This window comes from Durio zibethinus, chromosome 2 (genome assembly GCF_047325235.1).
Source record: "Durio zibethinus cultivar Kanyao isolate XHJ-2024 chromosome 2, ASM4732523v1, whole genome shotgun sequence".
Taxonomy (NCBI): Eukaryota; Viridiplantae; Streptophyta; class Magnoliopsida; order Malvales; family Malvaceae; genus Durio; species Durio zibethinus.
Window position 1 is genome coordinate 8,051,194 of NC_143163.1, and position 144,179 is coordinate 8,195,372.

At 30.7% G+C, this 144,179-nt stretch overlaps 3 protein-coding genes, 1 long non-coding RNA gene and 1 pseudogene across 14 annotated transcripts; 2 read left to right on the top strand and 3 right to left on the bottom strand.

Annotated features, from left to right (window-relative positions):
• Nucleotides 1–2,875: 2,875 nt before the first annotated feature.
• Nucleotides 2,876–19,682, bottom strand: LOC111309203 (myosin-1-like). 2 transcript variants are annotated; one of them, XM_089749369.1, is made up of 23 exons: nucleotides 19,364–19,682; nucleotides 18,303–18,615; nucleotides 18,078–18,179; nucleotides 17,851–17,994; nucleotides 17,608–17,758; nucleotides 17,466–17,493; nucleotides 16,451–16,616; nucleotides 16,255–16,318; nucleotides 15,940–16,044; nucleotides 15,441–15,544; nucleotides 15,192–15,330; nucleotides 14,377–14,495; nucleotides 13,451–13,603; nucleotides 13,260–13,349; nucleotides 12,640–12,717; nucleotides 11,864–12,022; nucleotides 11,472–11,678; nucleotides 9,897–10,102; nucleotides 9,568–9,703; nucleotides 5,215–5,344; nucleotides 4,977–5,123; nucleotides 4,456–4,523; nucleotides 2,876–3,840 (listed from the first exon to the last, which is right to left on the bottom strand). In XM_089749369.1, exons 2-23 carry the CDS (start codon nucleotides 18,609–18,611, stop codon nucleotides 3,181–3,183), a joined length of 3,465 nt encoding a protein of 1,154 aa, XP_089605495.1. In that variant the 5' UTR covers nucleotides 18,612–18,615; nucleotides 19,364–19,682; the 3' UTR covers nucleotides 2,876–3,180. The 2 variants fall into 2 exon arrangements, with proteins under 2 accessions (XP_089605495.1, XP_089605491.1); XM_089749365.1 differs by lacking the exon at nucleotides 19,364–19,682 and having other exon boundaries at nucleotides 18,303–18,714.
• A 4,031-nt stretch (nucleotides 19,683–23,713) lies between these two features.
• Nucleotides 23,714–56,891, top strand: LOC111308093 (peroxidase 50-like; annotated as a pseudogene).
• Nucleotides 56,892–60,314: 3,423 nt separating this feature from the next.
• LOC111308390 (protein-S-isoprenylcysteine O-methyltransferase B-like) lies at nucleotides 60,315–62,862 on the bottom strand. 2 transcript variants are annotated; one of them, XM_022906711.2, is made up of 3 exons: nucleotides 62,475–62,862; nucleotides 61,577–61,669; nucleotides 60,315–61,446 (listed from the first exon to the last, which is right to left on the bottom strand). In XM_022906711.2, exons 2-3 carry the CDS (start codon nucleotides 61,659–61,661, stop codon nucleotides 60,860–60,862), a joined length of 672 nt encoding a protein of 223 aa, XP_022762446.2. In that variant the 5' UTR covers nucleotides 61,662–61,669; nucleotides 62,475–62,862; the 3' UTR covers nucleotides 60,315–60,859. The 2 variants fall into 2 exon arrangements, with proteins under 2 accessions (XP_022762446.2, XP_022762445.2); XM_022906710.2 differs by having other exon boundaries at nucleotides 61,577–61,666; nucleotides 62,475–62,861.
• A 3,529-nt stretch (nucleotides 62,863–66,391) lies between these two features.
• On the bottom strand, nucleotides 66,392–69,531 carry LOC111308391 (uncharacterized). Of its 2 annotated transcripts, XR_016327011.1 has the most exons (5): nucleotides 69,397–69,531; nucleotides 68,702–68,892; nucleotides 67,427–67,493; nucleotides 67,186–67,344; nucleotides 66,392–67,105 (listed from the first exon to the last, which is right to left on the bottom strand). It is a non-coding gene; the product is annotated as an uncharacterized LOC111308391 (long non-coding RNA). The 2 variants fall into 2 exon arrangements; XR_016327010.1 differs by having other exon boundaries at nucleotides 66,392–67,344.
• Nucleotides 69,532–70,555: 1,024 nt separating this feature from the next.
• Nucleotides 70,556–77,416, top strand: LOC111309207 (dihydroorotate dehydrogenase (quinone), mitochondrial-like). Of its 8 annotated transcripts, none has more exons than XR_016330716.1 (12): nucleotides 70,556–71,015; nucleotides 71,490–71,572; nucleotides 72,189–72,512; nucleotides 72,682–72,934; nucleotides 73,283–73,363; nucleotides 73,459–73,566; nucleotides 73,645–73,674; nucleotides 74,148–74,285; nucleotides 75,156–75,193; nucleotides 75,644–75,832; nucleotides 76,548–76,647; nucleotides 77,037–77,054. XR_016330716.1 is itself a non-coding variant. In XM_089749393.1 (12 exons), the coding sequence occupies exons 2-12, from the start codon at nucleotides 71,219–71,221 to the stop codon at nucleotides 77,109–77,111; spliced, it is 1,266 nt and encodes a 421-aa protein (XP_089605519.1). In that variant the 5' UTR covers nucleotides 70,571–71,015; nucleotides 71,137–71,218; the 3' UTR covers nucleotides 77,112–77,416. The 8 variants fall into 8 exon arrangements, 4 of the variants coding, with proteins under 4 accessions (XP_022763907.1, XP_089605519.1, XP_022763903.1 ...); XR_016330717.1 differs by having other exon boundaries at nucleotides 70,559–71,015; nucleotides 75,644–75,722; nucleotides 77,037–77,085; XM_089749393.1 differs by lacking the exon at nucleotides 75,644–75,832 and adding an exon at nucleotides 71,137–71,254 and having other exon boundaries at nucleotides 70,571–71,015; nucleotides 77,037–77,416.
• The last annotated feature ends 66,763 nt before the right edge of the window (nucleotides 77,417–144,179 follow it).

A 144,179-nucleotide genomic window follows, 5' to 3' on the forward strand; every position in this document is an offset into this window, starting at 1 on the left:
TAGATTAAAAACATAAATTTATAAGTGATATTTTATTCAATTTTTCACTGATTTGTGTTTAATAATAGATATTAGGGTCAAGATAAACTCAAGTGAAAGAGTCCATGCAAGAAAAACCTTGCATAATTAACAGAAGGAAAACGTCACCAATCCAAACTTCTTTTAGATTGAAAAGGGTAGCACATGACATTTGATCCTGGTTCGGCAGAGAGCCATTGGCCATGGCCTAAACTTTTGCAACCAAAATTATCTTCTCTGTTGACAGAATAAAACCATACAAATAACACATACTTTCCACAACGTCATGAAATAAATAAAGACAACTTGGTTTAGTGATGCTACATCGAATTCGAAGCAAGCAAATCTTGGTCAACCAGCTAATTAAAACGAAGGGAATGGGGAGTCAAACTTGATGGTGGAACCTTTGCATGAATTAGTTTTTTGTGTTTTAAGCACTTTGGCATTGCCTTGGTAGGTAAAAAGTGGGAGTATGAAAGGTGGGTGAAAAAAATTTTTTAAAAAAAAAAAGTTTAGTTAGAGTTTGATAGAAAAGCTTTGTTGTACGCAATAGTTTTTTCTAAGGAGGAGTTAAAGGATGATTTTTTTCTACCAAACGATATAGAAAACGACCTATCTTTGATGGAATATTCGTCAGAACCGAATTTTCGTCGAGACATAATAAAAGGTGCCGTGCATGCCCAAAGACGTAAAATAATTAATGGGGAACTGTTTCAATTAAATGTGCATTCCCCACTTTTTTTTGACAGAGTAGACAGCCTCTTCTTCAGAGTGTTCAGATCTTTGTATTCTGATATTTCTTGGCTGATAAAACTAATATCTCGAAATTGGAATACCACAGCTCTGATATCATTTGTCGGGCTAAAAGCCTCCAATCCAATCACACCAGCGAAAGCAAAATCAAACAATAAATCAAACACACAAGAGACAGCAATTTAACGTGTTTCGGTCCAATTGACCTACATCCACGGATGAGAAATAAGATCCACTAGTTGTAGAGAATTACAAACATACATCATATCATCAACCTCACTCAACAATCATACTCATAAGACACTCTCAATCTCCTCTAGTCCTATGAAATATTCTCAACCCAAACAAACACAAACCCTTGTGCACCCTTTCAACATAACCAAACACATACCCATATGCTCCCATACACCATACCTATGTGGACCCTCTCAATTTCCTCTAGTCCACTCACAAACAAACATACACACCCATAAGACGTAGAGTCCCAATACTCCTATGAGGTGTCTATCCCACAAAACCCTACAACTCTCTTACATTTTTTTCTCATACCTAACCCTGTAGAGACTTCACCTATTTATAACCATATAAACTTGCCCATTAAGAATCCCACTTCTCTTAAAATTCTTCTCCTGTAAGTCAAACTTGCCTATTAAAAATCCCTTTCCTTTTAGAATTCTTCTCTTACAAGTCAAACTTACCTATTAAGAATCATCTTTCTCTTAGAATTCTTCTTTTGCAAGTCTTCTTGTCCATCAAGCAATATCTGACAAATCCCAAACAAATCTCTAACAAATCTCAAACAAATCTCTTATGGGATTTGAGTCATTATTCCCAACAATCTCCACCTTGACTCAAATTTCATCAATCATCTGTCTTCATGCTAGACATGCTTGGCTCCACTTACAATGGAAGTCTCACAATCATCTTCTCTTCTCTTGTGTCTTCACACTTCATACAAACCAATCTTCAATCTTCAAAACTCGAACTCGAACTCTTCATTTTCTCATATCTCAAACTGTCAACTATTCCCATGTCTCAAACTATCGGTTCTTTCCATATCTTGAATCTTCAACTCTTTTCACGTTTCGAACCTTCAGCTCTGATACCACTTGTTGGAGATCACCACAGCTCTAATACCATTTGTTGGGGAACACCACAGCTCTGATACCATTTGTTGGGTTAAAAGCCTTCAATCCAATCACACCAGCGAAAGCAAAATCAAACAATAAATCAAACACACAAGAGACAGCAATTTAACGTGGTTCGATCCAATTGACCTACATCCACAGATGAGAAACAAGATCCACTAGTTGTAGAGAATTACAAACATACATCATATCATCAACCTCACTCAACAATCAATACTCATAAGACACTCTCAATCTCCTCTAGTCCTATGAAGTATTCTCGACCCAAACAAACACAAACCCAAACCCTTGTGCACCCTTTCAACATAACCAAACACATACCCATATGCTCCCATACACCATACCTATGTGGACCCTCTCAATCTCCTCTAGTCCACTCACAAACAAACATACACACCCATAAGACGTAGGTATGGTGTACCCTCTCAATCTCCTCTAGTCCACTCACAAACAAACATACACACCCATAAGACGTAAAGTCCCAATACTCCTATAGGGTGTCTATCCCACAAAACCCTACAACTCTCTTACATTTTTTTCTCATACCTAACCCTGTAGAGACTTCACCTATTTATAACCATACAAACTTGCCCATTAAAAATCTCACTCCTCTTAGAATTCTTCTCCTGTAAGTCAAACTTCCCTATTAAGAATCTCTTTCCTTTTAGAATTCTTTTCTTACAAGTCAAACTTACCTATTAAGAATCATCTTTCTCTTAGAATTCTTCTTTTGCAAGTCTTCTTGTTCATCAAGCAATATCTGACAAATCCCAAACAAATCTCTAACAAATCTCAAACAAATCTCTTATGAGATTTGAGTCATTATTCCCAACAAGCTTAAAATTGCTGGATCTTTCCTTAACCCATACAAAACATTACCAGTACTATTGAAAACTAACATTAAGTAACAACCCAAACGTTAATGCAAAAGAAAACACGAGGAAGCCGTTCTAAAATTTAAGTTGCCAAAGAGAAGGAAGCAATTAAACAGAAGATTATCATGATTCATAATACAAGCTTTCAGCATTTCAGCGACAAACAAGCAAAAGCCCAAACTCTGTGGACATAAGATTAGCTTTTCAATAACAAAAATATAATATACATATTTAAACTTTGGGTATGCACTTCAATTACTGCCCTCTTCATTAACCAAATCACTTCTAAGAACAAAACTCTCACAATTTCTCTACGCAATTACGAATACTCTATGCAGCTAATAGCAACACCCACCAACTTGAAAGAATAATAATATTAATCAAATTTAAGTATACCTTGTGCTGTTCCTCCTGCCCCACCACTTCTTTTTCACCCTGTCAAGTGCACCTTCTTCATTTCCAAGTTTATTCAACACCACTTTTGTTTCTCGTAATCTTGCTGCATAATCCTTCTTCCAAGTTTCAAACATCTGCTTCAATCTTCTAAGCTCGCAGTCTGGGTTCAGGCTTGCTTCAACCTGACCTGATTTTACTTCCACCAAAAACTTGGCATCATCACCGAAAACTTGACTCCTCTGCTCAAATTCCTCCGCCAGCCGACTTATAACACTCAAGCCTGCACTCATTGGTCTCAAACCATTGTTCTCAGGGCCCTTATGATTACTTCCTGTATCCCAGCTATACTCTTTTTCATCACTTGCATTAACTGATGCATCTGAATTTCTCTCTGACTCATCAACTGCTAGGCTCTTCTTTGCAATGGAGAGACTCGATTGTAGAGACCTCATTTGTTTCTGCCACACTTCTTCCATGGACTTCATTTTTAGCTCATACTCAGACCAACGGCTTTCATATTGTTGGAGCCTTTGGTGGAGGATATCATTTTCCTCTTCTTTCACCCTCAGAGCAGCCTCAGCTTTAAGAACTCGTCGCTGTAGTTCAGCAAGAAATGATGATTTGACCAGCACCTCATCTGATTCATTTGCCTGTATCAGAATTTATAATCATTTAGTGTCTCAAATGCAAATAATATAATATGGATGAATTCACATATCTTCCAAGAAAATGTTGGAACTAATTAAAAGCAATCAATCACAACTTATAGAGACTGAATAAGAATATAAATCAGAAGAATGCTGAAAATTTAGAGTCCGCATAACAGTTAAAAGAAAGATTCAAAAACAAAAATAGGGGTCATAGAACTGATTGAAAGATTGATCAGCAAACTGTTTGGAATAACAATTTTGTTGATAGTCTTTCGCAAGACTGGACCTATATTTCACAAGCAGTGGGACGGCATCTTTAATAAACTAAGAAAAGTTTGGAAAAATGACAGGAGATGGAAGAAGACTGGAGGAGCTGTGAGATTAAAGCCAATTTTTTGAAGTGTTGGTATTTAATATCCCAAAGCATCAATAACAAGATATTGAGTAGTGATTGAAGATGCATCATAACAAAAGAAAAAATAATATTTAACATCATTCTCCAGATACAGCAAGAAGGGAATGCTATTTGATAAGTATTTAGTAATAAAGAATTACATGAAAAATCGCACCATAAGTACAATTTATAAGTTAAACAAAGTAATATGGTCATTGTACCTTAGAGCCTCCAGATTTGAGCAATCCTATATCTTCAGAGCATCTTCTGACCAACCAGCCACGAATAACTGCAGCATATAGCACACATAATCATGAAATTATACATACAATTTTTAGTGACATGATTTCAAACTATGACTTCACAGAAAAAAATGTCTAACCTAAACCTGCTTTGTCATATATCTTTCTAATCTTAGCAGCCAAAACCAAATTTATCCAATTCACTTAGGAGGGCATTCATTTTCATACATGGTTAAATGTTTGCCAACCAAACTTTTTAAATTTTGCAGGAGTTATATAAGAAATGCACTTCGACGTATTTGAATATCTTTAACATAAACAAACTGGTATTGAAATACAGAGACATCTCTATCCTGAAATTGACCACATCATGGCAGCCAGAAGCCCAAGCCACTTTCAGTTCTTTTGAACTCAAGTTTCAAGAAAACACAAAGAGGCATTATATTGCTTTGCAAGTTTATACTTAAAATTCAAGGGGACAAAAAACCCTGTATACGCACCTGATTGTATCACAATTGATGCATCAGTAATGTTCTTGAATGTTTTCTTTGCATTCCTGCCTTTAATCTGCTTTTGTATAATAACAGCAGCTCTATGTCTCTGCAATAAGACAGCATATTTTTTCCTGGTTTTCTCTCCTCTGACAACTGTAGTAAGAGATGTAGAAAAATCAGGTCTTGACAGTTTCTTATTTTGCGTAATATAATTTAAAGCAATAAAAATCAGAAATGGGAATACATGACTGCAGGGTAGCAATTCCTCTTTGAAGCTCCTTAAAGTGGCGGCGAGCTTGATACCCTCTGAAGCAGCTTTGAACACATAAAATGCCATGAAGAGTATGATTTCTTGTATCCTCAAGAACCCCAATCTGCATCAATTATTAATCATATATCAGTCCATCAAGATCAAGAAAAGACACATGTTGCAAGTTATTTTAAATTTTTTTCTATCAAGATATACAATTACTAAACTCCGCCTATGCGTTACAACACTGCCAGTCCCAAACCCGAATAAAGAGAGGTTTGTGAAGGATGACAGCCACTGTAAAACATAGTCAAACCATAATGAGAGACCAAAATAAGAATTTTCATCGAGTCATCGCCTCCCAACAGTGTGCTACATCGGAGTCAGGGTTTAGTGTGAAATGGGCAAGGGTTGTTAGTTCGTCGCTTGGAAGTAATGCGCCACATTGCCACCTGGATGTGGTGTCAAATAGGCAATGATTCTCATGTTTTAATGAAGGAAAATGAGTAAAGAAGTAGTAAGGAAGCTAGTCCATGGCAGCAAGTTATGCTTAGCTACTTGGAATATAAGATTATTAACTGGTAAGCTAGTACAGGTAAGAGAGGTCATTACTAGGAGAGGAATTAATATTCTGTCTCCAAAAAACTAAATGGGTAAGGGAAAAGGATAGAGAGATTAAAACATAAGACGCTAAGCTTTGGTACACAGGTAAAGAAAGGAGTAGAAATGGAGTTGAGATAATTGTAGATAAGAATTTGAATCATGATGTAGTTGAGGTTAAAAGAAAGGGAGATAGAATTTTAAATGTTAAACTTATTTAGGAGAGGAAACTGTGACATTTGTGCTTATGCTCACAAATAAGACATATCAAACGGAAAAAAAATTGTTTATCGAAGGAGACATGAATGATCACGTAGGCAAGGATTGTATTGACTTTGAGAGGGTGCATGGTACATCTGGTTTTGACGAAAGAAACAATGAGGATAATATTTTAGAGTTTGCTACTACATTTGACCCAACTATATTAAACACATGTTTTAAGAAAAGAGAATCACATTTGGTGACTTTTAGGAATGGGTCAAACACTAGTCAAATTGATTTTTTTTTATGAGGAAAAAGAATAGAAGTAGTTGTATGAATTGTAAGATTATACTGAGTGAGAGTGTAATAACACAACATAAACTGCTAGTTCTAGATATCTTTCACCTCCGATGGTCAGAAAAGATACATCAAAGTCATGAACCACATATTTAGTAATGGAACTTGAAGGGGAACAAAATGTTAGCTTTTAAAGATAAACTCGTAAAACAGATTGATTGGAAGCCTGATGAAGATATAGAAATAATGTGAGAAAATGCTAAAGAGATGCTTAGTGAATCTAAGGGTCGTGCACCATTAGGAAAGGAATCTTGGTATTGGAATGATGATGTGAAAATGACAATTAAGCTAAGCAGGAATGTTATAGGAATTTAAAGAGCAATAGGGACAAAACGAGTTATCTGAAGTATAACACAACAAACAAAAAGCTAGAAAGGTTATTTGATATTCAAAGACTAGGATCCATGAGAAATCATATATAAAACTAGAGACAAAAGACAGAGAAATATAGTTGTTCAAAATTGCTAAGATGAGGGATAAGAGGAGTAGGGATCTTAATGGTGTAAGATGCATCAAAAGCAATGAGTGAAGGATGAGGAGATTAAGTAGTGATAGTAAGATTATTTTGATAATCTCTTTAATGGCAATTTTGAACATGATATAGGTGAGCTTAACATACCTTGTAAGGATATAAATCATGTGTTTAAACATAGTGTTAAAAGGTATGAGGTTAAAGAGTCTTTAAGAATAATGAAAGCAAAGAAAGCTATAGGACCAGATGAAATCCCAATTGAAGTTAGGAAATGTTTGGATGAAATAAAGATAGGATGGTTGACAAATCTTTTCAACAAAATTTGGCATACTCAAAAGATGCCAGAAGAAAGAAGGAAGAGTACTCTAGTGCCTTTATATAAGAATAAAGGAGATATACAAAATTGTTCGTACTATCGAGAAATAAAACTTATGAGTAATACCATGAAACTTTGGGAGAAAGTAATTGAATGTAAGTTGCGACATGAGGCTACTATTTCCAAAAACCAATTTGGGTTTATGCTAGGATGCTCCACAAGAGAGACAATTCACCTATTGAGGCTTTTGTTAGAGGGTTTTCAAGCGAGAAAAAAAAATCTACATGGTATTTAGCGACTTAAAGAAAGCATACATTAGAGTTCCCCGAAAAGTGTTTTGGCAGGCCTTAATAAAGAAAGGAGTTCTTTTAAAGTACATTAACATAGTTAAAAATATGTATGAACAAGTTGTAACAAATGTGAGGATGTTTAAGGGCTTGACTAATGGCTTTCCCATTACCTCAGGATTGCATCAAGGCTCAACACTAAGTCCATTTCTTTTTGCGTTAGTTATAGATGAGCTCACTGAACATATCCAAAATAAGATGCCATGATGTATGTTATATGCTGATAATGTAGTTTTAATTGCTAAAACAAGTGATGATCTTAATGTGAAATTAGAATTATGAAAACATATATTAGAGTCTCAAGACTTTAAATTGAGTATATCTAAAACTAAATATATGGAATGTAAGTTTAATAGTAATAGAGAAGTGAGTGCTAGTGTGACTAAGTTGAATGGTGAGGTAGTACCAAAGAGTAGTCATTTTTTAAATTTGGAATTAATTATTCAAAGCGCTGCTAAGATAGAAAAAAATGTAAATGATAGGATTCAAGCAGGATGGATAAGGTAATGAAATGAGTCGGGTGTGTTGTGTGATCGCAACATGCCTTTAAAGTTAAAGTTGAAGTTGTATAAAACATCCATAAGGCTGCCTTGTTATGTAGGACTAAGTGTTGGGCCATTAAGAAACAATATAAGAAGAAAATGAATGTGGCTGAAATGAGAATGCTTAAATGGATACGTGGTAAGACTAGAAAAGACAAAATCAAAAATGAAGAAATTCGAGAAAAATTAAAGGTAATCCCAATTGAGAAAAAAATGGAAGGGCGTTTGAGACAGTTTGAACATGTGAAATGTAGGCCCATCTATGCATCAATTAGGAGAATGAGTTTTCTGAATTTGGGAGAAACCAAAACTTCTAAAGGTAGGCCACGAAAGATGTGGGTGCAAGTAATAAGAAAATATATGAGAGTTAAAGAAGTAGATGAAAAGGTTATTTGTGATAGAAACGAGTGGTGCAAGAAATTTAAAACTACGACCTAACATGATTCCTTTTTTTTTTTTGTATTTCATACAATCGACCCCAGAGTTATAAAATATAAGTTTTAGTTTATTATTGTTGTTGTAAAATATACAGTATACAAAATCTCCTCAAGAACCTCAATCTGCCCAAAGAGTCTTTGTTACATCAATCTAACCCAAGGTTATTAAGTACATGGATGTTCTCAAGCATTTCCATTTTCAATTACTAGTATTGTTAGCGATGTTTTCACATTTCATTTGGCTTTCAAATTGTTCGAGGCAAAGAGTTACAAAGTATGATTTCTATAATCTTCGTCTTTTACATTAAATAGTTTCAACTAAGAACTCGTGTTCATAGGGTAACAAATTAATTATTCTAGTGCATTATAGATTCTTATCCATGCATCTGATTTTAGTTAAATTCAAACTTGAAAACTATAACATTCTAAATGGTTCCTGAAAAACCATATGAGGTCATGAAGAAAAGGGGGTATGGGCTTTCAAGGATTTTGGGCAAAAACCAGTGTGTAGAACTGTTTTCACCATATGCATTCTATTTAACTGGCTCATCATTATTTATATATATTTAAAAATACATATTACGTTATATATATATGTATATTAAATAATGACAATGTCAAAAAAAAAAAAGTAAGATTTCTATAATCTTCTTTTACATTAAATAGTTTCAACTAAGAACTCATGTTCATAGGGTAACAAATTAATTATTCTAGTGCATGCATTATAGATTCTTATCCACGCATTTGATTTTAGTTAAACTAAAAAATGAAAACTATAACATTCTAAATGGTTCCTGAAAAACCATATCGGGTCACGAAGAAAATGGGGTTTGGGCTATCAAAGATTTTGGGCAAAAACCAACATCTAGAACTGTTTTCACCAAATGCATTCTATTTAACTGGCTCATCATTATTCAGCAGCGAAGGCAGTCAAATGCTGCAAAACTTCCATACCAAATCCAACCAACCCCACTTCCCCTTTTCCTTAAAAGGAGCCCCATAAAGAGAGGGGTTCATGGAGCTAAGAAAAGGGTAAATCACACAAAATGAACCAATCATAATTCTTTTACTGTACCTGCCCAGTACGGAAAAACAATTTTGTGTAGCCAACTTGATACATCTCAGGCAAAATGTTGAATTGATGAAGAATTGCAACTGAAACACTCAGCGGATCTTGTGAGGCAACATTTTCCAATAGAAGAAAACCATACCTGAGAGGCACAAAACAAACCAACACCACCAATGAGAAACAGCCAAAACCCAGAAGAAAAAATGGAAAAAAAAAAAAAAAAATCAGACTCTTAACAGTTATGTACAAACTCTCAAAACTGTCTAAATGGGAAAGAAACAAAAAGGTAAATGCTTCTTCCTTTGACATAGAGAAAATGATTCCCTCTTGCTTACCTTCTAGCAAACTTCTGGTGAGACATTCTGGTGGGAAAGCCAGACCGTGATATACGAACAACCTCTAGGACTCCACAGCATCTCAGTTGCTGCAAAACAAGTCCTTGCTCATATGATCCAGGAGACTGAAAGTTGTTGGGCTTTATACAACGTATGAAATGTGGAGTAGTGCTCTCTAGACGTTGCATTAGTTGGAAGAGTTGACTCTATATTGTAGAAAGTAACACAAAAAAAAAAAAGGAATAGAGGATAAATTAACTATTAACTATAACATCCAAAAAAGGCGTTCTATTCAAAAAGTAATAGACTTTACATACCATAAACAATATGTTTCTATTCTAAGGAAAAATATCTAGTTTCTTTCATACTACCATATCCTACATTCAGAAAAAGGTTGAATTACTTTTATATGCCAACCACGTAAAAAATTTTGAATCAATATTTCATCTGAGACCATAGTAAGTTCACTGAAAATAACATCTATGGAACACTGCACGAGAAACAGTAATCTGAACAATAGGATAACAACCTCCACATCTATTAATCTTAAATACCTCATTAATCACTGGGATTGTTATGCCTCATATCCATATATGCAAGATGATTTCATCTCTTAAGTTAAGGAACATAAAGTGGGAAAACGTCAAATCAAACTACCAGTGACAAGACAACTTTTAAAACCATGCATGACCTGCCTCCATTGAACACAGCAAGTACAACTCATACTAACAATTAAACAATCATCATTGGCAAAGGCAAAAAAACATAAGTCAATAAGCAATGAAACTAGTCTTTCCATGACTGAGAAAAATCAGAATTAAGAGATTCATGTTTTAGTTGAAAAGGTTGTAAATGCAGCACAGTAAAAGGTGGAATGGTGTATCAACAGATTTAAATATAGACCAGATTAACCAGAAGCAAGAATCACATATGATGGAACACCCACCCCAAATGGATCAGGATTTCCTTTCATGCAACTAAAAAATGAACACAAGAATTAGAAGAGGACAAAAGAAACTTCAAGGTTAAGATAAACAATGGCCGATTTTAGCTTAAGACGTGTATGAACCTCATATCCTAGAGCAAGAAGCAACAACTTATGCAAAAGCATCGAAAATTTCATAAAATGTCAAGTAAAAGTAATGAATTAATTCATGCACAAATGAGAAAATCAAAACTATCTGCTGCCCTCTATTAAATAGAAAGAATGAGAAAATACAAATTTAGAACTAAAAGAGGACAAATGAAACTTCAAGGATAAGATAAACAATGGCCAATTTTAGCTTAAGATGTGTATGAACCTCATAACCTAGAGCAAGAAATACCAACTTTTGCAACAGCATTGAAAATTTCATAAAATGTTAAGTAATGAATTGATTCACGCACAAATAAGAAAATCAAAATTATCTGTTGCCCTCTATTAAATAGAAAGAAAAAAAAAATACAAATTATTAACATGTATATGCTAGTGCATGTTATTCCGTAGAAGCTTCTTTCACATATTCATACTTATTATATAATTAAGATTGTTCATACTGAAGCAAGGGAACACTTGAAATTTGGAAAGGACTTCACCTTAAATTTTGTTGCAACACTTAGCTTTTGAGAATCTGCACCACCAGCTTTATGTAAAGGACCAACAACAGGCCTTTCAGATTGGTTAAGCATATTTGATGCAAATGCCTGAGGAAGGTGACATGAACACGAGGACAGTAGTTGAATTGAATCCAGGTGCAGTAAGTCTCTGTTCTTCTCTAGAAATCCAGTTGTGTCATATGTAACCTGAGTTAAGGAAGAAAAAGAACTGTCAAATTGTCAGGTAGCAAGAATAAATAAAACCTGAAAGTGACACATCTTTCTTCCACCAACAATACTTTTAACAATGAAAAACTAGATGCAGGCAGCACCTTTGACACACAAAAAAGGAACACTGCAATTGACAACCAACGAATTAGAAAGGTAAATACCTCTCCTGCAAAATGAGAGACAGTGAAAGCTTTTTCTCGTTCTCCCCTAAAACAAGGGTTGGAATTCAGATGCTGCTTGAGCTTGTTGGCAAATGTGAAGTCAGTGCCATTTGGAAAAGTGGACTCCTCATCTAACAGAGACAATAATCCCAAAGGTTTCTGCATAAAACTTAAAAATTAAGATTTGAAGCACATTTTATAAATTAATGCTGCAAAGAATAAAAGATATCAGTACTAGAGGCAAGCATCAAATTTCAGTTAAATTATTGCTGTCATTCCTGCAATTTCGACCTTCAAATCCATGAAAAAGATGGGGAAAAATAAATGATATATATATATATATACACACATGCTTGTCATACTAGAAATGTAGCATACACAAGATATGTATGTACATTCTGATTTAATGCCATGTAATATGAATAATTTGAAATGCTATCAGAAAAATATATATATCTTAGCATATCATGCATATTGCATACGATACAAAAGCAACTTTTGTTGAACCAAATGCCAAGAGTGCAGGAAACATACCATGAAAGCTAATTTGTCATTTCAAAATTATAAGATAACTTTTTCCTTTTTTTTTATACAATTAAACCAAAAAGGTTATGAGACATGACAAACAGCAAGTTCAAAATAACATCAAAGCAGGACAACCTCTGCAGGACCTTCAAGTAATGACATTTGTCAGAAAGCGCTTCACTATTTCCTACACCGAGCACATACAAGGAAAGCATACCTTGAAGCTGAAGCATTAAAAATGAACTCCTTACCTTTTCAAAAAGATTAAGACAATCTTGGTTGTCATCAAAATCAACTTTTGCCCAGTCAATGCCATCTTGTATATATTCCTAAAAGGGAAAAAAAAGGACAAACAATCATTGTAAAATTCAAATGTCTTTTTTGGATGAAATCAAATTAATTCTCAAAAACCAATAACTGACCAGAGCAAAAGCAAAGAATATATTATTATCTTTTATAAAAAGATTAATTCAAGAGTTGAGACTTTTCTTGAGCAAGGCGATCTTTCAGCATTATTCATTGGTTCATGATGGAGAATGCTTACACAAGTGCTTACTTTGATTGATAACTTCAATCATCATTAATTATCCAAAAAGGTAGTGTCAATCATCAACACTTAAGATTCAATGATTCATTACTATATTAACTCTTCCCAGCCAAAGAATGTGCACCGGAAAACTGTAGTATTTGTTATTACTTCATACTAATTCCTAACACTTTGAAGCCGCTATTGCACATTATTAATCCAGTGCAAAACTTACCAACTCCAAAAGATTGAAAAAATCTATTAAGTTTTAAGTCAGGTTCTATAAATTCCATGACAATTCAGATCAACCAAATCCAACCATAAGATGCAGAAAATAAAAGGTACCTCCTGCTCCAACTTGAATAAATGACGATTAAAATGCTGCTGTAATCTCTCATTTGCATAATTAATGCAGAACTGCTCAAAACTATTCCTCTGTAGAAACAAATCATGTTGAATGAATAACCAAAAAAAATGTAAATTTGCACATACAGGGAGCCACAGAGATAGAGAGAGTAAACATTATTGAAACATACATCAAATGATTCAAAGCCATAAATATCAAGAATGCTAATAGATCTGCCAGTTCGCCTCTTGCCAACAGCAAGTGATTTGTTAATTTGTTCTACCAGCCACTCAAACAAACATGCATAAATTGATTTTGCCAAGGCATCTCTTGTGTCAATCGCCTGAAAAATGAAAGAATATTTTTATTATGAATGTCAGCAAGTCTTAAAATGAGAAAATCAATAAAATTGCTTCCAACTGTAACAGGTTAGACTCTAGGACAATCATCGATCAGACATAGGCCCATAAACAATGGAGGTCAGAATCCCAAATAGCTTTAACTTTTGATATCAAATTAAGATATAGAAGCAAGCAGTTAGAGATTGTGTGAAGCTGAAGTGTCATGCATGAATCGCACATCTAAACATAATAATTAAGATAATTTAACTCATCCTACAGAAATGAAAGTAAAATCTTGCAATTATAAATTTCATGCTCATTTAGATAAGCATAGACAGCAGTACTGTGAAACCAAAGATGTTATATCATCAAATTCAGTCATTTTTGGTTCACTAATTTGATTCTTCAAACATGGCAAAGCAGTCATATCCACATTAATTTCCATAATCATGGCATCAATTCAGAGATTTCCCTCAGATGAAGAGGAGAGATATGGACATAAGGTAGCATAGAATGCAAACAATATTTGGGATCAAAGCAACTCAAGCCTTTTTCCAGCCAGCTTCAATAAACATGCAAGTCTTCAGACATGACAAAGGAAAGCCATGAGGAGAAAAAGGACGCCGCAAGCATGTTATTAAAATTTATGCATAGAGAAATTCTTGATCTGAAGAAACCATCTTTTACATGCTCTATCTTAAACTGAGATAGAATACTTACACTTTTTATGCCCTACTAGACAAAATATAGTATTTGTAAAGAGAAGGATTCTTACCTGTGATAATGTAAGTTTTTGGACAATATTATCATTACCAACTCTCATTTTGCGAGTTGATAAAGCCAGATTAAGGTCCATAGTGTCACATCCAATCAACTTAGCAACATTGATTAGACCTGAAAAATAATATTATAATCATCAGAGAGACCAGATGAAGCTCAAGCAAAAGCAACATGAATAAAATAAAGAAGACCGTTTTTTAAGCAAAAACAAGTGACATATCACACTAAAAAACAAAATACAAGAAGGCATATCAGCAGCATTAGAAAGGAAAAAGAGATAGGAGGCAAATGCAACTGCCTAATAGAATGGGAAAATAAATAAAAACTAAAAAGGAGAAAATCTAGCATACAGGACATTGTATCTTCACCCTGGCACAAAGTACTGCCGACAAGAAAAAATCTGCCAGTAAAATCACTGAAACAACAAACAGGTGTAACAAACAAATTGGACTCTAATATCAATTTCTAAGCATCCTAACTTAAAACTAATTGGCAATAAGTAAAGATACATAACTTAAGCATAAGGCCACAGCAAACTCTAAACTTAACTAATGGAGGATAACACCACATAATAGTCTATAGTTTGAATTTCTCCTATGCCTCCATTTCATTTTTCCCTTTCCAAGTAAAGTCTATTATCAAGAAGTAGAGGAGTTTGAGGGGGAAGGGTAGGGGAAAGGCTATATGGATGAATTGTCTAACATCTATGAAGGGTCACAAGGTATAACAACAACGATAATAGAATTTAAAAGCATGAGGGCAATCCAGTTGGTAAGAGTCTTTTGACAGTGGTTTTTGGAAATTGCTTACTTTCATCTGCGACAGCTTCAACATGGTTTTCATTATCAATTATGATGAATGAGATATTTCCGAGCCACAGAACTGCAGCAAGCATTGCAAAGACACTCTCTTGGTCTTCTTTGTTAACATGGACAACATCTAAAGCTTCCTGAAATTAGACACATAAAAAACAGTATATGCCAATTACTTTCTCAGTTTTGAAATGACAAATAACTAAATGGATGGAAGAGATATAATGAATGAGAAATAAACAAGTACCTTGACAATGCGAAATTGTTCAGCATCATCAACCCCAGTAATAGAATAGCAATTACTCTGCTTCAAATATTTATACTCGTTCACATCCTTCAAATTTAGCTTCTCTGTAGGCCAAAATTGAATGAACAACGGCAAAGAACATAATTTAATATCGCAAAAAATTGAACACGATTCTTCAAAATCACATAATTAGGAGATTATTCCAGAAAACTAACAGCATAAAAGGGAAGATAACAAATAACCTAGTTAACTCATGGATACTTTTCTACTACCACATTTAGGAGAGTCAAACTCAAAACCATAACATATAATATTGAGCACCTAATTGTGGAAAACTCTAATTTGCTACTGAAGATCCAAAGCATACCCTAAGACATGCTCAAAAATGAATAAACATGACCAATCTAGCAAAAAAGAACAAACTTGTATCCCTAGTTGTCGTCAACAAGAAGTATATTAGACCAAAGTTGATAAAATATATAATAGCAACAATTATTACCTCTGAGAGCACTGGGAGCGCCAGCACAAAGTTGATAAAATATATGGTAAGACCTTTCTCCCTCTGCACATTGGACCACTCTAGACTGTTCATATAACAGATTAACTTAGCAACTCATACCTAGGAAAATAATAAAACAAATGACACAAAAGAACAAGGAGGTGTAATAAAAATTACCTTCTCCAATAAAACTGCCCAATTGGAGGAGAAAAGAAATTCAAACTTGATGTTAGTTACAAATTTTAGGAAGGAAAAATAAATATGCTCAAAGAAATGAATTTCATCTCAGGATCTCAGTAGTAAAAATGAGCTTACAAGTTTGAATCTTGGCCCCAGATATTTTTCCAGTTTCACTAAAGTGGATTTCAATCAACTTTCCCTGAGAAATATTCACCCAAAATATTAGTCCTAGAAGGCCATCTCATCAAATTTCACTAAGTGTGAAAACTCTATGCAAATTGACAAAATCAAAGAAAAACTTTTGAGAGCCATGAAAGAACAGGACACTTACAAAGCGGCTTGAGTTGTCATTTCTTAATGTTTTCGCATTACCAAATGCTTCTAAGATAGGATTGGTCTTCAATATTTCATATTCTATTCCACTTCCACCACCAAGAGCTGCCAAATATTGCATTGCTATCTTTGCTGTCTCAGTTTTTCCTGCTCCACTCTCACCGCTAGAAAAGCAAATAGCAACACAACCATTACAAACATGGACAAATGCAATGAAAACAACCAAATCAGCTATAATAAATCCCTGAGATGTGCTCCATTGATTATGATCAGATATTTTACAATACAAATTATTAAAATGTAATTTAAAGTGATGAAATTTAATAGTTTACATTCAACATCACATATTTGCAGAGCTGAATTAAGGTAGCCCAGCTACCAAAAAGTAAACACATGGATGCAAGTCAGAGAACAAAATATTACACGTCCACAGACAAGAAAGAGTCTATACAGAGATAAATAGAAATAAGGAAAGTAGGAAAAATAAAGGGAATCTCATTGAAAACTTACTAAGGGTGAAAACTTACAAAAAATACCTTACTAATTTAGGTGCAACCTTAGACATCCAAAACATAGAATGAGTCAAAACTCAGAGCACCAACTTTAATAGGCAGCAAAGTTAGAGATAATTCTTCAAAAACTCTACTCCCTTGCATGTCTTCACTGTTGGACATCCTAACTCAATTAAGGATTAATTACAGAAAGAGTCAGTATGCATGTCCCACAGTCCCAGCATCTGACAAGCCATGAACTTTTAGTATTTGATCATCCTTATCACCACAGACAGCAGAGCAGCATAACAAAGCATATTTATAGCCAAAGAGAAATCGGTTGCTTTTGTAGGCAAACTATGATATTTTTATTCACAATTACCTACAAAATGTGTTACTAGTTTTCCATTCTCAAAATAAGAAATAAGAAGACATCTGTAAGTATGCAGCTAAAATAAATTGGTTGAATCCATGTAAAGAATATACTCAGAGAAGGAAAAAGAAAAGAGACCAAATACCAACCTTATGATGATAGATTGATTTACTTCATCTGCACAAAAAAAAAAAAAAAAAGCAAGAACCATATTAAAACCTCAAACTCATGATAACAACAAAATTAATAAAAATAAAAACCAATCTAACAACTTTAAGAAACTGAAAGTACCTCGTGTCATTTCCCAGATGGCTGTGTCTGCGATTGCATAGACATGTGGAATCTCAATGGATTTATCCTTGTATGCTTCAATGTAGTCATTTCCATATAAAGAAACTTTTTTAAAAGGATTGATAGCAACCAAAACTGGTCCTGCCTTTGTCTATAATGAATATGATTACAACAATAACAGCATTAGTAAAACTCTTTTCAGGGCAGGTTCAAAATTAATAGAAAGTAAGTATGAGCTCTTACATATATCATATCTTGATTGTATCTATATTGGAGATTGAACAAGACTGATGGCTCATTTAAATAACTAAGTTGCATGAGATCATCCACACCATCAAGGATATCGGGATTTGCAGGTATCAAACTATCAGAATTCACCTTTAAAACCTACAATTGGAATACAATTAAATGAATCAACTATCTACTTAATATAAGAACTTATACTTCATGCTTTCTTAACATTCCCTTACTTTCCCATCAGGAAGAGAAATAACAGACTCAGTCCCTGTAGTTGACATTATCTTCCCCAGCTCCCAATTCCCGTTTGGAAGTTGAAACCAAGACTGAACCTTCTGTAACAGCAAGATTAAGTAATTCAGTAGTTGTGCAAGAGGTTTACCATAAACATGCCAAAGACTAGATCCTGTCAAAGCCGGAAGGGCTAATCTAATATCAAAACAAGGTACACAAATTACCTTTTTTGCAGCATAGGAAGTTATGTCACTCCACCTGTGTTCGATGTTAGATTTTGATATTGAAGGCAATGGTGCAGCTGCAGAGTCCAAGTCCTCATCATCCACAGAAGGCCTGTCCTCAACCAAAATATTATTCCCACTATATGGTGAATCCTCATTTGCCTGATCAGTATCAGCAACACCATTTTCAACTCTCTCAACAACCTTCACCCCTGAATCACAATTTTCAGAGCCGCTCAAGCTGGTTACACCATTATTTCCTGAATTTACTTCAGTATATCTGATGGGATCGGAAGTTGGAGAACCCATGAACCTAAAATCAATGGGCAAAGATTTAGTAGACCGGTGGGAAGGAGGAAACCCAATTTTCTGAGACATTTTCTCCTAAGTGTTTCACAACCCTGAGGGTTGAGCTTTAAGAGTATGTATCATGAATCAAATAAAGGATGAGATCAAAAAAGTAGATTTTTCATCTTTCACCAAAAGTTCCATCTAGCTTTAATATAAGACCCCACTCGAAGACTTATCCAGGTAATGCAAATGGCGGGGACCATTGTTTAAGATACAGACCCTAGTCCTCTTCAATCCTTGGTCACCATTAACAAGCTCAAAGCATAATTCATAAAGATGGTTAAAGCTTCAACTATCACAACTAGAATTTACTATACATTACATCACAACTTTATATAAGCCTTCAGCAAATTTAAATCCTCGATCTAATATCAACTTAAAATTCCTTAAAATCTTAAACCAAATCCTGAAGCTTCAAATAATTTCATTATTCGTTTCCATAAACGGACCTTACCATTTGGCTGCTTAAAAATATAAGAAATAATTTAAATAATATAAATAATAAGGAAATAAATAATTAAAGACTATTTCAAAGTAGTAGCCAAAAATTGTCAGAATTAGAAACTTTTCTTCATTTTCTCTATTTTCTGAGGAAACAGACAAGCACTAACCCTAAAAGACAAAAAAAAAAATAGCAAATCTAAACCGATCCAAGCAAGCAAGAAAATAGCGAATAAGAAACAGAAAATATCAAAATTTTATTCACTTACCTGACGAAAATTAACAAAAAAAAATAACTACTTCAAATCCAAGTGAGAACTTCAAAGCTTCGATCGATCTCAAAACCCTAGAAAACGTTCGAGATTCCAAATAATTAAGATTACTAAAGAAGAAGCAGATGAAAATGCCGGCAAAAGCAAAGTTCTCTCTTTTTAAGTTGAATCCTTGAAAGAAACTCCGTATCTACTCTTTCAAAAGAGTAGAATGATGGTGCACTGTTTGGTTTCTGAGAAAGTGCAGAGAAAAAAAATCAAATAGAAAATTCAAAGGCGTGAGGAGAAGGATGCAGCTTTTTTCCTTGCCTCCCCTTTTTTTTCTCTGCTTCACTGCCACACATAAAAACGAAAATCCATTTTTTTTAATTTGTGTAATTTTTCTTTTTAATTTATCTTTCCCTCACATTTTTGAATTTTGGAGGTTTTTAATTGCCAGATACCGTATTGCGACCGTATTAAAACAAGATTTTTAACGTTTTACGAATTTCAGCGTAGAAAGACGATTTTGCCACTCTTATTTTCGAAATATTGGCGACGTGGATTTTTTTTTTTTTTTTTTTACTAATTCTTTCAATCTTTTGAAGTTTGAACATGAAGTTCAATCTTTATCTTTATGTATTAGTCATAAAAAGAAAAAAAGTCAAATTATATCATATATTTTCGTATTTTGTCAAATTTTAACATTTAATTTTTATATTATAATTTATATAAATTTAATTTTATATTATTTTAATTTAATCACTAATTTTATTAATTTTTTATCATTAAAAATATTAAAGTGACTATTGATTTGATGATATAGATGATCACTTTGCTGGCATGACAATTTAAATTGATAAAATTAATTATTAAATTATATAAATAATCAATATACTCATATAAAATTTAAAATTTATTTTTATATTCGTACTATATTTAAAATTTAATCCCTCTAATATAAAATTTAAAATATTATAAAAATTTTTAGATTTTTTTTTAAATAATAAATTTATTTTTTTAATATTTTAATTGTTTTAATTTCATTTTTCAGATTTTTTGTATTCATTCAAAATTTAACATTTTTATATAAATTTAATTTTTTAATTTTTATTTTTTTATTTTTATAAAATTTTCCATACTTTTAATTTTTATATTTTTTAAAAAATTTTATAATATTTTATGTTTTTAGAAAGAGCTTATAAATTTTAAAATATTTTTACATGTTTTTATCTTATTTAAGTAAATAATAAATAAAAATAAAAAAATCTTCGTGCTTCATTATTTTCTTATTTTATCTCAGATTTTTAGACCCATTCACCTCAATAATACTATAACAGAATAAATTTTTAAAACCTATGTCTTTTTTATAATTTATTTATTATTTATTTAAAAATTAAAAAATAAGATAATTAAAAATATATAGAAAATTGTATAAAAATTCGAAAAAAGTTAAAAACAAAAAACTAAATATTTTGATTCAATAAAATATTAAATTTTGAAAAAATAAAAAAATTATTTTTATTTAAAAAATTAAAATATTGAAAAATGTGCATTTCATATTTTTAAAAACTAAAAATTTCTTAACAAATTAAAAATGCTAAAAATTTAAAAAATGAAAATCTAATTTTAAAATTTTGAAAAATATGATTTTCCAAAAAATTAAAATATTTAAAAATATTAAATTAATGTATTAAAGATATGGAAATTTTCTAAAAAAAAATTGAGATTTGATTTTTTTAATAAAAATTTTTTTTTAAAAAGTAAAAATAAATTTTGATTTTTTGGAAAGGTAAAAAAATATTATTTTTATTAGTAATTGTATCAATATTATTGATTTCAACTTGTATGAGTATGAGATTTTTATGAAATTATATTAGAAAGATTAAATTTTAAATTTTGTATGAATATAAGTACTATCTTATATATATATATATTATTATATTATTATATATATTATATAATGACATACATAAATAAGTTTGTCACATAAACGTTTATGTGGATAATTCTCCTAAATAACACATAGAATAGTTTTTTAAAATAATAAGATAATTTCTTTTAATTATAAATTAGATAATTTTAAATTTATTCAAATATCAAAATTATTCAAATTACAATTGAATATCAAATTAATTTAGAGATATTTTTTGATTAAAAATATAAATATGAATTTTATTTTTTTTAATAAATAATTTTAGTTGTTTAAGAAATAACCTTATTTAAAAAATTCAAAAATTTTTCATTCTAAATTTTTAAATAATAAGATCACCAAAATTATTATATTCATCTGAACTCTAATTATCAAATTTATATTTCAAATAAATGTAAAAAATTTAATATTATCTTTATCACTTATTATATCAATTTTAAATTAAAAAAATATTTTTAAAATTATCTATTTAATCCTAATTACCACTAAAAAAATCTTAGACTACAAATGTAACATGTTATACATCATTTAAAAAAAATTCAATAATATTTTTCCAATGTATATTATATTACTATTGCAATTTTTTTTATAATTTTTTTCAATATATATTTTATTGTTATCGCAATTTTATTCTTATGAAAAATAATATTTTTTTCAATTTATTTTTTCTTTTTTCACATATTTTCTAACATTTTTCATATTTTGCATAATAATTTAGTCAATATTACTAAAGTGAAAAGTATGCGAATACTTTTTTTATTATTTAATTTATTATTTAGTAATATATATTTTTATTTTTTTAAGAAAAGTATAATTTATTTTTATTTGATATAATTTTATAGTGTATAAATATGATTATAAACAAAAATATCTGAAAAAATGACAATTTTTTTTATGTTTTCAGAAAGTTTATTTTTGAACGACAAATTAATAAATATAAATTTTATATATGTTATAAGTTTTAAAATTTTAAATATAATTTTGAAAAGAAACTAATAGATATTAAATAAGTAAAATTTTTTCGTGCGTCACATGAATTATAATGTAGTTTACATAACATAACAATTGATTCATTTATTCAAGTTGTTACATCAACTAATTAATGCTCACATCATAAAGTCAAATATCCATAATAACATTTTCAAGGATAAAAATTGATGAAATTAGTAATTGTATTAAAATTATGAAATTAAAATAATATAAAATTTGAATATGTATAAATTATAACATATAGACTAAATTCTAAATTTTTGTAAAATACAAAAACCTTAAGCATAATTTGACAAAACAAGGATGATCCCATCTTTCGAGAAATTCAACAAATTATTTATTCTTCTTTCCGAATTAAACCTAAACTACAATATATTTCTATTATCTATTAAATCAAATCACCCTTAGTTTATATTATAAAAAATATATAAGTTTCACGTATACATTGCTAAAAGATACTAGTATTATAATATTTAAAATTTATTTTATCTAATAGATCTAGACAAATCTACCGAAATAGATAGGAGCCATGATCCTCCTAACAAATTTTTGATAATCCTATAATTTATTTTTTCAATCTTTTAATATAAAATCCGACCTCCTTTTCTAATTTGATTTATTGTTTCAGCTCTTTTTATAAATTTATTGACTTTATCTCTATGTTAAATTTGTACACACCGGTTGAAAAAAATTACTATGATGATGAATGGATAAATTTTTTTAGATATAAGCAAACATAAATATTGTCAATTGTATGTTATTATTATTATTATTTTATTATAAAATTTAAATGATTTTATTATTTGTCAATTCAGTTAAATACATTATTAATAGTATAAATTAAATTACATTATTTTCAAAATTTACAAATAATATTGTAATTAGCATCAACATTTTTTTTTTCAAGCTTATGTGAATTTTTTATATCTTGAAAGAAATAAATTTATTGTATAAATTTTATTTAGTTTTAAATTGACACATACTTGAATGATAACATGTGAAGTGGAGTACCATTAGTCGCAAACATCATCATTTCAATCTCATGATGTATATTATGCTATGCAATGGCCATGGTTATCAATTTATTTATTATAAATACACGCAGAGGAAAGATGTTTATGGATATTTTAAAAAATTAAAAAATTTGAATCAAACTTTTCGTTTGCATGCTCCTAAAATTTTTTTTCATAGACACTACTCTATTAACAAAATTAATAAATTTATCAACATTTTTTATATATATAGTAAGTGGACGGACACTTTAAAAAAAAAATTTGGGTGAAAAAAGTGTAGTTAAAATTTAAATGAGGAAAAAAGTAATAAGTGTAAGGGCAATTTAGTCAATATTGACGTTTGAGACAATTCCTCACATAAACGGTGGAGGGAGTCAACGGAATCAGCGGTGTTTCAAAGGCAACCGTTGGATTGATAACGAGCGGTTAGAGATGGTGCAAACGTGGAAGTTAAGGGTAGGTGAGTACGGCACTCTAAGACCTTGTCCAGAAAGCTGGCTATTGATGCCTGAGGCTGCAAAGATTGGAATCAGATGTTTGGGGACCTACGATGACTTACCTTTTATCAGCCAATTATATCCCTAGATTTTTTTTTTAATCTCTCGCATAGTATTTATATCGGTACACGTGGAACCGAAAATTAGAAAGTAGGAGGTGAGGAAATTGGAAAGAATGCCTTTTTTTTTTTTTTTTAATTTCCATTATTAGTTATTATGACAAATTGATAACAAATTAATTCTTAACTTACAAGCAAATTGTCGATACATGAATTATTCTTTAAGATTTAGACATCTTCAACTTTCATTACAAAAACATTATGTATTTTATGATTAATTATTAATTTATATTGAAATTTCAAATTTTACAAAAAACGAATTTAAAAATTTGTTACATGTTTCCTTAAATCATTTTTGCTTATATGATTTAAAAGTTTTACCAGCGATGTATAAAACAATAGTCTTCTTTTATAAAAATTGAAGAAAATTTTTTTATTCCATTATTTAGGGACATGAAATTAAAGTAACCAATATCATGCCCATGTCGTTTTTGTTTTGGCACTATATGTGTAAGTACTATTGTGTTTTTGGCGTAAGTTTCCGGTTTATCGACATTATTTAATTTTTTATGTATAAAATAATTTATAAACCACAAATAAATAAAATAAAATAAAATATTAAAAAAATAAAGTAAGTTATTGTTCAATAGCCTAATTTAATGAACATATATTATTCTTTAAGAAATTATGAAGAAAATAAAAATGATCATGAGAGAAAAAGTATTTAAAAGAATAAAAATAGTAAAAATATAAAAAAAAAATTATATCAAATGGTATGGATTAATAAAAAGCAAAATTATACATTAACCTAAACATATTGATTGTTTTTTCAAAATTGATACGCATTGGTGGAGTACCAATAACATTGTTTTAAACATTTAATCCTAATGAAACCTTGAATTTTTTTTATTTAGCAATACATCTTTTTTTAGGTCAATCCAAATAACATTATTTATTCCGAATTTAACAAATTTTTTGAAAAATTATCTTCATACAATCTTCCAACAAATTCAAAACCCAAATAATAATAAAAAAATTTCTTACATTTTTTTTTTGGCGTTAATTGACTCACGTCATTTAGGATTGGTTTACATGGATAAATTATAGATATAAAAATCCATGGAGTTGAGTTGTTGTTATAGTAGTTAATGAGCTACTTAATTTTACGTTTCCTAGTGTAATGAAGGTCCCCTGTCCCAATAAATATGCTGTGAAAGTTACATGATTAGCAACAATCCAACAAGTAGTAAACTTCAATTTATATTCATTTGGGGCCTGACATATAATAAAAATCATAAATATTGTATTGTTTCCATCCACTCGATGGAGACCACAAAAGGGTGGGATTGTGTTGGAGGATTATGCACATGTTAATAATTAATTACCTAATTCACAAGTCTTTTCATCCCTTAATAGTTGTCAAAATATTGCTTCATTTTCTTCATTTAAATTATACAAATTAATTTTGTAAAACTAAAATTAAGAGCCAAAAAGATGACTAATAAATTTAAGACTTTCAAATTTACCATTTAATTTTAATGTAATGTTATCGCTTTACCCCCATTTTTAATTATTTACTCGAACATCTAATTCAAAAATAAATATAATATAATAATATTTATATTTAAAAAAATTTAATTGCTAAAATTTAACTTTTCGAGTATTGCTAAAAATGATATATTTACCACTAATATTAAGTTGCGACTAGTGATTATATGTAATTTATAGCAATTTTTTTTTATTTTTTACCTAATATTTGATTCAATGATTTCATACAATGGATGGAATTGAATTTTTTTTATTTGAAAAAACAATTTTTTTATAATTCAAATTCAGGTTAACTTAAAATTCAGAGTTTACGGTTTATACATTCATTTTTTACAAAAAAAAAAAATAAATTTTAATAAAATTGAATTCAATTTTTAATAGCTTCTTTTAAACTTAAAAAAATCTAGAATCATTCGTTCCATAACGGATGGAACAGTGGGGCTGCCCTTAAACATGTTTACCCAATTCTATACTTATAGTTATTCCCATTCTATTCCTAGCTTGGATAGTGACACTATCATTGTTGAAATTCATTCAATTTCTCAACTCTCTCGTCATTAATGATCAAACCTTTTGGAACTTGAATACTCCATAATGTTTCACTTGAAAATGAAACATTGTAAGAAAAGATTCAACCTTGTAAGAAAAGATTCAACCACTGATGCTTGGATTTGACAATCTAACTTGGCATTAGGTGTAAGGTTGAAGCAGTGATTGGACTAAGGCAACAAATTATTGCTGTTCAAGCAAACTGATATTCTTCAGCTTTGGACTAGGAAAATCCAAGGAAGGATGCAGTGAATGATACATTGGCATTGCCTCATGTGTTCGCAGTTTCCATTGCAGAAAAAGTGAATATATATATATATATGTATAAAAGGGATAGAGCGAGGATAGTAGACAACTACCTCAATTATTGAAGGGTCTTGACTTACAGAGCCAATTGCCCGTTTGGTATATGAGATAGAGACTTGCAAAATTGCCTTCCATTGAAACAACGAGCAATCTTTAGACTGGTTACTTGGAAGCTTTATAAGATGGCACTTACAAGAAACTATATGGGATATGAAGATATGGCCTAATGGCTATCTATCTAGCTAGCCAATTCACGTCTATGGCAAAAGGCAAAAGGCAAAAGGCAAAAGGCAAAAGGCAAAAGGCAAAAGGCAAAAAGGTAATTCACAGGTCCTCATGGTTTCTGACCTCAAAAAGTTGGTTTAGATTAAAGGTTCTAGTGATGGGTCAGACCTAATTGTCATTGCCCCCTTTATAATGGCTTGGGTCCTTCAAAAAGAGATAAAGGATTTTCCATCAATAGCAAGCATTGGGGCAACTGATCCCCAATTGATTCAATTTTCCTCCACTGTGACAGCCGTCTGCAATGAAAAATCTTCTGACAAAATGGGAAATGCACATTAATTATGGATTGAAGGGTAACACTGTCACCTTTTGGAAACAGAACCAATATGGCTTTGATTCACATTCACCTTTTTTTTTCTTTTGCTTTTGGATAATGTCAAAGTTCTCGTACCCATTTTTTTAATAAATGAATCAGCTGTTTCTTGTTACTATGAGGTGGCGTACTGCTACAAATAAAAGTAGGTGAACGACAATGTTGGGGAACCATGACAGATGACCAATGGGACATTTACAGGTCATTTCAGACATCGGAAAATCTGAATATTTCATGTCATTCATAATATACATAACTAGTCCACCTCAAATTTCTTTTGCTAGACATGAACATAGAAGGATATCAGCTTGGCCCCTGTTTTCTGCTTGCCTTTGTTTTTAAGCAAAATTTTGCTAATATTAACGACTTAAATAGCACTTTGATGGGATTGTGGGCTTGATCCTTTCCTTTATGGAGATTTAGGTAAGAAGCAAAGATGTGTATTAGAGAGATTGTGATACTTAGAGCTCTTTTAAATTCATGTTTGATACATAAAATGATAGATAGGATAATTATTTTATATCATTTTTGGTATATATCTAAAAAAATGATAAGATTATAAGAAAGATTAATCATATTTTTAGTATAGGATAATTCAATCATATCAAAGTAGAGATAATTATTTTTAATCCATAATATTAAAGTTATATATTTTATTTGTTGAGAACGTGAAGTCTAGCCCCATGTTTTTTTACCAATTAAAAGGCTCAAAATCTTTTGTTTTTAACTGAATAATAAAAGCCTTACATAATAAAAAGGGAGCTAGATTTTTGCATGAAAAAAAAAAGTGAGTGGTGTCAAAAAGAGAAAAAGAAAGAACCAAAAAGAAAGAGAAAAAAAAAAAAGAAGGGAAAGTTGCTAGTTGAATAGAAGTCGACCAATGGTCTGATTGAGCTAAAATTTTACCAACACATTCATGATTCAATGTTCTACATTATAAATGATAAAGATCAGATTTAAAATTCTCTAGAAATAAATCTAAGGTGTATTTATTGAGTTATCTATTTGATGAGATTTCTTTAATTATCTTTTTAGTTGTTGATTAGCTTTAGTTTTAACTAGAAAAGAACTTTGTATATCCATTATTTGATAGTAAACTTTTTTTAGTGTTCCATGATTTTTTTTACTCTACAGTGGAGAGTTTTTCATGTAAATTTTCATATATTTTATTTTTCTTATATTGTTGATTATTAATTGTTATCTATTTGCTAGGGTTTATTGTAATATATTATTTCTATGTTGTTATGTCTGTTATTGTAGGCACAATAAATAGTATTAGAGCGCTAGTTATTTTTGAAATATTGATACAGTAACAACCCATGATAGAAATAAATTTTGTTTGAGATCATGAAGGGTGATACAAATTTTATGGTAAAATTAATAGCATTAAATTAGTCAATTTGGAAGCCTATAATAGATGACTATTTATACTGCAAAGACTTGTATAAGTCAGTATTGAGTGATTCAACTAAATTAGCATATATGAAAGATAAAAATTAGAGAAAGTTAGGCATAAAAATGCTAGCCACAATTAGAAAATGCATTGATATCAACGTATTCCATCATGTAGCACATGAGACAGATGCCCATACCTTTTGAAAAAAACTAGTAAAATTGTATAAGAAAAAGACATGTATGAATAAAGTTATGCTTATTAAAAAGTTTGTAACTTTACAGTATAGAGATGGACGATCGATTATAAAGCACTTGAATAATTTTTAAGATATATTCAAACAAATAACTACTATAGAACTTAAAATAGATGATGAAATGAAGACATTGTTTCTTTTGGGTTCATTACCAGACAACTGAAATACTCTAGTTATGACTATTCTTAATTTAGCTCCAGACTATAAAGTGACATTAGTGATGGTAAAAGATAGTATGTTTAATGAATAAGCAAGGTAAAAAGATTCGAAAGCTCTTATCACAAAGAACAGGGATAGAAACAACGATAGAGGTAAAAACTTAAAAGGCCATAATAAGTATAAATATAGATTCAAGTCCAGAGATAAAGTGAAGTGCTACCATTATGATAAACTCAGTCATATAAAGCAAAACTGTAAAATCTTGAAGCAAGAGCTAAAAGATAAAAAAACAAGAGTTTATATGATAACAATTTTATAGCAGTGAATATGGATAATGATTCAATTACTTTGATTTATACACATGACGATTGTAATCATATTGGTAACCTTGGCATTAAATGGATAGTTGACACTGAAATGACATATCATTGTACTTTTAAAAGGGAGTTGTTTATAACTTATAAAGTATAAGACTTTGGTTGCACTAAAATGAAAAACAAGATTGTGTTGTATATTGTTATGATCGATGATATAGTTGTATAAACTAGTACAGGTTGTATGTTGACTTTGAAGATTTTTAGACATATTTCAAATATAAGAATGAACTTGTTTATAATTAATGTCCTTGATAAAGAAAGATAGGAAAGTTGGTAAAAGAATGGACAGTGAAAGCTTTTCAAAAGATCTATGATAGTTACAAGAAAAAAATGATGCTGCATAATATAGAAGATATTGATGCAATTGAATGACAACCAGATAAATACCATTGAGGATGATGCTTTAACAAATTTATAGCACAAAAGGCTAGCACATATGAGTAAAAAAGGGTTACAAGTTTTGATAAGGTAGTCTCTTATTTTTTTGACCAAAGGTATATCTCTTGATTCATGTGATCATTGTTTGTATGGCAAATATCGTAGAATTTTTTTGATAAACATTTTTAGAAAAAATAAAATATATTAGAATTTATTTATTTTGATGCATGTGTTCCTATTGAGGTTAAGCCATTAGGTGGTAATAGATATTTTATTACTTTTATTGATGATACTTCACGTAAGACTAATGTGTATATATTAAAAAATAAAAGTCAGGCACTATTGTATTTTTAAAAAATTTATACTATAGTGGAAATGATGACGGTATTGCCTTTAAAGTGTATTCAGATTGATAATAGTAGAGAATAAACATCCAAATATTTAAAAAAATACTATTTAAAATATGATATCAGGCATGAAAAGAACCTAAAACACCACAACTTAATAGTGTAGCTAAAAAGATGAATAGTTATCTTCACCAGAAAGTGTTGAGTTGAATGAGCAATCATCTCTACCAGAGAATGTTGAACAAAGAGAGCTACCTTTGGTATCAGGTAATATATAGTCTTATCCTAGGAGATCTACCAGATAGCACTATTCAAGTTCAGATTTTATTTTAGTTACCAATAAAAAAAAGTCAGAGAGCTTTCAAAATGTACAGACTACTCCAGATAAATAGTCTTGGTTAAACGCAATGAAAGAAAAAATGAAGTCATTGCAAAAAAATGGTATATATGATCTTGATAAACTTTCAAAAAGGAGAAGGATGTTAAAAATAAATTAGTGTTCAAGCTGAAAAATGATGGTGACAAGCTAGTGAGATACAAAGCTCGATTGGTGAAGAAAAGTTTTTCTTAAAAATCCAATATCAATTTTGATGAGATATTCTTTTTAGTTGTGAAAATTAGTTTCATTCAAGTAGTATTGGGATTAGTAGCTAGTTTGAATTTTGAACTTGAGTAATTTGATATTAAAACTGCATTCTTGCATGATGACTTACATTAGAAGATTTATATGGATCAGCCTAGGGGTTTTGAAATGAAAGAAAAAAAACACTTCATTTGCAAACTGAAAAAAAGTTTGTATGGCTTAAAACAAGCTTTACAATTGTGGTACAAACAATTAATTCTTTTATGGTGAGTCAAAGCTATAAAAAAGGACAGTGGATCCTTGTGTATATGTCAAAAAAAATTTTAATAATAACTTCATTATTTTTTTATTATATATTGATGATATATTGATTGTGGGATAAGATACTAGTATGGTTCACAATTTAAAAGAATAATTGTCTAAGTCTTTTGATATAAAATATTTAGATCTAGTAAGAAAAATTCTTGGAATGGATATTATCTAAGATAAGAGAGTTGAAAAGTTGTGGTTGTCACAGAAAAAAATATGTTGAAAGGGTGCTTAATATATTCAACAAGTAACATATTAAATTATTTAGCAGTCCACTTACCAACCATTTTCATTTCAATAAGAAATCTTATTTGGTGACTAAAAAAGAGCAACTAGCTATGTCTAGTATTCTTTATTTTTTTTCAATCGATTCTTTGATATATTTTATGAGTTGCACACAGCATGATATTGCTTATGCAGTAAGTGTAGTAAGTAAATTTTTTTATTATCTAGGAAAGGTTTTCTGGGAAGCAGTAAAATAAATTTTTAGATATTTAAGGGGCATATATAAAATACGCTAGAGTTATAAAACTACACAATCAGTTCTAGAAGGATTTATAGATGCTGACATGATAGGGGATCTTGATGGTAAAAAATTTATTTTATAATATTTTTTTACTTTTATCGGAGGAACTATGTCTTAGCAGTTTAAGTAGTAGAAGTATGTTACCTTATCAACTATAGATGTTGAATATATTGAAGCAACCGAAGTGGGTAAAGAAATATTTTAGATGAAATATTTGTCTCTTGAATTATGGTTGAATAAAAAAGAGTATGTAGTATTTTATGACAACTATAATGCTTTAAATTTGAGAAAGAATGCCATATACTATGCAAGAACAAAGCAAATTAATGTTAGATATCACCAATTACATTTAGTGATTGAAAAACAGTACATGCAGTTAAAGAAAGTCTATATTGATTAGAACGTAGTAGATATATTGACTATGATACCTCTTAGTTAAAAGCTTAAACTGTACAGTAACTTGACTAGAATTGATTCTTTGGCCAAGGTAAGTTCTAAGTGAAACTACTATGGTAATGAATTTTCTCCTAATAAGGCTAAAAGGGGAGATTGTTAAGAAAGTAAGGTCCAGTCTTATGCTTTTTCACTAATTAAAAAAGCCTAAAGCCTTTTATCTTTAATCAAAAAATAAAAACAAAAAATAAGGTTGGTTTCTGGCATGAAAAAAAAAGGGTGAGTGGCGCTGAAAAGAGGAAAAGAAATAATTAAAAAAAAGAGAGAAAAGGAAGAAAAAATAGCTGCTAATTGAATAAAAGTCGATCCATGTTCTGATTGAGCTGAAATTTTATCAGCATGTTCAAAATTCAGTGTTATACGTTTTGAATGATAGAGATCAAGTTTGAAGCTCTCTAGAAAGAAACTCAAGATATATTTATTGAGTCACCTATTTGGTGAAATTTTTTTTATTGTCTTTCTAGTTTTTGATTAGCTATAGTTTTAGTTAGAGTAAAACTTTATATATCCATTATTTGATAGTGGAGATTTTTTGATAGTCTGTGATTTTTTTTTCTCTATACTAAAGAATTTTTCATGTAAATCTTGGTATACTTTATTTTTTTTGTATTATTGATTTTTGATTGTTGTCTATTTATTGTAGGTTTATTGCAATATATTACTTTTTTATTGTTGTGTTTGTCATTTCAAACCCAACAGTATTATACCTTAAAAGTTATTTTAATAATTTAAATTATGTAAACTTTAAAGAAGAATAATTTTAACTAATAAATAAATTATCCTATCATAATCCTTGCACACATCAAATATAAGATAGGATAACATTATTTAATTTAATCATATTCATAATATTATTTTATCTTATCATAATTTTATATACCAAATATATCCTAAAAGTGTTAGACTTGTAGCCAAAGTCTCAAACCAACTTAGCCCATAGCTTAAGCCTACAAATACAAGAGCATTTAGATGACGAAGTGGGCTTTTAAGTCGAAAAGAGAAGAATAGTTCTTCTTAAGAAAGAAAAAATATTTAAAACTATAAAAGATATTACTTTTTTAAGGAATATGAGAAATTTTTTCAAGATTTTGGGAAACGATTAAGGAAAAATATGAATAAGAAGGCATAGGGCATGGCATTCTTATGTTTGATATAGAAATCCATTGATAACTTGTAAATGAAGCTTTGCTTTGAGATTGAGTTTGAGGATATACCTGCCTGAACTATCATAGCTTGATTCTTCTTCTTATGATAGCTATCACCTTTCAACCTCTCACAATATAAACACAAAAGACAAACCCAAGCATCTTATTGGTAGTTCGCATGTGATTAGACTTTGTCTTTGCTTTAAAAAGAGCCTTTTTACATGTTTAAAACACAACATTCACATTGGAGCTCCAAAGCATGTTGTTCTTAATAAACTTTTTCTTGTTCAACTTTGAAACATAAGCTGTTATTATATTGCTAATAAATTGAGGTTGGCTTATTACATATTAGTTATAGTAGTTATTGGTAACTAAATTTGAACCAAACAACTTACATATCAATTGTGTTGCTTAAATTCAAAGCAAAGATAAAGAGACACAAAGAAAGGCCAAAAGACTGATTTTATCATAAGAAACTAAGGTTCCTTACTTTGGTTTTTTTTTTTCTTGTAATATTAGCTACCAAAAACCAACCATGCATGATGCTTGCCATTAAATCAGTTTTACGATTAACATATGAATAGAGGAGTCGCCTTCTTATCCAACTGTTAATCATGGCCATAGCTCCATTATCTTTTCTTTTACCTAGCAACTTTCTTTTTTTACTTCCTCTCAAGCCCTGTCATGGTTTTATGTAGCTTAGGATCCACAAATGTACTAGATCTCAGCTACAACTTTTACAACAAAAACTGCCCCAACATAGAATAAATCATCCATCATGTGCTATCTCAGAAACTTCTAAAGGCTCATGTTATTATCATTAGAGCTCTATACATATACTTTCATGATTATTTTGTTGAGGTTGGTTAATGTGCTATCATATGCCATTCTATGTCTTCACCATCTTTTATAATTTACTGTAAATGCCATTTTCCTATTCATTGTTCTCATTATCCATAGATCCAGAACTTTTTTTGGGATTTCCACATATAATATATATATATATATAAAGTTGTGGACAAATTTAATAATTTTATAGATAAAAAGTTTAAAAGGTGTTCATGAGAAAATTTTGAGGTGATCAGTGAAAATTTTCTTTCATTTTTTTTTAATTTTTCAATCTTTAGGTTGTCCATGAAAAAATTTAAAAAAATTTAAAAAGTATCAAGAAAAAATTTCTTTTATTTTTTTTATTTTTCAAAATCTAGAGGTATTCATGAGCACTCTAGCGTAGCGTTTGGTATTTTTTGCAATATCGTCATGATAATATAATTGTTGAGATCATTTTATTACCAATGTGATCTTAATACTTGTGATTTAAAATTACTTTGTTTGGTTAACAATGATTAATTATTAAGAATTAAATATCACTATATTTGATATTACTAAAAATCTAACATTATTTTGTGTAAAAATAAGAAAATAACCATATATATATTGTAATAGTTACACAAATTAATATTTCTAAGGTTATTTATAGATAATAATTTGTAAAATATTAGTAATATTTATTTATTTTATAATAAAATATAATTAAATTATTAAATTAATAAACATATTTATTAATGAGGAAATTGATTTTTATAATATAAATTATGCAAACAAATATTTGAATTAGAAAATAAAATCAATATATTAAATTCATAATAAAAAATAAAAATATATTATATAAAATATTAAAAAAATAAAAATACATAAATTATTTTAAACTTGTTATAATGAATATTAGTTTGAAAATATAAAAATTTATAATATAAAATAATTACAATTTTAATTTGTAACAAAATTTTAATTCACATATTATATGTGTAAAATTGACTATTTTTAATTTTATATATCTCTTACCTCGATGATAAAAGTTTTTCACCTTTTTGTATGGGAATTACATCACTCTTCAAGACAGTGATTTGATTACGTTTGGTGATCCAAGATTATTGCCACGTAGGATTATCAAGTGCTTACAAAAAATAATAATCTAATCACCATATGTCAATCACTATGGTTTTTTAAGTGATCATTCTGTACCAAACACTACCTAGATGAAAAGATAGATCCACTCAGTGACATATTGATATTTATTTTTGAGGGAACCAATTATACTATACTTTATCTTTTGTTTTTTTTTTTTTTGGTAAAATTTCTATCACATATATATACTAATAAAAAGTAATCAAGCACATAAAATATATTTGTCATAATGTATAGATCCGTGGACCCATCGCTAGACATGGATTAGAGGAGTTGCCACTAATCTTTTTTGTTTAGATATGATTGACGATATGATCAAATCTGATATACGAAACTAGAGTTTAGGTTCGAGAGTACAATTACGTGTGAGGAAAGTTATAGCACCCTTACAGCACTTATCAAAAGATGGTACTAGTTTGATTTCAAATTATCCAAGCCTTAAAAAATGTTTATGCTTTTACCAAGATGATAAATATTAAAAATTAGTCTTAAAATTATCACAATAGTTTGATAGCAACCTAAGATAATTCTCTCACCTCAATAGTATTCATGGAGACTAGTATCTTATTCTAAAGAGGTTCCGTCATCGAATTTATTAATTTTTTTATTTTAGAAAAATTAATGAAGTAACAAATAGTATGGTTAGACTTATTTTGAAGCAGATCTCTTAATAGTTTGGTGAGATTTTATTGTAAAAAAATTTGTAAAAATTTTGTGAATTTCATTAAGTCTTTCAATAATTTGATATGACTTAATTTGAAAAATAATCATTCAATAGTTTAGAGGATAAAAATTATTTATTTATTTATTTTTTTTTTGAAAAACTGTTTATGAAATTTTTCAATAATTTTTTGGATTCCATAGACTTATTCGAAAAGATTTTTTTATTTTAAAAAAATTTTAAACTTATTTGAAAAGATTTTTTTATTATTAATTTTATTAAAATTTCATTTTTAATGTTACTATTATTATTATTATTATTATTATTTAAAAAATAGCCATAAAATTTTATAAAACATTCAATAAAATAAACAAGTAATAAAAATCAATAAAACAGATAAAAAATTAAAAATGAAATAAATTAAAAATATAAAATAAATAAAAATAAAAAAATAAAGTGAAAATAGAAAAAAAAAACCTGTGAAACAGATTAGGTCAACACGCGGGTCAATTAGGACACGCGTGGATCCTAGGTATGTAGAAGCTCAGTCCCCTCTCTCTCTCTCTCTAGTTTTAGGATTCTCTACCTTCTTTCTAGAATAGCTAAGAAAAAGACTAAAAAGTTCAATCAGAAATTGAAAAATCCATTGATTTCTGAAAAATCCATTGATCCTAGGTATGTAGAAACGATGTCGTTTTGAGATGGTATATAAGCCAGGTGCCTTGCATTTTCCTCAGAAGCTCAGTCCCCTCTTTCTCTCTCTAGTTTTAGGATTCTCTACCTTCTTTCTAGAATAGCTAAGAACAACACTAAAAAGTTCAATCAGAAACTGAAAAATCCATTGATTTCTGAAAAACTCGTCAAAAAATTCAACTAAAAACCAAAAAATCCACTGATTTATGGAAAACTCGTTGGAATCCCACCGAAAAATTCAACATTTGCCAAAAAATTTCACCAAAAATTTCAAAAATTCATCCCTAAACCCAAAATTTTCCAAAAGCTAAAAAATACAAAAAATTCAATGTTGATCCTAGAGTTTCGAAACTTCAATCCTAACAACTTAAGCTAGAAACTAGAAACCTAAAATCTCCCTATTCTTCAAAATCTCGAATCCAGAAGCTCCTAGAGCCAAAGTTCATAAACCTAACTCCTAAAAGTTTTTTCAGACCTCTTTTTCTTCAGAAATTCACTCTTTATAGTTCTCACGATTTTTGACTCAATTTATAGGCAGTCTTAGAAGGATTTTTAGGAAACGAACAGAATCAATCAATGCTTGAATTTTGGGATTGGTTTTGTCCGAGCGTGATCTCGGGTCTCTGATTTGATCCCTCTTAATTTCAACAGTTATCCTAATTTGATTTTATATTAAAAACCTTTGATCATGTGCATCCATTGCATCAGTTTCAATTTTTAAAATTATTGTTACCAATTACACAAGAAAGGAAAGAATAATAATAATAATAATAATAATAATAATAATAATAATAATATTATTATTATTATATTAATATAATACATTATAATAATAAAAAATATAATAATACTAGTAGATTACAATATTAATATAATATATTGTACTATATAATATGATATAATAATACTAATAGTAGTCATACTAACATAATATTATACTTCTATAATAATATATATAAGGAAAATTAATCTCGATTAGCCCTAGACACATATAGGTGTCTATAACACTAATAAAACCAAGCATATAAATTGTACAATAAAAATATTTCTATGATAGCATTAAAAATTTTAAGAATAACACTTTCAAATTAATGGTAGAATTACTAAGTATATAATACTCTTTCAATGACTTATAGAAAATTTTTTTATTTTTTGATAAATTTAAATTGAAATAAAAGAGTACAAATAAATCAATTGTTAAATAATAATTTTTATAAAAAAAAGAAAAATAAATATAATTTTAAAAGAATGAAGTTGAAATTTTAAGATTAAGAGTTGTGATTTATTTCTTATTTTTTTTTAAAAAAGGTTAGAATTTAAATTAAAAAGAAAGATTTTAGGATAATATTAGATAGAGATCTTAGGTAAAATTAACAGAAAGAAATTAAAATCATATGAAAACAAGAATTGAAGTAAGTTAGAAAAAATAGAGAACACATAATTATTACTTCATATGAAAACAAGAATTGAAGTAAATTAGAAAGAGCTGGAAAACACATAATTATTACTTTTATTGAAATTAGAGTTTTATTGAGAAATCTAAAAAATTAATTTGATTTTTATTAAATTCGATTTAAGACTTGTGATAAATTTATTGATTTTAAAGATTTTAAAGTAATTATTAATTGATTGGTACAATAAATAAATAAATAATAATATGATTTGAACCCCTCTTTAATGATAATAATACATAAAATTAAATTATAAAACCATAAAAATAATAATTTTAATTTGAGGACCCATATATACACATGCTGTAAACTTTAAAACTTTAGGCAGGTCAATCCATCTTCAAGCTGTAATAATATAACAACTCTCATTATATAAGGTGTTTAAAAACTTTGAGGGACCAAGCCCCCCTCAGGCTTCAACAAGAAGCCGCCTCCGGATCCACCCCTGCCTATTCATCTGTAAAATATTAATAACTGTTATTACTAGATTTACCAACGCATGCTTAGTAATTTCCTTTTCTTTTAGTTTCAATCGAGACATCTGCAACTTGTTTTTTAGGAACTTCTGATAATTATCATCTCAATGCTCATTGCATTCTCTTTGTCTTTGCTTTTTACCTTTTAGGAACTTCTGATAAATTAGATTGCCCAAATTCTTTGGTTTACAAATGTTGTGACGACCGTCAGTATTGATTGCATCAAGTAACAGAAATAAAGCACAGGGGGATTCAGAAATTAACCATTCACTTCCAGGAGATGGTTACGATGTGTTCTTTCAAGCTAAATGAGCTGTGGAGTCGCAGTGCCCTGGAGCAAAATCTTGTGCAATATCATGGCAGTTGGCACTATGGAGTTCTTTAACCTCGTAACATTCTAATCAATTTTGTTATAAATGTGCGTACCATTTACCAAAATTTATAAGGCAAAATCAATGAGTTGCTAAGGCCCGAGTGTTTCGATTTTCAATTTAAAAAAATAGTTCATGGGCTGAAGCTACTTGTTTCGAATTGCACAGTTGAGGCCCAAGATGGGAGGGGCAGAAGGGCAGAAGAGATGGGCTGGTTTCTAAGGCATCAATAGTTGCTGGAAACCTTCCTCAGGCAAACCAAACAATTTCCCAGCTGATAAGTCCAAAGAAGTATCAGTACTGGACATGGCGGCTTTATCAGGAGGCCACACCATAGGCTTCTCTCATTTCAGGGAGTTCATGCCAAGATTCCAATAGCTGCAACGAGACATTTGATATTGGCCCAACCACGAACCAAGATTACCGAGTCCGCGGGGTCCATGCCCCAGAAAAAATCTTGATCCCTTATTAGAAAAAATAAATAAAACAATAAAAATAATAAAAAAAATTGTTTTGAGGCATGAAAAATCGTTTTTAAAATGTAAGTGATATAATAAAATTTTAAACTTTTCAATAAAAAATAGTGAAAATGAAGATACTGAAAAAATTATTTATAATGAATGGATAGATATAAACTTCTATTCAAATAATTATGACTTTATGTATAATCGTAACATTTATAAATAATAATTTATTTATATTTAAATAATTATGATCATTTTTCATATGATAATCATTTTTGTTCAAACATATTATTTAAAATATGAATAAAATTAATACAAAAATTAATTTTATTTATTAATAATTAAATTTTTTATCAAATATAAGATACATCACATTCTAAATTACCATTAATCTCTAACTAGTTTGGAATATTAGTGTTTAATTTTTAAACTTTCATGCAAATAAATATTATGAATATACAAAAGTATATTTCGATTTAAACCTTCAATTAGTGCATATATCTTAGAATTTTAATGAAATTGATGGTACTCGCAGATTAAACTTAAACTTTTAGTGTTAAAATTGAAAATATAAAACACATTATACTTTTTATTCTTTTGTCAGAGGTTTATAACTGTTTTAGTGCATTATGGTCATATGCTTATCTTATTCATAAACATTTACAAAAGAGATCACAATTCTTCTTATCGAAACAACACCATTTTAATATTTATATAGGTAGAGTTTCCATTATGTCCATTGCTTTAGACATTTAAATAATAAACTCAATTAAAAGTATTAAAACTCATCATCCTTATGTAATTTATCACACTAGTTTCTAAAATTTAAATAGATTTTACTAGTGTTTAACAGACACATAACAATAACTTATTTTTATCCATTAAACTTTGTAATTAAAGATTACTAATTCAAAGTTGGGTTTCCATTATAGGTATTTAATAGTAAGGTTTAAATCCATTCTACTTGTAGTACTACTAACAAATATCTTGGAATTCAATTTTTTTTTATGGTGATTACCGCCACTTGAGATTAAATCTTTAATATAATTACTTTAGACTAATATGTCTAAACTTTTTATTTTACATATCATTTATATACTCTAAATATTGTTATCTTGTTTTTGTCATTTTAAGAAATAGTTGGTTTTAGTTGTGGCCACAACTCTATATTCATAAATTTTATTTCAACCATTTTAGTTTCATACTTTTATATATCTTTAAGACAACTATACTTCTAGTATAATTGCATAAACTCAATAAGCCAAGTCATTTTAGTTATTTTAAGATATTTAAAGACTTTTTTATGATTTTTATTTAATAAGTTATACTAAACTTATTAGTTTGTATAATTTGTTCATAAAGTTTTACTAAAATCTTACAACACTATGGTGACAATTTTTATTTTTTTTTATTCTTATCATTCCTACCATGTGCAAATTTGCATTCTTTTATAAAGAATGTCCATTTAATTATCAAAATATTATATATATTTAATCAACTTACCATTTTATTTATCTTTTTACTATTTGGTGGTTGTTTTAATTTAAGTAGAAGGCCACCAAATCCACCATTAGTAAAAAAAAGTTTGTAAATATTCTATATCTTAATATTTCCTTTTCATAAAAGTTCTAGAACTTTTATTTCAACTCAATATAAGAGTATGCAGCAATAAGTATAATACCAAATATAATCATATTCAAAACTAGTAAATTTATGCTTTCTATAATATCCTTTTAAGACTTTCATTTCAACTCGTAGATACTTAAAAATTATTTGATCATGGACACTAAAATCATATTCATCACGGTTTATATTATTAAAAATAGTCAAAATTTCATGTATAACCATACAATACTATAAATTTTGTAGCAAAATTATAAACCACATGAAATTTTTTCACCTAACAAATAGAAAGCATTTTAACTAGTTACAAAGAATTCTAAATTGAATTGAAATTATCTTAGATAATATATTTATTTCTTATTGAAATAATATTATATAAATCAAATAATATGAATCATACATTATTCTCTTGTCAATAAAATACAACAATGGAATCTGAACCATAAAACATGATTTTATAATAAAAACATATATACTTGTTTCTTTTTCAAAAAGATTTATAAATTTATAATTTTTTTATGCCTTAAAATAAAATTTGAGATTTTAATCATTTTGATTTGATAATTATGATCTTACCAAAATATAACAAGAGTATAAAAGATTCATAACCAAAACTAGCAAGTACTTCATGTCCATTTTATACTCATGACCATTTAATGCCATGATCAAGAAAATCCACATATAACATGCTATAAAATCATGAATCATAAATTAAATAATTTAATTCAAAAATTAAAAGATTAAAAGAATAGTTAATAAAGAAAGCAAAATTCTATGAGACTCAAGGTCTCGTATAATTTATTAATTATCAATTCTTTTAGTAGAATATAAAAACTAGAAACATAATAACAAAAAACTTATCTTGTATTTTATTTAACTAAGAAACTATTTGGATAATTGAAACATTTCATGCTTGTTTCAAGTCTATTTTGTCAACTTTGTCAATTTCTTTTTCTTTTATATTCCTCATGCGAAATATATATTTCATAATTACTTTTAAATTGTTAAAAAAATAAATACGAGAATAAAAATAATATAAAAGAATTTTGGCTTTAAGGCATGAATAGCACTTTTCTTAAAGGTAATTTTGTCTCTAAGAACAACAAAATCTCAAATTCTCCAATCAAAAGTGTAGATACCCATTTTGGTCTGGGCCCATTTTGGTTTAGGCCCATTTTGGTCTGGGCCCAATTTGGCCCATTTCGATTCGACCCAACTAGGCCCCATTTCAATCAGGCCCATCTAAGTCCAATCAGATGCTTTTAATTATTATTATTATTTTTTTTTATTTTCATTATATTATTATTATTGTTATATTATTTTTTTTTTCATTCTTTTTTGTTTTTTTTCTTTGCTGCCTTTCTTTTTGATTCAACCTACTCGTGGATGAAAATCAGGATCAGAATCTTTTTTGTCAATACAGAATCAAATCAATATGATTGCTAAAATTTTAAGACCTAAAATTTCGTTAGGATAGAATTCAATCCCAAGATTCAAGCTTGAGATTGATTCTGTCGGTTTTCTAAAATCATTCATAGAGTTGCCTATAAATTGGATGAATTCTAACACAGAAAAATAGAGAAAAACAGAGAGAAAATCACTGAAAGAAGGTTTGAAAAATTTCAAGCAAAAAGGGTTCTAGAATTTGATCTTGAGATTTTGGAGTTAATTTATGGTTCTAGGAGTGAATTCAGGTTTCTGGAGTTGAATTTAGGGTTGTAAAAGGTTTGGGGAAGGCTCAGAACTATATGTGAATTTTTTTAGGATTTTTTTTGAAATTTTTTGAGTTTTTCTGGGTTTTTTGAAGAACTTTGAATTTTTGGTAGAATTTTTTGACGAAGGTTGAAATTTCCAGTAAAATTTCAACGAGATTTTCAAAATCCAACAGATTTTTCAGAAATTGGTGGGTTTTCTAGTTTTTGGTTGAATTTTTTTGGCGAAGTTTTCAGAAACTGATGGAATTTTCAATTTTTGGTAGGTATTCTAGAGAAAAGTCAGAGGTTTTTGGGGTTAGAGAGAGAACAGCTCTGGGGTTCTGAGAAAAAACACTAAAGGGTGACTTATATACCGCCTCTACACATGTCGTTTTGGCCGTTTAGGATCAGCGCGTTGACCCAAAGACGCGTGTCCTAACCTAACCTGATCGTATGTTTTTCATTTTTCATTTTATTTTTATTTTTTGATTTTGTTTTATTTTATTTTAAACATTTTTTTGTTGTTTTCTGGTTTTATTTTTTTAAAATATATATATATATATAAATAAAAGATAAAGGAAGATCATTTCTACCATTTTTATTTCTAAAAAAATTGAAGTTTTTTTTTAAATAAATAAATAAAAAATAATAATAATTCAAATAACAAAAAAAATCAATGATTCATTGTTAAATTATTTGGTAAATCATAAAAGTGATCAAGGCTTGGATAATTCGAAATCAAACTGGTACAATCCTTTGGATAGGTATTGTGGGGGTGCTACAACCTTCCCTATGCGTAAACCGACTTCCAAACTTAACCTCTATTTTATAGATCAGCTTCAATTAGGTGACCAATCATACTTAACCAAAAAAGATTGACGACGACTCCCTTTCATCTGTATCATAACGGTAGGTCTATGGATCTATACATTATGATAGCTTGGCGACTCCGTTAGGGATATTATGAGAGAGTCAAGCTAGTAAAAGATTTCTTATTATCCAGGCCTTGTCTAACAAATTTGAAATTACCTCTTTTCATTACTTATATTTGCTTTATTATTGTTTATTTGTCTGCCCTATTATTCATTACTTATATTTGCTTAAATATCTACTTATTATATCTGTCATTCATTTGCATGTGCATAACATAAGCCCTCTACCTTGGCTCTACCTTTAGGAAGGAGTAAAGTACCTATGCCCTTGTGAGATCTCATGTCTTCACACGGATCTACGAAACACTCTCACTTAGATTGAACCCTTTTTCACTATGATGTGTGAGGATTGTGGTACCTTACTAGTATGTAATGGACTATGATGTATGAAACAATTTGAGAACCTTTTAGAAATGACCCAAACCACATATAATTGACTTTAGAAGCTCAACCATAGATAGAGCCTTATTTTCCACCCTCTATAGATGATCTAAACTTCTAGGTCATGTTGTTATCTTAACTGTTATGTTTTCCCTATGTTTCATTGAAATGACTAACTAATTTCTTTGTCTTCTTTTATTTCTTTTTGCACACATTCATGAACATGTTTATAGATTGCATAGTTCTCTTACCCCTAAAACTATTCCAATAAAAGTCCTCATGGATTTCATAGAACGTAAGGTTTACGCCTCATCTATGCTGTCTTAATGTGACTCTCCCATAGAAATGAGAATGGAATAAAAAAAAAGACAACTAAAAGAAAGAGACTGTTTACCACCTGGTCATGTCCCTACACTATTAGGAAAAGTTTATCTACTCCTCAAACATAATGACTTAAAGAGCCTATCAAACACATGGAATGGTATGACCCCTTTAAGGTATGAAGCTTTTTATGAAAAATTTAGACATATTGCATATCTCTTGTCAGTGAAGGTTGACTACTCACTTATCAGGGTAATGGTACAATTTTAGGATCATTTTTACTAGTGTTTCATCTTTAATGAGGTTGATCTAGTACCAATAATTGAGGAATACTTAACTCTGATGGGTATGCATCTATTGTATCTAGACAGAATATACATAAAAAAACATAAATCAGGAAGTCGTAAAAAGCTGGGCCATATGCTAGGAGTGGGAAAAGAGACTATATATTCATACATTTGAGAGAAAAGAGATCACAAGGGTATTTCATATGAGGTTCTTCGAGATTTCATTATCAAGCATCTAGATGATGATCAGGGAATGAATGCATTTACTTTAGCTATATATGGGGTGGTCATTTTCCCTAAAGTCTTAGGACACATTGAGATAGAAGTGGTGGATCTATTTAAGTAGATTGAAAGAGGTTATAATCTTTCACCAGTTATCTTGACAGAAACTATCAGATCTCTAAATTTTTATAGGCAGATGGACAAAGCACGTTTTATGGGCTACTTACCCTTATTGTATGTATGGATGAAGAGCCATTTTGAATGCAAGAAAAGTGCTTTTACCAAACTTTATTTCCACACTTGGAGTCCGATTAGAGAATTCTATCAGAGTATTTGACCAGAGGTAAAAACTCAAAAGGAATGGAAATGTCTATTATAAGGGCTTACAGCTAGTCAAGTAAAATGGGTAGCTCTATGGATAGATAAAGAACTTATGTTGTATCAATGTGGAGATGAGATAGGGGTCCCACTTCTAAGCCTATGGGGGTTAACAAGTTATGCCCCATTAATGGCAAGGAGGCAGCATGGAGCTAAACAGATTACTCCTATGACTTGTAAGCTCGATCAGTTCGATTGCTCATATGGAAAGCCCAAAACTTTTCAAAGGATTGCTAACATAATTAAGGCCTGAAAGAAGCCCAAAAGAGTAAGCCTAGGGCCATTCATTGATCGAGTTACTTAGGGATATTTGGTTTGGAGAAATAAGAGAGGTCAAGAGATTGCATTTGTGCCTCAAGATCATCACTTACTAGTGGGTCAAGAGTCTAATAAAAAGTTTTTAGAATTAAAGCATGAGATGAAGAAGGAGAAACTGAGATAAGAGGTCTTGAAGTTGTAAGAAAAAAAGGACCAGTGGCAGAATAAAGCAAAAAAATTAAAGATCCTAGTCCATAAGATTTCTAAGGAGTACAGTAAGGCCCAAAAAGTTGTTAGAGAATGGGACGATGCCCTAATAGAGTTGAAAGAGTTACAATAGGAGCATAAAAGGTTACGTATACATGTACAAGCCAAAGAAATAAACAATACAGAGTTGGTTCATAAAAATGAAGAGCTGATAAAAAAGCATGATCACATAAAAAATACTTTCATAGAGGTTGAGCAGGAGAACCAATGGCTTTCAGACCACATTCTGACTCTGACATCAAAGTTGAGTGAACAAAAAAATCATGTCAGGTTCCTTATAGAAAGGTATAGAGAATTATCTTATTAGGTATGGTACAGCAAAAGAGAAGGGTTAAGAAGACAGAGATACATAAAATACCTCACTGCTCATATAAGCAAGGCTATGATCTAAGCAAGTGAAATGACAGAAAAGGTTGAGGCACTGAGAGCTTTGATTACACCAGCAGGAGAGCATGGACGAAAATTGTTGAACATCATTAAGGAAGCTAATGACAAGTATGAGCAAATTAGACGTTTTTATAAAGGAACAGTATTAGGTTTGATGTAAAACAGACTCTTATGAAATAAATGAAAAATTTTTTTTACTGAATTTCTTTTAAGGGGCAAATAGTTTCTTTTCTTTTCATTTCCATGCATTTGCATTACATTCACCCATGCATTCATTATCATAACATTATCAATGAATCTTTAATTATGGTACTAAAGCGTAAGAATAGCTATACATCAATACAATACTCGGGCTTGAGCTAGAAAGAGGGAATAAGATAATGTTAGTCGTTATAAAATGATAGAAAAAGCCCAAGAGGCACTAGAGAGAAAGCTAAGCCAAATTCTTGAAGCCTTGAAAAAGATAAATAGTGAAACATCAGTGGAAAAAGATACTTCACAAGAAGCTACTAATTCGACATATCCTCCAGGCTTCAGCCTACCACAAAATCAAATCACACCACTCTTCCAACCTCAACAAATAGCTTTTTCAAAATACAACTACCTAAGAATGACCTATGCACTAAGTCATGAGAATGTCCAAAGTTATGATAATTCTATTTTTGTCAAAAAAATAGTTAAACCTATTCAACTTCTTACTGCAGATAAAGTAAAAGAGAAAGAAAAGTCATAGGCAGCTATGCTTTTGGAAAATTTTAAAACTAATCAGGCAATGAACAGGCTTGAGAAAAGATTAAGAGCAGTAGAAGGAATGGATTTTTATGAGTCTATAGATGTTGAGAGACTTTGCCTAGTACTAGACGTGATGGTACTACCCAAGTTTAAAGTGCTAGAGTTTAAAAAATATGATGGTACTAAATGCCCTATCCGTATATCACCATGTACTGTTACAAAATGGTGACACATGCCAATAATGAAAAATTACTTATGTATGTGTTTTAAGACAGTTTAACTAGATTTGTGATAAGATGGTACATCTAATTAGATAAGACTCATATTAAGATATGGAAAGATCTGATCAAATTTTTTATTAATTAGTACCGTCACATATTGACATGGCTCTCGATCGTCTTTCTCTATAAGCCATGGTAAAAAAGGTATCTGAGTCATTCAAGCAATATGCTTAAAGGTGGTAGGATGTGGCTGTCCAGGTAAACCCTTTTAATAGAGAAGAAAATTACTATGTTATTTGTAAGTACTCTAAAGTCGCCTTATTATGAGAAGATGATAAAAAATACAATTAAAAATTTTAGTGATATGATGATTTTGAGAAAGATCATCGAAAATGTAATTAAAAATGGTAAGCTTAAAGAAGGTGAGTCTTCCAAGAGAGCACCCAAGAAGAAGAAAAGTGAAACTTAGGTTGTGAGTCTTGAGGGGCAGCAATTCAGAAGATACTCTCGACCTACCTATCCCATATACCATCACACGATAAATCATACCTCTGTAACTCCTTACCAATCAACTACTCGACCATCTTATCCATCTTTACTAAGATCTTTTATTCATCTAGTTAGTATCACAAGTAGTACTAGAGAACCACGAACCAAAAAAAGACTAACATTTGACCCCATGCCTATAAGCTACACAAAGCTATATCAAGAGCTCTACAAAACCATTGAATAGCCTCTGTCCCTGTAAAATAGCTTGAATTTTCTTACTTTAAATGGTATGATTCCAATGCCCATTGTGACTACCATTTCGAAGTGGCAGGATATTCTACTGAAAACTATTTTTCCTTTAAACATAGGGTATACAGTTTGATTAAGGAAGGGCTAATAAGCTTTAATACTAGTGGGAACGCTGTACCTAATGTCAATGAGAATCTTTTACCTAGTCATACGATCAATGCTTTAGACATAAATGGAAAACATGTGAAAAGAAAAGTAGAAGAGCTTAAGATTACATTTAACCAGCTATATGAAGCCTTATATAAAGTTGGGATGATAGGATCAGTGACTCCATGCACTCATGTAGGAAAACACATCCCAAATAAAAAATGTAAATACCGTGGTAGGGCACTAGGTCATTCAGTTGATGTCTGTAAATAATTTCACTATGAAGTTTAAAAACTAATAGACTCTTACCAAATAAAATTGTATGAAGAATTGAGAGCTTTGAAAGACATCGAGGTGGCTATGACAGACAAGTGGGTACCAAAACCTGTCATCTTACGCTGTAAAGAGAAGTCACAATCAGCTGGGAATAAGTTTGTTCCCAAACTAGTAACCCTCAAAGTTTCATGCCTATTCTCTTATAAAGATAACAAAATGGTACCCTAAAACTATGAATGTGGGGTGACAATTCAAGGGCAGTAAAATGATGTGTTAAAAGCTAAAATTACCCATATAATAAGAGTAAGTAGCATAACTAGAAGTAAGAGATGTTATACTCGAAGACTTTGGATAAAACAAAAAAAAAAAAGAGAAAGCAAACTGAACTAGAGATTTTAGAGATAGATACATCAAAACCTGTGCCTGAAAAAGAGGTCTGTGAGTTTTTAAAGCTAGTCAAACATAGTGAGTACTCTGTGGTGGAGTAATTGAATAAGATGCTAGCTAGAATTTCAATCACTTCTCTTAAACTCTAAACTGCATTGTAATATCTTGTTAAAGGTATTGAATCAGGCTTATATAGCCCATAATGTCTCCGTGAAGTATGTGAATCATCTGATAGGTAATCTAGTAGTGCCACACCATATCTTCTTCAGTGATGATGAGATTTCATTGAAAGGTAGAAGAAGCACCAAGGCATCGCATATCATTGTTAAATGTAAAAGCTATTTAGTAGCCAAGGTCCTTGTTGATAATTAGTCAACCATTAATGTTATGTCCATGTCCACTTTGGCAAAGTTATCTTTTGATATGTCTCATATCCAAGATAGCCAAATGGTAGTTTGAACATTTGATGAGACTAGGCGAAAAGTATTGAGAGATGTTGAGCTACCTCTACAGATTGGCCAATGTGTTTTTAATATAAAATTTTAAGTTATGGATATTTTTTCATCATACAACTGCTTATTAGGAAAACCATGGATCCATAAGGTAGGCGCCATTCCTTCATCATTGCATCAAAAGATTAAATTCAATGAAGATGGACAATTGATAATTATGGTAAAAAATGAAGATTTACTAGTAACTCAACCCATAAATGCCCCATATGTAGAAGCAACAGAAGAATCATTGGAGTGCTCATACAAATCCTTTGAACTTGTTAATGCAATGGGTGAAGGGTTAAAATTTAGTCAGATTATGATTAATTAGATAGTTAACAAAGGTTGGAGTATTGGGTTCGATCTAGGTAAGAGCCTTCAAAGGATGAGAGAATTTCTAAAACTTGAGGACAATAGTGGCAGGGTATGATTGGGTTATGAGATGGAGGAAGTACCAAGCTTTAGCATGAGGGTAAGGAATGAGTCGACGATTGTTCCCCACTTAAATGAAACTTTCACTCGTGGAGGATACATGCTTCCAAAAGCTAAAAAAGACATGAAAAAGGAACCAAAGTGAGAGGAAGCTTTGCCAAGTTATTCATTCACATAGTGGATGATGGAAGCCAAAATGAAAAAGCCATGGTTTACCCTTGCCCATTGAGATATGAATTACATAATTGAAGGGTCATCCAAATGTCTACTATTTTTGATTTTCCTTCAATGTAATCACATCTCCTAATTGCTTATGCCCAAAAGCATTGGGATGAAATCTTATGTTTGGGCATTTTATTTTTCATTATTTCTATAAAAGTAAGAGCATGCATTTTATTTATTTTTTCCATTCCATTCATTTCACCATCAAAATTTCTTGCCAATATTTCTTATTCTATTAACTTTCAGGTTCTCAAATGAATGCAAAGATAATCATGACAATGACTTGGGGTTTAACTTTAAAAATTTAATTAATATCGATAAACTCGATATTAAAGAAGATTATGAGAAATATACTTTGTCTTTGGATTTAACAAGGCTAATTGAACAGAAAGATAAATTCATTGAGCCTCATCAAGAAATAGTCGAATTGATCAATTTGAGTGATGCCAAAAATAAGAAAGAATTCAAGAATGGCACTTCACTTTTGGTTGTTGACCAACACGGTTAGAGGATTTACTCCGAGAATTTATTGATGTATTTGCCTGGACTTACCAAGATATACTTGGACTCAGCCCCGAAAGAGTGCAGCATAAGTTACCATTGAAGCCAGAATGTAAACCAGTACAACAAAAGCTAAGAAGAATGAAACCAGAGATGTTGTTAAAAATAAAAAAGGACATTAAAAAGTAATTTGATGTAAGTTTCTTGCAAGTGGCTAAATATCCTGAATGGGTGGCTAATATCATACCTGTTCTCAAAAAGGATGACAAGGTGTGGATGTGTGTAGACTATGGAGATCTGAACAGAGTTAGCCTTAAAGATAATTTTTCTCTGCCACATATTGATACTTTGGTGGATAATACAACCTTACATTCGGTATTCTCTTTCATGGATGGATTCTTTGACTATAATCAGATAAAAATGATTTAAGATGACATGAAAAAGATTACTTTTATCACCATGTGAGGGATCTTTTGCTACAAAGTTATGTCTTTCAGATTAAAAAATATTGGGACAACTTATCAAAGGGCTATGGTAGCACTCTTTCATGATATGATGCATAAAGAGATTGAAGCGTATGTGGATGGCATGATTACCAAGTCTTGAAAGAAAGAGGATCATGAAGTCAACTTCAAAAAATTATTTGAAAGGTTACAGAAGTTTTAGCTTAAATTGAATCCGACTAAGTGTAAATTCAAAGCTAGGTTAGGAAAGTTATTCGAATTTATAGTCAGCGAAAGAAGGATAGAAGTGGATCCAGACAAAATATGGGCTATCCAAAACTTATCACTGCCAAGCACGTAAAAAGAAGCTTGAGGTTTCTTGAGCAAATTGAATTATATATCCCAATTCATTTCTCAACTCACTCTTAAATGTGACCCCATTTTCAAACACTTTCGAAAGAATAATCTAGGGGAGTGGAATGAACAATGTCAAGAAGTTTTTGATAAGATCAAATAGTACTTATCAAACCTTCAAATATTAGCACCTCTTATTCTAGAAAAACCATTAATTTTATACCTAGTAGTACATGATGACTCGATGGGATATATGCTGGGCTAACAAGATGAATCCAATAAAAAAGAAAAAGCTATTTATTATCTGAGTAAAAAATTCACAGAATATGAATCTAAGTATTCATCACTAGAGAACATGTGTTACATTTTGGCTTAGACGACTAAAAGGCTTAGGTAGTACATGTTGCACCATACAACTTTGCTCATAGCTAAACTAGATTTCATCAAATATATCTTCGAGAAGCCTTCACTATTAGAAAGAATCACAAGATGGCAAGTGATGCTTTCTGAATATGACATAGTATATGTTAGTCAAAAAGTAATCAAAAGAAGTGTCATTGCTGAATTCTTGGTCGATAGGGCCATTAATGATTATGAACCCATAAAGCTTGATTTCCCAAATGAAAAATTAATGGCCATCTTAGAATCAGAAGAAGACGATAATGAAAAAGAAACATGGTGGATGTATTTTAATGGGGTCGTTAATGCCATGAGGCACGAGATTGAAGCAGTTTTGATATCTCCAATAGAGCACTACTATCCTATTATAGCAAGATTAAATTTTAACTGCACTAATAATGTAGCTAAATATGAAGCTTGTGTCATGGGTTACATGCTGCTTTGGATATGAAAATTGAAAACATTAAAGGTGTTCGAGAATTCAGCTTTAGTCATTTATCAATTAAAAGGTGAATAGGAAACAAGGGATTCCAAACTTATCATTTATCATAAAAATATTTTAGAGCTATGCAAATAGTTTAAAACAATTCAGTTTAAGCATTTACCTTGAGAAAAAACTAGATTACATATGCCCTAGCTACTTTGACTGCAATGGTACAGATTGGTGACATTACAAAAATTCTGCCTATCAAATTGGATATCAAAGACATGCCAGTACATTGTGCCAACTTAGAAAAAGAGAAAGATGGCTATCCATGGTATTATGATATTATGCGATATCTAAATAACCAACAGTACTCAGATCTAGTTACAAAACATGATTAAAAAAATCTTAAGAAGATTGGCCATGAGATTCTTTTTAGATGGGAAACTTTTATACAAAAGAGGCAATGACCAAGTGTTACTACGTTGTGTAAATGTATCTGAAGCCAAAAAAATTATCGCAGAGGTGCATAATGGTGTATGTGGAGCACATGCAAATGGGTATATGATGGCAAGATAGGTTATGCGAGTTGGATATTACTGGTTGACAATGAAAAAAGATTACATCGATATGCTTGAAAGTGCCATAAATGCCAGATTTATACTGACAAGATTCATGCTCCACCCAATGCTTTGCATGTCATAGCACCACCTTGGTCATCTTCTATGTGAGAGATAGATGTTATTGGGCCTATCACATTAAATGCCTCAAATGAAAATAGATTCATTTTTGTGATGATTGATTACTTCACTAAATAAGTCAAAGCTACCTATTTCACAATCGTGATTAGATCCATGATTTGTAAATTTATCAAAAGGGAAATTATCTATAGATATGGGCTCTCAGAAAGAATAATCTCAGATAATGCAAAGAATTTGAATAGCAAGATGATACATTAAGTATGTGCTCAATTCAAAATCAAACATCACAATTCGGCTCTATATCATCTAAAAATGAATGAGGCAATAAAAGCTACAAACAAAAACATCAAAAAGATTCTGGAGAAGACGACTAAAACATACAATGACTAGCACGAAAAATTATCTTTTGCTTTACATGCATATCTAACTTTTGTATGTACCTCTACGAGAGCAACTCTTTTTTCCTTAGTTTATGAGATAGAAGCTGTGTTATCAGTAGAAGTAAAAATCCTATCTCTAAGAGTCTTAAGGGAAGTGGGACTAGAAAAAGCTAAATAGATTCGGGAACGCTATGAGCAATTGAACTTTATTGATGAAAAGAGATTGATGGCTTTGTGCCATGGCCAATTATACCAAAAAAAAATTATGAGAGCTCATGATAAAAAGGCCAGACCTCAAGAGTTTCGAGAAAGAGAGTTGGTGTTAAAAAAGATTCTTTCAAGTCAGCATAATGATAAAGAAAAATGGACTCCAAATTAGGAAGGACCTTATGTGATAAAAAGAGCTTTTTCAGGATGTACTTTGATCTTATAAAAAATGGATGGAGATGAACTTCTTAGTCCTGTCAATTTTGATGCAATAAAGAAGTATTTTGCTTAATTTAAAAAAAAAAAAAGAAAGAGCTCAAATCAAAAACCTAAAAAGACGGTTTGAACCCAAATAAAATAAATAAATAAATAAAAAGAAAGAGAAGTTCAAGCCAAAAACCTAGAAGGGTAACTTAGATCTAAAGAAAAAGGTTCGGATTGAAACTCTGAAAAATAGCTTCAATTGGCACTACTTAGGAAAGCATATCAAGGATAGTAAATTTTGAAGAGCTTTGAAGTATTGATTGAACTTTTGAAGAAGATCCGAGATTTGTTGTCATGGTTATCTAATCATTTGTCTTGGGGCAATGCTACCCCAAAATAACCACTCCTGTGCATTCTTTTTCCTTTACACCATCATTTGTAACTGATTATCCAAATAAATGAAAGCCATCTTATTATTATTTTAATCCTATACATTGCTCTTCCTCTTTATATCTTACCATGAATGGAAGAAATACATAATTTGCATCCTTATGCTTTTAAATTGGATAATGATTAATAATTGAACAAAATCATAAGAAGTGTGTTATTTTGAAGGATTGAAGGAGATAAAGGCAAAAGATGAACCCTAAAAAAAAAATAAAAAAAAGAGAGAGGAAATTGACTTGCATGGCTTTCTTTGGGATAAACAGACAAGCGGATGAAAAAGTTCCTTTGCCAAAACTTACCTCTAGGCTGATAAATGATGATTTCTTTGCATGCTTCTAGGCTAATGAAAGATTGTTTTTTTGCTAAAAATGTACCTTCAAGTTGATGAAAAATAGCTCTTTTACCAAATGTGAAAGGGGATTTCTTCGTTAAAATATACAGTGAAGATAAACATATAAGATAATATCTGATGGTTTCTCTGCTAAAGGTGTATAAAAACGAAAAAGGGCAAAAGCCTTAGTATCACAATTAATGATTCATTTCCATCCTAAATAAGGCATGCATTTACATCTACTTGATCTTAGCTTAGTCCAGATCATTTCTTATGATTTATGGTTTCGTCTTGATCATTCATTTTCGACCTCAACTCAGTCCTGATCGTTTTATTTTGACTTATGATTTCGTCCCGATCACCTGATCTTAACTTAGTCCAGATCATTTCTTATAATTCATGGTTCCATCTCGATCATTTATTTTTGATATGGACTCGATCTTGATCGCTTTATTTTGACTTGTGATTTTGTCTCAGTCACTTGATCTTGGCTCAGTCCAGATCATTTCTTATGATTAGTGGTTTTGTTTCAATCATTCATTTTTGACCTCGACTCGGTCCTAGTCATTTTATTTTGACTTATGGTTTCATCTCGGTCACCTAATCTTGGCTCAGTCTAGATCATTTCTTATGATTCGTGGTTTCATCCCGATCATTCATTTTTTACCTCGACTTAATCTTGATCGTTTTATTTTGACTTGTGATTTTGTCTTGATCATCTGATCTTGGCTCAGTCTAGATCATTTCTTAATATTTGTGGTTCCATCCCGATAATTTATTTTTAACCTTGACTCGATCCTGATCATTTTATTTTGACTTGTTGTTTCATCTTGGTCACTTAATCTTACCTCAGTCTAGATCATTTCTTATGATTCGTAGTTTCGTTTTGATCATTCATTTTCGACCTCAACTCGATCCTTGTCGATATATTTTGACTGTGATTTTATCTTGGTCACTTGATCTTGGCTCAGTCCAGATCATTTCTTATGATTCGTGATTTTATTCTGATCATTTATTTTTAACCTCGACTCGATCCTAGTCGCTTCATTTGACTCGTGATTTAATCTTGATCACCTGACTTTGGCTCAATCCAAGTCATTTTTTTAAATTCGAGACCAAAGTGGGTGTCTAAGTCTTTGCAACATCCTTGTCTAACAAAAATATGCAGAGACGGGCAGCTGTAGACACCCATTTTGATTGGGACCCAATTGGGCTCATTCTGATTTGGGCCTAATTAGGCCTATTTCAATCAGGCCCATCTTCGTTCGGGCCCATTTTGGCCCATTTAGGTCCAATCAAATGCTTTTATTATTATTATTATTATTATTATTATTATTATTATTTTTATTTTCATTATATTATTATTATTATTATTATTTTGTTCTTTTTCTTTGCTGTCTTCTTTTTTGATTCAACATGCATATGGATGAAAATCAAGATCATAATCTTTTTGGTTAACACATAATCAAATCAATGTGATTGTTAAAATTTTGGAACCTAAAATCTCGTTAGGGCAAAATTCAATCCCATGATTCAAGCTTGGGATTGATTCTACCGGTTTCTTAAAATTATTCCTAGAACTGCTTATAAATTGGATGAATTCTAACACAAAAAAATAAAAAAAAACATAGAGAATATCACTGAAAGAAGGTTTGAGAAATTTCTGTCAAAAAGGATTATGAAATTTGATCTTGGGATTTTGGAGTTAATTTATGGTTCTGAGAGTGAATTCAGGTTTCTATAGGTAAATTTAGGGTTATAGAAGGTTCGGAGAATGCTCAAAACTATCTAAGAATTTTTTTGGATTTTTATTAATTTTTTTTGGTTTTTTTAGGTTTTCTTACAAACTTTGAATTTTTTGGTGGAATTTCCTGATGAAGGTCAAAGTTCTCGGTGAGATTTCCAGAATTTGATAAGTTTTTCATAAATCGGTGGGCTTTTCAGTTTTCAGTTAAATTTTTCAATGAAGTTTTCAGAAATCGGTGGGATTTTCAGTTTTTGATTGAACTTTTTCAGTGGATTTTCTAGAGAGAGGTCAGAGGTTTTTGGGGTTAGAGAGAGAGAAAGGCTCTGAAGTTTCTGAGAAAAAATGCTGAAAGGTGCCTTATATACCGCCTCTACACAATGTTATTTTGGCCGCTTAGGATCTGCACGTTGACCCGAAAACCTGTTCGTCGACCTGCGTCCTGACCCGACTCGAACATAGGTTTTCTTTTTTCATTTTATTTTTATTTTTTGATTTGTTTTATTTTATTTTTAACCTTTTTTTGTTATTTTTTAATATATATATAAATAAAAGATAAAAGAAGATCATCTCTACCATTTTTATTTCTAAAAAAAAATGAAGTTTTTTTTAAAAAAATAAATAAAAAAAAACCAATGATTCATTGTTAAATTATTTGGTAAATCATAAAAGTGATCAAAGCTTGAATAATTTGAAATCAAACTGATACCATATTTTGGATGGACGTTGTGGCAGTGCTACAACTTTCTCCATACGCAACCGACTTTCGAACTTAAACTTTGTTTTACAGATCAGCTTCAATTAGGTGACCAATCACACTTAACCAAAAAAGATTAGTAGCAACTCCCTTTCATCTGTATCATAGCGATAGGTTTACGGATCTATACATTATGACAAGAAGTAGTGAAAATTGTTATATAAAAAAATCTATCTATAATGATTGAATAAACATAAATTTCATTGACAAAAAAAGAACAAACATAAACTTATATTTAAATAGTTATAATTTTTTATATAATCGTGATTTTTATAAATAATAAATTATTTATATTCAAATAATTGTGACTATTTTTAATATAATAATTATTTATGTTCAAACATAATTATTTAAAATATAAATAAAATTAATACAATAATTAATTTTATTTATTAATAATTAAAATTTTTTTTCTAATGTAGATGCATCATATTGTAAATTAGTAATACAGAGTTGCATTTAATGGTGTACCAACAACATTTATCTTCGAGTGTGCTTACTACCGTAATATTCAGAAGGGACTCTGCTTGTTAACCACAGATCAAATTCAGGGTGTAGATCCATTAACCTGGCCCTACGTGAATATTATGGCCAGAGATCAACAAATTTTCTTTAATTAATTACTTCGTCCAGGCCATGATCAAGATGAGTAAAATAGGCGTCAAGACAGAGAGTAATGATGAGACTAGACGTGATTGTGGTTCCTTCAATGGCTAAGATTTGTTGCTTTCCTTCCATATGCTGGCAGTCCCAAATGTTTCCATTATTCTATGTTCCTTTCTGGTTCTTATAATTTGTACTATTTTTTCGGTTTTGGGTTCAATGGAATGTCAACTTAGGATTATGAAGTACTATCTAAAGATTAAGATTCTCATATCATCTCCCCATATATTCCTCCCTTTGGAAAAATAGAAGCTTTTCCTGTCATGGCCTACCTCTTAAGTTCATTCAAGAGACAACCTAGTTGCTATCAACCGATTTGAAGTCAAGTGAATGAATCTACTGATATAAACATATATGATCGTGCATTATTAATTAGTTTCACTGGTGATGATTTTTGGAAGTCACTGAGTAGAGCATAGGAGTATAGGCACAAATTAGCCACGTGAAGGATTTTACTTTCATATATTAATGGGCAATGTCATTTTCTCAAGAACAAGTTTTCCAGGTGTAGAAAGATGCTCGATATCTGATAATAATCCAAACAAAACAAGCAGAACTTATTCTTTAGTCTTTACCAGAATCTGTATTTGTATGAAATTGGAAAAGGTGCCAGCGCTGTATGAAATGTGGACGATTGGAGCTGCAAGACGGATAATCCTGAGGCTATATAAGCAAGTCGTTTGTCTCCCAAACTTTGCAGAATCAGGAGAGGCAGGCAATAATATAAACAAGGCGTTTCATATTCACTCTCCCTCAAGGGCTTCTTCAACATACCATGCACGGGTTTAAAGCTACACGTACGGAGTGCTTGGTGAAGTCCATAGGGAGTGTGCATGAGACTTGGTCTTTCATGTTCTCAATAGATCAGAGTAATACTAACTGCACAAGCCCTCCATCATAGATGGTTCTCAAATCTCAGTTCATGTAACAACTTTAAGAAAATCAATGATGAGAACGTTAAATTTCATTTTGTCCTTTCTTTTTAATACAAATAACTGGCGTTAGGTGCTTTCTATAGCATAAAGATTTGAACATATATGAAGTCAGTGTCAAAACCAAAATTTGCTACACTTTCATTTCTTTGGCCTCCCTCTGATAACCATTTTCTCTGGTTGGATTGAATCGGACATGTTGTGCTGTTCTCATTGTTTACTACTGTTGTCCCAGTGCTAGTTAAAAGATGTTCTGTGGAATTGATTTGAGCAAACTTTTAGACTGAGGGTTGATTCAGTCATTATGCAAGTAGTTCTTTCCTGGATCTGACACCAAAAGTTTGGTCTTACCGTTGAAGTTTACAGGTGTCAAAGGTGATCGTTAGAACAAAGGAAGGAGTTGAAGCTGCAGGTGGATCCATAAGTGAGAGCACATTTTTACAAATTGGGCTTGAGAGCTCTGCTCAAGCCTAATTGGCTTGAAAAGAAGGGCAGGTTGTTGCCAAAACAAGCCAGGTGTCATGGTCAGGCCTTGGTCTTGTCATGCCTGACCTTGAATCGAGCAGCAATCAAGATCAAGGTGACGGGAAAGTAATTTTAAGAGATACAAGCGTGTATTTAGAGCTTTGGAACATGTTATTAATATATTGTGCGGACAGTGGGAGCCATGGATCGCAAGATACGCAAGTAAGTTCAGGACAGTGATCAAGCACCCTCAAGCCAAGTAGTCTGGTGGGTGCCATTAGTGGAAGCAGTGTGCGGGCGTTCTGAGCATGAGAATATGTTGGGGATATTACGCGTGATAGTCCAAGTCCTAAACCTCAAGATACACAGGTAAGTGTGAGGCAGTGCGTCGATACCTTGAGATCAGCTAGCCAGTCAGGTGCTGTTGGTCGAAGCCATATGGGAGCATCTTCGAGTAGGTTGGTGGAGCAATAAGCAGAATCAAGGAATAGTGGTGACCAAGAGGAAGGTTAGGGGGCCCTGAGTTAGCCGAAGAAAGGCCTTGATATGGCTGGAAAGAAAAGTGTCCCTATTTCGGACATTCTTATGGTCACTGGTAGAAGACTGAGAAAATCTCTTACGCTCTTTACAGGAGGACGACTAGTGTCAGCTCTCCACCACCCCATTGGCTAGCGGGCAGGTAGGGGCCTGGTTGGTCTGAAGTGAGCTATTCCTATGCACTAGTGGTGTCTAGGTGGGCAGGCATCGTAGGGTCATAAGCGTGGCATGATGTTTCCTCGGGTCATGGTAAATCCGGGGACGATTGGGGCCGACAGGCCTCGTATCGCGCCTTTGTGTTGAGGCATGAGGTTACACAGTAGAGATCGTTATGCCCATTGGTTTTCCTTCCTTGAGCCGAAAGGATCATGAGATGGTGTTTGCGTAGGAAGGATGCCATCGAGCTTGAGGGATGTGCGGGTTAGCAGGCAGGCACGCTGCTAGCCCCTTCTGGCCAATTGGTAGAGGTGTGCTGCAGCTGAGACAACACACCCAAGCCCCTTGGCGGGACTAGCATGATGTTAGGTGTCAATCATGCGTGCGGATAGCCCATATGGAAGCTAAGGGCCGAAGCCCTAAGAATTGAGTCTCGTAGGACAAGATGAGCCTAGAGGCTCCGTGTTGGCTGCTGACCAGCATAAATGGTGTGCTTGCGTAAACTAGATACGAGAGCTTGCGTACGATACAAGCGGGCATGGTGTTGGGTTCCCACCATATCAAGAAGAAATAGTGTTATGAGAACCGGGGCTGTGTGCCCTTACTGAGATTCGAGGATCGGTGCTCGAGACCTTAAGCCCTGCAGTCAGAGTTGGGTGCTGAGGCCACTTTGAGAATCGTGGACTGATGAGCAATGGGAGTTGGGTTCCTCTCTATAGAGTTCAGAATGAGCAACCCTACGGGATCAAAGCTAGAAAAGGCTCATGGGTATGCGGCTTGAAGGATCAAAGTTGATCTGTCCAAAAAAAAATGAACTCGGTGAAGGCTGACCTTGACTACGAGTAGTATCGGTGTCGCACGGACACGTGGTTTCAGTAGGAGGAAAGCACGGACCGTGACACCAGGCCTCTTCCCAAAATGAAGGATAAAGTTGACAGCATTGGCCGCCAGCCTGCTCCAACAAAACACCCATCCCATTTTTCTCCGAAGAGGAGCCGTCCTCCTCTCCTGCTTAATAGACAGATGATCGGTTTGTTCGTTGAGCCACAAGATTTGTATTCATAACGAGTTCTTATGCAAGCAGATTTTGTTTTCCAAGGCTCATAGTGGTGCGAATTTTCCATGTTTCCAAGGAAAACCAATATATGCAAACTGATCCATGTCATGAAATAAGTTGTTTGCGCTCGGTTTGATCCACATCGATAAAGAAATAAGTAAACTTGTTTTTTGCACTCAGTTTGAACTCTCAGTGGTTGAGAGCAAGAAAACACGAAGTTCATTTTGTTTAAAACACAAGCTCATCTCCATTGTTGCAACAGCAACTACTTGTGCTAATTTATCTGAGTTTGACCTTATCTCTCTCTCCTGGCGATGACATTGGTAACTCCCAAATTCCAGTGCACATAGATTAGCTTGTGATAAGTAGTAAGGCCATCAACAGCTTTTTTTATTCTGTGCAAATTCTAATTTGGCAGAAATTAGAGGCTTATTGCAGCATTACAAACAGAATGAAAAATGTTAATATCACATTGCATCATGAACAGTATTACCATGAGAACGACACTTCATCCTCCGGTAACAAGAATGAGAAGTCCAACTTCATATATTTGAAAGTTTTCACAGTCGCATGGATGAAGTTAGTAGCACAGAAAATGCAAGTTCAGAATTTAAAATCAGTCTTGAAAAGCCTGAATATGACACCCAAGTAAATCCAGTATTCCATTTAAAGAGCCAATTCCCACCTAGCCCTTATATGCTTCTCCCTCCAGGATTAAAGATTATGATCCTACGCATGTTAAAAATCTACAACTAAAAGTAAATTCAGAGGCAGCAATATTAAGAAAAGGCGAAAAGCTCACTCGATCTAGTTAGTGGCTAATCTTTTCAATCTCAAAACTAGAAACAAATCCCTACTCAAAACGCTTATGGAAAGACAAAGCCAGCCAGCCATTTTAAGAGTTCATAAATCTTCATTTTACAAATGGCACCCCAGAAGGGACCCGACCTGCATACTCCTCATAGTCTGACCCAAAAAACTGCTTCAAGAAATACTCTTCGTAAGGTATTCTTTCCGAAAAGAATTTCCAAACAATAATTGCAAAAGCAATTGTGGATACGGGATTACAGAGCATTATCTGAGTGCCAACTGACCAAATGAGGAAACCAGAGTACCCTGGATGACGGATAAATCTATAGACTCCATAAGTAATTAGTTGATGATGCTCCTCGAGATAAACCTTGATAAGATGTGTGAAGGCTCGACCAGCAGTTATTATTGCCAATTTTCTTATAATCTCCCCTATTACCACCATTGCAAGACCTGTGTCACTTATCCACCAGTGTTCCTTCAGCCCAGGGAATAGAAAAATTTCAAGGAAATACTCCAGCAAAGAAAAGATCATTGCAAGAAGATAATTTTTGCTAATTGGAAGTGACTTGAGAGTAACATTTGATCTCCCATGAATGGAAACTGCTAGGATGTATTCTGAACTATGAAAGAAGGCTACTGCCAAGAACATCTGAGATAACTGTCTGCAAGCTGTGTAACTTAAAATTTCTGTCATTTTGTTATAAAAAAATAAGTAAATTTCTGTCCTTGAACTTAAGTTACTTAGATATAGAGCAAAGAGTAATCAAATCTCAGTGAAGAACTCTAATACAGCAGCGTTCTAAAATTTAGTTTAGACCTGCAAAAGATATAGAATTAGGCATTTGCAGCAGCACCGAAAATTGAGTCACAACATCTTCCCAGAGATGCTTTAAGCATGACATCTCTCCTGCTAAAATAAAGGCAAAAGGCAAATATGTGAGTATTAGAAAATGCAAGAATAGTCCCCAACAGTTTGGCACCAATTAAATTTGACGTCAACTCCAAAATAGAACCAAAAAAGGACACATTATAACAATAAAGAAATGGTAGTTGTAAATTGCAGGAGATTCAAAATTTTCTGCTATGATAATATCAACCAAATGCAGACAATTATAAACATTGCATAAAAATTCCTCAAGTTTGTTTTTTTTTTCTTCTCTATTTGCGTATGACTAATCGAAATCTGGAGATCATTAGCAAGAGGGCAATTATGATAAGGGAACTCCACAATGCCACAGCATTATGCATATTCTGAAAGCAAGTTGACTACAACTAATTCAGGGCCTTTATCTGGTTAATATTTTATTTTCAAGCTCTTTTTCTGTTCAAACAATACTATCTAGCTTCCTATCTATTATGGGAATGGAACAGTTATTCATAGAAATAGCAAAACTGTTCATTTGATATTTCAGCCATGTTACAAGAAATGTTTAGTCCTCTTTCCATCTATTCAATTTTAATCTTCAATTCCCCTAAATATCAAGAATTTTCTCTTAAATCAGAACAGTACAGAGTTGAAATGTTTAATCTTTGATCAAATGATGTAAACTTCGGAGCCAATTACTTAATCTACAGCAATTCATCCAACAATCAATCAGAAAAGGTCAAAAAAAAAAAAAAGGAAAAACCCGAGGTAAAGACTGAGAGAATATAAGACAAATTCTTCACTAAAATGATGAATCAAGAGAGAGAAGTACAATAAGACAGTGGGAAACCTGATCGATTGTTGTTTTGCTGGACAAAGTGTGTCCAGGTGAAGGATTGTAAAGGATCTTTGGCTCGATACCCAGAAATCTGTAAACTGCTGTTTGGGTTTGTTGGATAAGGTCGTCGTTAGCACAAGTCAGGTTAAGGCTTCTGTCGTTTGGAACGAAAAAAGGCTAGCGTTTTAACATTCAAGACAAGTGACAACTCAGAGACAAGGACATGGATACATCTTCCTCAGATATTTGAAGTAACATTTGTTTTTGTTGGTAGCTTTGAAAATTTCTTCGTTTATTTATTTGGTTTGATCATTCGATTTTGATTTTTTAATTTTATATTTCTCAGAGAAATAAGGCCATCATCTGTTTTGATGTTAAGGCATTTTGTTTGTATACTATTTACATTTCTCTTTTTTTTTTTTTTTGTTTTGTTTCCTTACATTGCCAGCCAAAAGCTTAACCTCTTGGACGTTACTTGGTGATGCCAATTGCAACGTGCCTTTCCAAAGGAGAGCTCTCAATGCACTCCCGTTTTTGTGCAGTACATCCTCTTTTTTTTTTTTTTTTTTTTCGAAAATTTTTAAATAAAATTACTTGAATACTATTTTTGTAAATTTTTGGATATTCATAATTTTTGAAAAATCACAACATTTCTCAAAATTGAATTCCGAGAAATCATAACACTCATCTGAAATGCAAAAATTTTATAACAAATATAAAAAGAGAATTTTATTAAAATTATTTATAAATAAGTGTAATAAAAAATTATTATTAAAAATAATAAAATTTAAAATTAATAAAAAAATTATTTTTATCATTTTGATTTTAGAGGTACATAATATCTCTGAATATGATGGTTATATGCTTGCTGAGATTTTTTAAGACATTTCAAAGAATAAGAAAAATAGGAAAAATTCATCATTGTCATATCTTCAACCTTACATAAATATGAAAACCAATAGAAAAAGTGTTCAAAAAATTGGAACTAATTCAAAGTTAAAATTTTTTTATCAATATTGCATACTTATAAATAAAAAGATAGTCATATTACTGAATATTATATAATTTTATCAAAATCTATGGAGAAATCTATCGTAATAAGCAAATAGAAATACTTTTTCAAGAAGTTTAGTTTAATTAAAATTATTATAAAATTTTAATAATTGGTAAAAAAATTCATTAAAAATGATAAATTTTCAATTTATAAAAATTATATTTATTATTTTATCTTTAATTTAATTAAGCTCTCATAATATATTTTTTTTAATAATAAAATTTTTCATTATACTTATTTACATATAATTTTAATAATTTTTTTTATAATTTTTCATAAAATTTCACTTCTAACATTCTCAAAATTCATTTTCGAAAAGTATTATAGATTTTCAAAAATGCATTTATGAGAAGTCGAGTGTTATGATTTTTCAAAAATTTATTTTCGAGAAGTGTTATAACTTATCAGAAATACATTTTTGAAAGTTATAAAATTCATGAGAAGGATATATTAATAATTTCACTTACAAAAAATTAAAAAAAAAAAAAGAATGCATTGGTGCAAATAAATTTCCTTTTCCAAATTAGGTATTGTTACTCATTGTCATATAAATTCTCTATTATTTTTAGGTACTATTTTTGATAATATGATATTAATTTTTTTTTCAAGTTACTATTCTACTCTACCTCTAAGTCTTTATGATTTCACTAACTATAGGTATCACAGGTTGAGACTTAAGTTTTAGGGTTGCGCGGTTCTAGGATATAGGAATTGACTCTTCCACATTTCAAATTAACCTAACATAAAAAATCATGCACAGATACTTAAGACTGTGGGGCTTGAGTCTTGACCTGTGACAAGTAATATCAGAATTTGGATCGATGAAATTTTCAAAATAAGTGGCAAAATTTGATACCAGGGAGTATCGGAGCTTCATTTAGACCAAAGGTGGTGACTAGAGCATTAGTTCGAAGTGTGCAACAGATATCTACCCATGATAAGAGGAGCCAAAGTTATTGTGAGAGCTAGAGTTAGCATTGGTGTAGGTCGAGGACCGTGCATACGAGCATTCTGATGTGGTGTATGGGCATTATGGTGCGTTGTGCAGGCATTCTGCTATGTGTGTGGACGTTCAACAGCGTGGTGCAAGCGGTTTATTGCGTGGCACAAGTGGACACAGGCACACGGGCACTGAGGATCTAGGTGTGGGCGTATGGTTGGACCAAAGTATGAGCACTCTTGAACACAGACATGAGATAATTAGAGTTGGCAATATTGAGTCAAGCCTACGTGCAGGCATAGGTACAAGCTCAGGCGTAAGCATTGTTGAGCATGGGTTTGGAATCGGTCAAGATAGATTCTCATTCAAATTGGATCAAAGATACTGGGCATATACTATAGCATTATATATCTTAAAATTCGAGATTGTATCATATCTCTTATCTCTTAGAATCATGAGATTTAAATTGATGTAATCTCTAAAGTTTAGGAAAATATCTCAATACTAATTGTAAGGGGGACTTAGTTATAAATAAAAAATCCTCCATTTTTATTGTACACACCAAACCATTGATTTGTAAAATCTTTATTGTTGCTTTAAATTTTTTGATATTCTTTTGTTAGCCTTTTTTTAAGCACTTGTTGTACCCCTTTATTTTGTAGCGTTATGAGCAATCAAGCCCCACAATCTTAAATATCCGTACATGGTTTCTTGTATTAAGCTGATTTGAGAGGTGAAATAATTCATTTTCATGTCTTAAAGTGTGAATTTAGAATTTAAAGTTCGACCGTGACATAAAAACTTAGCTTGACAAGAGAAAGTATTTCGATTCAAACTCAATCAATTCTCTAATGTCTTAACAACCTTATGCTGCTAAGCCAAAGACTCGTTAACATGATATTGGCTATTGTTGATTGTATATCGGAGATGGTGATTGGGTGCTATGTTGGAAGTTTATTGAAAAAGCGTACGGGTGGTGGAGGTGACCTGCAAGATAAATAATGATAAAGGATGTTGGAGGTGGAACTCTAGATTTCAATTTGACACTTAAATCAGCAAGACGAAAAAAAAGAGAAAAGTAAAGGTTAAAAAAAGATTAAAAATGGATTTGAAATCCTAGTATTTAGTTTGGCTAATTTTTTATTTAGTTTAGATTAAATTTGAATATTAAATATATGTATTAGATTTGCATTAAATTTTGAATAAAAAAATTGAACCAATTATATATTTTTATTAGTTTTTATATATTTTTAAAATTTTGTAAATTTAAAATAATTATTTTATATCTAAATCTATTTAAAATATATTAAAAATTATATTAAAATAATTTATAAAAATAAAAAAAATTTAAATTTAAAAAATGAAACTAAATCGATAGAATTTAGCTAGAATTGAATTAATTAAAAAAAAATCAATTTCAAGTTAGATTTTAAAAATTTATAATATTATAAATGATATGAAAATATCAAATCAAATTCAATTTAATTCGAATTATTATTATTATCTCTAATAAAAAATAACGATAAGTTAAGGAAGGGGTTGGAATGTTATACATTTTGTTTTTATATTAAACCAACTTGTATATTTTGTTTTTATTTTTTTACATTCGAATCCAATTTTTTAACTAGAAAAAATGCATAAATTATTAAAACCCTATGCTTGAGTATCGTAAAAAGAGATAATTAAGTGATAATGACGTGTTAAAGTTACTCTTTTCCCCAGCCTTCTATATTATCGTAAAAGTAAATCAGTAGGAAGTAGGAAACGATGGTATTAATGCTTAGACAGCATTAAGACAAGCTAGAACCCTTGAATGTTAATTGTGGATGCCAATACCAATTCGCCTTGCCATTAAGGTATCGTGAGTCACACTTGTCTAAATTCCCCGATAGCAATTGAATCGGCCAACTAATAGCAATTAACCATAGTTATTACTAGAATCTATGCTTTGAGTAAAAAAATAAACAAGAAAAAAACCCACACTTTATAGTGCAGATTTAAATACAAATTTTTGATCAAGAAAGTAAGTGCTAACTAGATTGACCTTGCCAAAATATTAATGTAGTAGAAATATGAAAAATAGGGTTCATGTTGTTCCATCTTCATTATTAAGGTGAACAAACATTTTGGGCAAAGGATGTACCATAGTCACAGGCTTGGAACAACAATACCTAATCAAAAACTACTATGTTCTTCTCATCCCTCCAACTATCCTTTTTCTTTCTCTTTATTTCTCTTTACCTGGCTTGCTTAGAGGTAAGCAAACTTTTGTCACCCCAATCCCCGCCAAACTACAATCATCACCACCATTACAAGCAGAAGATTTGCATTTTGGGGAGAGGTTACGGTACAACCAAGACTGTTCTCTGTCTAAACAGGGGCTGTAGTGAATTCACTTGCTTTGAATAACTTGATGGTGTAGCACCAGTAAGAAAACCTAAGACCATTGCCAACTCCTGCCATCGAAGTGAGAAGCTTCCTGATTCCATTTAGTCGCAGGTTTAGAGCTTCAAGACTCAGCAGTTCAAGCAATGGGAATTTTAGGCTCAATTAATTCACAAATGCCTCTGCACGTGCCATGAGTACCATTGCGGCATTCCAAGACACAAGGTGGTTAATAAATTCATTTATGTATTTCCCTCTGTCATTCTGCTTAGAAGAGGACAACAATAATTCAAGAATATATCTCATAATGGACTGAAAAAGATGTGGTAGAGTGAGTACCATACCTTGTGATCCAAATAATAAGCATGCTGCAATAGCTAAATAATAAACTGTCAACACCTTGTAATGTGAAAAAAATAGTCAATCTTCCTCTTTCCTTACACGATTGTGCAAAAAGGGAGAGAGGGAAGGATGACCTCCCACATATCAAAATCGAGGATGGCCTGCAACAGAGAAGATGGTTAATTTAATTTCTAAGATGGACATAAAACAATTACTCGTTCAAATATGTAGTTATTGACATACAATGTCATCCCACACAAGTGGATTGATAGAATTTGGTGTTTCAACTACTGCCAGTTGTCTCTCTTGCCTTTTCATCGAAACAATTAAAAGAAAGAAATTAATTAGAGTCGAGTAAAGATAAACATCATCTACCAAATATGAGAACATACCACTTACAATGGTTGCACTACAATTAACCAGTCACAATTCAAAATTGTGTAAGGTCTAGTATGGAGCCCATGTTTCTAAGTGATGGACCCCTATATAATTCTTTGTTGTGATTGGTAAATTTCAAGATTGTAGTAAAAAGAATTGTTGGTGAAATGTTCCTTCCAAATATATGCTATCGTTGTCAAGCAGAAGCAACTGGGCTAATGGATTAGCACTTATTTACTAAAAAATAATGCTAATTTATTTCATGTAAATGGTGGTAGTTCAACAACTATTGTATAATCATACCGAAGCAAAAAGTAAGGAGAGCAGAACTGAGGGGGAAAGCACCATATAATTTTTATATATGCAAGAAGAGCATGTGCACAAGTGGTATCTTCGTAGAAAGACCTCCTACTAGCAACAATATACTAGGGCTAATAAAGGGAGAAGGCAAGCTATGGAAATTAGACCTGGGCACCTAGCAGAGGGGAAGGGTGAAATAGTATTTTCCTATTCATGTGAGCTAGTCCTTCAACAATCAAACAGAAATTAACTTGAACAAGCCAAACCCAGCCAGAGCCAAATAATGTAAGAGCTGCTTCTACAAACTTTTCTCTGAAGTTTGTGAAAGACCCAAAATCCTTTTCAATCTGCAGAAGTAAACCAAGTTTGGGCAAGCTCCCACCTCCAGGTTGCATAGATTCCCAAAAGAAGTCATCGTTCCACACCAACAATTGTAAGCTCTAGTGGTTTATCCTAGATTAGAGCTTTCTAATTTCGATGGACCAAAATGTTACATAAACATGTTGAAAAATGCCAGCTTTTTAACACTAAATGAGAACAAAAACTTGAAAACATTAATCGATTTACATGCATACATCACTAATGGATTAAGATTTAACTCATTAAATGGTAGTACCATATCAAGCAGAACTTAAGTTCCCAAAAAGAAGAAATAAATTCTGGTTACAGATTCAATCCTAAAAAATGATGTAAACTCACTCCAGGATCAATGGTTACTAAATTTGTTCATCAGTGGATGCACAGAGACCCAAGAATTGCTCTTAACCAAATAATACTAAATGAGAATCACATATCAAATACAACCAAATAAATTTAAGATGAACAGTTCAAGTTTTATACCTCTGCTGCGTTGTTAAATTCAGGTAGGGGATTCCTATTGTTATATATTGCTTTGACAAGTTCATCGTTAGTGTAGCCATACAGTAAATCACGTTGCCCAAGCTGTTTATTCAGGTCTTCTACAAAGCTTCGATGATGCACACCCCAATGTACCTCCAATGCCCTCTTACTCATATAGGTTCTCAAGCATCCTACAAATAGGTAAGGAATGCTGATAAGTCTAGGATAAAGGAAGTTCAGAAATGAAGAGTGCCCTTTTAAAAAGCCACAGATTGCTATATCATGACAATTTTTTACACTTAAAAAACAAGAGTAAGTAATTTATAATCTGCAAAATAATCATTAAAACATGGGGAAAAAAGTTCCATTCAACTGGAACAACAAAAAAGGAAAATTTAAAAGGAAAAGAAAATTCATTCACAAGGTTATGAGGAGGCGTCTTAGCCCATAGTAAGCAACAGTTCTACAAACTTTTACAGACCCATTAGACCTTCCTTTCTGCTGCTCACTCTAAATAAATCAGCAATGTACTAACATTCTCAACATTTTTTCTCGTTGTAAGATTAACAAAACAAAAATAGCACAAACAGCGGATTTACTTCCACAAAGAACAGAAAAATACAGATGCAATAAAAGATTGAAATTGGCTACTATTTTATTTATTCTTGAAAAGTAAAAAAAGGGAAGAAACGAACCAGGTAAGAAAGCTTGAGGCTTTACAGTGGGAGAGTGAAGTCAGTCACGAGGAGATGACAAGCCATTTCCTTGCTTCTGTTCCCTTCCGTCTGTCAGCGAAGGCCTAGATAACAATATTCTCTTTTCCTTTGAAATTGAACCTTTCATGACTGTCTTAGGCCTTAAGCCCATGTAAGAGCAGCCCAAAATGTCTCAGCCGAAGAATTCAAAGATTTTTTTATTTTAATAGAAATACCTACTTGTACTGTTGTAAATAACTGCTAAATAAACTTAATATAAATAAATTTTATTATGTTAATAAAGGAATATAAACAAATGAAATTTATTTATGAATTATTTATTGAACATTTTTTCATTTTATATCTCTAGTTATAAAAGAATGGAGTATAAATTAATTTTGACATCTATTTATCATAAGTTTAATTAATTAATTAATTAATTATTTTAAATTTTAAATTTATTTTTAAATTTAGATATATCAATAAATAGGGTATAAATATGATAGAACATTTTTCATCTTCATTTTTTGATTTTCATATTATACTTATTCGTGTATTTTAAATTTATTCTTATTTTTATTTTCGTGAATATTTAATAGATAAAAATAATTATGACACTTATAACTTTTAAAGAAAAAAACTAAAAATTAATTTTTTTTTAATTTTTATCTTATATATTTAAGTAATTTTTTATTAATATATATTTTAATAAAAATATATTAATTTTAATTAATTTAAAATAATAATTTATATTATTTAATAAAAAACCTATATACTAAATATATAAATATATATATATATATATACAAGATGAATATTACATTATCTATCCCTATTTTTATACTTAATAAAAATTTAAAATCATATTTATTTCTATACCAACTATGTAATATTTATTTCTATTTTTTTCGAATAAAAAATTAAAATTTTTTTAGATATAAGTTAAATTAATATTTTTAATTAAATTTTTTATTTTTATTTAATTTAAAAAATATTATCAGTATAAAGTATCGCCCGTTTTTTAAGTGCTACTTTTAATAATATACCAACCGAAAAAAAAAGTATTAAACTTTAATAAACGAATAAAAATCTAATATATTCTGTTATGTAACTATTCCTTTGGACCCTGCTTGCAGAATAAAAGTTGATTGACAAAAAAAAAAAAAAATTTCTTATAAAAAAGTTGCAATTTTTGGAAATCTTTCATTCTTAAATAAATAAAAAACCGAACTTGAAATATAGCAATAGCTTTAGCAAGCGATCAGAATCCTCGTATGAAGGTCGCCAGTAATAAGGGTTAGATAAAGACACCAAAAACCTCAGAGCCTCCGCTTTTCCTCGTCTGCTAAAACCTCTCTTTTCAACTTTTCAAAACAAAAGCCAAAAAAAAAGTTTTTATCTTTTCCTTTTCACTTCTTTACGCACTCTCTCCCACTCTGCAATTGTGCGTTTTGAGTATTGGAAATTCAATCTAAATTGATTTGATGGCGGCAAGGGCAGCTGGGAAATTGTATAGAAATTTCATGCGCCAAAGGGTAATTTCAACTTCCATCGGAGCTTCCAGACATTGCTCTTCCGCGGCTACTTCTGCTCCTAAGATCCCTCATTCTTCAAAAAAGGTAAGCTTTTCTTGAACCTCCATGTATGAAAAGCTATATGCATATCTTTTGCAATAGAAAAAGACAGATGTTTAAAGCCTTTATGGGATTTTTATTTACATTTTGTTATCCATTAAAATAGGTGATAAAAGTTTAGCTAAGCTAAACATAAATGTCTTGATAGGACGCTGGGTGTTTTGGAAGTTTTAATTGGGAGGATTAACATGGGTTCTTTTGCTTTACCAACTTCAGATAATAAGGTTTGAGAACATCTTAAATTGTTTGTATCTTGCATTGGAAATTGACTTGTTAATAATAAACTGGATTTTCTAGTCCATGGGATGGTTTAAAACATTGAATTGCAATTTTCATTATTTAACTTTCCAGTATGAGATCTTAACTTTCATTCATGTTCATTTGGTTGTGTGCATGAGTTGTCTGTTTTAAGACATTATTTTCTGATTTCGTGGTCTTTGGTTTATTTTTCAATTGTAGGGGAGGTTATTGACAGGAGCCACCATAGGCTTAATTATAGCAGGAGGAGCTTATGTTAGTACAGTTGATGAAGCTACTTTCTGGTATTTATTTTGGACCTCCCAATGATATTTTCCTTTGCAACTTGAAAAGTTTTGGCACATTTTGTTTCATTTTGCAAATGAGGAGGGTTTCCCCCTTTTTTCTGGCTTGAAAGGAATGTCTGCAATTCCTCTTGGCCTTTTTTTTTTCTGTTGGATTTAGAAAATCATGTGAATGGTTCCACTGAGTTTAATCTGAAATTATTTTGAAAATGAACAAGTAGCTTCTCTTGAACACTTGCCTTTGCAAGTTATTATATGACTAAAACTACTGTGAGAGTAGTAACATTTCAACTTTTATATCACAGAAACCTGGTCGGTTTAGATTTTCTTAGCTTTCTTTATTTTCATCTCTGTATATTTTTTTCTTAGCTTTCTTTATTTTCAACTCTGTATATTTTTTTCTTTTTTCATTTTCTAGTCTAAGTTGATAGCTATCTTTGAAGAACACAAACTAAAACAACCTGCTGAAACCTTAATTGCCAATATGCCTTTATCTATGTTTTGATTTTAAATTTATATAAAATTTTTATGGATCCATTCACATAAATACCAGAGTTTGAAATGAACCCTCATGTATCTATTTGCCATCAACTTATACAATATGGAATTGTTGCAGTGGTTGGCTATTCTCAGCGACAAAACTTGTAAACCCATTCTTTGCACTTTTGGATGCTGAGGTTGCTCATAAACTAGCTGTTTCAGCTGCTGCACATGGCTGGGTTCCCAGGGAGAAGAGGCCTGATCCACCTATTTTGGGATTAGAAGTTTGGGGAAGGAAGTTTTCAAACCCAATAGGTCTTTCTGCTGGCTTCGATAAAAATGCAGAAGCTGTTGAAGGCTTACTTGGTATGGGTTTTGGCTTTGTGGAAGTTGGATCTGTAACCCCTGTTCCACAAGAGGGTAATCCAAAGCCACATATCTTTAGATTGCGACAAGAAGGGTGAGACCTAATTCTACTGTTTCTTTGACTTATTAACTTGCCTGTATTGTGGCATGGACTTGAGTAAGGCAATGCTTTCTTGTGGTTTTCCCCAGAAATTTGATAGCTTGAACTCATGTTACTTGGAGTTTAAATTTTTCTACATTATCTAACTCGATTTATTGGTCAGTGCTATCATCAACTGCTGTGGGTTCAATAGTGAAGGAATTGTTGCTGTTGCTAAGCGATTGGGTGCCCAGCATGGTAAGAGGAAGTTGGAGACGTCGAGCTCTTCATCACCCTTGAGTGAAGAAGCCAAACATGGAGGCAAAGCTGGTCCTGGAATTCTAGGAGTCAATCTTGGAAAGAATAAGACAAGTGAAGATGCCGCTGCTGATTATGTACAAGGAGTTCACACATTATCCCAGTATGCTGATTACTTGGTAGTTCTATATTCTTTATTTGAGTTAATTGATTCCTTTCCATATTTGCTTTGAGCACAAAATTTTCAGGCGAAATAAATGATGGAATTGTTTGTTTGTAATAGTTAAAATGGTTGCTTAGCATGATTTGCTTTGTTGTAATTTCTTTTATTACCTCTTTCTGGAGGGAGATGGATACATATTTTTCAAAATAGAAATATGATCATGATATGAGTATAACCTCAGGGGGCATAGTGATTCAATGCCCCCTTAATAATTTAAATGTGATTACTTCAAGAAATTTTCTTTGTGTATTTCTTGAATTGGATTGTATCAATGCCATAATATTGACCTCCTCAACTTTCATAGGTTATTAATATTTCATCACCAAACACTCCTGGATTGCGTATGCTTCAGGGAAGGAAACATTTGAAGGATCTTGTTAAGAAGGTATAGATCTGCAGCTGTGAAATTAATCTTCCTTCTTGTCATATGTTAGTGCTGAACTTCACTCTCCTGAACTTTGCTTTGCTTTTTCATCAAAGGTTCAAGCTGCTCGTGATGAAATGCAATGGGGTGAGGAGGGTCCTCCTCCACTGCTTGTTAAAATTTCTCCAGACTTGTCTAAAGAAGACCTTGAGGATATAGCAGCAGTATGCTCACTTGCATTTAGACACTACTTCATTGCTTACCTGTATTATGTTCTTATTGGTTCTTTTCTTTGATTTTAGGTTGCTGTTGCCCTCCGCTTGGATGGATTGGTATTTTTCTTCCCTTTGGAAATTTCTTATATTTCTTGTCCATTTCTTATGTCATTAGAAGTTTCTTGCTTGATGGTGCATTTTAGTCATATTTCTTACTCGTATACTTCTATAATTAATTTGCATCCATATGACATTTTTGTTCTTTCACTTACATTTACATTTTGGAAAAATAAATCAAGTAGTATTCTAGCCCTTACATTTATCTGTAAAGAAAGCCATATTTTTATAAAGTCATATTCCCAACGTTTTTTTTTTCTTTTTCTAAATACAGTAAAAGAACATCATGATGAAATTCATAGCTGTTTACATGTTAATAATGGTTGGGTTTAAGAAGCTGTGATCTCATAGTACCTTTTTTTTTTTTAATTATTCTTTCTACTATAGGACTCAGAGTTAATAGTGTCTTAAATTGCACATTAGTTTTTGTTTCTCTTTTTTTCCCCTGACATTCATCTTTTTCTGTTTTCTAGATTATATCAAACACAACCATTTCAAGACCAGATCCTGTAAATAAAAATCCAGTCTCTGCAGAGTCTGGTGGCTTAAGTGGGAAGCCTTTGTTTAATTTGTCAACCAACATCTTAATGGAGATGTATCTCCTGACAAGGGTATGTTGTCTATTCTAATAAAAGATTCTTATAGAGTATTAGAGCTGTTGAATTTTCATGGTCATATCTTCTATTTCTAAATATGGTTTCCCTTTAATGTCTTGAAATGGTTATGTCTTCTACCTTTCTTTTCCAAAAACCCTACAAGCACACTCCTCTACTTCAACCCAGTTTAACATATAGAACATGAAGAAAAGCCAAAATGGTGTTCGTAAACAAACTGGCTACATCAGGTTGGAGAATATTGCCTCTTGAAAGTACAGAGGTGAAAGTTCATTTTTATAAAACCTCCAGGTGATGTTTTGTAGTTTGGCCTATGTTCCTTTTAACATTCTATGGTAGATGTTTCAGGTTGCATGGAGTTTTGTGAGCAAGAGATATGTATTGCTTGTATTTGGGTATTGACATAGATGTTGGCCTTGTAGCTGCTTGACATGTAATTCGGTGCTGGTGTCTGCTGTGTAGGAACTGTCAACTGTATTATATTGCCTTATTTCATTATCTTATTGTACATTCCAAGATGCTTCAAGTTTTTACTCTTGAGGGCATTATAATTTGTGATTATGTGTATTGTCCTGGTGTATACTTTTAATTTGGATGTTAGGATGATGGAACTGCTATGTCCACAAATGTTTACAGTTTGATGATTTCAAATTTTCAACAGCTAGGTGTGCAGCTGGCCTTATTATTGGCTTTCAATGCTTACTTTCTGTTTGTTAGTGTCTTCTCTATGCAAATCTATATTCTCAAATAAATTTGTAAAGTATTCAGATGCTTTACCTGGTCACGGTTTCTGTTTGAATTCTATTGATTTTTTTGCTTGTAAGCTATGCATCTTACTTATAAAGCTAACCTGCATTTTTTTGCTAGGGAAAGATCCCTTTAATAGGCTGTGGTGGTATTAGCAGGTATAGTCAGGATATTTATTAATCATTACCATTCATTTTATTATCTAGATGATGTCACTGCCACCATTAGGGGTGTAAATGATACGCATGTGCTTGCAAGCTACTTGGGCTTGGCTCAAACAAAACTTGAATTTGGCTCGGTCATTGTCAAGCCTAGCTTGAGCTTGAACGTTTCAATTATCGAGCCAACCGAGTTTAAGCATCCTAATGCCAAGCTCGAGTAGCTAGCAAGCCTAATTGAGCTTTCTTATTTTAATATATTTTATTATTTTAATTGAGAAATTACTATTTTACCTATATCATGAATACCCAAGTAATCTAACCTAAAAAAAAGCCTAACTCAAAATCTGTTCACTCCCTCACTCTCTTTAGTCTCGAAAAACGAAGGTGCCTCCACCCTTTCATACTTTACCCTCTTTCACAGTCTCATTTCTTCTGATCCTACTCTAGAAGCTTGAGGACGGCAGCTAAAACAAGGAGAAGGTTATGTTTGATCTATTGTGAACACTCATCCTGGAGATATTTGAGGGTAAAATTACCTTTCACTGGGCGTGTTAGTACTTTCATGCTCATTTCCCTGCTTATGTTTGTTTGTGGCTGAATTAGAACTCTCTTTCTCTCCATCTGGAAGTAGAAGAGGTAAGAAATGCCTCAATTTTTGTTTGTAGTTAGCATTTTATCTTTTATTCTAGGTCGTGTTTCTAAGCTTAGCACAGTACAGAAAGAAATAAAGCCTCTAACAGTAGAAGGGAAAAGTACAATCCAAAATCTCAAATAACTCAATCACACCCCTAGTGTGCACACCAGTAGACTATGAGAACTTTAGTGATATCTAAAATAAGATTATATAAGCCTGGAGCACAGCAGGATTTGAAAGTTCCTAAATGTTTTGTTACTTTTTTGTGTTCAGATAATTTTAGATTTGGTTGTTGTTAAGGTATTGTTATTATTATTATTATTATTATTATTATTATTTTAAAAAATATAATATTTATTAAGTTTGATACAAAATGTTTGTAAAAAATCTCAATTTGAGTTCGAGCTCGAACACAAATAATTGAGCTTATATCGAGTATGAGAATCGAGTTCATTTTTTATATAGTAAATGAGTTTAATCAAGTGAGATCGAGTAACTTGATTTCTATCTCAAGCCAAGTTCAGACTACAAAAATAGAACTTGATCAAGCTCAATCTGAGTTTTGAGCCTTGAGTTTGGAGTCAAGCTCGGGTTTTTCACTATATCGGCTTAAACTTGATCATTACACCCCTAGTCACCATCATCAATATCATAATTACTGTTATTGTTATATTCATTTACATCTCCTTATAAATTTAAATCATGCATTCAATTCAGTGGTGAGGATGCATACAAAAAAATAAGGGCTGGAGCAACACTCGTTCAGCTTTATACAGCATTTGCATATGGAGGCCCTGCCTTAATTCCTCAAATGAAGGTATTCTCCTTTAAATTTCTGAGTTCAATGATTACCTTTTTTTTTTCTGCTTTACATCGCAAAAGATGTTAAAACATTACAAATTGTGACAGAAAATGTGTGGTCTCCTGTGACAGTGTTTGTTATTACTAGTATTACATAATCCTGCAAAATCTTATGTCTTAAATCCTAGTTCAGGTCTCATCAGTGTCATTTTAAGAGAGAAGTTGGGTCATTTCTTTTGTCTTTGATGTTGCATTCAACTTGCACGCATTGGGAGTCTCTGAGTGCCATTGTTGGTAGGGGGTATTAAGGTGTTGGGAGGTCTAGGGTCAATGCTGAACTGGATGAGTTATTGCTTTTGTTAAATATTTTGTTTGGGTTATATTGAGATTGTGCTGTTTTTGCAGGCTGAACTTGCTGAGTGCTTAGAAAGGGATGGTTTCAAATCTATCCATGAAGCTGTTGGTGCTGATTGCAGATAGTACCTGCCTTACACCAAGAACTTCACCACAAAGTAGCTGTATTTTAATCATGTCTTGGGCTTATCTCTCATTGTTACTTTTGCTTGGCTGATTGGCTCTATTTTTTTCTTTTCATTTTCCATACAAGTCATCTTTCCACTTTTCATGTGTTTGAGAGGATTTACACGTACAATGAGAAATCAATTTTGATACAATGTAGTAGTTCCCCCCTCCCCCCCCCCCCCTTCTTTTTTTTTTTGGGCCAAAGTGTAAAAAAACCTTCGAACAAAATTTCAATAATCATCAAGTTTTTATTATTTTATTACAATCAATTAAGTTTATAAATATTTATCTTTATAAATTGAATTTTATTAGCCAAAAATTGGTTAGCTGTCAACATTTAATTCTGTCTAATCGAGAGTGTAGTTGGGATAAAAATAAATGTTTAAAGAATTATTTGGATGGAAATAAATGTTTACATTTTTAATTGATTCAAAATAAAAAATTTAAAACTTAAATTGATTGTAATAAAATATTTGAATGTAAATGATTATTAATTTTTTTTTTCAGTGTCCTTTTGCACTCTTTAATTTTTTTGAGAAATAGAAAAAATCAAGCTGTTGTGTACTCTTAGGGCAAACATGCCCTATTCCAAGAGAACTTTGGTAGCAGAAAAGTAAAAGCCAGAAACATTTTTGTAAAACCAGACTTCATATTGTATTAATTTTTTTCTGGCCGGAACGATCGTTGGTTAAGCGTCCAAACTGCTGTTGAGGTTTCATTTAGATTATTAGTTATCTACAAAAATTGCTAGGTTTTGTACGCAGCTTATATGTACTATAGTATGTAAATTGATATAAAGTTTGAAAAAATTATAGTCATCGTACATTTGACAGTGAATCTCTGCGGCAACACACAGGAGCATATTAGTACCACTAAAAATAATAAACAATCAGGAACAATTGTCTGATAAAATATTTTAGATCAATTTAACTATCACAGTTCACTTAACTTTTAAGCTCGTTCGACTTCAAGAGTCGAGTACAAATTTATCCGACATTTTAGATTAACTTAATTATCACGGTTTATATTATTTTTGTAAAATATTATCCATTTTAATCCTGTAAAAAGCAACTCATAATGAGAAGGTAGTGTGAATCATTATATCTTATGATCAATTTTAGTACATAGTTAATATTGACACATCGCTAGTACCCCTGGAGCTGGCTCTGATACCACTTGTCATAGGCAAAGACTCAACCTTTAGGCTCATGCGGATTTTGATATCACTTGGCTAGGATATCACTTGTCACTGACCGAAATTCAACCTTCAAGCTCGCGCGATTTTAGGACTCGAGCATAAACTCATCCGATATCTTATATCAACCTAACTATCATGGTTTACACCCTTGTGATATATTATTCACTTCGATTATTTTGGTTTCACAATTTTATCCCATAAAAAATACCTCACAAGGAGAAGATGATATAAACCTTTATATTTAATGACTAACTCTAGTACACAGTCGATGTAAGATTCATGATTCATCTATAGAATGTTCATTATAGTCACCTTATTAATTAAACCCATATTTTAAATTAACTCTCTTAAAAATTGCTCAATAAAATTAAATAAATATTTTTGTACTTAGATTATAATTTTTGTGTCATATGTCAAGACTCAAACTCGTGTGGCTCAGAACTCAGGCATAAATTCATTTGATGTTTTAAATCAACTTAACTGTCACGATTCACATAAACTTGTGAGGTATTATTCACTTTAGTCCTATTAAGCTTACGATTTTATCTCACAAACCTTTCTAAGTTGAAGGTAGTGTAAACTTAACTGATGTGGTATTCATTGTTCTTTTTTAGGACCATGACATCTTCTCTCACTCTAATGAAAGCTCACCGTTCTTGACCTAAAATTAACTCTGGTCGAGATTTAAGCTTTAGACTCGTGCGACTCTAAGATCCGAACATAAATTTATTCGACATCTCAGATCAGTCTAATTATCACGATTCACATTAACTTATGAAGTATTGTCCGTTTCGATTCTTTTGATCTTACAATTTTATCCCATAAAAAATACCTTTTAAGTTGAAAATAATGTGAATATTTTTATCCCATAATCAATTTTAATACACAAATGATGTAAATTTCAGGATTTCTCCTAAGAACATGACATTTGCAGCCAAAAATCATAATGAATTTATCCAGAAGCGCAACTGTGCTTGATAACGGAAATGTAAGTCCGATGATATATATACATTAGGAAATATAGTTTTGATCACAATGAATTTATTTGGAAATGCATTTTCGTTCTCATGATATAAAAAACTGATCTGCGCGTAAAAACTGATCTATGCGTACGAACTTATAGTTCCACAAGATTTGAAACTTAACGGAAATGCAAGTTCGCATAATTAGAATATTACCGTAAGTGCATATCCGTCTGTTTTCAAAATTTGAAAGAAATATATATCCATCTAGTTTTAAAATTTGAGAAATTGGATTTTCACCCTTCGTTAAATATTGGGTGGGTGGTGGGCGTTGCAAAGTAATTTCATTAGAGACAATATAAGTAATTAATTACAAAAAATAATTTTGTAATAAAAATTATAAAATTGTTATCGCAATAAACAAAATTGTGGCACCCAATAGAATTTCTCAACTGATGGAAATAGGTTTGCAATTTTATGTGTTTGAATGTATGCGTTTTATTGAAGGTAAAATTTAGTCGTATCATTTCTATGTTTATAAGTAAAATTGAAGATTCAGTATATATATTCTCCAAAAAAAAAAAAAAAACATATATACCTTCTAGCAATTGGTGGAAGAAGGGAATCACAAGCCATTTTAGCCTTTTGGAAGTAGGAAATTTTGCTTACTACGATTATTAATCTCTTCAGATTTGTAGGCTAACTTGTATGTCCTATATCTCCTGATAGAAGTCGCCATCCTTTTACAGAGAGAGGTTGCTAGAATTAATTACTATTGATTGAATTTTTAATTACCCATGACATGATCATCCTTAAAAAATTTTTAATTTAATTACTTGCATCATTTGACCTTACAAAAAAAAAATCATATGTCCCAGCATTCAATTCTCAAAAATGTAGGCAATTTAAGAGTGTAAAGTATATTTATATGTAGAACTGTATGTTTATTTTTGTCATGGCTTGTGCTTATATGAAAAGTGAATTGATTTTGCATAGCATCACACTAAAATGTAGAGGCAAAGGACTTGCGATAGAATGTTGAATTTTTATTTGTAATGATAAAAATTCAAATTTTGATAATTTTAGATAGCAAAAAATATATAATCAAATTAGAGGACATTTTGTGCACAATGTTAACTGTATATATATCATAGAATACAAGAAAAAAAACAAGAAAATATATAATAAATAAATTAATTTTATATTATTTTCTAATTTATGTGTGCTATTTAATATTTTAATTAATCAACTATTGAATTAACAACCTATTTGCATCTAAGAGATTCACTTATAGCACATTTGATTTGCAAAATGGAATAGAGGGAAATATGATTGATATTATGTGAGAATAGAAAAGAGGAGAATAGCACATTCCTTCAACCATTATTGGCCTCCTTTGTTCTTCCTTTCTCTCCTTCATTTTGAGTTTTTTTATTTTTTTTGCTTTTGTGTTGCTTCTTCATTGTGGTTGCTATTTGATGATTTTCGGCTATCCATAATGGTCGGAGTGCTACCACCAATCAAATTTGGTCATTTTATAGTTGGGTGTTTTTAAAAAAACAATAAAATATTAGGGGTAAAATGGGGTTTTAAAGATATTTTGGTTTTCTAAGGTCTGTGGAATTGCAAATAATGGGTATTGGAGGAGAATGGTAATTCCGGCTTTGATTGAAATTGACCAATTGGTCAGAATCTCTTCTCCTTCCCCTTTTTGGAACCAAACCATAGAATTGGTCAGAATCCTAATTCCGGTGAACGAAACACGTTGTTATAGAAAGTATTGTAATCCAACTGTTTGAGTTTTATATTATAAAAGTTTTAATCCAATATATATATATATATATATATATTAATATTATATAATACATTAAGAATATATTTGATGCGTAAGATTACGATATGATAAAAAATAATATTATGAATAAAATAAAATTAAATAATATCATTTTATTTTATATTTAATATATGTAAGAATTATGATATAATAGTTTTATTTATTGGTTTAAATTTTTTTTTCTCAAAATTTATATAATTTAAATGATTGTTAATATAATTTTAAGGGTATAATATGACACGTAAATTCAATCTCATGTATTAAAAATAATTGTTTTCACTTTGAAAAATTGAACCATCCAATGCTAAGAGTATGATTAATCCTCTTCGTAATCTTATATCTTTTTTTAGATACAATTAAACATAATATAGAATGATTATCATCTTATACTATTCATCATCTTATACACCATATATATAAATTGTCACATAGATTTTTCATTCAAGAGGACTCGATCATTAGACTTGATGAAAATTTTTAAGAGTCATCACTAATCTTTGTTGTAGGGTGTGATTGGTTACCAAAAAATATCATCTTTTAATAAGAATCTTAAAATTAATTAAGATTTATTAAAATATATTTTGGTCTATAAAATTAGGATTGGATACAGGAGTATGCTTATGAATGAGGAAGATATTAACAACTTCATGTCGTTCGTTCAAAGAATGGTACTAATTAAATATATGTTATCCTTTAATTTTAACGATATGATTTTTTAAAATATTTAAAGTTAACTCCTTTAAAAATTTCTTTATGCAAAATATTTTTATTTGGAGAAATTATTATTATTTTTAACATTATATAAATTCTTCAACACTTCGGCAGAATTTATGAAAAATATTTTTTATTAAAAAAAAATAAAAAAAAAATTAACTATTTATAAAATTTTTGAAATTTCGTCATAAGATATTTTATTTATTAATTAAAACTAATTTTAGGATTATCTCAGCTTTTTGGTGAAATTTCAAAATTTTATTAAACTAATTTTAGAATTATCTCGACTCTTCGACAAGATTTTAAAATTTTAAACATATTTCAAAATCATCTCAAATTTCTGATGAGATATTAAGAAAAATCATTTTTATTGATGATAATTAAGAAAAATGAGATTTTTTCAATTTTCTTAAAATTCTTAATTAAGAGATTTAATTAAACATTTAATTAATTTTTATTGTGATTGCTTTTTTTTGTTTTCTGTTATTATTTACTCTTTTTTATCATTTAAATAAATCTTTATTTAGTAAAAACAACCTTTTGGATTATCCCAACTCTTCGGTAAAATCCATAATTTTTTATACAAACATTTTTATTTTTATTCATTCTTATTGTTCATGTTTTTTATTGAAACAAATTTTTATTTTAAAATAATTTTTAGATTATCTCAACTCATCAATAAAATCTAAAAATATTTTTTACTTGCATTAATTAAAAAAAATTGAACTATTTCAATTTTCTTTAAATATTGGATTAAAGATTTATTCAAATAAATAATTGTTATTAGTATTTTTTTTAGCAAAAATAATTTCTTGAATTATCTCAACACTTTCGTGAAATTCAAGAAATATTTTTACTTATAAAATTATGAGAAAATAAAATTCTTTTTACTTTTCCTTAATATATTATTATTTTGTTTATCCTTTTATTTTAAATTAAAATCTTAGTATTTATTTATTTATTATTGTTTTACATTTTTTATTGTTGCTTTTAATTATTTGTTTTTAGTAAAAATATGTAAATATATAAATATTATAAATCATAAGTTGTAAAAAATCTTAAACAAATAACAAAAATAAAATAAAATAAAATTTAAATAAAAAATAAAAATAAAATGAAAAAAGAAAAACTCATAAATGGGTTTGGTTGTCAGTGGGTTGGGCGCAGATCTTGCACGAGTCGCTCGATGCCAAAATGACGTCATTTTGGTGGCTTATAAATACGCCAAAATTAAACTTTCATGAAATTCAAGAAATGTTTTTACTTATAAAATTATGAGAAAATAAAATTCTTTTTACTTTTCCTTAATATTATTAGTATTTTATTTATCCTTTTATTTTAAATTAAAATCTTAGTATTTATTTATTTATTTATTTATTATTGTTTTACATTTTTTATTGTTGCTTTTAATTATTTATTTTTAGTAAAAATATGTAAATATAATATTATAATTCATAAGTTGTAAAAAATCTTAAACGAATAACAAAAATAAAATAAAATAAAATTTAAATAAAAAATAAAAATAAAATCGAAAAAGAAAAACTTATAAATGGGTTTGGTTGTCAGTGGGTTAGGCGCGGATCTTGCACGAGTTGCTCCATGGGTTAGATGCCAAAATGACGTCGTTTTGGTGGCCTATAAATATGCTAAAATTAATTTTGTTTAATTTTTTTCTTTCCCTTCTCTTTCTACCCCAAAAGCCTCTTTCTCTAGAAAAATTTTTTCCTTCGTCGATTGTCGTGCAATATCAGTTTTTGGTTGGTTGCTATTGTGTTGTCACTAAAAACTACAACCAACGTAAAAAAATTCAAGCAGTTTTCAGATTCCATTTAGTTTTTTAGATTCTGGTGATCGAAAACTCAACTGGTTGTCAAAAAAATTCATCGGTAGTCTAAAAATTCAAATGTTTTCTAAAATCTGACGACCCCAAAAAATTTTCAAAAATTTTCAAAATTTTTCTTTTTATTTTATAAACACTATTCCTAAACCAGATTGAAAAAAAAAAAACCCCAAACCTCTTAAATCGAAGTTTTCTATTTTAGTTTTTTTTTTTTTGGTTTTTGCAAACAAAAGTGTTTTTCTTTATTGGTGGTTCCTCCTATGAGAGGATTGTGGTGTTTTTTTTCCATTGTCTATGTACTTTTTTTTTGCTGTAACCCATAAACCCTAAAAGATTGCCTTTCGTTTGTGTTTTTTTTTTTTGTTTTTTTATTGGCAGTGTTCTTCCTTCTGTTTCTCCCTAGCCTCTTTTATGTTTGGCTTTTATAAAACCAATTTAGCCTTTAAATCCCAGATAATCTGGGATTTAAGAAGACTATTATGGCCCCTTAATTTGTGCTGTAAAATTAGATCTGTGGCAAAAAAGAAAAGAATTATGACAAGTTGATTTCATCTGTTGGAGTTGAAAATAAATTTTTGACTTTTTTTCTTTTTTTTTAAAAATTATTATTATTATTATTTGTTTTGGACAAAATAGGTGTCCATAGTTGTCTCTCTTTGCATATTATTGAGAATTAAAATAGGACAAAGACAAAAAGATAGCTATTTTGTCTAGATGATGTTATAAATATGAACACCCTTTTCTCTTTTATTTTTTGAAAGAAAATTTGGAAGGCTCTTATAAGCATAGGCTTGACAACTTTTGAAAATTTAAGCTCCTTTAAGTAGAGGCTCGATAACTTTTGAAAATTTAAAAGGGCTCCTCTAACTAGAGGCTATAAAACTTTAAATGGCTATTTTGACCAGAGATACTGAAATTTTAAAATTTAAAAGGCTTTTTTGACTATAGGCAATGAAACTTTAAATGGCTCCTTTGACAAGAGGCAATGAAACTTTAAAATTAAAGGCTACTCTGACTAGAAGCTATGAAACTTTAAATTTAAAAAGTTCCTCTGACCAAAGACAATGAAGCTTTAAATGGCTCCTATAACTGGAGGTAATGAAACTTTAAATTAAAAATATGAGAAGACTTATAGATTATGCCTTTTGGTTTTACAAATCATTCCTAAGTTTGAAAGAGTCCTCTAACCAAAGGCTCATAAACTTAAAATCTCCTATGACTAGAGGCAACGAAACTTTAAATTAAAAATCTGAGAGGCAATGGTATTTGAAAGATTCCTTTAAACAAAAGCCATGAAGTTTGAATGATTCCTGTAAATAGAATGTTTATATATATATATATATATTTTATTTTGACTTTTCCTTTGTTGGTCTTGGATTGTCTTAGACCCATATATCTATTGTGCCACTTGCGTGCATGAATGACTTTTTTATACTTTTACAACATCATGCAATTAATGATGATTATGATGCAAATGAATAAAATGTTTTCTTTCTTTTCCACTTTATGTCATTTTCTTTTAATCCTCAAAATTTCTCATTGTTTTTTTCCCTTTTCTTTTTGAATCCCATGTATTCCAATAGTGGATTAAGTTTGAATAATAAAGTTTCTCTCATCATTTTTCATATTCAATGTCTACTATTTTTATAACTTATTAGCTTTTTCTTTTCATTAACCTTTGTTCTTTACTATTTCTTATCATTTTAAATTTTTTTGAAAATAATGTGTATCTTTTTCATGGTCATTGTCATTCAGTCATTATCTTTTAAATTTCATGACAATTATAACACATTGCACATTTCTCTTTTTAATGAGAGGGACAAATGAAGGATAAACAATGGTGTATTTTATTTCAGTAAAAGGGAGAAGTGTTTCATGCATTATCCAAAAAAATATAACAAGGAAAAAAAGTGATCACATAATGAATATTCATATCATAATGAACTAATTTATCATGGATTCTTTTCTAAAAATCTTTGATTGATGCCCTTTAACTTTAAAAAATGCAGCAAACTAAGGTAGCCCAAAATCAATGAGAGCTTTTGGCATATATTGAAAATTATCCTATTCAATGTTTCTTTATCTAAGTCACCCTTTCAGGGTTTTAACTCAGATATCTCTATGATTTTGTTGCCTTTTTATCTTTTTTTTTTCATTTTTTGGCATAATACTTATTTACGATATTGACATTGACTGGATTGGGTAAATCATCTCCATCCATTCTTGTTAAGATTAGTGCTATACTAGAGAATGCCTTCTTTACCACATATGGGCTATCCCAATTAGGAGTTTATTTTTTTTGAGGATCTTATTGGTTGGGAAAAATCTTTTTCAAAATTAATTTTTCTTCTCAAAATTATTGGGAAAAAATTATCCAGAGCAAACTTTCTTATCATGAGCTCTATCATTCTTCTTTGATACAGTTAACCATGGCAAAATGTAGCCAATCTTTTTTCTTTAATGAGATTTAACTGTTCATAATGAACATGAATCCACTTAGTTTCTTCCAACTCGACTTTCATGAGAACACGTAAAGAAAAAATTTTAACTTTAATGGGTAACACTATCTCTATCTTATAAACCAATAAAAATGGTATAGCTCTTATAGATGTGCGATTAAAGTTCGATAAGCATGTAATACAAGTGGTAATTTTTTAATCTTTATACACATTTGTCATCTTTTTAACAATTTTTTTTTTATATTTTTATTGGCTACTTCGACTGCTTCATTCATTTTCAGGCGATAAAGTGCTGATTTGTGGTGTTTGATTTTGAACTGAGCATAGACTTCATTCATCATTTTGTTATTCAAATTAAGAGCATTCTTCGAAATGATCCTTTTTGGAAGCTTATATCGATATATGATCTCTTTCTTGATAAACTTACAAACCACCATTCTTGTCACATTAGCATATGAAGCCATCTCTACCCACTTTGTGAAATAGTTGATCATTACTAAAATGAATTGATGTCCATTTGAAGTTTCCAGTGTAATGGGCCCTATCATTTTCATTCTTCACATATAGAAAGGCCAAGGTGTTAACATTACATGCAAGGATGTTGGAGGAACTTGCATCTTGTCTGCATAAATTTGACGTTTATGGTATTTTCTAGCATAATTGATGCAATCCCTTTCATCTTTAACTAATGGTATCCTAATCTCATGATTTACTTAGTCATCATGTGACCATTTGCATGAGTTTTACAAACACCTCCGTGGATTTCTTCTAGCAATTTTTTGGCTTCAACAACATTCACACATCTCAATAATGTTTGGTCTCGACTTCTTTTATATAAAATTTTCTCATCCAGAAAGAAACTTATCGCCAATCTTTTTAAAGTTCTTTATCATTCTCTGATATGTGCTTTGGGTATTGCTGATACTTGACATATTGTAATATGTCAGAATACTATAGTTTCTATCAACTTCTTCCTTAACATTTGAACAGTGAGTTGGTTTTTCTTGCAAACTTAACTTAATGGGTTAGATTTTAGCATTTTCATTTATCTTGAACGTTGCTGCCAATGTAGTCAAAGCATCAGCCATCTGATTTTCTTCTCAGTGTAAATGATGAAACCAAATATTCTTAAAATTTTTGATCAATTCTGATACATACTTTTGGTATAAAACCAATTTTTAATCTCTTGTATCCCATTCTTATTGCAACTGGTATATGACCAAGGCAGAGTCTCTATAAACTTTCAATGTATAGGCCTTTATTTCAAGAGCAGTTTGAAGACCCATAACACATGCTTTATATTCTGTCACATTAGATATGCCATCAAAATATATCTTCCATGGATCTTCATTAGGCTTTTCTTTATCTATGTGCAATACAAACTATCATAATGTTTAGGTTGAGAGAACCTACCCATTAGACACAAAAATTATGGAGTCGCCACCAATTTTTTTAACCTAGGCGTGATAGCCACCTATATGAATCTATCCTTTTTACGGTTGTCCTAAGTGTGAATTAAGGGTCCTTAAAAAGAATATATTTTGGTCTACATCATTAGAACCAAGGTTTGGTGTTGATTATATGCAGGGAAGGTATTAGCACCCTTTTACACCCAAAATTGGTGCCAAATTAATTATGTGTTATCTAAAGTAAGCCTTATCAAATATAGTTTTATCATGTAAATAAATCAATTCCAATCCTTTTATTTGTTTACAAAACATGGTGATACAAAAAATTCTATAAAAAATATCAAGCAATCATGCAATAAATATTAAATCATACCATGCAAAAATTATCATGCAAATATATTCTAAATCATACCAAATATTATGTAATAATATCATGTCTAGATCATGCTAAAATATTCATGCAAGAATGTCAGACAAATATATTAATTATTATGCAATAATAACAATCATGTAAATATATAATATTATGCAATAATATAAAATACCATGCAAATATATTAATAACCATTCATGTAAATATATAATCATGAAATCAAATATAATCACACAATTGTATTAGTAATGATGTAAAATCATGCAATTATGCACACAATAAATATAAAAACATGCAATTAAATATCATTCAAAAATAATATTAATCATGCAATAACATATAATGTCATATTATGCAATAAATATAAAATCATGCAATAATAATAAATAAATAAATAACTATGCAAACAAATATATTAATAATCGTACAATCACATAAATAAATAAAACAATAATCATGCAATTAACAAAGTAAATCATGCAAATAAATATGCAATTAAATATATAATCATACAAATACAAATATATAATCATGCAACTAATAATACATAAATCATGCAAATAAACATGCAATTAAATATATAATCATGCAAAAAAACATGCAATTAAATATATAATCATGCAAATAAATATATTAATAATCAAGCAATTAAATATATTAATAATCATGCAAACAAATATATTAGGCAAGTAAATTATCATGCAAAGATAATATTAGTCATGCAAATTCATGAAAAAAATAAATACCATGCAATAAATATAAAAATAAGAGTAGGCAATTAAATATTATAAAAGTTATGCAAAAATCATTAAAAAAAAGAAAGCCAACACTACCTCAATGAGTTCCAACAATTTTTCACATTTCAAAAATTGATACTTCCTATTATAAAGCTTAGCATTCTTTCTAAAAACTCAAATTGGATCTTCTAGCAAATTCTTTTGCTTGATTGCTTCTTCTTTGTTAATTCAAAACGTTGCCCAAATTTTCTCTTTTTTCAATGACCTCTGCTTGATCTTGAAGTCAATTGCTATTTGGCCCCTTTTTTGATATTAGATTCAAGGTTCTTATATAGGGATTGAATCCCTTTCGATTTGGAAGAAAATAATTCAACCAAATCTAAGATTTTTATCCAAATTTTATTCTTTGTGTAATTTTCCCTCTTTCAATAGATTGAGCGTCAAGTATTTTCAAAATTATTCAACTATTAAAGTTAAAATCTGAGATAGAATTCAAGAGTTGAATTGAATCCAAGATTTTTCATGCAAAATCCCATGTATTTTTATTTTTTTATCAATTGATTTTGACACTTTTGACTAAAAAAAAAACCAAAAATTAAATTACAAATAAAATTTAGGGCTTAATCTTTGGGCCAAAATTCACTTTTCCAATTAAGGCTTAATTGCACAATCAGAGTTAAAATTCAAAATCCAATGAATTTTGAAAAATCCTCAAACAAAATATGGTGTCTACTATTGCCTCTCTTTGTGCATTTTATGTGAAATAGGAATTGTACAAAGACAAAAGAAATCCATTTTGTCTGGGTCAAGAAAAATCGAAAAAGAAAATTGCAAAGGCTCCACCTCAAAGGTTTGAAACTTTTTTTTTTTTTGAAAAATACTCCCCCACAACTAAGGCTTTGGAACTTTTCAAAATAAAATGCTCCCTCACAATTGAAGCTTTGAAACTTTTGAAAATAAAATGCTCCCCCACAACTAAGGCTTTGAAACTTTGAAAAATAAAATACTCCCTTACAACTGAGGCTTTGAAACTTTTGAAAATAAAATGCTCTTCCACAACTTAGGCTTTGGAATTTTTGAAAAATAAAATGCTCCCACACAAGTGAGGCTTTGAAACTTTTGAAAATAAAATACTCCTTCACAACTGAGGCTTTGGAACTTTTTAAAAACAAAATGCTCCCTTACAACTAAGGCTTTGAAACTTTTGGAAAATAAAATGAGATTATTCTTACCTTTGAAAAAGCTTTTCCTTTATAGAGGCATTGAAACTTACAAAATCTTACCTTAAATTGAGTTTCTGCATCTCATCTGAATCATCATTAATTGCCTTCCAATGTCTCTTCTCAAAATTATTCCCTCATCTAGTTTTTCCTTTCTGCTTTCCAGATATATGCAATGAATGCATGCAATGAATGAAAAGATTCTCCACAATTCTCAAATTCAATTTCAAGATTCAAACTTTAAATTTTTTTCCTTTCAAACATGCATGATGTATGGGATGAATATGATGAACACAATGTATGCATATAATGAATGCATAAGCCAAAGATTTTTCAAAATTCCATCATAATTTCACAATCTAAACTTTGATCTTTCTTTTTCAAACATGAAGTTTATGAGTGCAATAAATGCAATGATATATGCAATATGTAATGAATACAGTGAATACAATGCATGAATGCAAAATTTTTACCCAATTTCAAACTTTAGACTCTTTTTTTTTTTCAAATATGCATGATGAATGCCATGAATTAGTGCAATATTCTCAATATGATGCATGCATATAATGCATGTTGTGAATGTAATGTATGCTATGCAATTCATTTATCTTTTCAATTATGGTAAATCAGAGGGCTCTTAAAACTCTTGATTTATCTTCTCGCTCCTTATAACTCATCAACCCTTATGGTTTTCAATGTGAGCTATCATGCATCATCAAGTAGTCTCATCCATTATATCATCCAAATCCAAAGTTTTTTTTTTTTCAATGGGATCTCAAGACTCTTCTTCATGCCTTCTTTTTAGTTTCTCATTATGTTTTCTTCAACTTTTTTGGAACTGGCTAGCAAATATATCAATTGATTTGTGACCCAAAAATTAGCTTAATCATTTTATCTCAACATTTGGAATGTTTTCTTTTCATTTTTAAGCCATAAGGATCAATATCATTTTAAACTTCTTTCATCTTTCACATTTCATTTTCAATATGACATAGTCATTTTGAAATAATACAATGATATTTCATAACAATCATTTATTCATTCATCATCATTTCAATTCAATGCCAATTGTAATCCATCACATTTTTTTAATTCATCATGGGAAGAAATAAATGGTAAGAATAAGAAAAATCAAAGAAAGGATATTTATTATAAGAATAAGTTTGGTAAAGAATAAATAGGCAAAGAAATCATTTCAGGATGAATCATCAAGATAAATTCTATGAAGGGTATGTAACATTTAAGATAATGAATATTCAGACAATTCTAGACAAATTAATTTTAAATTCTTTTTCAAAAGCTCATTCCATTAATATTCTTGACTTCTATCGATTCAAGTATTATCCTTTTTTCTTGGGGATCCTCATCAAGATTGTTTTTCCAGGTTTTTTTTTTGTTACTTAAACCGCCCTTTTGGGTTTTTAGTTTAAGTTTTTCTTCTTTTTTTTTGTGTTTTTGTTTTACTTTTTTTGCACATTATTTTATTCTTATTTCCCCTTTTCCCTTAATCCATTAGTGACATTTTGATCAAAATTCTCAACATTCCCATTACAAGTTTGTCTTAGTTCAATTCATGATTTTTCATTTTGGGCATTCACATTTTGAGCAAAATGGACTTTTAAAGGATGTAATGTAAGCTAAAGTGAGGGGTTATGAAAGAAATGGATAAAGTAGGCCTAAAATTAATTCGAAGGGTTATAAATCCAAGAATCATTTATTATTATATGGAGCAGCTTGGTTTTTTGCCTCATTCTTCATCAATTTTCTTTTTTTTTTCTTTTTTTCATATTTTTTTATTTGTACTTTTCATCCTTTTTTAGAAAAGATCTAAGCACCAAAGAGAGGTTTTTTTTTTTTTTTAATCTTTGAAGTCATTATGGACCTTTGCTTTCTTTTTTCTTTGTTTTTCTCTTTGTGATCAAGTCTTTTTCAAACTTTACCCCCAATGTGGAGGGTGTTCCTTGGTTAGGGTTTTTTCTAAAGAAAATTTAATAGGCTTAAAAGAGCTAACAAATGAATAATTTACTCTTTGTGTGAAAGGTATAAGAAATATGGCCATTTTTCATTTTAAATACGAATACTCTTAATGAAGAATATTTATTGACTAAGAGCAAACTTGTAAGTGAACCATAATAAAAAACCTCACACTATATCACTTCCATCTATGAATGAGTGAAATCCCATGCTAGTTTCATTTCATGAAACCTATTATCTTTTACTTCAATGATCCTAACAGATTAAGAGTGTCAACTTATCAATCTCATTAATATGAATGATGCTTTCAAAATTGAATCCTGAATTATTATCATAATTGTCTGAACATTAATTGTTTAGAACATGGGAGTGGGTAAAATATGAAAGGCATATATGTAAAAGCAATGGAACAAATGAGGAAATGTAATGAAAATGCATCTGTCACTTTATTGAAATGATGAAAGATAAATAAAATATTGACATAAAAAACTTGAATATTCTAAACTTGCATTATTTTTTACATTATTTCTTAAAGTTCCTAAAGTAACAGACATTTATAAAAACTTCTTCAAAATTATGCCTCAGAGTGGTTAAGCAAAGGGTTTTTGATGACACATGTCCCTGCTTCTTGATCAAAATTCACCAATTCATTTTTTACCACACTTTGCACTTTATACTTTCATGCTATACAATTTTTTATAGAATGGCCAGCAATCTCAGGATGATAGTCACAAGTAGCATCAGCATCATTTCACTTAGGGTAAAGATGCTTCATAGGTTTTGAATAAATTAGTGTGACTAAATAGTTCTTAATGAGTTAAGGGAGTAACTCATTGTATGTCTTAGGAATTGGATCTATAGGAGCTCTTTCTCTTTTCACCAAATTCTTTGGTTGAACAACTAGCACAAAATTGGATAACTGTATGACTAGTTGATGAGCATAAGGACTTGAGGAGACATTGTTGATGGTTGGATAATAAAGTTGGTACATTGAGTAAAGAGAATATGAGGTGAAATCTTTAATCTGTTACCCCTCATGAATTATAGCTTGAGCATTTCTTTTTTTTTTTAGCATAGCCTATTTCTTTGTATCACCACCTTCAAGCTTTCCATTCTTAATGGCTTTTTCAATGATCTCTCTAAAAATTACTGTATTACTGTATCATTGAAATTTTTTATGACATTTCCAATCATCCTTTCATAGTAAAGAGCCTTAAGAGTATTGATAAATATGATTGTGGTCTCTTTTTTAGTGAGTAGTGGTTGAACTTGGGGAGTAATATCCCTCAATCTTCAGGTATATTCTTTGAAACTTTCAGTATCATTCTTTTGCATGCTTTGTAGAGACATGCAATCTAGTGCCAAATCTATAACGTGTTTGTATTGTGTAATGAAAGCCTTTGCAAATTCTTTCTATCCATGAATGCAACATCTATCTAGCTGCACATACCACCAGCAGTTGAACTAATAAGACTGTCTTGAAAAACATCAAAGAGTAACTTTTCATTATGAGTTATACAGTCATGTTACGATAATATATCGTAATATGTGTGATAGGACATTTGGTCTCGTCATACTTTTTGAACTTAGGCATTTTAAACTTTGGTGGAATCATGAGATCAAGAACTAGGCATAATCTAGTAGCATCAATTGACCCATAAAAATTTGTTCCTTAATGGCTCTAAGCCTCTATTTTATGATATCTATTTTTTGAGAACTAGAGCTTTCTTTAGTTTCAACAGAACCTATTTTTAGCTTTTCTCGTTCCTTAAGATCATCAAGATTTGAAACTTGTATAGGATCAAATGTCTTGATGTCAAGAATAGGAAAAATTAGAACATGAGCAGTAGTTGTCAGCATCAGTCTGAATATAAGGATAACTTGAAGTGAATGGCATTTGGTGTTGGGCCCTTTGAGATGCATATGTTGAATATTGGTCAAAGCCAATAGGGTATAGTGGATCGGTCTCATTTTGATAACTACTTCTTCCATCACTTTCTTCTCCTTACTCATGTTTTTCAACAATTTGGTAATAGTTTCCAACTACCCTTTAATTCTTTTTGTGACTTTTCTAGCTTTTGAAAGTAAATAATGTTTTTTTCTTTCATGATCTTTGCCTAATATTTAGTGTTGTAGCAACTCAAATTGTTTGAACATTGACCTATCTTTGAATCTTGATTTACCATAATTTTTAAAAAAAAATTAGGATGAATTATTGTCATGCATTTTGGAGAGATGTTTATATATAAATGTATGGATGCATGAAATGCAATAAAGAGGATTTACCATATAACATCTGTTAACAAAGAAAATCTTTATTGAATTGAAAGTTATTTCTAACCAAATCGAATATTACATCTATGAAAAGTCTAAAGTTTATTATGGAAAGAAATCCCTAATTTGTCGACATTACCCTTTCACTTTATTAAGAAAAGCTAGTAGTTCTTGGCCATGTGCTCTCACAGGTGGCACCCTTGTCTTCCATTCTTCAATTTTTTCTACCTTGTCCTTAACTTTGTGAGTAGCCATGGTAATTTGATCAAGCAAGCACTCCAATTTGTTATGCTTTTTCACATATGCCTTATTTGCTTGCTCACATTCTTCATTCACAATATCCATTTGTGTTCCAATTTTGACCATTACGCCATTGAGTATTTAGATGTGCTTTTATGCTTCGATGAGTGCTTTATCTTTTTTTTTTGCATCTCTACTTGCAATTATCCATTTTTTTTCAAAAATCAGGCTAACTCATGATTGGTGGATAATTGTGTGATGTTGAGATAAAAAAAAGATTATTTCATTTGTCCCTTTCTTGTTTGAGTGCTTGAACCTTTTGGTCCATTCTTCCTTTTAACTCCCTATTTAGCTTTTTGCTTTCAAGATCCAATTCATCTTTTTCAACTTGGAGCTTTCTTTTAGCAGTGGAAATCCACTGCCAACAGGGGATCAAGAAGTGGTGATTTCATTTGGCCATTTGGAGTTGTTTCTTTAGGGATTTTAATATCTTTACCTTGCCTAATGTGCCACACAGAGTATTTAAGGGTAATCTCATTTGAGCGTCTCTTCCTATCTTTCCTTTAAGGCAAATTTCAAGCTTGCAGGCTTTGACTATCTTTATAGAGGCATCAATTTCAACATATGAGAACTCTATTTTACTAAGTCTATAAGTGGTTGTGATAACTTGTTCATAGCTATATTGTCTTTACACCATGATGGGAGAATAACTCACTACAGCCTAAAGGCCTAAGAGAGGAACCTAAAGCTTATCTTCACAACCATACAACATTGGTCTATAAGGCATCCAAAGAGCTCTTTATATCACATATTGGCTAGTGAGCTTACATAGAAATAAGATCCATGCTTCATTGGATTTTTGTGTCAACCATTCATTTTCATAGAATTCCTTGATGGGAGTGCTTGTAGTGAAATATGGCTTACGAAATTTACCACAATTAATTTTTATATGACTTTTCATCTAAATAGTTAGCAATTGAGCACATTCAATAAAACACTTTTTTCTATTTCGACGACAATGATTCAAAAATCTAATAGTCTCAACCAAAATTGTAGAACGGCGTTGATTTGGTAGCTAAGTTTATCAAAGAAATCCACCATTTCAATATCATTATAACCAATTACTTTTGGAAATATCATCATCCTATATAGAGCTATTGCCATCAAATCTATTCCTTTTTCAGTGCCAAAATACTTGTATATAAAGTCACGAACAATGAACTAAGGAACACCAACACTTTCACCTTTTCTTTTTACCCAAGTATCAACAGTTTGGACATTTATGGCCATCATTTAAGCAAGCTTTTTTTTATAACTATTTTTTTTATTTTTTTAACATACCTTATTAGGATTAAGAAGACTCAAGTGAAGGAGAGTTGAATATTCTTCAATAGTTGGCACCATATGAAGCTCATTGAACATAAAGTAGAGATATTAAGGATCCCAAAATTGAACCATGGCTTTAATAAGTTGAGCATCAATGGGGACTGAAAGAAGTAATGTAAGATCCCTAAATTTCTTTTAGAAGGCCTCCTTAGTAGTGACACCCCTTTGGTTCCAAATGCTAACCAAATTGCTAAGATCATTTCATTTGAGATTGAGATGGATTTTGGTGGGCAAAGTAGTAGCATAATTGGTTGGCAAACAATCAACTCCTTTAAGCTGAGCTTCCTCAAACTTCATTCTTAGGCATATAGAAAACTTTGATAGGCTCTCCATGGATGTAATTAAGATTATTTTTGTTAAGATTGTTTTGTTGCAATGACTCTTTATGTAAATTTTAATGATGCATACATGCACAATAAAGTGAGAAAAAAAAAAGGTTAGTTAACATAATATAATATATACAAGGAATAACAAAATATAAAAGGTTAATATGCAAAAATATATATAAGGCATTTAAAAGAATAATAATTGTCCCATAATGTGTCATAGTTAGGTTTTTTCTAATTAAAGGAAGGCAAGGCTCTAGCCTAGGTTTGGATCCTTAAGTTTTATTTACATGCTGGGTTCAAAGGCTTGACAATCTAAAGTCTCTCAAATTTTCCCTACATCATCGTCCATTATAGACTAGTAGGGTACCCCAATCCTTGCTCACCATTATAGGCTCAAACAGAAAGGGTTTAATTTGAATGAGAGTTTTTGCTAGCTCACACGAAGGTTATCACCTCATGATAGTGTGCGTACTAGCTTTTTTCTAATAACGGATAAAGCTTAGGTATAAAGCTTATGCATGAATGCAAGTGTACTGTGTTTCAAGGGACATGTTGAGTAATCAAATAGATAGGTGTAATAAAAATAATATCTACAAAACAAGCAAATAAGAAATCATAAACAAATAGGTTAGTCCACATAAATAATTACATAGTAAAAACTATCAAAGTAAGGCTTAAGATAATACATAACTAACTAATGGCTTGACTCTCTAATATCCCCAATGGAGTCACTAAACTGTCATAACATTTACGTTGGGAAAACTTACCTATTAGACATAAAAATCATAGAATTGCTACCAATCTCTTTTACCTAGGTGTGATTGGCCACCTATAGGTTGTTTTATGTGTAAACTAAGGGTTTCTAAAAAGAATAGGTTCTGGTCTACATCATCAGAACTAAGGTTTGGGAGTCGATTATGTGTAGAGAAGGTATTAGCACCCCTTTACTCCTAAAATTGGTATCAAATTAATTATGTGTTATCAAAATTAAGCTTTATCAAAGATAGTTTTATCATGAAAATAAATCAATTCCAATCCTTTTATTTATATACAAAACATGGTAATACAAAAAATTCTATCAAGAACATCAAGCAATCATGCAATAAATATTAAATCATACCATGCAAAAAATTATCATGCAAATATGTTCTAAATCTACCAAATATCACGTAATAATATCATGCCTAGATCATGCTAAAATATTCATGCAAGCATGTCATGCAAATATATTAATTATCATACAATAATAACAATAATGTAAATATATAATATCATGCAAATAAATATATTAATTATCATGCAATAATAACAATAATCTAAATATATAATATCATGCAAATATATTAACATGCAATAATATAAAATGCTATACAAATATATTAGCAACCATTCATGCAAATATATAATCATGAAATCAAATACACAAATATATTAGTAATGATGTATAATCATGCAATTATGTACACAATAAATATAGAAACATGCAATTAAATATCATTCAAAAATAATATTAATCATGCAATAACATATAATATCATATCATGCAATAAATATTAAATCATGCAATAATAATAAATAAATAAATAAATAACTATGCAAATAAATATATTACTAATCATACAATCACACAAATAAATAAATTAATAATCATGTAATTAACAATGTAAATTATACAAATAAACATGCAATTAAATATATAATCATGCAAATAAAAATATATAAACCATGCAAATAAATATGCAATTAAATATATAATCATGCAACTTATAATGCATAAATCATGCAAATAAACATGCAATTAAATATATAATCATGCAAATAAATATAATCATACCAATAAATATATTAATAATCATGCAAATATATTAATAAATCACAAAAATAAATATATTAATCATGCAAACAAATATATTAGGCAAATAAATTATCATGCAAAGATAACATTAGTCTTGCAAATTCATGCAAAAATAAATACCATGCATAAATATAACAATAAGAGTAAGCAACTAAATATTATAAAAGTTATGCAAAAATCACAAAAAAAAAAAGAAAAGCAAACATTACCCCAATGAGTTCCAGTAATTTTTTACCTTTCAAAAGCTAATACTTCCTACTATAAATCTTAGCATTTTTTCCAAAAACTCAAACTGGATCAAGCAAATTTTTTTGTTTGATTGCTTCTTCTTTATTGATTCAGAACATTACCCGAATTTTCTCTTTTTTCAATGACCTCTATTTGATCTTGAAGTCAATTGCTATCCAACCTCCTTTTTTATATTTGATTCAAGGTCTTTATATAGGGATTGAATCCCTTTTGATATGGAAGAAAATAATTCAACCAAATCTAAGATTTTCTTTTAAATTTTATTCTCTATGTAATATTTTTTTTTTCAATAGATTGAGCCCCAAGTCTTTCCAAAATTATTTAGCCATTAAAGTTAAAGTTTGAGATAGAAACCAAAAGTTGAATTGAATCCAAGATTTTTCATGTAAAATCTAACATTTTTTTCTTTAAATTTTTTTACCAATTAACTTTGACTTTTTTGACTAAAAAATAAAAATTAAACCAAAAATTAAACTAAAAAATTAAAATACAAAAAAAAAAATTTAGGGCTTAATCTTTGTTTCCAAAATTCACTTTTCCAATTAAGACCTAATTACGCAATCAAAATTAAAATTCAAAACCCAATGAATTTTGAAAAATCTTCGAACAAAATATGGTGTCTACATAGACATTAAGTCATCATCTAAAAAATCGAATGTCACAAGCACATAATCTTCGTGAGCAAGTTTTGTAAGAAATTCAGCAATAACTCTTCTTTTGATTGCCTTTTGGGACACATACACAATGTCATATTCAAAAAGTAAAACTTATCATTTTGCTATTCTTCTTGATAATGAAAGCTTTTTAAAGATGTACTTGATTGAATCCAGTTTCATAATGAGCCAAGTGGTATGATACAATATGTACTGTATGTGCCAATGAGTCATCCAAGCTAGTGCACAGCACATCTTTTCTAAAGGTGCATACTTGGACTCGTATTCGATGAACTTTTTGGTTAAGTAATAAATGGTTTTTCTTTTCTTCTTGTTTCATCGTGTTGCCTCAAAACACTTCCCATTGATTTTTTATGCAACATCAAATATAAGATGAAGGGTCTTCCCGGGACAAGCGACATTAATACTAGTGGGTTTGATAAGTTCTCTTTAACTTTTTCAAATGCCATTTGACAATCTTTATCCCATTCTTTTGACCCATGTTTTCAAAGAATCTTGAATATATGGTCACATTTGGCTGTTAGTTGGGAAATAAAGTGAGCAATATAATTCAACCTCTTTAAAAATTTCTTCACTTCTTTTTAGGTGCGTGGAGGTGGGGCTCTTGGATGGTGCGTATCTTATCTGGATCCATCTCAATTTTTTTTTATTGATGATAAATCTAAGTAATTTTCTTGAAGTTTTGCCAAAAGTGCATTTAGCTAGATCAAGTTTGAGTTAAAATGTTTTTAATCTTTCAAATAACTTTATGAGATTAACTATATAATTTTCCTTTTCAAACGATTTGGCAATCATGTCATCTACATACACTTATATTTTTCTATGCATTATGTCATGGAATAGAGTTACTAGAGCTTTTTGATAGTTACCCTAGCATTTTTTAAGCCAAAGGGCTTGGTTTTATAGCAGAATGTTCCTCATAATGTCACAAAAGTAGTCTTCTCCATATTTTCTTATGTCATCTTGATTTGATTGTAGCTTAAAAACCCATCTATGAATGAAAATAGGGAGTGTCTAGCAATATTATCCACTAAGGTGTTGATATTGGGCAATGGGAAGTTATCTTTTGGACTTGCTCTATTTAGATCTCGGTAATCAACACACATCCTCACTTTACTATCTTTCTTAGGTACTGAAATTATATTCGCCTCCCATTTGAGATATTTGACCACTTCTAAGAATCCCAAATCAAATTGTTTTCACTTCTTTCTTTATTTTCAATAACATTTCAAGATTCATTCTCCTTAACTTCTATTTAATTGATTTGCATTCGGGCTTAAGAGATAGCTTATGTACTATAATTTCAGTATCTAACCCTGGCATATCTTGGTATGACCAAGCATATACATCCACATATTTATATAGCAATTTTATTAGCTTTTGCTTTATTATGATGACATTGAAGTACCAATCTTAACCTTCTTTTTAGTTTCTTTATCCCTCAAATTCATGACTTTAATGGCTTCTTGATGATGCATGATTTGCTTCTCTTTTTGTTTCATCAATCTCAATAGTTCTGGGGATATTGTATGGTCTTCCACATTTTCTTCATCATTAAGTTTACTAATATAAACAAAATTCTCAAAATCAAATCATGGAATATTATCATGATGATTTTCACATTTATTATTTGAGTACCTGAAAATGAGTGAAAATGATGAAATATAGAGGGATTTATAACAATGCAAGGAATTGAAATGAAAGAGGTAAAAGAAATGTGACAAATGCACTATGCTTGTCATTTATAAAAATAAGGAAACAAACACACATGCAAGACATTTAATGCTTTTAACAAAAGCATTTGGATAAAGTTCAACACATTACTTTAAAAAAAATTTAAAAATAATAGAAAGCTCCTTAACATGCCAATTCTTCAATTCTGCACCAGGAGGAGTAAGATACACCTATGGACTTTCTGGATCTTCATTCATCTTTTTTTCATCCATCATATATATTGAAAATTCAATGAAGATATCCTTTGATGATGGTGTAGGCCCTTTTTTATGTTTTTTACTGATTTGGATAGATATAACCAGTTGAGATGAAAGTCTCATAGAGAGGAGAAAAAAATAGGCCTTCAGTTTCTACCTCTTGCCCTAGAAACGAGCCAACCTCTTTTCTCTTTTCTCCGTTATGAACTTTATTATTCTTTTTTGAGTAGGCTTGTATCCTAAACCAAATTGATCATCTTTCTTAGGTATCATTTATGGTTATTTTATCCCTTACAAGTTAGCCTACATTTGTGATCCTTTTCTTGTCACTTTTTTAAGGGCCATCTTAGAAGCTTTGGATATACATGGAGTTGGCACTTTGATCTTTTACCCACTTAAGTTGTATTAACAAATTCAAAAGATCTAAAAGAACATTCTGAAGCTTCATTTACTGCTTTAACATATAGTATAGTAAATGGTTTAGTCACCAACAGATCTTTTTTGTCGACAACAATGACCATTTTTTCATCAATTATAAATTTTACCTTTAGATGTAGAATGAAAGAGATAGCTCTTGTCATATGAAGCTATGGTTGTCCTAATAGACAATCATAGGAAAGAGTGATATCCATAACTTGAAAGACTATATCAAAAGTACACAGGCCAATTTGAATTGGTAGTTTAATATTGCTTATTACTTTATGGTGAGTCCCATCAAAAGCTCTCACTATTATATGACTCGTCTTCATGTAAGACCTATCTTTGGTAGTCTAGATAGTGTGGTCATAGGTATGACATTTAAAGAAGATCCATTATCAATGATCATTTTGGTCAGTGTGTGGCCTTTATATCTTGTGAAGATATGTAAGGCCTTAGTATCGCCCCTACCACTATGTGGAATTTCATTATGGCTAAACGATATAAAATTTTTCACTATGATGTTTTCTACCATGTGATTAAGTTTTTTCACAGATATATTTGAGCTATATAAGCCTTATTGAGTACTTTGAGTAAGGCATTTCTATAAGGCTCATAATTTAGCAACAATAAAAGCATAGAAATCTAAGCTGGTAAGCAATTCAAATGCTCTACCACACTGTACTTACTATGCTTACTAAAATTTAGGAACTCACAAGCTTATTTTTTTATGACCTTATTCTTACGTTCTTGGTCTAGGACTAGGGTTTGGTAAGTTTCTTAATTGTTGGGTGATTTATTTTTTTTTTAAAGCTCATTTCTCCTTCTTTTGCTTTTTTTTATGCTTTCTCAAATGTTTATGGGGTGTAGCATTACCTACTTCAAGTTATGCCCCCTACACTAGTTATGTTTACCGCGCTTGCATCACATGAGCCAGATTAAAAAGATCCATTATCCAAACCTTGTGATATGATATTACAATCATATTTTCAAGGGATTACCTTATCTGTTTTGTACAAAAATAGGCTAGAAAACTCATTGTCACCTTTGGCATAGTCATACAAATTGGTTTATCGATTTTAGCATTCGATTTTTCATCATAAAATATGGTGACAAGCTTAAAATTTATATGAACTAGCTTATCAACCTTAACATTAGTTTCTCTTCATAAAAGATGGTAACAAGCTCGAAACTCATTCATAAGGCCTGCTTTTAGAGAATCTGACAACATTCATTGAATTATCTTTATGTTTCTTGTAAAATTTAACTAGAAAAGAATTCATCATCTTTTACAAATTTTTGTCTAAAGGCTTCATAATCCTGAAGCGAATGGCCAACTGTCCTCATATGGAATTCATAAATTTGATTAGGATTATATGTGAAATTTTCTTTTTCTATGTTTTCAGGTATTGGGCAAATCATATTGGTTTTCAATAGGGAGACAAATATTTGATCCATAAAAGTTCTGATCTTGTTTACTTTTTTTTATGTTTTGAGTTATTTCCTACTTAAAGCATTTACTGATCCTCACAATGATTAGGTAATGGATTGGCATTAACACTTGGTCTAGCTTTTGTTGTAAAATTCAAAATCCTATTATCAATCAAGCTTTGCACCTTATGTTTAAAAACTGTATAATTTTTTAGAGAATGGTCTTGAATCCCATAATGATAGTCATAGTAAGCTTTAGGATCATACTACTTCGGATAAGATAGTTTTAAAGGCTCTATAGGTAGTTGGGCCACAAAGTATTTTTGGAATAACTAAAGGAACAATCTCGTGTAAGTCATAGGAATTGGATCAAATCATTGTTGCTCTCGATTATTTTAGGGTTCTCTTCGATTAAAGTCTACGGTGTTTAACTGAGAGAAAGGTCGTGTGAAGGTGTTTGAGGAAAAAAATTAGTTTGAAAGGTAGGTATCTGGGTTTGCATTAGTTGGTAATGGTATGGGTTTTGGTAAATGTTAGAAATGGTTGGGTAAGAAGGTTGGTATACATGATATAAATGGTATGGAGTAAAAGGTCTTGGTTTTCATTTTTTAGTCGTGATAGCTTGTACTTATGCTTCTTCTTTAGTGGTCTTCATTTTTTTTTATCTAAAAGCATCACCCTTTTCGATCTTTCCATTTTTAATGGCATTTTGTATTATCTCACCCATAATCACTATATTAGCAAAGTTTTTTGTGTCATGGCCAATGAGCCTATCATAGCATTGGGCTTGAAAGGTATTAATAAAAAGAATAGTTGTTTTTTTTTTTTTTTTATAAAAAAAGGCTAAACTTGGGTGGTAATATCTCGCCATCTCTGTACATACTCTTTAAAGTTTTTGCTAGTTTTTTTTTCATGTTTTGTAAGGACAATCTATCTAGAGTCATATCTATGACATGCTTGTATCGAGTAATAAATTCTTTGGTTAGATCTTTCTATGAATGAATATGACTCTTGTCTAATTGACTAGACCATATGGTAGTTGATACAGTAAGACTATCCTAAAAGTAATAGATAAGCAACTTATCGTTGCCTGTATGCCTAATTATTTTTTGATAAAACATGATGATATGTGTCAAGGGGACATTTGGTTTCATCATATTTTTTAAATTTTGGTACCTTAATCTTTGGTGGGATTACTAAATTTGGAACTAAATTGTGTTTACTCGCATCAATTGTGCCAAAAATAATAACACTTTCAATAGCTTGTAGCCTTTCTTCCAAGAGATTTAATTTTTTCTATGCCTCTATATTCTCAGATTGTTCAAACAAGCATTTCTTTAGTTTTTACTATTCTCTTGGATCATCTAAATTTGGGACCATAATGGGATCAACATGACTTACCCCAATGTTTAGACCAACGTGTCATTGACTCCATGGTTGAACTGTGAAGAAAGGTAAATTAAATTGAGCATGTGGCTATCTTTTAGGCTATGTTATTTGTGGATGCACTTGATAAAAGGTTAAGCATAAGGTGGAGTAAACCTTGGTGGGCATAATGGATTTTTCTTGTCACTGGTGTTTTTATGGGCTTTTCTTAGTGGTCACTTTTTTAGCTATCCTTTTTCTCTTAGTCATTTTCCTTATCATGTCCATCATTGTAGCTATTTCTTTTTAAGTCTCTTGTTGAGACCTAGTTATTTGTTCTATCAACTCTTGTTGAGACGTAAACATCTGTTTTTGCATCTTAAACTGAGTTTTCTCCATCATTTCCCTTTTAGATGCTAGCTTATTTTTCATGATTCTGACTTGTGAGCGAGTGTTGTTACGATGATGGGTAGTCTGATATATGTTTTCTGATGGCTTAACTATCCTTACACTTGGTCGAGTTAATGGAAACTCTTTGAGATTTGTTATTTTGAGACCTTTTTATTTTAGTCATTATGCATTTAAAACAAAAAATTTAACATTGAATGTAACACACATATAATGTATGAATGCATGAATGTAAAGGATGTGCTTGTTATACATCCAATATTTGCAAAAGATTTTAAGTTTAAACTTGAACCACCATATCACAGCATCTCATTACTTAAATTGCAACATTACAACTTTAAGTCTACCATACTATCTTACTGAAAACTTCTTACATTCAAACCACAATGTCACAACATTAAAATTTTTAAAAAAAGTGCCCTACATGCTTGTACTGTTCATAAGCACTATCTAAAAAATTGGTCAAACATTGGTTTTGCTATCCTAGGTAGATTTCTTCCTTGTTTAGCTTTTTGGGCCTTGTCTCTTATTTTGAAGCTAACTTCTCTTATCTGTTCTACCAAGTAAGTGGCTTGAGATTCTTTCAGCAAACATTCTTCTTTCCAATACTGTGCTTCTTTGGCTCTAAGTTTGAATTGATCTTATTATTCTCTTAAGACTTGAATGGCACTATGTCGATAGTGTATTTGTTGTTTCAAGTCATCCATGAGACCTTACAGTATCTTTATTTCTTTCACAAATTGGCTAAGCCTTTCTTCTTTAGTCAATAGATTAGACTTAAGCTATTCTACATTCTTTTTGAATTCTTTAAGCTCAGTGGACATTGAAATGATGGACTTATACAAGTTTATATAAATTTTTTCTTGTTCTTTTTTAAGCTTTCAAAATTTTACTTCACTCTCCTCAGTCATATCTTTTCAATTATTAATCCCATGCTGAAGTTTTTTTTTTTCAAGCTCCTATATTTTTTTCTTTTCAAATTTATGCTTCATAATTTTCATGTCTTCAAGGACCTCTTTATGATGGGCATATTCTTGGTGGCACGATCTTTCTTCTTTGGGACTAATTTTGCTTTTGACATGTTGCCTCATCTATATAAGATATTTAGGTGTGTCTTTGTTTGTATACCCCCATGATTTATTTTTCAATTCTACTTCCATTCTTTAATAATCTCTTTCACTTTTTCCAAAAATCCTGGTTCTTCGAAAGAGAACTCTAATTCTCAAAAGCCATGAATAATTGGAACAAATTGCTATAATCCTAATTGTTGACGAACTATTACTGGAGCATAGCTTATACCTTCTCATGGCCTTAAGAATAAAACTCATGGCTTGTCATCGTACTTGTACAACATGGCTTTTTGTGGCATTCATGGAGCCTTCCACATAACTTGAGCACTAGTGAGATTTTATAAAAATGATACCCACTCTTCTTTGGACTTTGATTCTAGCCACTCAACATTGCAAAATTCTTCAATTGGCATACTTTTATTATTATAAGTAAAACAAAATTTACTCACAGGATGCTAAGGATGACTTTTTGCCTAAATATAGAGTAACTGTACATATCTTATGAAGCGTCATCCTCTTCTTCGACAGTGATTGAATGATTTAAAAGTTTCTGTTAGTATAGAAGAACTAGGATTGATTTTGTTGTCCACTTACTTAAGAAAGTTAATCACTAATACCTCAATGTGCCCTAAGATCTTTTGGAAAATGATCAAGCCATAAATTGCTAAAGCTATCATTCTCATGCCTTATTCATCCTTTAAGTGTTTAACAATGTAATCATGCAAGATTTCTCACGGGATATAATCATTTTTTCCTTTTGTTTGGATATATAAGTTCACATTCTAAGTGAGAACCTCTATCATACAGGTATGTTTCTTTCAATATCTAAGTTTTTGACCTTGTCAATAGATTTTATTTGGATTGAGAAGATGCAACCAAAGCAATGTAGTATACTTTTTGATCGTCGGAGTCATATCTATCTAATTAAACATGGAGGGTCCCAAAATTGAACTAGAGTTTTTATCAGCTGGTTTTCTATTGGCATCTCAAAAAGTGAAGCAATATAACCATATATTTCCTTGAAAGCCATCTTTCTAGGGGTTGTTACACGACGTCAGATCTCAACTAACTCAAAGATGTCATTTTGTTGAAGCCTCAGTTTGATTTCTTCAGGCAAATTTTCCTCCTCAGATTCTTTCAAATAGTTTACAATTTTGCTTTAGGTTTCTGACAATAGAGTTATCACTTCATTAGCCTCTTCATACATGATGGGCTTTGAAATTGAAAACAACATGATGGTGTTTCCAAAGCAAGATTGAAAATTTTTTGACTGATATTGGCACATTGATAAGCACATCCCATATGCAAGTGTTTATGATAATGCATGATCATGAAACAAAAAGAAAGCAAAACAAATTATGGTTAGTAATCATATTAAATAAATATTCCCTCATGTGTCTTAATTTATGGTATAATCTATAAAAATGATATGGATCTATCTAAGGTTGGTTTCTTAAGGTTCACTATATGTAGGGTTTGGTTTTTAATAAAGGCTAAAAGGGTTCCCAGATTGATCTTCACAGTTGTCCACTCTAGACTAGTAAGGCCCTCGATCCTTACCCATAACGGGTTACCAATGCAAAAGGTTCAACTTGAGTAGAAGTATTTCACTAGCCTAAGCGAAGGCATTATAATCTCATGAAAGCATAGGTACTTTACTTCCTCCTAAAAAGAGATAAATTTGGGAGTCCAAGTATAAAGCTTATGCATGAACACAAATGTGCATGTATGTAAAGGAATGTAACAAGTATTAATCGAAATAAAATCAACAATATAATTAGCAACAATATAAGACAAATAAAATAACATAATAAAACTAAATGAAATCATAAAAAATTTACCTTTTTTTAATCTTGTTTTTATTCTAAGATGAAATAAGGAAGTAAAATTAAATATCAAAAAGATCATAAAATCAAAGTTTGGATGGCACATGTTTAAATTTTGATTTGACTCTCTAGTGTCCTCAGTGGAGTCACCAAGCTGTCATATCAATTTTTCGTTCGAGGGGACTCGATCGCTAGACTTGATGAAAATTTTTTAAAGCAACCACCAAAATTTTTTGTAGGGTGTGAGTGGTCACCCAAAAATATAATCTTTTAATAAAAATCTTAAAATTAATTAAGATTTATTAAAAGGCATTTTGGTCTACAAAATCAAGGTTAGGTCTAGGAGTATGGTTATGAGTGATGAAGGTATTAGCACCCTTATGTCGTTCCTTCAAAAAATAATACCAATTAAACATATGTTGTCTTTGAATTTTAATGATATAGCCTTTTTAAATATTTAATGTTAACTCTTTCAAAAATTTCTTTATTTAAAATATTTTTTATTTTAAGAAATTATTATTATTATTGACATTATATAAATTCACCAACACTTTGACGAAATTTATGAAAAATATTTTTTCTTATTCAGAAATTTTTTTTAAAAAATGATCATTTACAAAATTCCTGAAATTTCATCATAAAATATTTTATTTATTTATTAAAACTAATTTTAGGATTATTTCGACTCTTTGCCGAAATCTCAAAATTTTATTAAACTGATTTTAGAATTATCTCGACTCTTCGGTGAGATCATAAAATTTGTTTTTTTAGGATCATCTCAGCTTTATGACGAGATCCTAAAAAAAATTATTTTTATTGATGATAATTAAGAAAAATGAGATTTGTCAATTTTCTTAAAATTTTTACTTAAAAGATTTAATTAAACATTTAATTAATTTTTATTGTGATTTTTTTTTGTTTTTTGTTATTATTTACTACTTTTTTATCATTTAAATAAATCTTTATTTAGCAAAAACAACATTTTGAATTATCCCAACTCTACGGTGAAATCCATAATTTTTTAAACAAACACTTTTATTTTTATTCATTCTTATTGTTCATTTTTTTTATTGAAACAAAATTTTTTAATATAATTTTTAGATTATCCAACTTATCAATGAAATCTAAATTTTTTTTACTTGCATTAATTAAAGAAAATTGAACTATTTCAATTTTATTTAAATATTACATTTTAAAAAGATTTATTCAAATAAGTAATTGTTATTAGTATTTTTTTAAGCAAAAATAATTTCTTGAATTATCCCAACACTTTGGTAAAATTCAAGAAATATTTTTAATTGTAAAATTATGGGAAAATAAAACACTTTTTACTATCCCTTAATATTATTATTATTAGTATTATTATTATTTTGTTTATCCTTTTATTTTAAATTAAAATCTTAGTATTTATTTATTGTTTTACATTTTTTATTGTTGCTATTAATTATTTATTTTTAGTAAAAAATATATAAATATTACAAATCATAAGTTGTAAAAAATCTTAAATGAATAACAAAAATAAAAATAAAAAAATAAAAAAAAAAGAAAAAAAGAAAAAATTACAAATGGGTCGGGCCGTCAGCAGGTTGAGTGCGGATCTTGCGCAGGTCACTCCATGGGTTAGAACCCAAAACAACGTTGTTTTGGTGGCCTATAAATAGGCTAAAATCAATTTTTTTTTTAATTTTTTCTTTCCCCTCTCTTCACCTTCAAAGCTTTTTTCTTTTGAAAATTTTTTCCCTTCGTCGGCAATCCCAATTTTCAGTTGGTTACCACCGTGTCGTCATTGAAAACTTCAGTTGGTGCCAAAAAATTCAAGTATTAAAAAACTCAACCGATCGTTGAAAAATTCATCGATCGTAAAAAAATTCAAATGTTTTCTAGAATTCAGTGATCCCAAAAAATTTTTAAAAATTCTCAAAATTCCCAAAATGATTCCTTTTATTTTATAAACACTATTTCTAAACCAAATTTTTGAAAAAAAAAATCTCAAATCTCTTAAATCGAAGTTTCCCATTTTGGCTTTTTTTTTTTTGTTTTTGTAAACAGAAATCTTTTTCTTTATTGGTGGTTCCTCCTATGAGAGGATTGTGGTGTTTTTTTTTTCTATTGCCTATGTACTTTCTTTTTTGCTGTAACCCAAGAACCCCATAAGATTGCTCTCTATTTGCATTTTTTTTTTTTGGTAGTGTTCTTCCATTTGTTTCTCCCTAGGCCCTCTGTGTTTGGCTTTTATAAAGCCAATTTTGCCTTCAAATCCCAAATAATCTAAGATTACAAAGACTTTTATAGTCCCTTAATTCATGCTACAAAATTAGGTTTGTGGCAAAGAAGAAAAAAAACCATTTTGGTAGCTTGATTTCAGCTGCTAAAGTCGAAACCAAAATTTTGACTTTTTTTAAAATTTTAATTATTATTATCATTATTATTTTTTATTTTGGACAAAATAGGTGTCCACATATAATATATAATGTATGTATATTACAAAAAGGGTGTTTAGTATTAATATAATAAAGATATAACGATAAACCTTAGATTAGTGGTAAGGAAGAAGCCTAAGAGCCTTAGGTCTTAAGTTTATGTCTCACCATATATGGGTTTAGTTAACTTTATGTTGGATTTATCTAATGATGTTCTAGTTTGTTTGTTTAATTATACATTGATTTTTCTTGGCGTAATTGTAAAAAAAAAGTGCATAATTGCACCTTGTTATGGGTAAATATGTCCATAGGTTAAGTCAGGTCAAATCTGGATTGAATTTAGACAAAATATTAACAAACTTCAAGCTTATTCAGGTTTGACTCAGCGTAAAATATAAGCCTTATTTTGCTACTTAAGCTCGGTCTTAAATGAAAACATGTTGCTAGACTTTCCCAAACTTGTCCAAATTTCAATTTTTTAAGTAAAAAATAAAAATAAATTTTATAATAAATATTAACTATGACAATAAATAATTAGCAAAATAAAACCTAAAAAACGATTATATTAATTTGGTGTTTCGGGGAGATTGGACTCATGTTGACTTAAAGTATTAATGTGAGCATATATGTGTTAGTTAATTATGTGTTTATTTTTATATAATATAATTATAAATATAAAATATATGAATAACTATCGAGTTGGACTAGGTTGAGCCTGAGCTTTGAATGTTATACCCAAATTAAAACCCGACTCATTTTTTAAGCAAGCCTTAAATTTAAGTCCATATTCATTTAACATGCTTAATATTTATGTTCAAACTCTTTTAAATTTAAAGTGATCTCTCAAACGGATAATTCCAAAATTAAAACTGTTTAATCGTGGGTCCAATGAAATTCATGCGGACCCTAACTCTCAGTCACTAAAATAAAAATTCAAACACTCTATAAATAGATTATGTTGGCCTCCTTGAAATATATTCATTAATTGCATTTGGCTTAACCAAATTTCAAAATGTCCATTTCAATGCACTTTCAAAAATAATAAAAAATGTATATTTTTAAAGCATAAAAAGCGTAATATTAATTAGAAAGAGAATGATATTTTATATATATGAATTATTATTGTTTGATAGTTATTATTGTATATTTTATCAAAAAAGTATATGAATTATTGTATTATTTTTGCACTATCATTTATCATTATTATTGGATTAATATCATGAATAACTTTTAAATTATAGTAAAATATTCAATTTGATGTCTAAACTTTAAAAATTTTTAATGTGATACTTAAATTATATATCTATTAATTAATATAATATTCATCTATAATATGATTAGTTTCAAATGATCACACGTGTTATACAAATAATTTTCCAAGTATTACAGTCAATAAATTCATAATTCATATATCATACTAAAAATTTTTAAAATTAAAGTATTAAATTAAATATTTTATTATAATTTAAGGATCATGATATTAACCCTTTTGTTATTTATATAATACAAGTGATTTTTATACTATGGATTCTTAGCTTTTTGTGTTAAAAAGTTAAAGTCCACTTGCAATATACCACTCTTAAAATATCTTTGTTTTTAATAAATTTTCTAATACTTGAAAGATTAGCTAACATTCCATAAATTATATTTTTAATTTGACTTTTGATAAATTATACTTTTGATAACAAAGGAAAATTGTAAAGATTATCTCGAATAAAATTTGAGGTATATCTTTTTGTATTATTAATATATATATATATATATAGAGAGAGAGAGAGAGAGAGCAAGAATGACACTTGAAAATATATACAAAGGTTTGGTTAAATTTCGAAATTTTAATTTTTCTTAATATTTTAATTTAACAATTCTATTTCAGTTTTAATGAATCTAATTTTTATACCTAGTTAAAAGTGTTTAAATATAATTGACAAAAGTACTAAAACTTTATCGTTAATTTTGATCGCCTAACATGACATGACTTTTTATTTTAACCCAAATTGCCAGTTGTCTTTGCATAACATGACTTTTAATTTTAACCTCATTGTTAATTGTTTTTACATAACATGACCTTTAATATTGTTAAATCTAATAACGATTGACATGATTTAATATTTTCAATTAATTATTAAAGATTTTTTATACATGATTAATCTTGATACAACTAGTAAAAATGGTTAAGGATAATTGACAGAAAAAAATTACACTTAGTTTTCAAACTTAACAAGACATGACTTAATTTTAACATCGTTTTATTTGTCTTTACATAAGCTTTAATAATGTTAAATCTTCTGATGATGATATTTTTTAATATTTTCAATTGATTATTTAAAAAAATTTTCACACATGATTTAATATTGTTAAATTGTACGTATATTGAAACTGTTTAAGGATAATTGACAATATTATTAAAATTTTAAAGTTAATTTCCACCACCTAACATGACATGACTTTTAATTAACACCTAAAAAATTAGTGTTAATTGTCTTTACATGACATGTTCTTTAATATTGTTAAAATCTTATGATGGTTATATGATTTAATATTTTCAGTTAATTATTTAAGAATTTTTTACATATGATTTAATATTATTACATCTTTATACATCTATTAAAAGTATTCAAGGATAATGGCTAACAACATTAAAATTTTACAGTAATTTTCATTAGCTAAATTTAATTTTTTTAACCCTAGTGTTAATCGTCCTTACATGACATGATTTTTTAATTATTCCTAAATTATTCCTATTGCTAATTATCTTTACGTGAAATGCCTTTAATATTGTCAAATCATATGATGTGACATAATTTAATATTTTTATTTAATTATTTAAGATTTTTTTAGACATGATTTAATATTGTTAAATCTTTATGTGTTTAAGGATGATAGACAAAAAAATAAAATTTTTACCGATAATATTCACATCTAACAAGACATGACTTAATTTTGCCACATTTATTAATTGTCTTCACATGACATAACCTTCAATATTGATAAATCTTGAGTTTTTTTTTTTCAAATTAAAATTTTTTTAATCTTAATTCTTTAATTAAGGTAATTTTAAATTATTCTTGTTATAATGATTTTTCGAATCATTAGATGAATTTAAAAATAAAAAAATCATTACCAATTTTTTATGAGGTATGATAGATTACTCATTAAAATTTATCTTTTTAATAAAATTTTAAAATTAATTAAAATTTATTAAAAAAATAATTTTGGGTTTACGAAAATAATTAAGTTTCGAGAGTTGGTTATATGTGGAGAAAAATTGACACTCCTACAACACCTATAGAAAAGGTAACGATTAATTATGTTTTATCTTTTAATGTTGTTTAAAATGATCTTAATTTTGATATTCAAAATTAATTTTCTTAATTTTCTTTATTGTAATAAAAAACATATTTTTATTTTTGTTTTTTTTGAAAAATAAATAAGAACCTTGTTTATTGAAAAATTTTCAAAAAATATTTCAATACCCTGATAATATTAAAAAAAAAATTTTCACTTAAGAAAATTTTAAGAATCACTATTTGAAAATATAAAAAATCCTATCATCAATAGTTCACATTTATCTTCCATATTTATATTTACCAAGTATATTGTAAAGTATAATATCTATAATTTTAAAATCAAATAACGCTTTCTAAAAATTCATTTATTCTTTATTTAAAAAATAAAAATTTTTATAAAAAATTATTCTAAATGCTTCAATACATTAGTAACATTTTAGATAAATTTTTTTATCTAGAGATTCCTAAAGAATTACTACTCAGACTTATTTCGGATCTCATCATTAGAGTTTCATTTACCTTTATAATTGGTAAAATGTGATGCACATGGATTAATTTATGATATTATTACATTATATAAAAGTTCGTTTTTAGAAGTGAAAAATAAATAAAAATTTTTCGTGTTGAAAATTATTTTAAATATTTTAATTCTTTGACAATATTTTTAAAAAAATTCTTTCACCTAAATTTTTTTTTAAAATCACTATTCAAATTCCTGAAATCCCATTAATGGAAACCTCCATTATTTTCAAGATTATGTAGTACCAAAACAAGTGCAATATGCATACAAACAATTTTTTTTATTAAATATTTTTTTATTATATTGTTATATTTTTATTACCTTTTAAAAAAATATATTACTTATTTTCCTTATATTATATCTTTTTCATTACTCATTTTAAGTTTTTTTAATTAATTATTTCATAATCAGAATTATTACAAATTTTTGAATGGAACAAAATAAAGAAAATCCTTTTATTGAAAATTTTTTTAGATATTTCTATATTTTGATGGTATTTTTAAAAGAATTTTTTCACCTAAAAATTTTTGAAGAATCTATACTCAAAATATTTTTTGTTTCTAAAAAAATATATTTTTTACCAATTCTTTTTTTTTGACACGTATTATTTAAAATTTTATAATTTAAATGTGCATAAATAAATAATAGATTAGTAAAAATATAAAGAAATAAAGGATATAAAAAATTACCAAAAAAATTTGGTCAAAGTCGATCAACGGGTGGTTCAACCTGGTTTAGGCGAGGTTCGGGCGAACCAGATACATTTCACGCAGTTCAGAAGTGGTTTAAGAGTTGTTTAAGAGATGTAGTTCGGTATAGAAGCGGTTCAACAACTAGAAGTGGTTTGGTTCGGGCCTTTTTTTGTGGTTTGACTGAATCGGCACTAGGCTATTAGATAGAGTGGAAACAGGGTCTGGCGCACAGATCTTGGATTCGGGTCTGGGCCAGCACATAGGTCATCTGCCTGTTTTCTTTTTTTTTTTTTTACTATGCTATAAAACCCATGGTTTTTTTTTTCGTAATCCATTTTACTGCCCCTTCTAAAAAAAAAAAACTTAGCTTTCTTAAAAAATTCTAAAGCAGCCGACCCCAATTCCATAAATCGGCTGCTGATTGCCGCACCATCGCCACTCCGGTCGCCTGTCGCCACCTCTGGTTGGTGCTTTTTTAGCCTAAAATTTCACCGACCGTTTTCCTTATCCTCCTCTTCTCATTTTTGGCCTTTGTTTTTTTTGTAAATCTTTAGATTTTTCTAGATCTAAACTTCAAGTCCTAAACTTCAAATTGTCGAGAGCTCCCATGCCGCCGTTTGATCTCTATGAGGTTTTAGTATGATGTTCTCCTCATCCTCTTTATCATTTCCACCGTTCCTAATCAGCCTAAAGTCTAATGTCGCCATCAGTCTCCTTTTGCTTTTGTTCCTGTCTCCCTATTTTTTTGTGTTTTATTTTTTTTGTTTTGCGCTCACGCCGAGGGTCATCCCCACAGGAAGGACTATGTTTTTATTTTATTTTGTGTTGTGTGGATGTTGCTTTCTCTAAGAGGAATGAGGCTTTTATTTGGGTTTGTGCCTTTTTTTTTATGGGTTGACAAACAGGCTTCGGATGGACTTTTTTTGGGTGGTTTTTTTTTTTTGTTCTTAACGGTGAGTGTTTTGGTTGATAGTGGGGAATGTTTTGGTTTTTCTGGTGGGTGCTCATGGGATTCTTGAAGGTGGTAAAAGGGGGTGACTGTGGCTTGGGGTTGTTTCTGGTGAGTGGAATGGAGAGACTGTTGGAGGTGGTAAGTATAGGATAGGTGCATGCACGGGTTGGAGATTTGTGCTGGTAGGAGGTTGTTGTTGTTCTTTTTGGGTTTTTCTGTTGGTTATGCACTGTTTCTGTAACTTTAGTGTTGATGCATGGATTTGGTTTTGTACAGATGGTGTGTGAACGGATTGGCCGAGGCTGGTGTTGGTGCTCTAATGCTGGGTACCTACATGGACTGGCGCTGGTGTTTTAGGTGGGCTGGTGTTGGTGCTGGGTGTGGGGATTATGCAAGGTTTGGTTCTCAAGGCGTTCCCCTTAGCCGAATGCCTCATTTGGTTCTTTTTATCTCTTAATTTTCATAATGGACATGGGCATTTAATATTTCACAGATGAACATAATTGCAGGGTGGTGCAGGGTGGTGGTAGTGGAACTAGTTGCAGTGCTTGAGTATTTTGGCCTCACATGGCCTGAATTGGTAGTCATTGATTTTTTATTATTTTCTATTTTTTTACCCTTTTTATAATTTAATTTTAATTTTTTTTTTTGGAAATTTTCAATTAATTTGATTAATTCTAAATAATAATAATAATAATAATAATAAATGACTGATTTAAAACAGATTTGAATAAATTTAATTTAATTTAATGCTTAAATTAATTCAAATAAAAATATATAAATTAAACATAAAAATCAAATAAATTTAAATTGATTCGATAAGTGTTTACAATTCTAAACCAATGATACTATAGTTCAATTGGACTTCATGTTAGCATCTTCTTCCTTCGATCTTTTCCTTTCTCTTTCTTCTTTCAATTAATTTTTTTTCAGTTTTTTAAATCATTCTTAAATTAAAAAAATATGATGATTGTAAATTACAATTTACTTCTTCATGAATTTCTGGAATGACACTCATTCTTCCTATCTCTTTTTGTCATTATTATTTTTTTATTTTTTAATGCATATATCTATTAAAATAAACTACTTTCTCAACTCAAATCTCTCATAAGCCTCTATTTTTCCCTATTAAAGGATTTTTATCGAAATATAATCTATTACTTTTTTAGAACAACGCTTTGGATTAGGCCTTGATTTGTTTTTTCAGAGACAAGTGCAATCGAGACATAAGCTTCTGAAGCATCCATAGAAACCAAAATTTGTTTTTTTTTTTGTCAGTCCTTTATAAGCAAGCGGATTTTATAGGTTACGTAAATTGAGGAAACTTTCAAACGTGAGTGTTTGAGGCACATAATTTTGCAACAAAATTTAAGAATATTGGCGTTTATGAATATTAGAAAAGTAGCCCTGAAAACTAATTCTAAAATTCTACACAAAAAGCTAAAAGATGAAAGAAAGTCATCTTTATACAAAGTGGAGTCTACTAATAGAGATATCGATGTCTGTAAAAGTCAATTTGAAGGTTTTCAATTAAACTGTGCAAGCATGAAGGCTAACTTGGATGGCTGATTGGGTAACAAAACAATCAAAGAAAAGGATGTCCCTCTCAAATGGATTCTTTTGCTCTCATCCTTTGTGGTCTTTATCCTAGATAAGGATGGTTTTTCTGCATCACCTTGAATTTTGTTAGAGACCTTTAGGACTTTAACTAATCGTTTTAGCTCCTTTTTTTTTTTTTTTCTAAATGTTGATTGTATTGATTATTGTAAACTTTCACGTTATATAATTGTTTTGTAGCCAAAAAAAAGTCTTGTTTCCTATAAATACTTATTTGATTAGACTTTAAATTAGAGTATGCCTTAGGAGAAAGAAAAAAAATGCAAAAGATAATACAGGAAAGACGAGAAATGAGACTTTAAGAAAGAAGATGATGATTTGGATAAAATGATGATGTGGAGACTAATTGAAGTTAAAATACCTTTGTTTTGGAATAAAATTTAAAAGAAAGAAAATTAAGATTAAAAAGTGTTTTAATTTGAGAAAAAGCTTGTTAAATCTTATGATGATGATATGATTTAATATTTTCAATTAATTATTTAAGAATTTTTTACATTTGATTGTAAATACCTAATTTTGTTAGAGTGGATTCAGCTTTGTTCGGTTTTCATGATTGACTTGAATGTTTTAATTGGACTAATTTAAGCATTTAATGAGATTTATTTGATTGAGTTTGATTAAACTTTGTTTTAAATTAATCATTTCTAGACATTTTTGCATGTACTTAAGTTTAATTCAATTTCTTTATTGAATCAATTTTGAATTACGATTTGAGGCCCAATTGAAAGATTCAAAATCTAATTTTGAATCCAAACTCATTTTTTAAAGTTCAATCCAATCGCATTTGATTTAAGGATCAATTTAAGTCATTTGGGCTTGAAAATGCATTGAAAGTCCAAAATTCAATTTAAGGCCCGAATTAAGTCTAATTTTATTTTTATTAGAATTAATTAAATTAATTAAAAATTAAAAAAAGAAAAAGCCAATTGAAGCTGATATTACAACCAGCAGTATAGCGCTTGTTAAGTCCACTACCCTGCGGCAAGCAGCAACCACCACCTTGCAACCACTACTAGCCATAACAAGCCAAATTGCTTTTCAGAAATAGCAAGTTTCTAGCTGATCTTGTCTTGATAAGAACGGAGGCAATACATAGCATGAAGGGGGGAACGAGTTTTGTTAAGAAGGAGGATACAGAAAAAATGGAAAGAGGCTATTCAGGCATTTCCTCCTAGACTCCTCAACATCATTCAGCCACTACATGGCCTCTACCAACAAACAGTCAAGCAATCAGAACCAACCTCACTTTCTTCCATAGACCAAAAGAATACTTACCTGCCAACACCGTCAACCATCACACTAACTCACCCAAAGCTAGCCCAACCGAGCTTTACACCCTAACAGCCTCACTCACAACACCAAACGGCCCCAGCTATGTTCACCACAGCCCCCATTCACAGCGCCAAACGGCGTATCCTCAACCTTTACAATCTGCCGCAGCCACCATTCAACCTCTTGCACTAAACCGAGACCACCACCACAAGCCCTAACAGCCCAACCAAAAAAAAATCGTTATACCATGGCCATCACCAACAATCAAAACAGCCACTGCCACCATCACCCGCATAAGTCTCTTAAAAAAACCCCAAATTAACAAAAAAAATCGAACTTGAACAAAAAATTTTCGAAAATAAATCCAAGCCACATCAACCCAAAAAGTAAAACAAAAAAAAAATCAAACACATCCCCTGAAGGCGGGGAGAAGCAGCGTCGAAAGTGACAAAATATAAAAAAAATGAAATCATAAAACAAACGGAGGGAGGCTTCGGTTTAGGGCATTTTGAAAGGTTTTGGGGCCAAAAATTTGGTAGGAGGGACGAGCAAGGAAAATGGAACAACGGAGTAAGAGTTCGAGGTGTTTTGGTGGCGGAGAATAGAAAAAAAAAGGGAAGCCGCGGACTTTGACTTCAGATGTAGGGAAATTCAAGGTGATTCATGAAAAACTAAGGATGAAAATAGAAATAAGGGAAGAAGAGAAGTGTTCGAGCAGTTTTTTGGAGGCCAAGTGGCGCCGGTTGGAGGTGGGTAGTGATGCGGAGCGGTGGCGATGACGACGGCTTTTTGCTGGGAACTGAGCTTATAAAGAGAGTATTTTATTTTGTTTCGTGTTTTTTTAAGAAGAGTGAAGTTTTTTTCTTTTTCAAAGAGAAGGAAGAAATGAAGAAAAATAAACCTAGGCTTTATAGTTGAAAAAAAAAAGAGAATTGGGTAATTCGACCCAATCGACTGCCCGACCCCGATCCGGTTGATAATGCTCTGATGTAACCTGATCTGTTTTGAATTGGTGGCCCTGACCCAGGTCCCATCCAGAGCAAACTAGCTTTCAGGCCCACTTTTGGACAAGATCCAGAGGTGTTTTTAGCCCAGCAACTTGATTTAGTGGGCTTAATGAATGGTGGACCTTGGATTCATTAATTGAAGCTTTGTTCGGTATAATTTCTTTGCTTTAGTTATTTTATCATATACTCATTTATTTACTAATTTTTTTTTTGCACACATGCTATTGATAAAATGATATTTTGTGGAATTAAAAATTGTGAGTGCCTATGTTGATATCATATTTTTTATATATAATGTTTGCTAATAGAATAGTTATTATTGTTTTTTGGAAAATAAAATATGTGATAGTATTTTTAAGCAAAAATGATTTTGAAAACCCTGTCTAGATAATTGGCACCTAGATGAGATCTAAGCCCAGTTTAGTTGGCACAGATGAGATTAAGCTTAGTTTAATTGGCACTCAAATGACATTTTAAACCTAGTGTAGCTGGCACTTGATGAGAATTAGCCTAGTTTAGTTGACATCGATCAAATGTTAAAGCTTTCAAATATGAGATTTTAAACTTTTAAAATTGTTCAAGAGGAGCTTTCAAAGATGAAATGTTTAAAGTTTTAAAGCCTTTGTTTAAGAAGAGTTTTTGGGATGAGATTTTAAAGTTTTAAAGACTCTGTTCAAAAAGAGGCTTTCAAATATGAGATTTTTAAAATTTTAAAGCTTTTGTTTTGGAGGAATTTTTCAAAGATGAGATTTTAAAGTTTCAAATCTTCTGTTCATGAGGAGCTTTCCAAAGATGGAACTTTTAAATATTTAAAGCCTCTGTTCAAGAGAAGCTTTTTCAGGATGAGATTTTTAAAGTTGTAGAGATTTTACGTAAAAGAGATTTTAAATTTATTTTTAAAAGTTGTTAAGTTTTAAAGGAGTTTTTAAAATTTATTTTCAAATGTTATTGAGCCTTTACTTAAAGTAGCTTTGAAATTTACTTTCAAAAGTTGTGGAGCTTTAAGGAGCTTTTGAATTTATTTTCAAAAGTTGTTAAACCTTTGCTTAAAGGAGTTTTTAAAATTTGTTTTGAAAAGTTATTGAGCATTTGTTTAAAGGAGCTTGTAAGTTTATTTTCAAAAGTTGTGGAGCATCTGTTAAGAGAAGTTTTTTTTTTTAATTTAAAAAGATTTTAAAAATAAAAAAAACTCAAAAATAAAAAAATCTAAAAAAAATGAAAAAAATTTAAAATGTAAAAAAAGGTAGAAAAAGAGAAAAGAACAAAAAAAATATTTAAAACAAAAACAAAATAAAAAAAATCAAGAAAATTCCAAAAGAAATCAACATTCAAAAAATTCTAAAAACAAAAAAAAATTTGTAAAACTCTCATGTTGACTCCAAATAAAATTATTGTTTATGTCTTTACTCTATTCCTAATTTTTAGTATTGTACAAAGAGAGACAGTTATAGACATCTAATTTTATCTAGGTCGATTCAGCTTTGTTTGATTTTATACTTGACTTGAATATTTTGATTTGGACTAATTTAAGCATTTTAATTTGATTTATCTGATTGAGCTTGATTTAACTTTGTTTTGAATTAATTGTTTCTGGATGTTTTTGCATGGGCTTAGATTAAATTCAGTTTCTTTATTAGGTCAATTTTGAATTAAGATTTGAGGGCCTAATTAAAAGACACAAAGTCTAATTTTGAATCCAAACTCATTTTTTAAAGTCCAATCCAATCCCATTTGATTTATGGGCCAATTTAAGTTATTTCGGTTTGAAAACTCATTGAAAGTCCAAAATTCAATATAAGGCCCAAATTAAGCCTAATTTCACTTTTATTTTTATTTTTATTAAAATTAATTAAATTAATTAAAAATTAAAAAAAGAAAAATACAATTGAAATTGGTACTACGACCAGTTGTACAAAGCAAAAAAACTCCATTACCTTGCTGCAAGCAGCAACCACCACCCTGCAATCATTATTAGCCATAACAAGCCAAATTGCATTTCAGAAACAACAAGTTTTTAGTTGATCTTATCTTGATAACAACGGAGGCAATAAATAGCATAAATGGGGGAACAAGTTTTGTTAAGAGGGTGGATACAAAAAAAAAAAATGGAAAGAAGCCATTTGGGCATTCCCTTATAAGCTCCTCGACACCATTCAACCACTATATGGCTTCCACCAACAGACACCCAAGTAACCAAAACCAACCTCACTCTCCACCATAGTCCAAAAAACCACCTTACCACCAATACTGTCAACCATCACACCAATTCAGCCAAAGCCAGCCTAGTGAGCCTTACACCCTAATGTAAACACCTAATTTTGTTTGAGTCGATCCAATTTTATTTGACTTTTACACCTGATTTGAATGCTTCAATTTGAGCCATCTTAAGCATATTTATTAGGCTTGTTCAAATTTTGATTTGGATTAACTATGTTTAAGATAATTTTTTATGAGCTTATATCAAATTCAAATTCAATTTCATTTTTCAGTTAATTTTGAATTGGAATACTCAATTTAAAGTCCAATATCATTTTATTAGCATTAACTAATTTAAGTAATTTGAATATTAAGGAAAATGAAAAATTGGGAATGCCAGTACTAGGCTATTTCATTTTCTCTTTCTCCAAAAATTCACCAATTTATGTAGGCCTATTTTTAGCTCATTGATTTTATCCTTTTTTTACCCCTGGTAATCTAGCACTGAACTCTTTATGCTCTTAGACCAAGAAAAATTCAGAGCTTAAAACCTTAAAAATCAACAAAAAAAAGGGCTATAAAAAGACCCCAAAAAAATTGAATTCATTCATCCTTTCACCTACGCTCTCCTATAAAAAAAATGATGAAAACAGAAGAGAGAAAGGATAGAGAACTCCATTTGCATCAGAGGCCACCATCACCAAGCCAACAATGCCCTTTCTTCCTATAGCCTACATTGTAATCACCCACCAAAAAGTCCTACCTTTTTCCTTTAATAACCAAGCTCGAACCCTATCCTCACCATTATCATATTTTGCCAATATAGCCATCTAATCCCACCAAACCAAAGCATTTTGGTCCACCATTAAGAACACGATACCATTATACCAAACCCAAAGCCACCTTATCCTTGATATTTGATAGTCGAATACTAACCCAAACCTCATTGCAACACCTCTACAAACCCATTTTTGACCATCCCTGTTTCTAATCTTTACCTGCAACTGCCTAGAGCCAAGTCCGTATGAAACACCGTCCATTCTGTGTCCCTGTATGTATGTAGACACCCATTTTGGTAGGGACCTAATTGGACCCATTTTGGTCTAAGCCCAATTGGGCCCATTCTGGTCAAGCCCAACTATACGCCATTTTGGTAAAACCCATTTTGGTCCAATTAGATACTTTTATTATTATTATTATTTTATGTTTATTTTTTTTGTTTCCTTTTCTATTTAACCTATACATGAATGAAGATCAGGATCACAATATTTTTGGGTCAACACATAATCAAATTAATACTATTAAAATTTTAGACCTAAAATCAAGCTTGGGATTGATTTTGTTCGTTTCCTGAATTGATCCTAGGCTGGTTATAAATTAAACCTATTATACAGAATAAGAATACATAGAAAAATAGAAAGAAAATCACTGAAAGAAGGTTTGGGAAAATTTTGGGCATAAAGGGTTTTAGAATTTGGTCTTGGGATTTTAGGATTAATTTGTGGTTCTAGGAGTGAATTCAGGTTTCTAGAGGTGAATTCAGGGTTGTAGAAGGTTTGGGGAAGGCTTAGAATCGTTTGTGAGTTTTTATAGATTTTTTTTTTAATTTTGTTTGAATTTTTTTGGACTTTTTTGGGTTTGGTTGAATTTTCTGACGAAGTATGAATTTTTTGATGAAGTTTCAGAGATCGGTTAAATTTTTCGATCACGTTTCAGCCAACTTCCCCGAAATTGATGGTTTTCCAATTTTTGTTTGAATTTTCTGGTAACTTTTTCAAAAATCAATGGATTTTTTGGTCCCAGTTGAAGTTTTTGGTGGAGGTTTTTAGAAAGATGGCAGAGGATTTTGGGGTTAGAAAGAGAAAGGCTTTGGGATTTTTAAGAAAAGTCGCTACAGAGAGAGAGAGAGAGAAAGGCTTTGGGATTTCTGAAAAAAAATGTTGAAGGGTACCTTATATACCACCCTTACACAATATCATTTTGGATAAGCCAGGATTCGCGCATTGACCCGAAAACCATCGTGCCAACCCGTGTTCTAACCCGACCAGATTGCAGGTTTTCTCTTTTTCATTTTATTTTATTTTTTGATTTGATTTGATTTTATTTCTAACCCATTATTTTTATTTTTATTTTATTTTATTATTTTCTAGTTTATATTAAAAAAGAATTATTTTTGCCACTGATATTTTTGAAAAGAAATATATTTTAAAACAAGAAAAAACCTTCTAAAAAAGGAAAAAAAATCTTTATGGATAATGCTTTCAAAATAACAAATAAATAAAAATTTTAAAATATTTTACTGGTCTAATAAAATTAATAAATTATTTGGGTAAAAAAATGATTATCAAGGCTTAGATAATTCAAAATCATACTGGTACCATATTTTTGATGGGTGTTGTGGGGATACTACAACCTTCTGCATGTGCAACCGACTTTCGAACCTAATATCTATTTTGCAGACTAGCTTCAATCAGATGGCCAATCACACCTAACTAAAAAAGATTGGTGACGACTCCCTTTCAATAAAAGTCTAGCGGTAGGTCTACGAATTTATACGTTATGATAGCTTAGTGACTCCACTGGAGATATATTAGAGAGTCAAGCTAGCAAAAGATTTTTTATTATCCAGGCCTTGTCTAACAAATTTGAAATTACCTCTTTTCATTGCTTATATCTGCTTTATTATTGTTTATTTATCTACCATATTATTCATTACTTATATTTGCTTAAATATTTGCTCATTGTATCTATCATTCATTTGTATGTGCATAACATAAGCCTGCCACCTAAGCTCTACCTTTAGGAGGGAGTGAAGTACCTATGCCTTCATGAGATTTTATGTCTTTGCATAGGCTTGCGAAACACTCTTTCTTAGATTGAACCCTTTCCGCTTGAAGCCTATGATGGGTGAAGATTAGGGTGCCTTTTTGGTTTGTAATGGACTATGATGTAGGGAACAATTTGAGAACCTTTTAGAAATATCTTAAACCACATATAGTTGACTTTAGAAGCCCAACCATAGATAGAACCTTATTTTCCCACCCTCTATAGATAATCCAAAATTTTAGGTCATGTTGTTATCTTGACTGTTATGTTTTCCCTATGTTCATTGAAGTGACTAACTAATTTCTTTATCTTCTTTTATTTCTTTTTGTACGCATTCATGAACATGTTTATAGATTGTATAGTATTCTTGCGCCAAAGCTATTTCAACAAAAGTTCTCATGAATTCCATAGAATGTTAGGTTTGCATCTCATCTATGCTGTCCAAATGTGACTCTCCAATAGAAGTGAGAATGGAATAAAAAAAGAGGCAGCTAGAAGAAAGAGATTGTTTGCCACCTGGTCATATCCCTACACTATCAGAGAAGTTCGTTTACTCCTCAAACACAACAACTTGAAAAGCCTATTAGACATATGGAATGGTATAACCCGTTTAAGGCAGGAGGCTTTTTGTAAGAAGTTTGGACATATTGCATATCTCTTGTTAGTAGAGATTGACTACTCACTTATTAGGGTAATGGTACAATTTTAGGATCCCTCTATCGGTGTTTCATCTTTAATGAGGTTAATCTAGTACCAATAATTGAGAAGTACTCAACTTTGGTGGGTATGCATCTATTGTATCCAGACAAAATATACATGAAAAAACATAAATTAAGAAGTTGTAGGAAGCTAGGCCAGATGCTAGGAGTGGGAAAAGAGACCATAGATTCATACATTTTAGAGAAAAAAGATCACAAGGGTGTTTCATAATAGGTTTTTCAGGATTTCATTATCAAGCATCCAGATGATAATCGGGGAATGAATGCATTTGCTCTAGCCATATATGGGTTGATCATTTTTCCCAAGGTCTTAAGACATATTGAGATAGAAGTGGAGAATCTATTTGAGCAGATTGAAAGTGGTTTAATCTTTCATAGGTCATCTTGGCAGAAACTATTAGATATCTAAATTTTTGTAGGTAGATGGACAAAGCACGTTTTATGGGCTGTTTACCTTTATTATATGTATGGATGAAGAGCCATTTCAAATACAAGAAAAGTGCTTTTACTAAACTTTATTTTCACACTCAGAGTTTGACTAGGGAATTCTGTCAGAGTACTTAGCTAGAGGTAAAAACTCAAAAGGAATGGAAATGTTTGGTACAAGGGCTTACAGCTAGTTAGATAAAATGGTTAGCTTTATGGATGGACAGGGAACCTATGTTGTATCAATGTGAAAATGAGACAGGGATCCTACTTCTAGGCTTATGAGGGTTAACAAGTTATGCGTCATTAATGGTAAGGAGGTAGCATGGAGTTGAACAATTTACTCTTATGACCTACAAGCTCGGTCAGTTTGACTACTCATATAGGGAGTCTAGAACTTTTCAAAAGATTGATAACATGATTAGAGCTTGGAAGAAGCCCAAGAGAGTAAGCCCAAGGCCATTCATTGATCGAGTTACTTAGAGATATTTGGCTTAGAGAAATAAGAGAGGTCAGAAGATTACATTTGGGCCTCAAGATCATCACTTACTGTAGGTTAAAAGTCTGATAAAAAGCTTTTAGAATTAGAGCATGAGATGGAGAAGGAGAAACTGAGATAAGAGGTCTTAAAGCTATAGGAAGAAAAGGACCAGTGGTAAAATAAAGCAGAGAAATTAAAAGTCAAAGTCCATAGAATTTCCAAAAAATATAGCAAAGCTTAAAAAGTTGTTAGAAAATGAGATGTTGCCTTAAAAGAGCTGAAAGAGGTACAATAAGAGCATAATAGGTTGCATATACAAGTAGAAGCTAAAGAAATAAACAATACAGAGTTGGCTCGTGAAAATGAAAAGCTGAGAGAAGAGCGTGACCACATAGAAAATGCTTTTATAAAGGTTGAACATGAGAACCAATGGCTTTTAGACCACATTCTGACTCTGACATCAAAGTTGAGTGAACAAAAAAATCATGTTAGGTTTCTTACAGAAAGGCACAGAGAATTATCCTATCAGGTGTGGTGCGACAAAAAAAAGGGTTAGAAAGACAAAGATACATAGATACCTTACTGCTCAGATAGGCAAAGCTGTGATCCAAGTAGGCGAAATGGTAGAAAAGGTTGAGGCACTGGCAGCTTTGATTATGCCAATAGGGGAGCATGGATAAAAATTGTTGAACTTTATTGAGGAAGCTAAGGACCGGTATGAGCAAGTTAGATGTTTCTATAAAGGAATAATATTAGGTTTGATGTAAAATAGACTTTTATGGAATAAATGAAAATTTTTTATTATTGGATTTCTTTTAAGGGGCAAATATTTTCTTTTCTTTTCAGTTCCATGCATTTGCATTACATTCACTCATGCATTCATTATCATAGCATTATCATTGAATCTTTAATTATGGTAATAAGGTGCAACAATATCTACTCATCAATATAATACTTGGGCTCAAGCTAGAAAGATAGAACAGGATAATGCCAGTCGCTTTGAAAGGATAGAAAAAGCCCAAAAAGCATTAAAAAAAAAGGTAAGCCAAATTCTAGAGGCCTTGGAAAAGATAAATAGAGGGAAATCAGTAGAAAAAGATATTTCATAAGAAGCTACTAATTCAGCATATCTTTCAGGCTTTGGTCTATAACAAACTGCACCACTCTTCCAACCTCAACAGACAGCTTTTCCAAAATACAACTACCTAGGAATGACCCATGCACCAGGTCATAAGAATGTCAAAAGTTATGACAATCTTATCTTTACCAAAAAAATAACTGACTCTATTCAACTCTTTATTGCAGATAAAGTAAAAGAGAAAGAAAAACCATAGGCAGCTATGCCCTTGAAAAATTTTAAAACTGATCAGGCTAGGAACATGTTTGAGGAAATATTAAAAGTGGCAGAAGGGATAGATTTTTATGGGTCTATGGATATTGCAGGACTTTACCTAATACCAGATGTGGTGGTACCATCCAAGTTTAAAGTGCTAGGTTTGAAAAATATAATTATACTAAGTGCCTTATCACGCATATCACAATGTACTGTTACAAAATAACAGCACATGTCAGTAATGAAAAATTATTTATGCATGTGTTTCAAGACAGTTTGATTGGATCTATGGTATGATGGTACATCAAATTAGATGAGACTCACATCAAAAAGTGGAAAGATCTGATTAGATCTTTTATTAATTAGTACTGTCACATTATTAACATGGCTCCCCACTGTTTTTCCTTACAAGCCATGAAAAAGAAGGCATCTAAGTCATTCAAGCAATATGCTCAAAGATGATAGGATGTGGCTGTCCAAGTACAACCCTTTTAACAGAGAAAAATTATTGTACTATTTATGAGTACTCTAAAGTCACCTTATTATGAGAAGACGATCGAAAATACGACTAAGAATTTTACTGATATGGTGATTTTAGAAGAGATCATAAAAAATGCCATTAAGAATGGTAAGCTTGAAGGAGGTGAATCTTTTAAAAGAGCATCTAAGAAGAAGAAAAGTGAGACTCAAGCTGTTTAGAAGCTACACTCATCCTACTTACCCTACATATCACACAGTAAATCATACTTCTACATCTCCATACCAAACAACTATTCGACTAAATTATCCATCTTCTTCAAGATCTCTTGTTCACCCAGTCAGCACCACAAGTAATACCAGAGAACTATGAACCAAAAAAAGACCAACATTTGACCTCATACCCATAAGCTACACGGAGCTATATCAAGAGCTTTACAAGAATTATTCAATCACCCTTGTCTCTGTAAAATAGCTTAAACCTCCTTATCCTAAATGGTATGATTCTAATGCCTATTACGATTATCATTTTTGAGTGGTAGGACATTCTACTAAAAATTGTATTCCCTTCAAACATAGGGTTCAAAGTTTGATTAAAGAATGACTAATAAGCTTTGATACCAATAAGAGCTCTGCACCTAATGTCAATGAGAATCCTTTGCCCAGTCATACGATCAATGCTTTGGACATAGGTGAAAAACATGTGAAAAAGAGAGTAGAGGAGCTCAAAATGCCATTTAACCAGTTTTATAAAGTCTTATACAGAGTTGAAATGATACAACCTGTAGCTTTATGCTCTCATATGGAAAAGCATATCCTAAATTAAAGATGTAAATATCATGACGGGGCACTAGGTCATTCAATTGATGTTTGCAGACAATTTTATGTTGAAGTTTTAAAACTGATGGACTCTCACCAAATAGAGCTATATGAAAAGTTGAGAGCCTTGAAAGACATCGAAGTGGCTATAATAGATAAGTAGATGCCAAAACCTATCACTATACGCTGTAAAGAGAAGTCACAATCAGTTGAGAATAAGTTTGTTCCCAAACCAATAGCCCTTAAAGTTTCATGCCCATTTTCTTATAAAGATAACAAAGTAGTGCCCTAGAATTATGAATGTGAGGTGACAATGCAAGGGCAGTAAAAGGATATGCTAAAAGCTGAAACTGTCCATATAACAGGGGTAGGGGGCATAACTAGAAGTGGAAGGTGTTACACTTTGAAGATTTTGAATAAAACAGAAAAAGAGAAGGAGAAGCAAACAAAACTAGAGATCCCAGAGAAGGATACATCAAAATCTGTGCCTAAAAAAGAGACCTGTAAGTTTTTAAAGCTAGTTAAACACAGTGAATACTCTGTGGTAGAGCAACTAAATAAGATGCCAACTAGAATTTCTCTATTATCACTTATCTTGAACTTTGAATCACATTGCAATACCTTGTTAAATGTATTGAATCAGGCTTATGTGGCCCATAATGTCTTCGTAAAGTATATGAATCATCTGACAGGTAATCTAGTGGTGCCATACCATATTTTCTTTAGTGATGATAAGATTCCACCGAAAGGTAGAAAAAGCACCAAGGTATTGCATATCACTACTAAATATAAATGTTATATAGTAGTTAAGGTCTTTATTGATAATGGGTTAGCTATTAATGTTATACCCATGTCCACTTTGACAAAGTTACCCTTTGATATGTCTCATATCCAAGATAGTCAAATGGTAGTTCGAGCATTTGATGGGACTAGACAAGAAGTATTGAGAGATGTTGAGCTACCCATACAAATTGGTCCATGTGTTTTTAATATAAAATTTCAAGTTATGGATTTTTTTTCTCATACAACTGCTTATTGGGAAGACTATAGATCCACAAGACAGGTGCCATCCCTTTCTCATTACACCAAAAAATAAAATTCAATGTAAAAAGACAATTGGTGATTATGGTTGGGGAGAAAGATTTGCTGGTAATCTAACCCATAAATGTCCCATATGTAGAAACAGTAAAAAAATCATTGGAGTGCTCATACAAATTCTTTAAACCTATTAATGCAGTGGGTGAAGGGCTTAAATTCAATCAGATTATGATTAATCAGATGGTTAACAAAGGTTGGAGTATTACGTTTGGCTTCGGTAAGAACCTTCAAGGGATGAGAGAATTTCCAAAACTTAAGGACAATAGTGGCAGAGTAAGATTAGGTTATGAGATAGAGCAAGTATTAAGCCTTAGCAAGAAGGTAAGAAAAGAGTTGACAGTTGTCCCATACTTAAATGAGACTTTTACTCCTAGAGGATATATGTTTCCAAAAGCTAAAGGGGATATAAAAAAGAAATCGAGGTGGGATGAAGCTTTTATCAAGTTATCCATTCATATGGCGGATGATGGAAGCCAAAATAAGGAAGCCATAGTTTACCCTTGCCCATCGAGATATGAATTGTAGAATTGAAGGGTCATCCAAATGCCTATTGTTTTTAATTTTCTTTCAGTGTAATCACATCTCCTAATCACTTATACCCAAAAGCATTAGGATGAGATCTTATGTTTAAGCCTTTTATTTTTCATTATTTTAATAAAAGTAAGAGCATGCATTTTGTTCATTTCTTCTAATCCATTCATTCCACCATCAAAATTTCTTGCCAATAACTCTTATTCTATTAACTTTCAGGTCCCCAAATGAATGCGAAAATAATCATGACAATGATCTGGGGTTTAACTTTGAAAATTCAATTAATATCGATGAACTTAATACTAAGAAAGATTCTGAGGAATATACTTTATCTCTGGTTTTAATGAGGCTAATTGAATAGGAAGATAAATCCATTGAGCCTCATCAAGAAGTGGTCGAATTGATCAATTTGAATGATCCCAAAAATAAGAAAGAAGTTAAGATTGACACTTCACTTTCGGTTATTGATTGACAGCGGTTAGAAGATTTACTTTAGGAATTTATGGATGTATTTGCTTAGTCCCACCAAGATATGCTTGGACTCAGCATAAAAATACAAACCGATGCAGCAAAAGCTAAGAAAAATGAAACCTGAGATGTTGTTGAAAATCAAAGAGAAAGTTAAAAAGTAATTTGATGCAGACTTCTTACAAGTAGCCAAATATTTTGAATGGGTGGCTAATATTGTACCTATTTCCCAAAAAGATGGCAAAGTGCAGATGTGTGTAGACTATAAAAATCTGAACAAAGCTAGCCTTAAGGTTAATTTCCCTCTACCTTACATTGACACTTTGGTGGATAATACAGCCTTACATTCGGTATTCTCTTTCATGGATGGATTTTCCAGCTATAATCAAATAAAAATGGCCCAAGACGACATGAAAAGACTACTTTTATCACCATATGAGGAACCTTTGGCTATAAAGTCATGCTTTTCAGATTTAAAAATGCTGGGGTAACTTATCAAAGGGCTATGGTAACACTTTTCCATGATATGAGGCATAAGGAGATTGAAATGTGTGTAGATGACATGATCACTAAGTCCAAAAAAGAGAAGATCATGTAGTCAACCTTAGAAAATTATTTGAAAAGTTATGAAAGTTCCAGCTTAAATTGAATCTGGCTAAATGTACATTCAGAGCCAGGTCAGAGAACTTGCTGGGATTTATAGTCAGCGAAAGAGGGATAGAAATGGATCCAGACAAGATCTGGGTAATCTATAATTTATCTTTGCCAAGTATACAAAAAGAGGTTCTCGGTTTCTTGGGTAGATTAAATTATATTTCTTGGTTTATTTCTTAGCTCACTCTCAGATGTGACCCCATTTTTAAACTCCTTTGAAAGAATAATCCTAGGAAGTAGAATGAACAATGCCAAAAAACTTTCAATAAAATTAAGTAGTACTTATTAAACTCTCAAATATTAGCACCCATTGTCCTCAAAAAACCATTAATTCTATACCTAGTAGTACACAAAAGCTCGATGGGATGTGTGCTAGTCCAACAAGATGAATTCAGTAAGAAAGAAAATGTTATTTATTATCTGAGCAAGAAATTCACAGAGTATGAGTCAAAGTATTCATCATTAGAGAAAATGTGTTGTGCTTTGGCTTGGACGGCTAAAAAGCTTAGATAGTACATGCTGTGCCATACAACTTTGCTCATAGCTAAACTGGATCCCATCAAATATATCTTCGAGAAGCCTTCTGAATATGATATAGTATATGTGAGTCAAAAAATAATAAAAAGAAGTGTCATTGCTAAATTTTTAGCAAATAGAGCCACTGATGATTATGAGCCCATGAAGCTTGATTTTTCAAATGAGGAATTAATGGTTATCTCAGAATAAAAAAAAGATGATGATGAAGAAGAAACATGGTGGATGTATTTCGATAGAGCCGCTAATGCCATAGGGCATGGGATTGAAGCGGTTTTGATATCTCTAATGGAGCACTACTATCCTGTTATAATAAGATTGAATTTTAATTGCACCAATAATGTCATTGAATATAAAGCTTGTGTTATGGGGTTGTACGTGACTTTGGACAGGAAAATTGAAATATTAAAGGTGTTTGGGGATTCAGCTCTAGTCATTTATCAATTGAAAGGTGAATGAGAGACAAGGGATTCTAAACTCATCTCTTATCATAAATACATTTTAGAGCCGCGCAAGCAGTTTAAAACAATTCAGTTTGAACATTTACCTCGAAAAAAAATTAGATTACAGATGCTTTGGCTACTTTGGCCATAATGGTACAGATTGGTGACACTGTAGAGATTCAACCTATTAAATTGGATATGAAGGACATCCCAATACATTGTGCCAACTTGGAAGAAGATGAGGATGGCCATCCTGGTATCATAATATTATGCGATATTTAAAGAACCCACAGTACCCAGATCTTACTACAAAAAATGATAAAAGAATCTTGAGGAGATTGGCCATGAGATTCTTTTTAGACGAGAAAATTTGGTACAAAAGAGGTAAAGACCAAGTGTTACTACGTTATGTAAATGCATTTGAAGGTAAAAGAATTGTTGAGGAGGTACACAATGGTGCACATGCAAATGGGCACATGATGGTAAGACAGGTAATGAGAGTTGGATATTATTGGTTGACAATGAAAAAAGATTGCATTGATTATACTTGAAAATGCCATAAATACTAGATTTATACTGATAAGACTCATTCTCCGCCTAGTGCTTTGCATGTTCTAGCACCATTTTGGCCATTTTTTATGTGGGAAATGGATGTTATTGGGCCTATCACACCAAAAGGCCTCAAATAGAAATAAATTCATTTTTGTGATGATTGATTACTTCACTAAATGGGTTGAAATTGCCTCTTTCACAATTGTGACTAGATTCATGGTCTGTAAATTCATCAAAAGGGAAATTATCTGCAAATATGGGCTTTCAGAAAGAATAATTTCATATAATGCAAAGAATTTGAATAGTAAGATGATGTAAAAAGTATGTGCTCAGTTCAAAATCAAACACCATAATTTGACTCGTACCGTTTAAAAATGAATGAGACAGTAAAAGTCGTAAACAAAAACATCAAAAAGATTCTGGAAAAGATGACTGAAACATATAAGGATTGGCACAAGAGATTACCTTTTGCTCTACATGCATATTGAACTTCTATACGCACCTCTACTGGGGTAACTCTCTTCTTCTTAGTTTACGAGATGAAAGCTATACTGCTAGTAGAAATAAAAATCTCATCTCTAAAGATTTTAAGAGAAGTGAGATTAGGAGAAGCTAAATGGATTTAAGAGCGTTATGAGCAATTAAACTTTATTGATGAGAAGAGATTGACGGCACTGTGCAATGGCCAATTGTACCAAAAAAGAATGATGAAAGCTCATGATAAAAAATTCAGACCTCGATAATTCTATGAAGGAGAGTTGATGTTGGAAATGATTCTTCCAAGTTAGCATGATGATAAAAGAAAATGGACTCAGAATTAGAAAGGGCCTTATGTGATAAAAAAAAAGCTTTTTCAAAGAGAGTTTTGATCTTTTTAGAAATAGTTGGAGATGAAATTTTTGGTCCTATCAATTCTGACGTGGTAAAGAAGTTCTTTGCTTGATTATAAAAAAAACAAAAAAAAATAAAAAAAAGAGAAAGGTCAAATCAAAAACCTAAAAAAGCGATTTGAACCATAAAAAAAAGAAGAAAAAGTTTAAGTTGAAAACTCGAAAATGTGACTTGAAACTAAAGGAAGGGTCGAGACACTGAAAGGTAACTGGAATTGGCATCACTTGAGAAGGCATATCAAGGACAATATATTTTGAAGAGCTTTGAAGTGTTAGGGCATCAAGTTTCAATTGAGTTTTTGAAGGAGATCCAAGGTTTATTGTCATGATTATCTAATCATTTGTCTTGGGGCATTGTTCCTCCAAATAGTTATTCTTAAATACCCTCATTTTTACCTCTATACCATCATTTGTAATTTATTGATTATCTAAATAAATGAAAGTCATCTTATTATTCTCTTAGTCCTATACATTGTCCTTCATCTTTATATCTTGCCATGAATAGAAGAAATGCATGATTTGCATCCCACACTTTGAAATTGTAATAATGGTTAATAATTGAACAAAATCATAAGAAGTTGTGTATTACCTTAAAGAATTGAAGGAGACAAGAACAAAGGATAAATGCCTCTAAAAAAAAAAAGAACTAATTTCCATGGCATTCATTGAGGTAAAGATAAATAGTCAAATTGATTTTTGTGTCGAAGATATACGTTCAAATGGTTTCTTCGTTGAAGATATGCATGTTTTCTTTACTAAAGTGTGCAGTGGAGATAAGTGTTCAGATTAACGAAAGAGAGTTTCTCTACCAAAAAGTGTACCAAAATAAAAAAGACAAAAGCCTTAATACCACAATTAATGATTCATCTTCATCTTAGATAAGGCATGCATTTACATTATTTGCCTACTTGATCTTGGCTCAGTCCAGATCATTTCTAATGATTCATGGTTTCATCTTGATCATTTATTTTTGACTTCGACTCGGTCTTGGTCACCTCATTTGATTCATGGTTTCATCCCGATCGCATGATCTTAGCTCAGTCTAGATCATTTCTTATGATTCATGGTTTCGTCCTAATCATTTATCTTTGACCTCGACTCGATCCTGGTCGTCTTATTTGACTTGTGGTTTCGTCTCGGTTGCATGATTTGACTTAGTCTAGATCATTTTTTATGATTCGTGGTTTCGTCCTGATCATTTATTTTCAACCTCGACTCAGTTTTGGTCGCTTTATTTTGGCTTATGGTTTGGTTTAGATCACTTGATCTTGGTTCAGTCGAGATCATCTCTATTGATTCGTGATTTTATCTCGATCATTTATTTTTGACTTTGACTCGATCTTGGTCACTTTATTTCGATTCGTGGTTTCATCTCGGTCACTTAATCTTGGTTCAGTCCAGATCATTTCTTATGATTTGTGGCTCTGTCTTAATCATTTATTCTTGACCTCGACTTGATCCCGATCGCTTCATTTGACTCGTGGTTTAATTTCAATCATCCGACCTTGATTCAGTCCAGGTTATTTTTCAAATTTGTGACCAGGGTGGGTGTCTAGGTCTTTGCAATATCCTTATCTAACAAAGATGTGCAAAGAGGGGCAGTTGTAGACACCTATTTTGGTCTTATTGTAGACACTTATTTTTGTCTTACTGTAGACACTTATTTTGGTCCGAGCCTAATTGGACCAATTTTGGTCTGGGCCCAATTGTGCCCATTTTGGTCCAAGCCCAACTGGGCCCATTCTGGTCAAGCTCAACTATACACCATTTTGGTCAAACCCATTATGACCCGTTTTGGTCCAATTAGATAATTTTATTATTATTATTATTAGTATTATTATTATTATTATTATTACTATTATTGTTATTATTTTTTTATTTTTTTTTTACTCAACCTGCATGTGAATGAAGATCAGGATCACAATATTTTTGGGTCAACATAGAATCAAATTAATAATGCTAAAATTTTAGACCTAAAATCTCGTCTGGACAAAATGCAGTCCCATGAATCAAGCTTGGGATTGATTCTGTCCATTTCCTAAATTGATCTTAAGCTGACTATAAATTGAACCTATTCTATAAAATAAGAACACATAAAAAAATAGAGAAAAAATCAATGAAATAAAGTTTGGGGAAATTTTAGGTAAAAAGGGTTCTAGAATTTAGTCTTGGGATTTTGGGATTAATTTATGGTTCTGATAGTGAATTCTGGTTTCTGAAGGTGAATTTAGGGTTGTAGAAGGTTCGGGGAAGGCTTAAAACCATATGAGAGTCTTTCTATATTTTTTTTGAATTGTTTTTGAATTTTTCTAGATTTTTCTGGGTTTGGTGAAATTTTTCGGCAAAGTATGAATTTTTTGATGAAGTTTCTAGCAACTGGTTGAATTTTCCAATCACATTTTGGCCAACTTCCCAGAAACTGGTGGTTTTCTAGTTTTCGTTTGAATTTTTTGGTAACTTTTTCAAAAATTAGTGGATTTTTCAATCTCGATTAAAGTTTTCGGTGGAGGTTTTTAGAGAGAAGGTAGAGGATTTTGGGGTTAGAGAGAGAGAGGCTCTAGGATTTTTGAGAAAAAACATTGAAAGGTGCTTTATATACTGCCCCTACATGATGTCATTTTAGATAAGCTAGGATTCGCACGTTGATTTAAAGACCTGCACACTAACCCGCGTTCTGACCTAACTTGATCACAGGTTTTCCCTTTTTCATTTTATTTTATTTTATTATTTTTTTGTTTATATTAAAAAAAGAATTATTTTCGCTATTGATATTTTTGAAAAGAAATATATTTCAAAGCAAAAAAAGTAAAAAAAAAATAAAAAAAGAGAAAATTTATGGATAATGCTTTCAAAATAACAAATAAATAAAAATTTTGAAAGATTTTACCGCTTTAATAAAATTAATAAATTATTTGGGTAAAAAAATAATGATCAAGGCTTAGATAATTTGAAATCGTACTAGTATTATCTTTTGGATGGGTATTGTGGGAGTTCTACAACCTTCCCCATGCACAATCAACTTTCGAACCTAACCTTTGTTTTGCAGACTAGCTTCAATCAGGTGGCCAATTACACCTAATCAAAAAAGATTGGTGGCTACTCTCTTTCATTCCAAGTCTAGTGGTAGGTCTATAGATCTATACGTTATGACAACGTACCCAACCCATAATAACCCATAGCCATAAACATAAAAAAAAAAACCATAGCCTAAATTTACCCTAAGACCACCTGAACCCATAACATCTCAAAGTAGAAAACTAAAACAAAAAAAGAATTACAATCCTTATTGTATCGGTGAGGAACCTACTGCTATGAACCACTTTGGAAAAAAAAAAAAAGGCTCAAATTTGTTTATCCAAAAAAAATAGAAAAGGGGGTTGTTTTAGCGCCACTATTCGTGATAATGAGGTCGGCGGTAGCACAAGGGTTAGCAGCGGTAAAGATCCTTTTAGCCAATATGAACTAGCAAAAAAAGAAGAGAGGGGAGTGGTGCTTAGCCAAAAGAATAGGGAAGTCAATTTCACAAAAAAAAGGAAAAAAAGAGGTGAACGACGATGACTTTCTGTTGGATGCTCAGGGTTGGTGATAGCGAAGGTGGGAAAGGGATGAACAACATATAAAAAATCAAAAGGATTCAATGGTAGGATTGTGACTTTTAGAGGTTTGAAGTTTTCAACTTTTGGCTTAGATCTAGGGTTTGTTAAGTTGTTTCAAAAACAAAGCTTAGATCCATGAAGGAAACGAGGAGAGGAAGTTACGGTTCAATTTTGGGGAGGAAATGCCACCAATTGACGGTGTCAGTGGTGACAACGACAGTGACAGCCATGATTTTCTAATCAAAAATTAAGGGATGGGGAGTTCTTTTATCTAATACCAAAGATAAAGCACGATTAATTGGTTCTAATTTTCATAGACATCATGAAGGTACTAATCATTTCTCACGTGTAACTGACTCCCAAATTTAATTTTGTTGTCATAAACCAAAATTATCTTTTTGATAAACTTTAAACTTGTTTTATCATTTTATTAAAAAGATAAACTTTTGGGTAGCAATTACACCCTAAAAACGATTAGTGGCGACTTCCCCTTGTTTTTCTCAATTTAAAATCTTTTCATCTAACAATCCCAAAACTGTTATGAATAGTTTGGTGACTTCATTGGGGAGGTCATTTTTTTTAGAGTCAAGCCAAAAAATTAATCATGTGTTATCCAAATTATTGGATTTTACGATTTTAGTTGATATTTAATTTTAATTCCTTTCATTTAATTCTTTTAAAAAACATTGCTTGTTCATATCCTACTTTGATTTTGTCATTTGTTTTTCTCTTATATTGTTTGATTGATATATGTATTTACACACACTCTGTATATTCACTTGCATGCATAAGCCCTAGACCATAGCTCTATTCCTATTAGGAAGAAGTTAACTAGCCACATTCTTGTAAGAAGATAATCTTCACATTTGCTAGTGAAACACTTCTATTAAGATTGAACTCTTTTCGTATGTAGCCTGTAATGGGTGAAGATTGAGGTGTCTTACTTATTTATAATGGATGATGATGTGAGGAATAATATGGGAATCTTTAGATGTGTAAATTTCCAACCCAACATATAGTGAACCTTAAGAGACCAATTTTAGGTAGAGGTATGTCAACCATTTTTGTAGAAATTACCCAAATTAGGACACATAGGAAACATTTTGATACATTATGTATTTATGGGTAATAATAATGCAAGTAAAACCAAATTTTCAAAAGAAATAAATAAAAAGTAAAAAAAAAGATACAAGAAAAACATCTTTTCAATAAATTTTCTTTTGATTAGCAGTTCAATTTGTTTAGTGATTGTCTAAAATTTACATCTTTAGAAAAGATTTTTTGAAAAAGAAAAGTTTTTTTTAGTATTTTTCAATAAAAAAAATCAAAAACAAAAATTTTCAAAAAAAAAGAGGGTTTTTCTTAGTTTCTTTGTTTATTAGCTAAATAAAGGTATAAGCATGGAAAATTTTTGAACCTTGAGTATTTTATGTGCTTGTTTTTCTATAGGAAATATTTTCCTAAATTTTTATTTCTTTCTACAAAAAAAAGTGAGAAAAAAAAGAAAATTTTTGTTTTTATTTGATCTCTTTAAGATTGTTTTCATCATTTTTCATATGTGAAGATAATAAGATTGTACATATACTTCATTTCATGCATGAATATCTGAGTAATAGTGTCAATTTCATTGGATTTGCATCATGTGCATTACACTCTATGAAAACATTAACATGTTTGTGCATTGTGTTACATACAAGGTTGTTCATTAGTCATATGCATAAATCTCATTACTCACATGGTATGTCATTGCATTTTATGCATAAAGATTCACAAATAATGTGATTTTGATAAAACTTGCATTTTACAAATTGATTTTTATGTGAACACATTTCACCATCCCTACAATAGAACATTATGTTTCTCGCATACACAAGGTGATATGGCTTTTGTCATTCATGCCTTGCACATATAAAAACCCGTTGTCTTAATCATCATTGCATTTTACGATATCTTTTGGCATTAATTATCATCGCATCATGTATCCATGGACATATCATGCAAGCTTGGTTTGATTGAATTTGTTTTATATTTCATGTTTTTTTATATTCATTTTTTAAATTTCATAAGATGGTAGGCATTTACTTGGGTTCACATAAAAAGTTGAAAATATGAAGAATCAATTGGAGACTTGAATTAGTGCTATGGAATGTAATCATGAGGAATTTGGATATGATATTTAAGAGATGAAGCAGTAGCTCACCAAGTTGACGAAATTGATTGAGGGATTCAAAGAACTTAATTTAGTTTGTCCTCACAGGTCTTTACCAGTTTCAGGCCAATAAAGTCTTAAAAGCTCATGGAGTTATGATCAATTGATTCCTCTAAGTCTAGCACTTTTTCTGAGCATACCATGGCCATCTGTGGTTCAAGCAATGGTTAAAGTTTGGACAAGGTTATGGAAGGAATGAACAATTTGACCATACAAATAACTGAGCTTAAAGGTTTGACTTTTTAGACGAAACCACCAAGTCTCATAAAACCCTTATAGACCATTTCAAATCCAAATATGCACTCAAACCTTTATTGTGTCTGCTTTTAGCCCTCTTTCCAAGCACCTAGGGCTAGGCCCTTAAGCCTTACGTAGTCTATGGAATCCTACATCTAAACTCATATCCTCAACCTATCATTCTTCAACCACCTGTTCGACCAATTTTCCTAATTTGAACGTTTCCACCATTGTCAAATACTTGTGGTTCTACCCAATCTATTGCCTAAAAACCGCTTAAGAAAAAAAGTATACACTGTTAGATCATATTCCTATCCATATAGAAAACTTTTTTCCCATTTGATTCAAGAACAACTTGTCGTTCCCTTGCCTTTAAAGCTTTTAAAAGCTTTTAAGGCTCTATACCCTAAATGGTATAATCCAAATGCAAGATGTGAACACCATGAGGGAAATGCGAGGCATTTCATTGAGGATTGTGAGGCTATCAAACATAAGGTGCAAGCGCTAATAGATGTAAAATAGTTTGATTTAGCTACAATAATGGGCTAGAGATCTAGGGATGATGAGAAATGGTTGGCGTGATAGTGAACATTGATGGAATTCCTTTTTAAACAAAAAAAAAAAAGAGATATTCAATAATAGGTTGCTAAGGAGATGAAATGTTTTGCAAAAAGATAATCCCTAAGTTCTTATATTTTGTAAATGTTTAAAAAAAATGATCTTTTATTTTAAATATGTTATTGTCCTTTCAAATTTAGATGTATAGATTATGATCATAAATTTCTAACTCTTGTCTCTATTCCAATTTGTGCACATTTTATTAAAGGCTTATCATTCATTCTTTTGTTCATTCATTTGATCATTTATTCATTTATTCATACATTCGCATAGTCATTCAATAAATCTAATTCATATGGGCCTTAGAGAGAAAAAAAGTTTCCTTAGGATTAATTCTGGCAATTTCTTCCAAGGATTGGGAGAATATTAAATTGATAAGGGTCATATTGCCTGAATGGGTGAAATGGAACAAAAACAAAATAGGATGTCACACAAGGCAAAAGGTATAGGGCGAATGGAAAAGACTATGGAAGAACATTTTCCAGGAGAGACTTTCAATGTTACACATTTACAATCATGTTCGACTCAAAGGATAAATCCTTCTGATACCACTAACTTAGAACCTTTTAAAAATGGTATGTGATCCAAATACACAAAGAAGGTATAGTCTAAAAAAAAATATATTCAAGGTGTTAAAATTAGGGATAAATCTTACAATGCAAAGGAATCTGGTTCCAGATTTGGTTATTCCACCTAAGTTCAAGGTTTTAATGTTTTAAAAATATGATGGAATCGAATGCCTTAAAATACATTTAGCTTGATACTATCACAAAATGGTTGGATATACCCATAATGAAAAATTGCTCATTCATATTTTTCAAGAAAGTTTTGACTAGGGTAGTAGTCAATTGGTATTATAGGTTAGAAAGTGGCTAGATTCGTACTTAGAGAGACTTATCTTAGATATTTTTAAAGTGATACTAGTATATGTTAAAGATGGTTTCAAATTGATTAACCTTTTAAAGCATGGAAAGAGCCTCAATGAAAGTTATAAAAAGTATGCTGCTAGATGGAAAGAGATGGTATCACAAGTATGATCATTTCTTACTAATAGGAAGCTGAATTTTTTATTTATGGATACCCTTCTTTCTCCCTATTAAGATAAATTGATCAGCAATACTTTATTAGAGTTCATAGATTTATTATTTGCTGTGAGTAGAATTGAGGATGAGATAAAAAAGTAAAGAATTATGGATGCTAGTGATGAAATGATGGGGAATATTCTTAGTTAACAATCCTAAGAAACAATTACAAAAGGGCAAAAGGAAAAAAGTTTTCATATGATACAAAAGATCTTGTAAACTCTCATTTTCATAGGTCATCATATGTCAATAGTCTGTCCTAACCTTTTTATGACTTAACCTCTCATGCCAGTAACTTTTCTCAACAATGTTATCCTTATGCCTTAATGTCCTTTTCTTAGACTCATTCACCATAGAGATTCACAAAATAAAAAATCAACCTAGGTTATCCACAGAGCTGCAAAAGAAAGAGACTTAAAACATACCATTTACTTATAATGTTTTACATGAAGCTTTTCCTTCTGCTTGTCAATAGTCATATGATTTCCACCATTCCTGCAAAGCCTAGAAAACCTCTTTACCCAAAGGAATACGATTCCAATACTATATATGAATACCAAGATGAAGTCAAAACACAGTCGATAAAAAATTGCATTACTTTCAAGGATACAGTTTAGTCTTTTATCGATACAGATCTTGTAAAATTTAAAGAGCTGGTCGGTGGTTACGACGATTTAAGGTAGTGGAATTAAAGGTCAAGATCGTAAGGCCAGACTCCAAGTAAGGGCATATTTTTACTTATATATAATTTTAAGAGCATTACTGATGATGTGAATTTTGAATTGGTTTGAATGTTCATTTTGAATGAATAAATATAATGCAACAAATTGTTTCATGACTTTGTAAATATTGTCATTTGAGCTTTTTTAAGTTTTGGACTTTCTAGGAGTTTTATTTTCTGAAAGAAAAATAGTAAACCAAATTTGTTGGATTTGAATAAAGCCCCACACCATTGACTTCCAAAGCAATAAAAGAGAAGAAAATATCAGTGATTACTTTTAGAAATGAACTCATCTAATCCCTACACTCTTTTTGAATACTTTTATGTTCCAAACTAGTCAAATAATTTCATTCATCAATCATACCCCTTCAAAAGGCTTAAATTTGATTTCATGAGCCTTGTCTTCACTCGACTATTGTAATATGAAATGGTGATATTTTTCTCCTAGGCAATGAACAATAAAGTTTTTTTTTTTTTTTTGGATTTCTTGAAATCAAGCATACATGACATTTCTTTTAAGAATTAGATGTCGGTAATTTGATGTGTCAAGACTATTCTATAGCCCTAAGTATGCCAAAAGCAAAATCACTCAAATTTTTTCAAACCTTTTTATGAACACACAAAGGCCGAATTCTTACCCTATCTTATCCCATGTTTTAGGGGCAAATCGACTAAAATAGCAAAATCACCCATTGCCCTTAAGACATTTGATTTGTGCCATAATCCTCTTTTTTTTTTTTGTTGAATTACATGAACTATTTAAGACCCATTGTGAGTTCATTAATGATGAGGCATTTTTCATGAACTATGTTTGGCAAAGTTAATTAATGTGTGAGTTATGAGGGCATGTAAAAAAGAGAAAAAAAAAGAAAAAAATAAACAAATAATGATTATGATATCATGCACTTGAGAAATTCAAATAAATCCAAGCAAAGACTTGATGAGCCTACAAAAAAAATAAAAAAAATAAAATTCTTTGAAAGAAACCAAGAAGAATAATAGAGAACTTAAAATGAAAAAAAAAAAGATGAGAAAGCTAAAAAACTTTTTTCAAAAGCTTTTCTTTTGAATTCATTTTTCTAAAAGGGATTGCTCTTTAACTTAGGCGATTGTGCTTCAAATAACAAATGGCTATCTTTCATTATGCTTTCATAAACAAGAAAATTATTCCCTTGCTATCCCTTTAAGCCTGATGAATTCTTTTTTAATAAACCCTGATCAAGGATCACTCTTTGTATTGAGGGACAAAGAAGAAACATATTCAAGAATTACACATAGTGAGGTCCTATTTAAGATATAAGGAAACAACCTTACATGATAAGGGGCAGATGCCTAATAAAATGAGTTCCTGAAAAAATTTTGAACTTACAAAATTAGAGGTTGATGTGTGTAAAAAAAAGTGTGAAAAAAAATTAAAAAAAAAAAGCAAGAGAAAAAAAAGTAAAAATAAATAAAAAAATGATTAAATAGGAAGTGCGGAAAAGAAAAAGAAAGAAGTCCAAAAAAAAATCTTATATATGTGTGAAATGATTCTTAGTTTGATCACCTTTAAGCATATTTTAGGTTAGTTATCCTTTTCTTTGATAACTCTAAGCCTTGGCCTAAATTATATTCTTAAGAAGTTTATACTAGATCAAGTATGAATGCTTAAATTGAGAAGCTTTTCATTAAAAAACCATAATAAAAGTTATGAATCTTTTGCTCTCTTTTATTGCCTAGATACCTATTTGATTTGTCAACTCATTTTGGGATGAGATTAGAATTCTAAGTGCATGGTGAAATGATCAACAAAAAGAAAAAAGAGGAAAAAAAAATAGGGCTCTAGGGTGAAAACCCCAAAAAGGGTAATCTAGAGCAAGGTTGAAAGCCATGAAATCAATCTTGTGCATAGGAAGTAAGAGAAGCCGGTATGAAGCCACCCAGGTTTTTGAAAGATAAAAAAATGTTGATGTTTTGAAAATTTGAAATCCATCGAGGGATTAATTTTGAAAATTTGAGCCCTCTTTTCTCGTTCCTAAATAACCTTTCAAAATTTTAAGCCTATCCCAACTGACCTTGACATTAATCAAAATGCCACATTTGAAAACTAAAAGAAGTGTTGAAATGTTTGGTTTTCAAGGGATTCTTACTTTTTGAAAAATTTATGTCTCATTTGTGAGCCAAGATGAAAA

Coding starts and splice junctions, on each gene's coding strand:
- LOC111309203 (XM_089749365.1), bottom strand. CDS start 18,680: ATGTCTCAGAAAATTGGGTTTCCTCCTTCCCACCGGTCTACTAAATCT. Junction 18,180..18,302: donor CTTCCTATGCTGCAAAAAAG/GTAATTTGTGTA, acceptor TTGCTGTTACAG/AAGGTTCAGTCTTGGTTTCA. Junction 16,319..16,450: donor ATGACAACTCAAGCCGCTTT/GTAAGTGTCCTG, acceptor AATATTTCTCAG/GGAAAGTTGATTGAAATCCA.
- LOC111309207 (XM_022908168.2), top strand. CDS start 70,881: ATGGCGGCAAGGGCAGCTGGGAAATTGTATAGAAATTTCATGCGCCAA. Junction 73,364..73,458: donor TGAAGGATCTTGTTAAGAAG/GTATAGATCTGC, acceptor TTTTCATCAAAG/GTTCAAGCTGCTCGTGATGA. Junction 76,648..77,036: donor CCTTAATTCCTCAAATGAAG/GTATTCTCCTTT, acceptor CTGTTTTTGCAG/GCTGAACTTGCTGAGTGCTT.
- LOC111308390 (XM_022906711.2), bottom strand. CDS start 61,661: ATGTCATGCTTAAAGCATCTCTGGGAAGATGTTGTGACTCAATTTTCG. Junction 61,447..61,576: donor TAATTCTATATCTTTTGCAG/GTCTAAACTAAA, acceptor ACAAAATGACAG/AAATTTTAAGTTACACAGCT.